The sequence below is a fragment of the Stomoxys calcitrans genome, chromosome 1 (genome assembly GCF_963082655.1).
Source record: "Stomoxys calcitrans chromosome 1, idStoCalc2.1, whole genome shotgun sequence".
NCBI lineage: Eukaryota > Metazoa > Arthropoda > Insecta > Diptera > Muscidae > Stomoxys > Stomoxys calcitrans.
In genome coordinates, this window is record NC_081552.1 from 194,943,804 (window position 1) to 195,056,148 (window position 112,345).

General features: G+C 41.2%; 7 protein-coding genes across 10 annotated transcripts; 4 read left to right on the forward strand and 3 right to left on the reverse strand.

Moving 5' to 3' along the window:
• Positions 1–1,969: 1,969 nt before the first annotated feature.
• On the forward strand, positions 1,970–14,047 carry LOC106086753 (uncharacterized). Of its 2 annotated transcripts, none has more exons than XM_013251547.2 (8): positions 1,970–2,392; positions 2,459–2,622; positions 2,696–2,827; positions 7,593–7,747; positions 7,857–8,171; positions 8,659–8,748; positions 8,821–8,981; positions 13,175–14,047. In XM_013251547.2, exons 1-8 carry the CDS (start codon positions 2,259–2,261, stop codon positions 13,827–13,829), a joined length of 1,806 nt encoding a protein of 601 aa, XP_013107001.2. In that variant the 5' UTR covers positions 1,970–2,258; the 3' UTR covers positions 13,830–14,047. The 2 variants fall into 2 exon arrangements, with proteins under 2 accessions (XP_013107001.2, XP_013107003.2); XM_013251549.2 differs by having other exon boundaries at positions 2,305–2,392; positions 2,464–2,622.
• An 8,602-nt stretch (positions 14,048–22,649) lies between these two features.
• Positions 22,650–24,927, forward strand: LOC106086773 (uncharacterized). The gene has a single exon (XM_013251571.2). It carries the CDS (start codon positions 22,693–22,695, stop codon positions 24,838–24,840), a length of 2,148 nt encoding a protein of 715 aa, XP_013107025.2. The 5' UTR covers positions 22,650–22,692; the 3' UTR covers positions 24,841–24,927.
• A 118-nt stretch (positions 24,928–25,045) lies between these two features.
• On the reverse strand, positions 25,046–26,236 carry LOC106086774 (selenocysteine insertion sequence-binding protein 2). Its single transcript, XM_013251572.2, has 3 exons — positions 25,728–26,236; positions 25,439–25,659; positions 25,046–25,372 (listed from the first exon to the last, which is right to left on the reverse strand). The coding sequence occupies exons 1-3, from the start codon at positions 26,189–26,191 to the stop codon at positions 25,137–25,139; spliced, it is 921 nt and encodes a 306-aa protein (XP_013107026.1). The 5' UTR covers positions 26,192–26,236; the 3' UTR covers positions 25,046–25,136.
• Positions 26,237–43,414: 17,178 nt separating this feature from the next.
• LOC106086782 (polyisoprenoid diphosphate/phosphate phosphohydrolase PLPP6) lies at positions 43,415–44,318 on the forward strand. The gene has a single exon (XM_013251582.2). It carries the CDS (start codon positions 43,510–43,512, stop codon positions 44,134–44,136), a length of 627 nt encoding a protein of 208 aa, XP_013107036.2. The 5' UTR covers positions 43,415–43,509; the 3' UTR covers positions 44,137–44,318.
• LOC106086780 (uncharacterized) lies at positions 44,236–55,683 on the reverse strand. Its single transcript, XM_013251581.2, has 2 exons — positions 53,949–55,683; positions 44,236–44,561 (listed from the first exon to the last, which is right to left on the reverse strand). Exons 1-2 carry the CDS (start codon positions 55,681–55,683, stop codon positions 44,449–44,451), a joined length of 1,848 nt encoding a protein of 615 aa, XP_013107035.2. The 3' UTR covers positions 44,236–44,448.
• An 11,312-nt stretch (positions 55,684–66,995) lies between these two features.
• On the reverse strand, positions 66,996–83,408 carry LOC106086757 (gustatory receptor for bitter taste 66a). Of its 2 annotated transcripts, none has more exons than XM_013251556.2 (5): positions 83,223–83,408; positions 73,575–74,476; positions 67,609–67,794; positions 67,449–67,538; positions 66,996–67,385 (listed from the first exon to the last, which is right to left on the reverse strand). In XM_013251556.2, exons 1-5 carry the CDS (start codon positions 83,251–83,253, stop codon positions 67,182–67,184), a joined length of 1,413 nt encoding a protein of 470 aa, XP_013107010.2. In that variant the 5' UTR covers positions 83,254–83,408; the 3' UTR covers positions 66,996–67,181. The 2 variants fall into 2 exon arrangements, with proteins under 2 accessions (XP_013107010.2, XP_013107008.2); XM_013251554.2 differs by lacking the exon at positions 83,223–83,408 and adding an exon at positions 78,171–78,442.
• Positions 83,409–89,527: 6,119 nt separating this feature from the next.
• On the forward strand, positions 89,528–101,421 carry LOC106086771 (bax inhibitor 1). 2 transcript variants are annotated; one of them, XR_001221168.2, is made up of 6 exons: positions 89,528–89,703; positions 89,773–89,895; positions 97,056–97,509; positions 97,578–97,748; positions 101,002–101,092; positions 101,170–101,421. XR_001221168.2 is itself a non-coding variant. In XM_013251570.2 (5 exons), the coding sequence occupies exons 2-5, from the start codon at positions 89,840–89,842 to the stop codon at positions 101,206–101,208; spliced, it is 720 nt and encodes a 239-aa protein (XP_013107024.1). In that variant the 5' UTR covers positions 89,529–89,703; positions 89,773–89,839; the 3' UTR covers positions 101,209–101,421. The 2 variants fall into 2 exon arrangements, 1 of the variants encoding a protein (XP_013107024.1); XM_013251570.2 differs by lacking the exon at positions 101,002–101,092 and having other exon boundaries at positions 89,529–89,703.
• Positions 101,422–112,345: the final 10,924 nt, after the last annotated feature.

The following is a 112,345-nucleotide window of genomic DNA, read 5'->3' on the forward strand; positions in this document are numbered from 1 at the left end:
AAATGTTCGAACGAATGCTCGAATCAAAACAGAATAACCCGAAAATGTTGCAGCCCTTAATGTGAATCCAATTGGAATACACTAAAAATGTTGTGTCTTTAACGCGAGTTATTTTACGGTACGGGGAAGACAAAGCAGAAACCCTCTCTTATATTATCTTACGCTCTTTGGTTATACCCGCTTATAACCAAAGAGCGTAAGATAATATAAGAGAGGGTTTCTGCTTTGTCTTCCCCGTACCGTAAAATAACTCGCGTTAAAGACACAACATTTTTAGTGTATTCCAATTGGATTCACATTGAGGGCTGCAACATTTTCGGGTTATTCTGTTTTGATTCGAGCATTCGTTCGAACATTTTTTCGTATTTTGCTTTGTTTCTTTGCAACCGAAAGTTGCAATAAAGGAAAAACGAAATATAGTAAGCAATTCAAATATGTTGTGTCTTTAAATTTTGTCACTCGTCATCACGTATTGCCCTCTAACGCCAGCTCTTATCTTTCTTACGCTCTTTGGTTGATACTATGCATGTAGGGAAAACCGAAAACACAGAAAGAAATTCTTTTAGCTATTGAGCTTTCTGTACATCTATGTTTGGAAATCACACCAAGGATGCAAAGACGGGAAGACTTCTCTCATATTAATAAATTACATAGGGAGAAAGATAAAGAAAATGGAGAAAGTTGGGAACCACAACTTTGAGATAGTCACTAACTTTATCTACCTCCGTAACCGCCGTAACCGAAACGAATGACACCAGTTTTGAGATAAAGCGAAGAATAATACTGGCAAACAGATGCTACTTTGGACTAAGTAAGCAGTTTAGAAACAGGGCCACCTCTAGACAGATGAAGATACTACTCGTGCTGTTATATAGTTCCAAAGCATGGATACTTGTGAAAGCAGATGAGGCAGTGCTTGGAGTATTTGAGAGAAAGATCCTTCGTAAAATATATGGACCAGTTTGCGTTAACGGAGAATATAGGCGACGTATGAACCACGAGCTGTATGACGACGATAGCATAGTTACACACATCAAAATACAACGGCTGCGTTGGCTAGGCCATGTTGTCAGAATGGATGAAGAAGCTCCAGCAAAGAAGTCTTTTGAAGGCAAACACGGTGGTACACGCAAACCGGGAAGACCAAAAGCCCGATGGAATGATCAAGTTGTGGGAGACACCTCGCAACTTGGTGTCAGAGATTTTAGAATGAGCGCAGAAGATCGAGGCGCTTGGAACGCTATTCTACGTTTGGCTAGTGGAACAAATATTCTGTCATAGCCAATTAAAGTAAATTAAAGTAAAGTACAGGGAGAATTTATGTCATATATGTAATGATCGCGTTTTATAGCCTTTTGTTCATAAATAATATGACAAGTTTGTTGTGTTCTATCTTTCGTCTGCTTGATTGTGTTGAGTGTCAAGACCCAGGAACTCAGCGACTAAGATTTGGCGCGTCCACAGGGATCTGGGTCTGAGTCGAGTGGGTCAGGCTGGGCCGTTAAACAGGTGACGTGTATCGTGTGGTCCCTGGTTACAATCGGGACATACATCTAGCACGTCGGCATCAATCCTTGCTCTATAGGAGTTGAGGCGGCCGAGATCCGGCGTTTCTGAAAATTAGGGTAAGGGGAAGGTCCTCCCCCCCCCCCCCCCACCCTCACATAAAATGTAGTATCATATTTACACCACGGGGTCATTATGCACCATCAGTGAACATTTCATGGAAATCGGTTCAGCCGTTTTTGAGTCTATAAGGAACACACAAACAAACACAAATTGATTTTTATATATAAGATATGTATCTATCTGGGCGCCATTAAGTGTGAGTGTAGGTAGATATTTATTTTTTTTTTTTCTCAAATCCATAGAGTTGATATTTTTTTCAGGGTATTTACTGGACATGGTTGTAAAGTGCAATGGTGTAATTTCTAGTTTTGGCGGGTCATCAGTATTCAACTGGGTTTTGTGGCGTCATAATGTGGGCATTTGTGTAGCGTCTTTTGTGATTGTTCTTTCGTGATCGCCTTAGTGAAACGATTTCGACAAAAAAAAACACATTTGTACAGTTTTATTATATTCAACGATAATAGAAAATGGTGCAGATGCATGTTGAAATCTATGTTCCTGTCCTGTGTATTTGTCGTTTTCGTTGCCCAAGTGATTTGTGGAAAGTATCAAATTTATTATTATTATATAAAAGACCTTGTGAACGTGATAAGATAAGATTGAATTGATTTAAACAGAAAACAGTAAAGATGGAAAAACCTAAGGGAGATCAAGTGCTAAATTTCAATAATAACGAAGTTCCTATAGCATTACGCGCAGTCGAGGAGGTTCAACAGGATTTAGCCGCTACATGCACTTTGCAATCGCAAATTGTTTGGGATATGTATGTTAATGATACATGGAGAAGCCTGTAGCCCAATATTTCAAAACTTTTCATCATTCCATTTAGATTAGGTCCCGATCAAGGCGATATTTTAGTTAAAAAGCTGGAGCATATGTTTCCGGAGGATACTAAAGTTTATAAAAATAAACCAGATGTACGCAAAGCTCGCAGGCATAATGCTAACATCAAGGAAATCCGAGCGAAATTATTTCATAACATTTGGCAACAAAGTTAGTAGTTTTATGCGCATCATTTCAATATGGCATGGTTTTTTAATGATCCATGTATTTTCTCATCCTTAAGGAAAATATACCAATGGTGTTCTATTGCATTCTATTATATATGTGATTGTTACACCAGATACAGATCTTGAGAAAGCAAAACTTTCACATAATTATACCATACATCCCGTATTTCGCACGAGACGTTGCTTAAGTAAGTATAAAATCCAAAAATTAAAAATTTAAATAACTATACAAATTAATTGGCACGGCGCTTCTTCGCTAACCAGTCGTTTTCATTTTAACCGACTTAGTTCGGCCAGGCCGAAATTTAAATACACACCCTCGTATTTCAACCTGTGCAAAAAAAATATTCCTATGTGAACTCAAAAAGTTCAAACGAAGATATGATACATATATCCATAGGTATAGAGGTCTAATACAAATCCGCAAATGCAAATTTGCCCATGAACATTGCACTAAGACACTGGGGCAAACTTCTCGCATATCACTGAGTGCTGTCCGATTCCAATTTTAAGATCAATAATAAGGGGCCTCCTGATATCTTTCCTCTTTTGCATCCGTGAGGCCTAGTCGGGCCGAATATTATATACCCTACACCATGGATCACATTTGTCAAGTTGTTTGAATAACTTTTTCAATATATATATATATCAAGTTATTGACCGATATGGACCGTACTTGTCATGGCCGTCAGAAATCATAGAAAAATAGCACCTCCAAAATTTCAGGCAAATATAGATAAAATGGCGACCTCCAGTAGCTTAGAGTGTCAAATTGCGAGATCGGTTTATATGGTAGCTATATCGGGTAATCAACCGATTTAGACCATACTTGTTGTAACACTTACCAAAACGACCTATGCAAAATTCGAATCGGGAGAACGGTTAATATGGCGGCTATATCAGGTGTGTATATCAGGATGGACTGATTTAGACCACACTTGGCACAGTTGTTAGAATCCATTTCTCAACGACATTACAAAATTTCAGCCAAATTGGATAAGAATTGCGCCCTCTAGGAGTCAGGTAGCTATATCGGGTTGTTAACCGATTTGAAACATCCTTGGCACAATTGTTGGACGTCATAACAGAACACTACATGCAAAATTTCAGCCGAATCGAAAAAAAATTGCGGCTTGTAAGAACTCAAGAAGACCGATTTGTACCGTACTTAGCACAATTGTTGGTCAAGTCAAAACAAACCACCACGTGGCAAATCTGATAAAAATTGCGGCCTGTATGGGTTCAAGAAGTCGAATCGGAAGATAGGTTTATATGGAAGCTATATCAGGTTATAGACCGATTTGGACCGTACTTGGCACACTTGTTGGAAGTCATAACAGAAAAAAATTCAGTCAAATCGGACAAAAATTGCGTCTTAAAAGGACTCGAGAAGTCGAGTCGGGAGATCGGTTTATATGGAAGCTATATCAGGTTATAGACCGATTTGAACCGTACTTGACAGAGTTGTTGGAAATCATAACTAAATTTAAGCCAAATTGGACCAAAAACTGCGGCTTCTAGGGATTCAAGAAGTCAAATCGGATGATCGGTTTATATGGGAGCTGTATCCAAATCTAAACCGATATTGCCCATTTGCAATTCCCAACGACTTAAATCAATATTAAGTATCTGTGCAAAATGCAAGCGGCTAGCTTTACGTTCGACCGCTATCGTGATTTCGACAGACGGACATGGCTAGATCGACTCAGAACGTCGAGACGATCAAGAATATATACACTTTATGAAGTCCTAGATGAATATTTCGGGGAGTTAAGAAAGGAATGACTAGATTACTATACCCCCATCCCATGGTAGTGGGTATAAAAATGCTTTACGCATGTGACGAGTTCGTCTCTTGCCTTATGCCAGACTCCGTTATAAACGGTACCGGCTAAAAACCACCATCACCGCTGGGAATTAATTCCACCTATGAACCGCTACGCATTACTTCGAGATGGACCCCATATCTAGTGATTTTCCATATCATCTTCGTTGTGTCTGCGTCCAGAACTATCTTCTTCCTCCGCATTACTTGTTCAGCGTATCTCTTCTCCGCCTCCCAATTCTTCTTGTCTTCCAGCATCCTCTAGACTATTTTCCCAGGCGAAACATCGCAAATAGATGTTTCCAATTCTCTGCATCTTTCAACACAGCGCTCGCAGTGGAAGAATGTATGTTCCACCTCGTGTGCAACTTCTAGCTCCTCATAAATGCACCTGTATGCAGGTATTTCGGAAGTAACCTCTGTGTCACGTAATTGACGTCGCCGTGCTTCCTACCTTTTCACACCCGTACATCTGGTTTTAGTCGTTGCGTCCCGATTCTCATTCATCTACATTTATCGCCATCTTTCGATAGCCTACTCTAGTATGGTAATGTATGATTCGTTTGAATTCCACCCTCTCCTCACTGGGTGTTGCACTTCGCGGTGTAGAGCCTGGCGCGCTACATGGCCTGTAGGTCTATCGGCCATCCGTCACTGTCCGGTAGGATGATATAACCCTAAGAGCTATCGTCTCAAGGATTTCGCTCGGCATGCTGTCTGCAGTGTCTGACCCCATACTTCGCTCCGATAGAGAAGGATGCTATTGCATGTCTCTATTAAGAGCCTGCGCCTGCTCGTAAGAGGTCCACCTATGTTTGTCTTCAGTCGACTGAGTTTCGCCTCGCGGTCTTTGTTGTCTGTCGCGTGCCGCATTTGCTCTGCATAAGCCAGCTTTTTATCCAGTCAGATCCCTAGATATTTGACCAAACTTTTGGTCTTCACCAATCTTTTAGATGTTGCAAAGTAGTCCTCGTCAACGCTTCATTTTAAAAGGGATACGGCCCTTCTATTAAAAGGCTTTGGTGCGCTGTTATCAGACCTAATTTTAAGAGGCCTTGCTAGTTTTCCTACTGAGACGCTATTTACCCGATCGGAAACCTCTTCCATCCTTTCCAGGTTTCCATTCGTCACCCCTATTACACCGCGATGGTATGACCTCCGATCCTCTGTCCACTCTCCCATCGCCTTAAGTCTCATAGCCGCAGTGGCTGCCTCACGCTAAATCTGTATTTTTTGTGAGAAAAACGGCTACAGAGCCTCATCTACTCGCGTAGCAGTCATAGATGATCTACATCCTCATCTGTGATCAATTTCTAAGCTTGTCGGCAGCATTTTTTCTCGCTACGCTTGATAGTCCGAGAACGCGCCACAACCTGACAGCCCCATGATCAACAGGTGGTTCTTGCGTCTCTCGTTAAGTTTGGGGTTTTATAACAGAGAAGCCGCTCCTGCCCCCAACTCGTTCAGAGCCTTCAAGGATATGTAGACCTCTGACTGACTATTAAATTCCTCAATAATGATTACTGCTTTGGTGCCCCCTACCTGAACCCGTAGGAATACACATAGTAAGGATCCAGAAATGCGGTCAGAGATGGGCGCTGGTTCTGGGCCGTTTATTGAGTTCTTTGCAGTTAGGAATTTATATTGACTTCTGGGCAACTGTAGCACTTTTCAGGCGGATGTTTTACGTTTTTGAAGGCTCTGAGCCATCTCAAGGAAGGAGCCACTATCCTGTTTCTGAATCGCTCAGAGTCAGGTCATCTTCGTCACATCTGATGCTTTGAACGAAGATCTCAGATCTTATATGATATTTAACTTTTAACTATCAAGTGACGAAAGGAGAAGAGTGCATTCAGCCCTTGCTCGGCCAACGTCCATGCATATAGCCTCCCGAAAGAGCGCCCTTTACTCCCAAATACACATCATTCTACATGGTTTTGAAATGGGACATACCCTCAGACACTTGACATACCCTCAGTCATTTGACCCCAACATGCTCTTGAGGTTGTTGTAGCAGTGTGCTGTACCCTGCGCCGGTAGCACTTGCCGATGAAGGACTCCATCGGATCAATCCTGTACGTACAAACGACTGCCATGGGTTATTCCCTTCTAATGCTGGCGACCTTTGTGAGGTACTATGCCATGTAAAAACTTCTCTCCGAGGCACGATAATAATTGCGCCCTCTACCGGCTCAAGGAGGCAAGATCCGAGATCGGTTTAAATGGAAGCTATATGAAGTAATGAACCGTCAAATCGAATAAGAATTGCGCCCTCTAAAGGCTCAAGGCTCAAAATCCGATTTCGGTTTAATGGCAGCTATTCCAAAATATGGATCGATATGACCCAATTACAGTCCCAATCGACCTGCACAAATAAGAAGTATTTGTGCAAAATTTCAAGCATCTAGCTAAAGTATATATATTCTCGACTGTCTTAAATATCTAAAACGATCTAGCCATGTCCATCCGTCTGTCTGTTGAAATCACGCTAAAGTCTTTAAAAATAGAAATATTGAGCTGAAACAATGCACAGATTCTTTTTTGTCCATAAGCAGGTTAAGCTCGAAGATGGGCTATATCGGGCTTCATCTTCATATAACCCCCATATAGACCGATCCGCCGATTTAGGGTCTTTAGGCCCATAAAAGCCACATTTATTATCCGATTTTGCTGAAATTTGGGACAGTGAGTGATGTTAGACACTTCAAAATACCTCTTCAATTTGGCCCAGATCGGTCCAGATTTGGATATGTGCCGATAGGTGCCGATAGGTACCGATCTCTCGATTTAAAGTTTTGGCCCTCTTAAAATGCGCATTTATTGTCCGATTTACAGTCTCGGCCCCCTAAAAGGCGCATTTAAAATTCGATTTCGCTAAAATTTGATCCAGTGACAAATCGGTAAGATGGTAACTTTATTAACCCACTCTAGCCAAACTTGGCATAGATAAGTTCCGATTTGACGCTTTGACAATCCCAACCGGCCAATATAAAAAAAATGTGCGCAATTTGGCCATCTGTGCTGGACGCTGGGACTTTCGCTTTAGTTAGAAAATTTGAAAGAGATGTTTTGAAAATGATTTATGTTTTTCATTTTTGCACATTATATTTTTTCCATCTTTTTTTAAGATTCAAACAACAGCGCGGGCTGTTGTATGATATTTATCGATGAACAATCTCGTATATATCAGAATTGGAGTGATTTTATGGAAAATAATCAAATGCCCATAGGTACAATGGTAGCACCAGTCAATGGATGTTATGGACTTGATAAGAACGGTAAGGTATGTTTAAAGGATTTTTGTAAAATTGACTTCCCAAAGAAGTAATAATAAGATTAACTACGCTTCTAAAAACTATTTTGAAAACAAAAAATATTTTTTACATTTACAGGTACTCTTGCAGTGTTCATTAACACCTGCCTACTATAAACAATCATTGGCAAAAATGGATACTTTGGTCTCAGCTGCTTCGATGGTTGGACAGGCGACCACACTGATACATCCTGCTTTCTCGGCTCTGACCATTGCGTCCAAGAGCTTTGAGACCATAAGAGATTATCAAAAAAGGGCCGACAACGTCGCTCATGCCACTGAATCTCAAATGTCAGCTATTTTGAATTTAGGTGGCAATGTTATCTGTCTAACATCATTAGTGGCTACCTTTGGAGCTTATATGGCAGTGTCAAATAATTGTGCAATGTCATTTGTAAGTATGTGCAAAATGCATACAAAAATCTACTTACGCCCTTCAATTTTGTTAAATATTTTCTCTAGTATCCTTGTATGTAAATGAAGATCTGAGTTTATTTTTTCATATATTTGAGGTACTATTAATATATAATTGTCATTACAGTTGTCTTTAATATATAACAATTCAACCAGTATATAAATCTGGATTTTACGTAGACTTTCGTTGCCCACTGTAAATGCAGTCGAATTCGGGATTGATAAACAAGCAACACCATAAATCGTTTAACAATAAAAAAAATCTTCAGAGTATAATGCATACGCTTTACCCGCTAACTAGCAACCCATGGGTTCCTGCTACATAATTATGCAATCTTTAGTATACATTTCCTTGGCTAGTAATATTCAAAAATATTTTTTAAACATGAATCTACAACACAGAAGGCTGTATATTTTATAGAAGACTGTATATTTTATTTTTTGTGTTCCTTTTTCTTTATTTGCAGACAGCTGGCATGTCAATTCAAGCGATTAACAGTGCAGCAGCTCTTATTAATTGCACAAAACTTATATTAACAACCTACGATATTTTTACGGTAAATTACGAATACATATCGTATAAGTATCCAATAGGTAATGCCCATGTTTTATTTTTTGCTCAATTTCAGAGATATTTTATAGATGAACAAAACCTTGATTTTGGCGATATAATGGCATTTGGTTCTTCGCTATTGCTATTAACAAATTCAATTAATAACGTGGCTATAACTTCACAGTTGGGAAAAGTAGGTGGCAATGCGTTACGGAATCTATTACAATCAAAGATAAAGTAAGTTAAAATCAGATGTCAGGCACACAGAAAAAAAAAATAACGACAATTTTTTGAGTTTGAATGAATCATTTTCGGATTTGGTTTTGCAATTACGACCGTGATTGAAATTTTGGCAATTTTCCAAAACGGAGTTGAGGCGGCTGCATCTGCCGGAACGTAATTGAGCCAGAACTATTTTGGTTTGCCGGGGGAAGTCAATTTCATCAGGTGTAAAGGGAGGCGGTCGTTCTACAAGGACTACATTCACCCGGTAGCCATTTACCACATCTGCTTCCGTGTCTGCATGAATGTTGTCTAGACCTGCTTGATATGTAGCGCTGAACCTCACGCTCTAGATCATGTAGATCTACCTTAAGGCTTCTGGGCGGTGGATATCTATCCACAAGATGATGATTTGGATGGTCTCTGCGATAACAGCTCAAGAGGTATTGCTTAGACGGCATGTGGTTATGTCTTCGCAATGGTAGGATCTTTGTCTCCTGATGGAGGTGGTCCACATGAGAATTGAGGAGACACCCCGTCGCAGTTCGGAGGGCGGCATTCTGACAGATCTGAATATTATTCCAGTGCGTGTCACAAAGTTGACGAGACTACACTGGCGCTGCTTAACTTACTACAGACCGGCCAATTGTTTTGTATGTGGTCAATAAGGTTTCTTTGTCTGTACCCCAAGTGCTACCAGCAAGTGACTTGAGGAACTTGTTTCTACTTTTGACTTTATCGCAAATTGCTGTGGCATGTGGGGAGAATGTGTAAGAGCTGCCAAATGTGATGCCAAGTATTTTGGGACACTTGATGGTCGAAATCATTTCTCCATCGATCATCACAGTCAGCTCAGAATTCACCTCACGCGTATTTGTAGTGAACAATGTGGCTGAAGATTTGGTGGCATATATTTTCAGATTTCTTGCAGCGAAATATGAGGCAAGTTCGTTAAGGTAAACGTTCAACCTATCGCAAATGTCAACAATGGATGGGGGAGGGGCCTGATGCCATGATCGAACAATCGTCCGCATATGATACGATCTCTATGCCGTCTGGAGGGGGTGGAATGGAGGATAGATAGACGTTAAGCAGAGCCGGAGATGTTACCCCATCTTGGGAAACTCCCTGTTTCACTCTACAGTGCTTCGACTTCTTAACCCTAAATTCCACAAATGACTGGCGACCACACAGATAGTTCGCGACCCAGCTTTTCAGACCTGGCTGGAGGGACGTTTGGCGATGTCCTCAAATAATTTGGCATGGCTGACCGTGTTGAATGCTTTTGATAGGTCCAGTGCCACGAGGACCGACCTATTAAATGGCCTGGGCTGATTGAAGATGACTGCTATGCAGTGATCGAAACTCATGTTGATGCTCGGCGAATGGAAATTCTCCTACCAATCGTCTTTGCTACTGGTGATAGAATGGAGATCAGTCTGTGCGACTCCCCCAAACTCGGATCCTTTCCAGGCTTCAGTAGCGGGATCACTCTGCCCATTTTCCAGACATCGGGAATTATAAGAGTGTTCAAAGACAGGTTGAGGACAGTAGTAAGGTACTCAACTCCAGGTGAATCCAGATTCTTCAACATCAATGTAGAGATTCCGTCGGGGCCCAACGCTTTGAATGATTTAGCGCCACGGATGACATTCGTAACTTCGTCCACGGTAAATTGTGATGGCTGTTCATCGCCTCGGAGACCACGAATACGGCGAATGACTCTCTTCCTTGCCCTGTAACTCACGGGATACACAATAAATTGACAGTTAAACAACCTGGCGCATTTCTTCGGTTCAGTCACGGTTATTTTGCCAAAAGTGACTGAGGTTCTGTCATCCTGTCTACCGGGTTCGAGAGTGACTTAACAGTAGACCACAGCTTGCCTAAACCGGTGCCTAAGTTACATTGCTCCAAGTGTTCCAGCCACAAATTCCGCTTATCCCTGTTTATTTATTTCCAGATTCAGCTCGTTGATTCTGGGGTTAGTGGGGTCCGTACAAAAAATCCCATCACGCACGTCTGCGAGTACCACTGCCTGCGCCGGGAAATTGGGCCGCATTTGGGGTATTCGATCGGCTGGTATAAAGCAAACGGCTGCTGCGTTAATGATGTCTCGGAATTTCCTCTCGGCCACTAGCACATCCGAGGGGGGCGGCTGTTCACTGAAGCGGTGATTGGTATACTCTCTGAAGCCAGCCCAATCGGACTTCTTTTCATTGATAAACGTCCGGCGCTCAGAGGTTATGAAGTCGGTTGGTCGGTCGATGGTGAGAATTATGGGGCGGTGGTCTAACCCCAAAGAGATGACGGCTTGCCAGGATACGTCACTCAGAAGATCAGGGGATGCAATGAATATGTCTGGCGATCGGCTGCACCTCCTCGTAATCCTAGTGGGGGCACTCTCATTAACCGTGCAAAACGTGGCGCCTTCAATATGCTCTGCCAAATCTATGCCACGCTAGTCGTTACCTAGGGGAGAATGCTATGAAGTGTGATGCGTATTAAAGACCTTTAGAACCAGACGATTGTGGCAAGATAGTAACCCACTTATGTCGAGGTTGTAAACTTGGCCATTAATCGCGACACAGCTACCAACCGGCGGTATGTACACGTTGTATAGCTCTATCTCGGCAGTACCGGACCTGACTGCTATCCCCATGCACTCCATGTACGGTTCACTAGCGCCAGGCGCAGGCCAGATGGGTCTATATTGCAAGGAATGGAGTATCACGAAGGCCAATCCCCCACCTCCATTCCTTGAGCGATCCTTACGTAGCATTGTAACCGTGACAACTGTGCAAGCTGCAGGTGTTGGTCAGCTTTGTCCCCTGGATCGCTGCGACCAATATATCTTTCCCAGCTCATGAAACTCATGAAATCCACAAACTCATCGATCTTGCCACGGAGACCGTTGCAGTTTAGTTGCAAAAATGATACACTTCCCGGCACTGGGCTGGCAATATTTGGGCTGGGATGCTACCGTTGCGTATATTGCCGTACGAGAGAGGTCGGGGGGTCACATAGTCCCAATGCTGGCTATGTTCGCACAGCATCAGTATGACTATACTCCCGTAGTGAAGTGAGGCCAGAGCAAGGCGAGATGAGTCTATATTGCACGGAATGGTGTATCACGAAGGCCAATACCCCACCTCCATTCCTTGAGCGATCGTTACGTAGCACATTGTGTGCAAGCTGCAGGTATTGGTCAGCTTTGTCTCCTGGATCGCTGCGACCAATATATCTTTCTGACTCATGAAATCCACAATCTCATCGATCTTCCCACGGAGACCTTTGCAGTTTAGTTGCAAAAATTAAACATTTCCGGCAATGGGCTGGCAACATTTGGGCTGAGATGCTGTCGTTGCGTATATTGCCGTTCGGGAGAAGTCGGGGGTCACATAGTCCCACTGCTGGCTATGTTTGCACAGCACCAGTATGACTATACTTCCGTAGTGAAGTGGGATGCTGCCGTTGCGTATATTGTCATACGGGAGAAGTCGGGGGGGTCACATAGTCCCAAAGCTGGCTATGTTCGCACAGCATCAGTATGACTATACTCCCGTAGTGAAGTGAGGCCAGAGCAAGGCGAGATGAGTCTATATTGCACGGAATGGTGTATCACGAAGGCCAATCCTCCACCTCCATTCCTTGAGCGATCGTTACGTAGCACATTGTGTGCAAGCTGCAGGTATTGGTCAGCTTTGTCTCCTGGATCGCTGCGACCAATATATCTTTCTGACTCATGAAATCCACAATCTCATCGATATTCCCGGCTGCCATGGGATTGCTTTGTAGTAATTCTTGCTTGTGCAACAAAAGTTCCAACTTGAAGTTCCATTTATCGTTAGTTTGTTGAAAATTCCAAGAAAACCACAAATTCGAATGTAGCTTTACAATTTTATATTCTTATATCCTTATCGAAGTTTTAGAGGCCCATAACCTATTGAAAATTGATAAGGCCGATAAACCGCTCTTTTTGATTCGATTTGATTTTAAGAGATAAAAAACCGAAAAAAATATTTGCCAAACAGTCAGAAGAAAATTAAAGCTACTATGTTATAAATTATTTTATCAAAACTCAAAGTAAATGTTCAAAGTCCAGCAATAAAGTGCCGATTTCCTGTGAATTCTTCTTCTTTTCTGGAAATTTTATACATTCGAGTTTTTTCACAAATTCACTCTTCTCTTGTATTTATATCTTACAGAGCTGGTCTTTCTTTGATTGCTGGTGAAATGGTTCGTTTCGCTGAACAAAGCGGTGGCAGCTGTGATCTTATACGTCTGGTAAATGATATACCCTATGGAGAAGTTTTACGCACTATCCACACCATTTACAGAAATCTAAAGCAGAATGGTTTCCTGACAACAATCTCTGCCGTCGGCATGATGACTTTAGAAGTGGGGCCTGGACTTTCGTTACAAGTAAATGACAAGGAAATAACACAACTGGACATTAATGAGTTGACAAAAGTATTCGGTTCGAAATTTGTCAAACATATTGGAGATGCATCCAACCTAGTCGATGTCCTCAATGGAATGGGCCTATATTTTTCGGAGGCCATAATTCAATTACTATTCAAGCAAACGCATCAGTTTATTGATGTCTGTGTCGATGCCATCGAAAAAGATCAAAATATTTTTATAACAAGCGAAATGGTGCTTTATAAAATGTTTTCGTTTGTGGTGAAAAACTACAAGGATTTGAGTTTGGATTATTTGTATGGAAGGAGAGATGATTTGATAGATGGAGTCCGACAATACTTTGAGTCACTCAATCCAAATATTTCATCAGATATTAATAATAACATAGAATATAAGTGCAATGTTTGTGGTGGTTATTATAATTTAGCGAAAATTTAAATTAGTAGAGGAGGAAGATGTGATTGTCCATATGCTGTGATTGTCAAAAAAGTGCATAGAATAAGTTTTCTTTTTTTACACTTTGTGATTGTGATTCTCTTTCTTAACAATAGATTTAAGTTAATTTAATAATCTGGTTATTCATAGTTTGTAAATGATTTGCCAGCAAACAAACTTTTATTTTAAGTGAATTTTGTAATAAAAATAATTACTAAAAACATGTGCGTCTATTTCACCCTAAATCGTTTGGAACATCTGGAAATACCAAACTGCGAAATTGTATATTATTAATAGCCCTAACTTTCTTAGACGATCTAGCCATGGATTTTTACACGTCATTATTTTACACCGCAAATAGACGTTATATTGATTCTCGATCCCAAGGCAGCCGGTTGTTCGTACCGACGCCGAGGCCTCAGCTACAACAACATTTTACCGATTCTATTTCTGTTTGCATCTCTTGACTTTTCCAGATCACAATTTTTATGATCAATGATAAGGAACCGCCTAAGCACATTTATACGTCTTGGGACCGTCTTTTTTATTGCCGATGGAATCGCAGTGCAAAGCAGTTCTGGAATGATATCGATATCATGCGATAACAAATAATAATAACCGATTATGTAAATGCAGCTTTATCAAATCGGTCCATGTTTTGATAAAGCTGCCAACCGATCTTGGATCTTGACTTCTTAAGCCACTAGAGGGCCCAATTCTTATAACTTGATATAGCTGTCATATACACCAATCTGGGGTCTTGATTTCTTGAGCATCCAGAGGACGCAATTCTTATCGGCTTTGGCTGAAATTTTGCACGACGTGTTTCGATATGACTTTAAACAATTGCGATAAGTATAGTCCAAATCGGTCCATAACCCGATATAGCTGCCAGATAAACCGATCTTGAATATTGACTTCTTGAGATGATTTATGACTTCATCTAAAATGTATGACTTCCAACAACTTTGCTAAGTGTGATTGAAATCAGTTCATAATCTGATATAGCTGTCGTACACACCGATCTTGGATTTTGATTTCTTGAGCCGCTAGAGCACGCAATTCTTATCGGATTTGGCTGAAATTTCGCACGACGTGTTTCGTTATGACTTCCAACAACTGTGCTAAGTATGATTCAAATCGCTCCATAACTCGATATAGCTGCCATATAAACCAATATTGAATCTTGACTTGTTGAGCCTCTAGAGGGTGCAATTATTATCCGATTTGGCTGAAATTTTGTGCAACGGCTTCTCCCATGACCTTCAACATAGGTGTTAAATATGGACCATAATTTAATATATCTTCATGCTATTGAATATATTATAGCAATTCTTTTCTTTTATCCTTTGTTTGCCTAAAAAGAGAGATATCGGGTATATAAGATTCGGTTCTGCCGAACTTAGCACGCTTTTACTTGTTTTATAAAGCGTATTGAAAAGTCGAAGTCAGTACTAGGCTTAGAAGCAAAAAATGTCCACAATCGAATGAAAACAAGCTTACTCATATTCGTTGTTCATACATAGTTCTCTCTTCTCTTAATTTTCTTCGTTTATTTCAAATCTCTACATGAAGCCTCTTGAAAGAGTCTATGGTTTATCTACTATCTACTAAAATAAAACACAGCAATGAGGTGTGTAAAGATAAATTCGAATATAATTAGTCGAGACAAAAACCAAATGCAACCCCCCCCACCCCCCCTACATGTGACATTATGAACTAATTTTCTGTTGGCAAAAACATTTCTTTAAAGTGTAAACCATGGCCTTAGGGGCAAAGACGGCCATTCAATAGATAGATAGATATTGGCATGCTCTGTCCAAAAATGTAAGCAATTAGTCCCAAAATATGAAAAAATTTCTATTGAAGAGAAATGTGACAACCATGGCCACATGGAAAAATATTGCCGTTTGAAATTTTGAAGTAGACAGGTCATGTTAACTATAAGTGAATCCCATGGAAGCCGGTTTTACGTACCGGATTGACACGATGGAGTTCTTCATCGGCAATGGCTGCCGCCTCAGTGTGCAACACACTGCTAGAACCAAAACAACAACATGTTAACTTTTAATCCCAAAAGTGTGGTTAACCAGGTCCAATATGGCCCTTTATAGATTAGAACCGTTTCAAATTTGAGCAGCAGTAAGATCTCGGAATGCTCTTCTCAGTAATGTAAGCTATTCGTCACAAAACATCGCTAAAATAGGTCGTAAAAGGACGTTTATAGAACAAAAGTGCTTCTGGAGAGAATTGTAACCATCATGGCAAAATGAAAAAAGATGGATGTTCTGTCCTGAAATGGAAGCAATTCCTTCCATAAGATCGTTTAACTTACAATATAGCCATATATAGCTCTTGACAAGAAATATTCACATGGAATAAGATGGTCGTTGACCCAAACACATTTGGGTTTTGTGGATTTACTCTTGCAAACCCCCAGTCGACACGGGATAATTCTGAGCACCACATATGCTGGAACTTTCAGCTCCGACTTGTGTGATGTTCATCGTTATCATCTTACTTTTATTTTACTTTAATTGGCTATGACGGAATATTTGTTCCACTAGCCGAACGTAGAATAGCGTTCCAAGCGCCTCGATCTTCTGCGCTCATTCTAAAATCTCTGATACAATGTTTCGAGGTGTCTCCCACAACTTGATCTTTCCATCGGGCTTTTGGTCTTCCCGGTTTGCGTATACCACCGTGTTTGCCTTCAAAATACTTTTTTGCTGGAACTTCTTCACCCATTCTAACAACATGACCTAGCCAACGCAGCCGTTGTATTTTGATGCGTGTAACTATGCTATCGTCGTCATACAGCTTATACAGCTCGTGGTTCATACGTCGCCTGTATTCTCCATTAACGCAAACTGTTAGAATCTTTCTCTCAAATACTCCAAGCACTGCCTCATCTGCTTTCACAAGGACCCATGCTTCAGAACTATATAACATCACGGGTAGTATTAGTGCCATGTATAGTGTAATCTTCCTTGTTTCTAAACTGCTAACTTAGTCCAAAGTAGCATCTGTTTGGCAGTATTATTCTTCGCTTAATCTCAAAACTGGTGTCATTCGTTTCGGTTACGGCGGTGCCGAGGTAGATAAAATTACTGACTGTCTCAAAGTTGTGGTTCCCAACTTTCTCCATTTTCTTTGTCTGCTCGGTTGTACAAGACTTTTTAGGAGTTGAAACCATCCATTTCGTCTTATCTCCATTTACTGCCAGACCCATTTTCACTGACTCTCTTTCGATTCTCTTAAAGGCTGCATTTACTACTTCCGGTGACTAACCTATGATATCGATGTCGTCGGCATAGGCGAGTAGCATGTGTTCTCTTGTGATTAGTGTGTCATATCTATTCACATCTGCATCTCGTATAATCTTCTCCAGCAGGATATTAAAGAGATCACACGATAGGCTGTCTCCTTGTCTGAAACCTCGTTTGGTATTAAATGGTTCGGAGAGATTCTTTCCTATTCTTACTGAGGAACGCGTATCAGCAAGTGTCATCCTGCAGAGTCTTATTAATTTTGCAGAGATACCAAACTCAGACATGGCTTGAAATACCTTTGAACGTAAAGGAGTATCGAAGGCGGCTTTGTGGTCAACAAAGAGATGGTAGGTGTTAATTTGTCCTTCTCGGGTCTTTTCCAGGATTTGGCGCAATGTGAATATCTGGTCTAGGGTGGATATATTGCATTGATAGGGCCCAATTATCTCATTGACATTGGGTTTTAATCACACAGTACGCTTGAGAGTATCTTGTATGCAATGGGGAGGAGACTTATTCCTCTGTAGTTGGCACATTCCGTCTTGTCTCCTTTCTTGTGTACGGGACATAGTATGGTGAGGTTCCAATCATCGGGTGTGCGTTCTTCTAGCCAGATTGCGCAGATAAGCTGATGCATACGCCTTATCAGCGTGTCGCCTCCGGCCTTAAATAGTTCAGCGGGTAACCCGTCGGCTCCTGCTGCCTTGTTGTTCTTTAGTCGGGTCACTGCTACTTGGACCTCATTCTGACTAGGAGGTAAACATGCTATACCATCATCAGGGATTGGTTCTGCGGTAACCTCTTCGTCGCCAACGTCGGACACTAGCAGTTGGGTAAAATGTTCTTTCCATATCCTCAGCATGTTATCTGTGTCAGTTACCAGATTTCCTTTTTTGTCTCTGCAGGAGGATGTGCCTGCACCAAATCCATCGGTTTGATGTTTAATTTTTTGATAAAATGTCCGGATTTCATTATGACTCCTGTACATCTCAATTCGCTCACACACACTTCTTTCCATTTCCTTTTTCTTTCTGCGGAATAGACGTTTCTCCAGTTACCAGATTTCCTTTTTTGTCTCTGCAGAAGGATGTGCCTGCACCAAATCCATCGGTTTGATGTTTAATTCTTTGATAAAATGTCCGGAGTTCATTATGACTCCTGTACATCTCAATTCGCTCACACACACTTCTTTCCATTTCCTTTTTCTTTCTGCGGAATAGACGTTTCTCCTCTCTCATTTTCTCCCGATACCTCTCCTTCATCTGGCGCGTTGCTACTGATTGCAGGGTTGCTTTATATGCCGCATTCTTGGCTTCAGTAGCATCACAACACTTTTGGTCGTACCATGGGTTTCTTGGAGGAGGCTTCCGGTACCCAAGTACGGATTTCGCGGCATTTCCATGGAGTGGACAATAGTTTGCCACTGCGCCATTATATCATCGGAACAAGGAGTGCTTTCATCAAGCAGTTGGGTCAGTCGAGTGGAGTATTCCGCTGTCATTTATTGTGTTTGCAGCTTTTCAATGTCCAGCTTCCGTGCAGTGTCAGATCGTACTTTCCTCGCCATGTTCAAACCTTTGCTGCAACAAGGTAATGATCCGAATCTATATTCGCTCCACGCTGGATGAATGCCTTCCATCTATCACAACGTGATCAATTTTGTTTCTCGTGTTTTGATCGGGTAACAGCCATGTGGCTTTGTGAATATTTGTATGTTAAAATCTGGTGCTACTAACCCATGTTTTTTGCCGCGGCGAAATTTATCGGCGTCAACCCATTACTGGACGTTATCTCGTGGAGGCAAAACTTTCCGATTGTTGGACCAAGAATGTCTCCCTCCCCTATCTTCGCATTAAAATCTCCCATAACGATTTAAATACCATGGACGGGGCGGCGGTCATATTCTCTCTCTAGGCGCTTGTAGAAAATATCCTTGGTCTGCTCGTCTTTGTCTTCCGTCGGGGCATGGGCACAAATAAGGCTAAAGTTGAAGAATTTGGCTTTTATGCGGATTGTGGCTAGCTTCTCATCCAACGGAGTAAAGCTGGAGACAAGGTGTTTCAGTCTCCAAATTCATGCCTCGTGTTATGCCAGCTATAGTATAGTTCGTCACCCTTTGGTGTTGTAGTGACGCCATTTCCAGTCCATCGCACTTCCTGTAAGGCGGTAATATCTGCCTTGTACTTCTCTAACACATCAGCCAGCGCGTATACTGCACCTTCTACATAAAGAGTGCGGACATTCCAGGTGCAGATCCGCAAATCATAGTCCTTTTTTCGTTTGCCTGGGTCGTCAACGTTGGGGGGTCCGTTTTTACTATTCCTTTGTTTCTCATAGTAGTTCTCAATTTTCCGGGGGCGGGTTACTGGCCCGGCGCCCCAACCGCATGAGTTTTGTGGGATTGCACACGTAACCCTATCGTATCGTTATCATCGGACTTTGGATGGCGACATCTAGAAGTAAATGTGGGATCCCACATAACCCACGCCGTTAGGGCGCGGGGCCAGCAACCCGTACCCGGAAAGCTGTAAAGATTACTCTAAGAAACAAAAAAAAGGACTCCTCTAATGTTGACGATCCATCCGGAATGTTCGAATTCCTAATAGAGAAGGTGCAGTATATGCACTGGCGGATGTATTGGAAAAGTGCAAGGCAGATATTACCGCCTTGCAGGAAGTCCGATACATCGGGAGAGGCGTCACAACAACACCTGATGATAGTATAGAATATTCACCTTCTAGTGAGAATAAGGTCCAATAAGGACTGTGATTTAACTGAAAAAAAAACCTTAAGGAAAGGCAAACGTCAGGTGGTGCCGACTTTATAATAACCTACACCTACTCTATAAGTACAAACTGGGAGGATGTTTTCAGATGATGTTCAAACTGTAATAACTACGGTTGACAAATGATAAAATTATTGCAAATTACGCAATATCTGACGAACATTTATATGGGAGCTACATCAAAATATAAACCCATTTTGACCCAACTTTATAGATTTGTGGCAGTCGTCGAGGAAAGCGTTGTACAAAATTTTGGGAAGATTGATCAATGCGCTTGTAATGCCTCTAAGAATGAAAATCGGGCGAATTATATGAGAGCTTTATATAAATCCTAACCGAATTCTATGAAATTCACTAATAATGTCGCGAGTCAAGAGAAATCCTTCCTGCTAAATATCGAGAGAATCGGCTAACAAATTTATTGCATTATTACTGCAAAAAAAATGTATGTGCCAAATTTTAAGACGATCGGATAAAAATTGCGACTTGTAGTTTCTACACAAATTAACATGGGCAGAGGGACATAGATAAATCGAATCAGAAAGTGATTCTGAGTCGATCGGTATACTTATCAAAGGGTCTATCTTCCTTCTTTCTGGGTGTTATAAACAAAAGCAAAGGTTTAATACTATGTACCATCAATCCCATGGCAGCCGGTTGTACCTACCGGATTGGCCCGATGGAGTCTTTCATCGACAAGGGCTGCCGCCTCAGTGTACAACACACTGCTACAACAACAACAACCCTGTACCACAGTAGTGGTGTAGGGTATAACAATGAAGCAGGAGCCAATGGGTGGCCCACTCCATAAACATAAACACTTCATAAACAGCGTAGGCGCCATGCTTGTAAGGCGTATGCATCAACTCGTCTGCGCATCTGCTAGAAGAACCGATGATTGAAACCTCAACCTGCCGTACACAAGACAGAATCTGCCAACAATAAGTCACCTCCCCATCGCATACCAGATTCTCTCGAGCATACTGTGCGAAAGATTAAAATTTAAGGCCAATGAGATCTATCAATGCCGCCTTATATATGGCAAATCCACCATAGACCAGATATTCACACTGTGCCAAATCCTGGAAAAACCCCGAGAAGGACACTTCAACAAAGCAAAGCAGCTTTCGACAGCCCTATACGATTATATATATTTCAAGCCATGTTTGAGTTTGATATTCCAGGAAAATTAATATGACTCTGCAGGATAACTATTGCTGACATACGTTTCTCAGTAAGAATAAGAAAAAATCTCTCGTACCCATTCAATAGCAAACGAGCTTTTAGGTAGGTGACAGCTTATAGTGTGATCCCTTTTATATACCGCTGGAGAAGATTATACGAGATGCATATGTGCATAGGGATGTCACACTACTCACAAAGATCAAACGCTACTCGCCTATGCCGTCGAAATCGATTTATGGGTCGCCTACCGGAAGTAATAATTGCAGCTTTTGAAAGCAGACGAGGCAGTGCTTGGAGTGTTTGAGAGAAAAAATTGTTCGCAAAATTTATTGACCAGTTTGCATTGATGGAGAGTATCGGCGTCGTATGAACCACGAACTGCATGACGACGTTGGAATAGTTAAATGGATCAAAATACAACGTCTGCGTTTGCTAGGTCATGTTATCAGATTAAATAAAGAAGCTCCAGCGAAGAAATCTTTAAGGCGATCACGATGGTACACGAAAACCGGGACATCCAAAAGCCCGATGAAAAGATCAAGTGGTGAGAGACACCTCGAAACTTGTTGTCAGAGATTATAGAAGGAGCGCAGAAGATCGAGGCGCTTGGAAATCTATTCAAATTCGGCTTGTGGGATAAATGTTCTGTCATAGACAATTTAACTAAAAGAATGATGTTGCAAGCAGCTTGTCTCAAGATCCGACTCCCGCTTCCAGCAGCTCCTAACCTGGGAACAGACGCTGATGATGACGATTGGTTATTTAAAGTTCTCAATAACGCGCAATAGGAGGCCACCGTAGCGCAGAGGTGAGCATGTCCGCCTGTGACGCTGAACGCCTGGTTTCGAATCCTGGCGAGAACATCAGAAAAATTTTTAATGGTGGTTTCCCCTCCTAATGCTGGCAACATTTGTGAGGTACTATGCCATGTAAAACTTCTCTCGAAAAAAGTGTCGCACTGCGAAACGCCGTTCGGACTCGGCTATAAAAAGGAGGCCCCTTATCATTGAGCTTAGAACTTGAATCGGACTGCATTCATTGATATGTGAAAAGTTTGCCCCTTAGTCGAAAATTCATGGGTAAAATTTTCATTTACAATAACGAGTATCACATGCACTCAGTACCGGTGCCCTCCGATCCGACATTATGGCTCTCATTTCATTTGCAGCTACTCCGCATATTTACGAAGCTTTCCACTAGCTGGAACCTGTGGACGCGCCCCCTTTCAGCTGAGCTTTCCATGATAACGACGAATACAAGACAAAATGGAGTACAAAGATCCAACCTGTGCAGTGCTTAAAGTTATTCCGTGTCGGCCGGGCATATTTGGTATAATCCTCTCCCAACCAGACATAAACTAAACTGGAGTATAAGGAAATGCCATGGGCCGATTCATGATTGCTCCATCCAATGCTGCACAATACATATTTCCCTGAACCAACCTATACTTTGTAGATTCACAAATATATAAATATATCGATGTCGAATATTTGAATAATTACGCTTTGGTGATGGGTATAATAACAACCACTGTGCCGCAACTGTTCGCTTTACAACACTAAAATTCTAAACAGCTGTTAATGAAACCATAACAAATACATTTTTTTTAATTTCTACTCAAATAATGATGTGCCGGTTAAAAATATTAATAATTGCCGTCACAATAATTGTAGCGTCTGTGCATAGTTTATATGTGTCCATCGAACAGTGCCCGGGCACAGATGTGAAACGAATACGACAACAAATACAACACCATGAAATCTCGCTGATTTTCTACTACACCCGTTGGAGTGCAGACAGTTTGGAGGCTTTGCAAGAATATAATGATGTGGCAGTGTACTATAGTGATAAGATATATTTTTCCTCTATTGATTGTTGGCACTTGCAATGCAATTGTTCGAGAGCCTTAAATACACCGGTGGGATCCGGTCTACCCCACAAATGGCCTACGCTAATGGCGTACTATGGAAGTCGGGGCCAATTGCAAATTCAATATCATGGTTTATGGTCCTTTAAGGATATACAACAGTTTGTGCATAACTTGGTATACCCTTTGGAAAGATTACATACCAATGAAGATTTGGAGCAAACAAAATTGGTTTCCGATGCCGTGGTGATAGGGATTTTCAAAAGCCCCGATAGCAGAGAGTATAAGCAGTATCTCATGGCCGCCCTGAAGTGGCTAGAAAGTGATCCCTTAAGAACATATCGTTTCAAAGTAATATTTTATACAAATACTACAGCAGCAGCTACAACCTACAGCCGTTTACTGAAAGGAGATGATAGTGGTCCCGACATTTTATTTATGGGCGCATCCAACATCACAAAGAGGTATGCCGAACTTCAAGGTCATATATGGAATGCCACTAATATACTACTATGGCTGCATCGAGAACTAAAAGGCGATCTTAAAAAACTACATGGCTATGCTACCCCTATTACCATAGCCCAAAAATTAAATCAAAATTCTGTTTTGGCTGTTTTCGTCAATCAACCTCATCCATTTTTCACATACATGGAGGAGAAGGTGGACAGGGATAAGGCTTGCAGTAAAATTGCCTCAGATTGCTGGAAAAGAATACAACAAAATGAATATTTCCGAGCTTTAGGGATACAGCATATTCTAGAAAGTCTTCAAATTTATACAGATAACAATCTGTGCTACTACAACATGGATATTGCGCTCAAAAACCTTGGTGATTACTATGAAATCAACAGTTATTTGAAATTTTTAGTGCAGAACTTGGCTTATCCATCCTCATCTAAGGTCAAAGATGACTTTAAGCCCAACATAATGAGATTGTTAAACTTTCATCACATTACAAATTGTTTAAATTTTGAAATCAAATCATCAAACTCTCTGTATATAGCCACGGCCAAACATCTGCAAGCGGTGGTAGATAAAGAAGCTAAGCTCTTCAATAGCAATCGCACTATTTCCGTAGTGGTGTTGGATACTGAACGCTATAAGGATTATCTGCAAGGCCTAGACATGAGACCACAGAGTCAAAGTATGGCCAGTGCTTTTATTATTGATATGAAGCAAGAAAGTATTTTCCCAATGACTGACCAATTTGATATGACGAACTTTAGAAGATATCTAGGCCAATACTATCAACGTTGTTTACCAGCTCACTTTAAGAGTGAGCATTTAAAACAACTGAATAACTCAAGTCCGCGCAAGGCAAAGAGTTCCTTGGACAGCTATGGCATGGCAAATTTAAACCATTTTACATTTCAAAATAGTTTGCATTATTCCCACAATCAATCGCTGGTACTACTTATACATTCACCAGAATGTGCCCTTTGTGGCACACTGCAACATACATTTATACAAATATCATCGGCTCTGAGATCACTTGCACCCGAGCTGCAGTTTGTTAGACTCAATGCTCTGCTAAACGATTTACCATGGCAATTCAATATGGCCTCTTTGCCAGTGCTGTTAGTTTTTCCCAAGCATGGCTTCAGTGATACGCGCATTTTTCCCTCACATTTAAAACCAGATTTTAAAAATGTTTTTGCATTTATTTTAAAGCAACTACCTGCAGAAGACCAAATAAAAACCATAGTGACATTCTGTCAGAGTCGGGGCTTAGGCTCGAACCACACCCAATCTTGTTGGCGTTTTGCCAAAAATCTACTTATGCAACACATAAGTAATCATCTACATTACTGGCAATTGTTCGAGAACGAACGAAGCATAATATTCCAACGATTACGTGCCTTTAAGGACATGAGTTTAGATGTACAACGTAATTTACGATTATAGCTCTTAAGATATTATTATTCAAAATATAATGGTCTCTTATGTTAATTCTAATTAAATAAATTAAATTAGATTCTATTCAAATGTGAATGTGTGGTTTCTGATTAAGAGCAATATTTACCCTTCCGGCGAACGGGGACCCCTTAGAGCCAGCATAGCGGCTCATCAAGTGGTGGAGATTTAGTTTTTGTAAATGGTTCAAATGATTTTTTTTTAAAAGGATTAATTTATTAAAACCAATTTGCCAAAAAAAAATCTCATTTCAAGTTGCTTAATAATGTCGTATAAAAATTTTCCTTTCATGTTGTATTACAATGCTGCATTTTTCTATACATTTCCCTTGCATCATTTAATGCTACAAGCAATTGCTGGAATGTCTCTCGGGCACCATCGTAATCTAAAATTCCTATGCAACTTATCGATGCCTTTTTGTACAGCATGTACGACAATTGCCTTCTTTGCAATGGAAAACATATGGGAATCTGTTGGTCATGACATAGTCTCTTGATGTTAGATATGGTCTCATCCAAGCCAGCTTAAAACAAATGCAAAATGTCAAGTTTTATGTAAACATCATATCATATGTTGCCATTGGGCCTACCTGTTCCCTCACATCTTTCACAGTCTGTGGCAATTATGACCAATTTCACTTTGCTAATGGACAAAAAGTTTTGCACTTCTCGAAAGCCTATCACAAGGCGACGATGAGCACGGGCCTTTATCTCGTTTTGGACATATGCTCTTCGTTGGAAACGATTTAATTCTCTAAGCAAGCGCTCAGTGTGTTGCTTCAGCGTAGGCGTTGTGCAATTCTCGCAATAACTGTAAAGATGAAGAGGTCAAAGGAAACGCCAATACAAAATCGCCTATGCAATAGGTGGAAAACATACTCACGAAAACGCCCAGAATGTATACGGCTTTTTTCACTTGCCACCTCTGTTGGTGCATTATTAGCGACAAGTTTTAAACCCTCCAACTGAGTTACAATCTCATCCTGCATTTTCTCCTGATTGCGTTTTAGTTGTCTGTATCGCAATACAGACTTTTTTAAACGACTTATCTTTAGTTTACTACCATTTTCTCGTTGTTTGCCTTTTTTCCTGAATGAATGCTTGAAACGTTCATCTAATATCCTTTTCGTCACCTTATGTTTTCGCTTCTTGGCTTGTTTACCACCACGATCCGCCTTTTTCACAAATTGTAGCAAATTAAAGCCGCTATCAGCTGCTGCAGCCATACGCTTATATTTTGCATTGCGAATTTTAGGAACTGCGGATGTTGCAATAGCAGATTTGCTACTCTGTTGCAGTTGTTCAAATGTAACATGATCAATAACTTTAAATTTATCTGACATGGCAGCAATAAATAATATTCTTTAAGAAAAATAAATGTAAACAAATCTTTGTACAATTTGTAGTGTTTATAGTGTTGTAAAGCGAACGATTTTTATATGCGCAAAGAGGATTGAAATAACAGGAATATAATTTCTCTCAAAACTTGATATGTAAAATTAGTCAAGCCTATAGGTGTCGGTAATTATTTTATTTTTCTTCAAAGCAAGCAGATGTGCCGAAAAAAACCAAAGTTACAGCAAAAACAAAAAGAACTAAAAGAAAGATACACATATTGGATGCTAAGACTGCCGAAACCCTAAATCATAGATAAATTTTATATACGTAAAGAATTTAAAGTTCGCATCTAGACTGGTTGGTGGCGCTTGTGAATATAGATAAATGAGAGTTATCTAAGAACATGACACAAGCAGAAAGTTGGGAAAGTTTAGGCCGGTGACGTTGATGGTGCACCGGAATTTATCTCGGAGGCAAGGAAGAGCACCCTAAGCGCTACATGCTATACTCGATCTAATGCATTTGCACTTATATGGTGGGTGTGCGACCATGAAGAAAAAGACTAGAGGAATCGGGAAACTGGCGTTCCTCAAACTTTGAAAATCCTTTTGTTCTTTTGGAAGCTGTTCCCATCCCAAAAAAAGATTGGTAATGTGCATGGAACTACTGCAGTACTTATCGCGGGAAACTGACGCAATACGGCTACTTTGGTAGCCTTTAGTTCTGTTGGAAGCCGTGCCCTTCCCAAAATGATCAATAAGGTACATGGTATCGCTTCGGGTACAAAAAAGAGCGTTCTTAGAGATCCACTGAATCTCATTCTCGATCTAATGGCGGGTTTCCGGCCATGAAAATGAAATGAGGAGCTCGGGAACCTGTTATTTTTTTAGCTTTTCGAAATCTTTGTTCTGTTGGGAGCTAGTGATGCTTCGCTACAGACTATGTACCAGGCTGTCGTACTTGTTTACGGATGGATGTCGTTTTACTTAGGTTTTTTCAAGGTCCCTGGGTACCTTTTTCATTGGTGTCTAAAAATTTAAAAATTCCATACAAAAAGTACAAGGTCCCTATGAATCTTCTCCTTCGGCAACGATAACGGATGACTCAGCCGTGGGAGGGTTAAGGGGGAGCTCTGTGCTGGCGGTATCGAAAGTCACCTATAGACTGAGGGTGTAGGCAACGGCAACGGATGACTCAACCGTGGGAGGGTTAAGGGGGAGCTCTGTGCTGGCGGTATCGAAAGTCATCTATTGACTGAGGGTGTAGGTAATCTGGCGTTACTTGGGTACTCTTATATTCTGTTGGTAGTCGGGGATGATGTGTAAAGGAAGGGCATACGAGGCGCTACAGACTTTTTATCCAGGATGCGCGGGCTGATGCTCTTGGTGGCCTAGCTTTTGACGCAACATGACGTCAGTTATCTTGGTAATCTGGTAATCAGGCGTTACTTAAACTTTGGGTACTCTTATATTCTGTTGGTATTCGGTGATGATGTGTAATGGAAGGGCATACGAGGCGCTACAGACTTTTTATGCAGAATGCGCGGGCTGATGCTCTTGGTGGCTTAGCTTTTGACGGAACATCACGTCAGTTATCTTGGTGCTGAGGAAGCTTAAACACGGTCTGCTGACAATAGTGCTGGTTTGCTTTCTGACGTCAGGTCTTTGATGTCGCTGGCTGGCCTCTGCCAGAAGACTGAAACCGTGATCTGGAGGAGTTATCTTTAGAGTCATTGTCCTGCAATTGCGGAGAAAAATCACAGGATTGTGGTTGAACATATATTAACATGACTAGAATCTCTCTACGAACATGGTGCTTTCGTCAGTAGAGGACCGAAGTGGATGACTGAAGTGCTCTCACCAATGAGTCTCTCTGCCACTCTCTGTCACTTGAGTTGGTTTTCCTATCTAGTTTTTTTTTTATTATTTTTTGTTTATTTATTTACATTATGTAATTCGAAGCCACATGGATGGGGGTAGGCTAATTTCGACGTTCTGTTTGTAACTCCTCGAAATATTCGTCTCAGACCCCATAAAGTATATATTTTTGATCGTCATGACATTTTATGTCGAACTTGCCAAGGAGTAAAGCTGGAGGCTTGAAATTTTGCACAAATACTTCTTATTAGTGTAGGTCGGTTGGAATTGTAAATGGACCAAATTGGTCCATGTTTTGATATAGCTGCCATATAAACCGATCTTTGGTCTTGATTCCTTGAGCTTCTGGAGGGAGCAATTCTTATTCGATATGACTGAAATTTTGCACGTGGTATGACTCCCAACAACTGTGTCACGTATAGTCCAAATCAGTCTATAACCTAATATAGCCGCCATATAAACCGATCTCCCGAATAGACTTCTTGAGCTTCTAGATGGCGCAATTCTTATCCGCTTTGACTGAAAATTGACTTCGAACAACTGTGTCAAGTACGGTCTAAATCAGTCCATATCCTGATATAGCCGCCATATAAACCAATCTCCCGGTTAGACTTCTTGGGCTTCTAGAGGGCGCAATTCTTATCCAATATGGTTGAAATTTTGCATATGTCGTTTTGGAATATATTCCTCAGTTTGACTTTTTGAGCCTCTGGAGGGCGGAATTATTACTCGATTTGTTTGAAATTTTGGAGGTGGGTTTTTTTCAAGAAACTTGTATTTTTCTATTTGCAAATGTCATTCAAAGAACTTGTTTTCTTCTCTTTTATAATATAAACAATGGACCTTAGAACTCCGAGTGAAGCGAATAGCGACCAATGTTGCCCTGGGCCCCACTATTTTGGAGCTTTCACAGCCCTCAATTTATGATTACTGCCATCTGTCGCACCTATTCTAAAGAAAATTCATGTAGAAAGGCATCTTAATGGTACTAATTGCAAAAATTGATTCATTGTGGAGGGTACATAGCCTTTCCTAACTTTATGACGTTGTCCCATATTAATATATTTTTTTTGACCAATGTTTGTTTCTTTTTTCAAAGACTTTTTGAACATTTAAAGAGCACTACAAATACACCCCGTGCTTTTATAATGTAACTTTCGGCACGGGATAGCTGTGAGCACTACACAGGCTGAAACATTGAGGTGCGACTGTATGGTGTGCTTTGCCGAGAAGCTTAGCTGCGAGCTACCGGTCGCGTACACAGGTTGCAGATAGTGGAATGCTCCATACGGCAGTCGCGGACAATTAACAGTAGCGGAGTCTCAGAGAAAGGTCGGACGGCAACGCCTCTTGCACAAATACTGAGTGCCTATGATGCTCGATATGACAATGCGAGTTATTGGCGCCTTTAAATAACCAATGGCCAATCTGTTCTCGCGGCGATCGGTCCTTTGGACCGGAACGAGTTTGCTCACCTACAGGAGCGTGACGAGGATCACCACCTCCACATGAAAATGTGGCTTTAAGAACAACATGTGGAGGTAGGGATCTAGAAATCAGTAGAGTAGCTAAAGAACACAATGGAATTTATCGCAGGACACATGAATTTCTTTTGTTCAGGTAAAAAAAGGCCGGACACGGGATAGCTGTGAGCACCACACAGGCTGGAACATTGAGGTGCGATCTGCGCGGTGTTCATTGCTGTGACCAGAACCTTGGTTGCGAGCTAACGGGCGCGTCCACAGGTTGCATATAGTGGAATGCTCCATACGGAGTAGCTGCAATGGCGGTCGCGGGCAATCAAGAGTAGCGGAGTATTAGTGAAAGGTCGGGCGGCAGAGGCTCTTGCACAAATACTGGGTGCCTATGATGCTTGACGAGGATCGCCACCTCCACATGAAAATGTGGCTACAACAAATATGGAAAAGTTCGGAAGTTATTGAAAGAGTTAGGCTATTTAGCGAATAAAAGATTTATCAATAGGGCGAAAGACTCAAGGGCACCACAAGGCTGGGCCATGAAAAAGTTAAAAAAGGTTCAGAACAAAATCTGGATAGACTTCTGCAGCTAGAAGACATATCAAGGCCTCTAGGCTACGAATCATTCTAGACTTCACACCTATTTTGATATGGGCCGTTCACTAGAAGTACTATTGAATACACATTTCTACACTATTGAATACACAATCCAAAGGGGTCTGTGCTACAGGAAGAAATTGTCGGGGAAATTGTTTCCGAGTCAAGAATCCTGTGGGCGATCAAAAGTTTCAACTCATTTAATCGTCACGTCCAGATATCGTAACACAAATTGAAATTCATGCTGTGTCCGATAAAGTGGCACCTTGATTCACATTTCTTGTATCGGCACCTCGAATATATGTGTGAGATGGAGGCATATACTTTGTCTTTTTCATTCTAAAAGCAAAAAACCGAGCATCCTTAGAGTCTGTCGTTTTTATGGTAAAGAGATGTAACATACTAAACTTTGCGACGACGGGAAAACTGTGAGCACAACACAGGCTGGTACATTGAGGTCCAATCTGTGCGGTGTTCATTGCTGTTACGAGAAGCTTAGCTGTGAACTACAGGGCGCGTTCACAGTTTGCGGAAAATGGAATACTCCCATCGGAGTAGCTGCAACGACAGTCCGGACACTCAGCGGTATAGAGCGAAACGTCTCAGTGAGAGGCCGGGCGGCACCGGCTCTTGCATAAATACTGAGTGCCTATGATGCTCGATATGACAAGGCGAGTTATTGGCGGCTTTGAATAACCGATGACCAACTTGCTCCCGCGGCTATCGGTCCTTTGGACCAGAACGAGTTTGCTCACCTACAGGAGCATGACGAGGATCGCCACCTCCACATGAAAATGTGGCTACAACAACAACAATAAATGTAACTTATATAAATTTGGACATAAGCGTGTACTTATAGGTCGATTTAAAGCCTAGGCAAGATATATTTTTTTTATATAAGAAGAAAATGAATTAAATTAAGAATTTTCATTACTTACCAATTGAATACTAAATTCCGCCAACTACCCTTGCACTTTACCGCATACATATTTTATATTTATCATACACATTTCACTCGCGATTGCACATAGCTCTGCTTTCTTGGGCTCTTTAATACATATTGGCCTCTTTTAGATAGTGCATCATTATATTGACATATTAAGATTACCACTGTAAAAAAACGCTTATTATCACTTAAAACCAATTTTATTATTTTTTATTATTTTTAAAAAATAAATAATAAAAACAGGAAAGGGAAGTAGGAAATGTGTGGCAAGCCAATTAGAATCGTATTTGTGAATTTGTATTCTGTACTTAAGGACTAGCAGTACATGCAAGTATGCCAATTCATTTTAATTCTTTTAGCTTCATTTGGACGGACAGACTGAATGTAAAAAATCTAAATATCGAATATGGATATATCACCCCAAATTTACAAAAAAAAAAATTGTTTGAATGTTCTTTATCCTTGTTTTGCCACAATTTTCCTTCAATTCAAAGCTCCATTTTTTGCTCAGAACACACTGAGAGAGCGAGAGAGAGACACCAATATCTTTTGATAATTTCTCAGGTGAGAGCTTTAAAAAAAGAGAGAGTTGCACAAAATATTCGCCAGTTTTAAATATGAGAAACAACCCACGCGTATCCTAATATTTTACGCGCCTTTTTCTGCACACACATCCATGTCCAAGAGCATATATATGGAAGTTTGCAAGAAAAAATCATTTAAGGCGAATTAATAAATTGGTAAAACTCAACTCCTTTAATATTTCATTTATGGTGTACAATTTCTGTACTGAACAAGGAAACATATAAAGAACATACTAAAAAAAATCCTATTCTTATTGGATAAAATAGGCGATAAAGTGAAAGCGCTTAAAATCGTTGAGACACACACACACACACACACTTCCCACAAAAATTGCCAATTATTAATTATTCCGGGACATCTTGGTAGTTGCTTTTAATCACTCGCGTTAGTCTTTGTTCGGCCCGTCACTTTGTAAAACGTTTTAAGCAAAGAAAATGTTAATTTATTTGATTATTTCACTAAAAAAATTCTGTTCTAACAAGATGTCCTCCGCGATCGACATTTAAACCCGAACTAGAAAAAGTTTGACGATGTTGCCACATAATAACATATTATGTAATGTCGGCCAACACTTATAGGTCGGGTACACTTGAGTACTAGCCCTGCAAACATTTTCTATCCTGCGAGTGACTAAATCTGCACTCAAGGATGTTGAAAACAATCTCAGGCGATATCATTTTTTACTCTAATTAGTGTCTCGGTACGTGAGAAAACATGCCACTTGGCGATATATACCCATGAGTGACTAAATGGGGACGAAAAAACGTTTAAAATTCGATTACCAACGTCATTAATAAAACTAAATATTTTTTTTCACTAATGTTTTTTATACCGTACACCACTACTTCTGTACAGGGTATTATAACTTACTGCATTTGTTTGTAACACCCAAAAGGAAGAGAGATTTACCGATTGATAAATATACCGATCGACTCTAAATCACTTTCTGATTCGATTTAGCTATGTCCGTCTGTATGTCTGTCTGACCGTCTGTCCATGTTAATTTGTGTACAAACTACAGGTAGCAATTTTCATCCGATCGTCTTCAAATTTGGTATGGGCATGTTTTTCGGCCTAGAGACGAAGCCTATTGAAATTGGAAAAATCGGTTCAGATTTGAATATAAATAGCTCCCATATATATGTTCGTCCGATTTCCAGTATTACAGCAATAAAATGGTCATTTGTTGACCGATTCTCTCGAAATTTGGCAGGAAGGATTTTCTTACGACGATATTACTGGTGAATTTCATAGAAATCGGTGTAGAATTAGATACAGTTCGTCCGATTTGCAGTAATACAGCAATAAAATGGTCGTTTGTGAACCGATCCTCTCGAAATTTGTCAGGAAGGATTTTCTTATGACTCTTGATATTACTGGTGAATTCCATAGAAATCGGTTCAGATTTAGATATAGCTCTCATATAAATATATCGCCCGATTTTCACTCCTAGACCCACTGCAAGCGCATTTATTGACCAATCTTCCCAAAATTTTGTACAACGCTTTCCTCGACGAATTTCACAACATTCATAAAGCTTGGTCGAAATCGGTTCAGATTTAAATATAGCTCCCATGTATTTGTTCGTCAGATTTTGGATAATTTGTTGTCATTTGACAACCGTAGTTATTACATTTTGAACATATTTGCTTTGCTCGAAATTTGATACCGGAATTTTAATAATCTATTTGGATACATCCGTCGAGGCCCATCAAAATTGGTTCAAAATTAGACGCAGCCACCCCTTTTGCATTTATAGGGGTGAGGGTAGGTGTAGGGTATTATAAAGTCGTCACCGCCCGACTTTGACCTGTTCTTAATAGTTTTTACCTGTTAGAGTGAAGCTTATTTTTATTGCTCTTTCTAAATTAATTTATTTCTTTTTCAAATCGAGAAGAAAATTTTAATTGCAATGACTGGAATTTGAACAGTCTGTGATCCGCTTACCTTTCTTCATTACAGAAGGCTAAGTAAGCATACATTCACTTGTGTGGGGTTTTTTGAGTTAGCGTCCCAAACAGCAAAAACAAATCTATTTTTAAATTTGTAACAATAACAGTTGATTAGGAGAAACTAATTAGCGAAACATAAATGATAGAAGTCAGATAGTAATGTATTTGGTTGTTTTAAGTCATGAAATCTCTACAAACTATCATACAAAAGGACCTAAAAAGTGACTATTCTGGGAGGGAGTGAGAAGGTCAATTCCAAATGTTTGGAGGGATGCGGATAAATGAAAATCCATATGTATGAAGAAGAAACGTCAAAATTACTTTAAAGGCCAAAACAGTGCGTTAAGCTTTGTGTTTGAGTGTAGTGTTGCAAAAATGCAACTCTGCACACCAATCCCACAAAAGCAACACGGAAAAGTAAAAAAATGGCCGACTTTAAGGCTTGAAAGCGAGCATAAATCTGTGCTGCCACATGTGAAGTAGTGTTTTTAGTCGTCAAAGTTAAAAATTGTTTTAATTTTGCAAGTTGATTTTTTGACATTTGTTTGCAGAGTTGCATTTTTCAACGCGACGCTTCTCATTCTGATCAGGCATTAAAACTGGCCGCAAAAAACGTTTCTTCATCATAGGGTTGTATTTTATTCGGCTTTACAAGTGAACTGCTGTCAAACTTTAAATAAAAAAAATTGTAAAGAAATGTGTGAAATATTAAAATGTTTGTTTATGCTAATGACTTAGAAGTGGCAATTAGGCACTAGTGTAATATGTTGGCACAAAAATTTTGCTGTATATATGTTTAATTAAATTAAGGTATTTTGTTGAAGTTTTTCAAAGCTACAAACAGAGTACCCTGCTGCACTTTAGGGTAATTTTGTTATAAAAACCCAAATATAAAATAAACGGATGTTAAACCGTATTATAATAGTTCAAAGAAGTTACACGGTTAAATCGCCCATTTAATACATACCACTTTTGGGAAACACACCCCAAATTTTTTTAATATGCTGTCTTGTTGTGTGTAGGGCTCATAAAAGTTGAACGACACTACACATCTCTCAATTGTGTGGCATACCTGCACACAACTGTTGTACTGTGTTTCCTCTTCCCCTTACGGAAAAGGAAATCTTGGTGTTGAAATATATTTGTGATTTAAACAAGTATGTATTCTAAGGAAGAGTATCACAATACTCATAAGTCAATGTATAGGAAGAAGAAATATTAATTTTTATTCAAATTTAAAACGGAAGTAAACGCAATCTCACACACACACCATTAAACATATTACATTTTCAGGTTAGAATTGTTCGTTTTTCGAGCTAAAATGCTCTAGAACAATTTCATTCCAACGCTTACAACATACATTGCCACATTGAAAAGTGCAACAGTGTAACTACGTCTAACAACCATGGGCCGTACGCATATAAAGACATAAAGACTTTCTCCATTTTCTTTATTCGCTCGGTTGTACAAGTTGTTTTGGGAGTTAAAACCATTCATTTCGTCTTATTTCCATTTACTGCCAGACTCATTTTCACTTGTTCTCTTCAAATTCTTTCAAAGGCTGCAGTTACTATTGGGTTGCCCAAAAAGTAATTGCGGATTTTTTAAAAGAAAGTACAATAAATTCATTTTTAATAAAACTTAGAATGAACTTTAATCAAATGTACTTTTTTTACACTTTTTTTCTAAAGCAAGATAAAAGTAACAGCTGAAAACTGACAGAAGAAAGAATGCAATTACAGAGTCACAAGCTGTGAAAAAATTTGTCAACGCCGACTATATGAAAAATCCGCAATTACTTTTTGGGCAACCCAATACTTCCGGCATCCGGACCTATGATGTTGATGTCGTCGGCATGGCTAGTAGCATGTGTTGTCTCTTGTTTAGTGTGCCATATCTATTAACATCTGCATCTCGTATCGTATCTACTCCAGCAGGATATTAAAGAGATCACACGATAGGCCGTCTCCTTGTCTGAAACCTCGTTTGGTATTAAATGTTTCGGAGAGATTCTTTCCTATTCTTACAAGCAGCGCGTTTCAGCAAGTGTCATTCTAAAGTATTATTAGTTTTACAACCAGTGTAAACGTAGCTTAAACTCAATTGCTAGAAAGCCCATAAAAAACAGCCGATATTACATTACATCATTACTTGTATAGTGTGGCAACCTTGATTATAGTCGTGCAACTTCGTTTGCTCCATCGCGTATTTAAAAGTTTGATCGTGGAGAAGGACATTTGTGGAGCAGCCATTTCGGTGTAATACAAAAATAAAAGAAAGAAGAAAATATTGATAGGCACAATTATATTATTCAGAAATCTGTTTGAAAAGCATGCTGTCGCTATTGATAATGTGTAAAGATAAAGGCGTTCTCAACAAGTGTGGTTTAATGTTTCGTATTTCAAGTATAAATTTTATTTTTGCTTTTATTTTTTTTTGTTTTTCTAGAAAATTTATTTTTGTTTAGCTGGCGGTAAATACAAGAATTATTTACAAAAGTGACAAACCCATCAATAAAAACGCAGTTTATTAAAGTGCCTATGGGAGTAAATTTCATATCACCATTCAAGTGTCAAAAAAAAAAAAACAACCGAACAGAACATGAAAAAGAATCGAATTATTGTATAATTCGTTAGAAATATGGGATTATATATATTGTATGGTAAGTGGAAAATCTATTTATTACAGCAATACATATGTGTTGGCGGAGTCCACTTCGTTGTGTTGTAATCACATTTGCATGTGTAGGTGGCGATCTTCGTTATACTCCTGAACATAAATAAGCAAGCTCGTTCCGGTACAAAGGTCCGTTAACCGCGGGAACAGGGTAATTTAAAGGCGCCAATTGCCTTGCCTTATCATATCGAGCATCATAGGCACTCAGTATTTGTGCAAGAGCCGGTGCCACCCGACCTCTCACTGAGACTCTCCGCTCGATACCGCTGTTCGTCCGCGACTGTCGTTGCAGCTACTCCGTGTGGAGCATTCCACTATATGCAACTTGTGAATGCGCCCAGTAGTTCGCAGCTAAGATTCTCGTAACAGCAATGAACACCACACAGATCCTACCTCAATGTTCCAGCCTGTGTGGTACTCACCGCTATCCCATCGTCGCAAAGTTTGCATCTCTTTAACATAAAAAGCGACAGACTCTGGGGATGAGGAAGCTCGGTTTTTTTCGGACAAGTATATCGGACACAGCATGCATTTCGATTTGTGTTACGATATCTGGGCGTGACGATTTTTATGAGTCGAAACTTTTAATTGCCCACAGGATTGTTGACTCGGAAACAATTTCCTCGACGATAACTGACGAATGCATATTAGTGACAAACTCTCCCTGTAGCACGGACCCCTTTGGATTGTTTCCTGAGAAATATGTATTCAAAAATACTTCTAGTGAACGGCCCATATCATAATAGGTGTGAAGACTGGAATCATTCATAGCGTAGAGGCCTTGATATATTTTCCAGCTGCAGAAGTCTAGAGCTTTTTTCAACTCAGCCATACATATGGCTCAGCCTTGTGGTGCCCTTGAGTCTTACGTCCTATTGATAACTCTTTCATTAACTTCCGAACTTCCTCATATTTGTTGTAGGCACATTTTCATGTGGAAGTGGGATCCTCGTCAAACTGCAGTAGGTTAGCAAGCTCGTTCCGGTCCAGAGGACCGATCGCCACTGGAACAGGGTGGCCGTTGGTTATTTAAAGGCGCCAATAACTCGCCTTGTCAAATCGAGCATCATAGGCACTTAGTATTTGTGTAAGAGCCGCTACCGCCCGACCTCTCACTGAGACTCTCCGTTCGATATCGCTAAGTGTCCCCGACTGTCGTTGCAGCTACTCCGTATGGAACATTCCACTATCTCTAACCTGTGGACGCACCCGGTAGATCGCAGCTTAGCTTCTCGCAATGAACACCACACAGATCGGACCTCTAATGTTCCAGCCTGTGTGGTGCCAACAGCTATCCCATGCCGGGCCCCATATTTGGTAACATTACATCACTACTCATAATGAGGTTATTTTCCCCGCATAATTAGCTTCTGCAGCAACTCTAGGCTTAAAAGCTGCATTTCTGTCACATAGGGGGAGCCCGCTAGTAGAGGGATTAATTAATTTTGTTTCACATAGGGGGAGAGTCGGCCAATAGAAGGATTAATTAATTAATTCTGATTCGTTTTTCATCTATTATATAAAAATGAAATTGTTGCGCTTTGTTTGTTTGTCTGTTCCGTATAGACTCAAAAACGGCTGAACCGATTTTAATGAAATTTTCACAGTTAATAGAGTTTGGGCACCCGGTGAAAATAAGGTACTACATTTTTTGATATCCGAAGGGGGCCGGACCCTCCCCCATACCCCAATTTTCAAAATCGCCAGATCTCGGAGATACGTGCACCGATTTAGGCGTTATACCACGTTATGGTATCCCAAAAACACGAAATTAGAATAAAATTTTTGGGTCCAATAACCTGAGGGGACGCCCCATCCCAAAACCCACCCGGGCGAACATATTTATCGATTGGGACAATATGGGTATCAAATGAAAGCTATTTAAAAGTAGAGTACGAATTTGATGTACATATTTAGCCCAAAATCGTTCGGGGGGTCCCCCCACCCCAAAAAATCCCCCAACACGACTCTTTCACCGTTTTGGGCAATATGGGTTCAAATGAAAGGTTTTTAAAAGTATAGTACAAATCTGACATAAAAATTTATTCCTTTGTGTCTGAGAGGCCTCCCCACAATTTTTACCCTCAAACTGGGATAGAATCTTTAAAAATGTGGTATCCCTAGTTTTAGCTTTGAAATATAATTTGAATGTAGATAACCAAAACGACAACAAAATAATAATTAGTACGAGACCTGTTGCCCTGAATATCTTGATAGCCACCTTCAAAATGCTTGACATTATGGGGCCAAATAAAATCGTGCTCTAGCACAATGCTGATATTATTTCAGTGTCCGCCCTAAACTCCCTTCAAACCATGCCCATGTTTGTCTACTATGGCAATAAGAGGCATAAATGATAGGTATTTGATAGTATAAAACGAATTTGATATCCAATTTTGAGGCCAAGTGTTTGGTGATCGTCTCACCCCATAAACACACTCCCCCTAAACCAATGGCAATTGGGGTTAAAAAAAGATTTTTTTCAGAGTAGAGCACAATTGTGATATTTTTTAAGGGCTCAGTGCGTAGGTGGCTGCCCCACCCTACATACCCCTCACAATCCCATGGCAGCCGGTTGTACGTACCGTATTGACCCGATGGAATCTTCATCGGCAAGGGCTGCCGCCTCAGTGTACGTGTTCGTCTTTTTTCGTCATGGGAGAGGCACATCCCGGAGTGCCTTCTCCGTATGCTTTTGGTCCGTGCCGGGATTGAAAAGAACCCCGGACCCTGGTTCTGTTCCGTTTGCCAGAACCGCCTTCATCATCGGTCAGTGTCGGTGAGGTGTAACAGGTGCTTGGAGTGGGTACATTTCCGTTCTTGCTCTGGCCTAACTTCGCTACGGGAGTATAGTCATACTGGCTATGTCGCTAGGTGCTGTGCGAACATAGCCAGCAGTGGGTCACAAGCGTCGCCGTCGTCGCCTTCGGCGTCCTCGTCGTCGGACTATGTGACCCCCCCGACCTCTCCCGTACGGCAATTTATGCAAAGACAGCACCCTAGCCCTACTATTGCTAGGCCAGTGTCGGGAAATGTATCGTTCCTGCAGTTAAACTGCAATGGACTGCGAGGCAAGATTGATGAGATTGTAGATTTTATGAGTCGGAAGAACATATCGGTCGCAGCGATCCAGCAGACAAAGCTGACTAACACCTGCAGCTTGCACAGTTGTCACGGCTACAATGTGCTACGTAAGGATCGCTCAAGGAATGGAGGTGGGGGATTGGCCTTCGTTATACACCATTCCGTGCAGTATAGACCTATCTCGCCTGCGCTTGACGCTAGTGACCCATACATGGAATGTATGGGGGTAGCAGTCAGGTCTGGTACTGCCGAGATAGAGATATACAACGTGTATATACCGCCGGTTGGCAGCTGTGTCCCGATTAATGGCCAGGCCTACAGCCCCGACATAAGTGGGTTGCTATCTGGCCATAGTCGTCTGGTTCTGGGGGATTTCAATGCACATCACTCGTCATGGCATTCTCCCCTAGGCAACGACCAGCGTGGCATAGCTTTGGCAGAGCAGATAGATAGCTCCACGTTTTGCACGGTGAATGAGGATGCCCCCACTAGGATTACGAGGAGGTGCAGCAGCTCGCCAGACATCTCAATCGCATCCCCTGATCTCCTGAGTGACGTATCCTGGCAAGCCGTCATCTCTTTGGGGTCAGACCACCTCCCCATAATCCTCACCATCGACCGACCACCCGACTTCATAACCTCTGAGCGCCGAACGTTCATCAACTACAAGAAGGCCAATTGGACTGGCTTCAGGGAGTATACCAATCGCCGCTTCAATGAACTGCCACCCCCCTCTGATGTGCTTGTGGCCGAGAGGAAATTCCGAGACATCATCAACGCAGCAGCCGCTCGCTTTATACCAGCCGGTCGAATACCGCAAGTGCGACCCAATTTCCCGGCGCAAGCAGTGGTACTCGCAGACGAGCGTGATGGGATTCGTGCTATGGACCCCGCTAACCCCAGAATCAGCGAGCTGAATCTGGAAATAAACAGGGTAGTCAACGAACATAAGCGGAATTTGTGGCTGGAACACTTGGAGCAATGTAACTTAGGCACCGGTGCAGGCAAATTGTGGGCCACTGTTAAGTCTCTCTCGAACCCCGGTAGACGGGACGACAGGACCTCAGTCACTTTTGGCGAGTTAACCGTGACTGATCCGAAGAGATGCGCCAGGTTGTTCAACCGTCAATTCATCGTGCATCCCGAGAGAGACAGGGCAAGGAGGAGAGCCATTCGCCGTATTCGTGGTCTCCGAGCCGATGAACAGCCATCACAATTTACCGTGGGCGAAGTTACGAATGTCATCCGTGGCGCCAAATCTTCCAAGGCGTTGGGCCCCGACGGAATCTCTACACTGATGCTGAAGAATCTGGATTTACCTGGAGTTGAGTACCTTACCACTGTCCTTAACCTGTCTTTGAACACTCTTATAGTTCCCGATGTCTGGAAAATGGGCAGAGTGATCCCGCTACTGAAGCCTGGTAAAGACCCGAGTTTGGGGGAGTCGTACAGACCGATCTCCCTTCTCTCACCAGTGGCTAAGACGCTTGAGACATTACTCCTCCCGAGCCTCGTAGGAGAATTTCCATTCGCCGAGCATCAACACGGATTTCGGAGACTGCACAGCACGACAACAGCTTTGCATGCCATCACCACACACATTTGCCGTGGCTTCAATCAACCCAGGCCATGTGATAGGACGGTCTTCGTGGCATTGGACCTATCGAAGGCATTCGACACGGTCAGCCATGCCAAATTATTTGAGGACATCGCCAACACGTCCCTCCAGCCAGGCCTTAAACGTTGGGTCGCGAATTATCTGTGTGGCCGCCAGTCATTTGTGGAATTTAGGGATAAGAAGTCAAAACACCGTAGAGTGAAACAGGGAGTTCCCCAAGGCGGGGTGATATCTCCGACTCTGTTTAACCTCTACCTATCCTCCATCCCACCTCCTCCAGACGGCATAGAGATCGTATCATATGCGGACGACTGTACGATCTTGGCATCAGGCCCCCCACCCATTGATGACATCTGCGATAGGTTGAACGTCTACCTCAACGAGCTTGCCTCATATTTCGCTGCAAGAAATCTGAAGATATCCGCCACCAAATCTTCAGCCACACTGTTCACTACAAATACGCGTTAGGTGAATTCTGAGCTGACTGTGATGGTCGATGGAGAATTGATTCCGACCATCAAGTGTCCCAAAATACTTGGCGTCACATTTGACAGCTCCTACACTTTCTCCCCACATGCCACAGCAATCTGCAATAAAGTCAAAAGTAGAAACAAGGTCCTCAAGTCACTCGCTGGCAGCACTTGGGGTGCAGACAAAGAAACCTTGTTGACCACGTATAAAGCAATTGGCCGGTCTGTGGTAAGTTATGCAGCGCCAGTGTGGTCACGTCAGCTTTGTGACACGCAGTGGAATAATATTCAGATCTGTCAGAATGCCGCCCTCCGAACTGCGACGGGCTGCCTCCTTAGTTCTCATGTGGACCACCTCCACCAGGAGACAAAGATCCTACCAGTGCGAAGACATAACTACATGCTGTCTAAGCAATACCTTCTGGGCTGTTATCGCAGAAATCATCCAAATCATCATCTTGTGGATAGATACCCACCGCCCAGAAGCCTTAAGGTAGATCTACATGATCTAGAGCGTGAGGTCCAGCGCTACAAGAGAGAACCTCTAGATCAAGCGGCATATCAAGCGGGTCTGAACAACATTCATGCAGACACGGTAGCAGACGCGTTAACTGGCTACCGGGTGAATGTAGTCCTTGGAGAACGACCGCCACCCATTGCACCCGAAGAAATCGACCTCCCCCGGCAAACCAGAGTGATTCTGGCTCAATTACGTTCCGGCAGATGCAGCCGCCTCAATTCCCACAGAGCTAGGATTGATGCCGACGTGCAAGATGTATGTCCCGACTGTAACCAGGGACCGCACGATACACGTCACCTGTTTAACTGCCCAGCCAGACCCACTCGACTCAGACCCAGATCCCTGTGGACGCACCCCATCTTAGTTGCGGAGTTCCTGGGTCTTGACACTCAACAGAATCAAGCAGACGAAAGATAGTACTCAATAAACTGCTACAACAACAACATACCCCTCAAACTGGCATAGGGTTTGGCAACTCTTATCCACCACCAAAATCAAGAATATGAAGTAGATCTAACATCCAAACTTTAATGGGAGCATCCTCCTTTTGCCCTATTTCAAAAATGTCAGATCTCGGAGATTAGTGGGGCGATTTAAGCGAAATTTGGTTAGTTTATATTGGGTTGCCCAAAAAGTAATTGCGGATTTTTTAAAAGAAAGTAAATGCATTTTTAATAAAACTTAGAATGAACTTTAATCAAATATACTTTTTTAAACTTTTTTTCTAAAGCAAGCTAAAAGTTACAGCTGATAACTGACAGAAGAAAGAATGCAATTACAGAGTCACAAGCTGTGAAAAAATTTGTCAACGCCGACTATATGAAAAATCCGCAATTACATTTTGGGCAACCCAATAATAACTCATAACAGAAATATGGTATCCTTATGTAGGGTGGAATATCTACGGGGGCGCGCCACCTATCAAAACCCTCCAAATGGAATATGTGGCTCAAATGAAAGGTATTTGAGACTAAATCACTAATCTGATATATGGGCGTTCACTTCACCCCCAAAACACCCCCACACCGGATATATTTACCGACCACAGCAATATAAGGCTCAAATGAAAGGTATTTGGGAGTAGAGCACGAAAATGATATCCACATTGGGGCGAAATATCTGAATGGTCGTACCAGCAGCCCAAAACAACTTATTTCCTGCCAGTGTCAGTATAGAGCTCAAACAAAATAAAATAGTGAAAGAATGTGCAGCGGAGCGGGCCCCGTCCAGCTTGGTGATCATATAAATCATTGCAAAATGGCATATTAAAAAAAAACGTATTCTCACCTTAATATTCTTTGGTGGCTGATTCAGTTTATTTAATGTTTGTGAAAACAACATTTGTACGCGTTTATTTAGTTACGTCAGCATAACAGCAATAAACAGCTGATTCATTTGCCAATGATTTTTGAATTATCCATACATTCGTCACTTTTATCCGCACACATATGCAAAGTTCCTTACACAGCTAGTCAATTAACTAAGCAAAAAAAAAAAATTAATCAACTTATTTAGAAAATATGGCGAAAAGACAAAAGCCCAAGTTCATAGATGCAATACTACAACAAGATGAGAAGTTAACCAAAAAAGTGGTGGGCCATTTACTCAGTTCCACATCACTCAAATCTTTAAAAACGCACTGCAAAGCTCTGGAAATCTCATGCAATGGAATTGTGTGGTTGGCATGTTGGATAGCCCTCATATGGCTACTAAATGACAAGGAACGCTATGAATCGCAACTGAACATGATGATCGGCCTTATATTTGATATTGTAGTAATAGCGGTAATGAAAGCTGCATTTAGGCGACGAAGGCCGACACCCTGTACTGACATGATGACAATTGGCCCCGATAAGTTTAGCTTTCCCTCCGGCCATGCCTCAAGGGCTGTGTTTGTCACCATGTTCTTTATTTATTTAAGTCCCATATCGGCCATTTGGTGGATGCCTTTGCTGGCATGGTGCACCGCGGTATGTTTATCTCGCATCATTATTCAGCGACACTACATCCTAGATGTTTTGGTCGGCGTTGTAGTCGGTTGCCTGGAGGCTGGTGTTATCTGCATTTTGTGGATTGGAAAAGATGCTGCCCAAAGTATTATTAGCTCAATGTCCAATGATAATTTGCCAGGAGGTGAAGATGAATGAGAGATTACAGCGAAGCGATATTCTTTTGCTTTTTACACATTTGACCTTGTACATAAAATCAATTTCTTCTAAAGTAGAGTTTCATAAAAAAATGTAGAGTTTCATAAAAAAACAATTTATTACTAATGTAAACAAGAAAATGATACAAGAAAATAAATACTACTGGTAATATTTCACAGAGACTGCTTTTCAACTTTTTTCCTTTTGCCTTTCAATTTTTTTCTCATTGCGATCTTTCTATTATTCATTAATATTTATAGAATTACTCGTATTCATGTGAATGCACTTGTGTCGGTGTTTCTTTTTAACTTGTCATCTCTCGCATAGTACCATAGTCAATTGTTTCGGTGACGGCAATAATATAGTAGAGACCACTTCAATTTTCTTCATCATTGTGCCAAAATAGTTCTTCAGATCTGCACAGTCTAAGGAAAATATAAAAGAAGATAAATAAATATTCAGCATTTCTGCACTTGTTCAAGGTCTTAATCAGTGATGGACACTCTAACAAACTTGAAAATACTAAGTTGTAATTGTATGCGAGACAGTAAAACCCGAACGATCAAATAAGTGAAGTAGCTAGGTAAGGTAAGGTAAGAGTGGCAGTCCTTTACAGACTCACTTAGACAATTTTATGTCCATTGTGATACCACAGTAGCGACAGACCAAGGCTTCTGGCGGGAATCGAACCCACGACCCCTGCATTGGTAATCTAAGCACGCTACAACTCGGCTACCTGGTCGCCCAAAGTAGTGAAGTGAAAGTGAAATAGCTATATCAAATAGTAATGTTGTTGTTGTAACCACATTTTCATGTGGAAGTGGCAATCCTCGTCAAGCTCCTGCAGATGAGCAAACTCGTTCCGGTCCAAAGGACCGATCGCCGCGGGGTTATTTAAAGGCGCCAATAACTCGCCTTGTCATATCGAGCATCCTAGGCACTCAGTATTTGAGACTCTCCGCTCGATACCGCTGATTGCCCGCGATTGACGTTGCAGCTACTCCGTATGGAGCATTCCACTATCCACAACCTGTGGACGCGCCCGCTAGCTCGCAGCTAAGCTTTTCGTGACCGCAAAGAACACCACACAGATCGGACCTCAATGTTCCAGCTTGTGTGGTGCTCACAGCTATCCCGTATTGGGATAGGTACGTCTTGCTAACGAAGCCACACAAAGTTGTTTACCCAGTTTGTTGGGTTCTATCTTTCGGCTGCTTGAATCTGTTGAGTGTCCAGATCCAGAAACTCTGCGACTAAGATGGGGTGCGTCCAGAGGGATCTGGACCTGAGTCGAGTGATTCTGGCTTGGCAGGTAAACAGGTGATTTGTGTCGTGTGGTCCCTGGTCACAATCGGGACATATATCTTGCACGTCTGCATCAATCCTTGCTCTGTAGGGATTGAGGCGGCTGCATCTGCCGGAACGTAATTGAGCCAGAACTACCATGGTTTGCGGAGGAAGGTCAATTTCTTCAATCCCATGACAGCCGGTTGTACGCAATTAGCCCAGGCCATGTGATAGGACGGTCCTCGTGGCACTGGACCTATCGAAGGCATTCGACACGGTCTGCCATGCCAAATTATTTGAGGACATCGCCAACACGTCCCTCCAGCCACGCCTGAAACGATGGGTCGCGAATTATATGTGTGGTCGCCAGTCATTTGTGGAAGGGATAAGAAGTCGAAACACCGTAGAGTGAAATAGGGAGTTCCCCAAGGTGGGGTGATATCTCCGGCACTGTTTAACCTCTACCTATCCTCTATTCCACCCCCTCCAGACGGCATAGAGATCGTATCATATGCGGACGATTGTACGATCATGGCATCAGGCCCCCCCACCCATTGATGACATCTACGATAGATTGAACGTCTACCTCAACGAGCTTGCCTCATATTTCGCTGCAAGAAATCTGAAGATATCCGCCACCAAATCTTGAGCCACACTGTTCACTACAAATACGCGTGAGGTGAATACTGAGCTGACTGTGATGGTCGATGGAGAAATGATTCCGACCATCAAGTGTCCCTAAATACTTGGCGTCACATTTGACAGCTCTTACACATTCTCCTCACAGTAATCTGCGATAAAGTCAAAAGTAGAAACAAGGTCCTCAAGTCACTTGCTGGCAGCACCAGTGCGAAGACATAACTACATGCTGTCCAAGCAATACCTTTTAGGCTGTTATCGCAGAAACCATCCAAATCATCATCTTGTGGATAGATATCCACCGCCCAGAAGTCTTAAGGTAGATCTACACGATCTAGAGCGTGAGGTTCAGCGCTACAAGATAGAACCTCTAGATCAAGCGGCATATCAAGCGGGTCTAAACAACATCCATGCAGACACGGTAGCAGATGCGGCAATTGGCTACCGGGTGAATATAGTCCTTGGAGAATGACCGCCACCCATTGCCCCCGAAGAAATCGACCTCCCCCGGTAAACCAGAGTAGTTCTGGCTCAATTACGTTCCGGCAGATGCAGCTGCCTCAATTCCCACAGAGCTAGGATTGATGCCGACGTGCAAGATGTCCCGATCGAACCCAGGGACCGCACGATACACGTCAACTGTTTAACTGCCCGGCCAGACCCACTCGACTCAGACCCAGATCCCTGTGGACACCTATCTTAGTCGCAGAGTTCATGGGTCTTGACACTCAACAGAATCAAGCAGACGAAAGATAGAACACAATAAACTGCTACAACAACAACAACAGATCTTTCAACGAGATGGCTGAACAGTTCAAAATTCACCTGTTCTGGGTGCCGGGCCACAGAGATATCCCAGGGAATTGTAAAGCGGGCGAACTTGCGAGACTCGGAACTACCCTACACATTCCAGAGATACAAGAATCTGTGGGTATGCCTCTAGCGACATGTAAGCTAAGTTTTCAGGACCAGGCCCGAAGGACAACGAATGAAAGATGGTTACAAAGTGGGGGCTTGAGCATTCTAAAAGAATGTGGCCTAATCTAGACTTGAAGAGGTCTACTGTTTTGCTGTCATTGGCTAGAGCAGACGTCTCAGTCATTGTGTCCGTCATGACAGGTAACTGTCTAATCGGAAAACATGCTGACAGACTGAAGTTTGCCAGCAGCGACTTTTGCAGAAGCTGTGAGGACGTCGAACAAGAAGAGACTATAGAACACATTTTATTTGTGTGTCCCGCACCAGCAGTCAGAAGGAGTTCCGCTTTAGGTTCTCATTTCTTTGAATACCTGTCTGATTTAGCAGATGTGAACGTTCGCTAGTTTTTAAGTTGTGTGGTATCACAATGGACGAAAACGTCTAAGTGAGTCTGATGGCAAACTGCCACTCAAACCTAACCTAGGATTAATCGACTAGGATTAATCCCATGGCAACCGGTTGTACGTACCGGATCAACCCGATCGATTCCTTCACCGACAAGGGCAACAACCAAACCAAAATTCAAATTTTGCGCATGAACATTCCACTAAAGAAGAGGGGCAAATTTCTCACATATCAGTGAGTGCAGTCCGATCCAATGTTAAGCTCAATGATAAGAGATCTCCTTTTTATAGCCGAGTCCGAACAGCGTGCAGCAGTACGACGCCTCTTTGGAGAGAAATTTTTACATGGCATAGTACCTCACAAATGTTTCCAGCATTAGGAGGGAAAAAACACCGCTGAAAATGTTTTCTAATGTTCTCGCCAGGTTTTGAACTCAGGCGTTCAGCATTAGCTTGTTTTTATACCCTCTACCATAGGATGGGGGGGTATACTAATTTTGTCATTCCGTTTGTAACATCTCGAAATATGCATCTAAGAACCCATAAAGTCCAATGTCCGTCCATATGTCTGTCCGTCCGCCCGTCCGTCTCTCTGTCCATCTGCCCGCCCGTCTGTCGAAAGCACGTTAACTTTCGAAGGAGTAAAACTAGGCGCTTGTGTAAGTCGGTTAGGATTGTAAATGGGCCAAATTGGTCCATGTTTTGATATAGCTGCCATATAAACCGATCTTGGGTCTTGACTTCGTGAGTTTCTAGAGGGCGCAATTCATATCCGACTTGGTGGAAATTTTGCACGTGGTGTTTTGGTGTCACTTCTGACAACTGTGCCAGGTATGGTCTAAATCGATTGATAATCTGATATAGCTGTCATATAAACTGACCTTGGGCCTTCACTTCTAGAGTTTCTAGACTGCACAATTCTTATCCGATTTGGCTGAAATTTTGCATTTGCAGTGTTCTTGTATGACTTCCAACAACTGAGCCAAGTACAGTCTAAATCAGTCCATAACTTGATGTAGCCGCCATATGAACCGATCTCCTGATTAGAATTCTTGAGCTTCTATAGGGCGTAATTCTTATCCAACATGATTGAAATTTTGCACTTGTCGTATTGGTATGACTTTCAACAACTGTTCCAAGTATGGTCTAAATCGGTATATATCCTGATATAGCTGCCATATAAACCAATCTCACAGTTTGAGTTCTTGAGCTTTCTGAGGTCGCAATTATTACTCCATTTGCCTGAAATTTTGGAGGCGGTGTTTTTCTATAACTGATGTTTTTCTGTTTGAAAATGTCATTCAAAGAACTTGACAAATGCGATCCATGGTGGAGGGTATATAAGATTTGGCCCGGCCGAACTTAACACCCTTTTATTGGTTTTTATATGGAGTTGACCAACCCTAACCTTATGAAGGCTGGTACATCCAACGTAATTGTGACTACCATCGCCAACCAACAACAAAAATAATTCACCATCAATTGTGGGGGCTTTATTGCTTTGAAACGAGCTTCTCGTTTCTATATTTAGAAACAACAGCCACTGAAAGCTGTTATTAGTTTCTAAGCACTACCCCGTTCTCTGGCTGTTCATCATCTTTGTCTGTTTGTTCTGGCTACTAGAGCCGGTAATTTGAATGAATCATTATTTATGCGTTATTCGAGCTTAAATGGCCACTTGAATGTGTGTTACGAAGAAGAAATTGTTTTTATGAAATGATGAAATGGTCAGTTATCAGACAATTGAGCGTAGATATCATACCATTGGCAGACGCGTTTCTGGACGGGCAATATCTTCGTCAGTGCCTAGCGTATCGTATCCGTCCGTCTGACCGGCAAACAGTTTCATTTTAAGCTTAGATTTTAAGCATTGGTGCTTATGTGAATTCTAATCATGCGAGTCAGTTTTCTGCGCCCTATCTTCTCAAACAACTTCAATTCTCATCTCCATACCTACCTAATGCAGGCTGCTGCATCCTCTATTGTTTTAACGCCATCGTGAGTAGCATCGCCAGTCAACAGCAACAACAATTCACCCACCATCAATTGTGGCGGTTTTATTGTTTTGAAACGAGCTTCTCGTTTCTATATTGAGAAACATCCACCACCAAAAGCTGTTTTCATTTTCTAAGCACTACCTCGTGCTCTGATTGTTCATTCATTATCATCTTTGTCTGTTCTGGCTACTAGAGCCGGTTACTTAAACATCTTCTCATTCTTTTCGCGTTATTCGAGCTTAAATGACCACGAGAATGTGTTTTAGGAAGGAGAAATTGTTTTAGGAATTGAAGAAAAGAAATTGGCATCCACAACTTATCTGCATGCGTAGATTTCTCATAGGCATAAATGCAAAAAATCTAAGCTAAAATAGGACAATTAACATATGATACACCAGTCACTGACGAGAGTCTTATCAGCCCAGAAACGCGTCTGCCAATGATGGGAACATTCGCATGTTGCTGAGCTTTTTAAAGCGATCTGGATGGTTCAACTGTAGGTTAGGTTGAAAAGAGGGTGCAGATATTAATCCGCCCCATGCCACTATGGACATACACCTAAACCAGTAATCGGCTTGTTGTGCGCTCTAAGAAATAGTTCTTAAAGTAACCTCGAAAAAGAAAATTTTAATTTAGGAATTCCGTGCTACTTACAAAATCCTTAATTGTTTTCAATACCACTCCCCTAAGTTGGTCCATGTCTGGTATTGTGTCCCCACCTAAGAGCCGGTATCTTTTAGACGCGAAAGCCGGGCAATGACAAAGGAAATGCTCTATATATATAACTGGGACTGCGTCGATCCGAAAGGCTTCGGTTTAACCAAGTTTATTGATGGCAGTCCTCTGGCCTTCACCGCCAAATCGTCTGCCCTTTCATTTCCATTTACTCTGTTATGGCCCGGCACCCAAACGATGCGGATTTTGCCATCCTCAGAGAAGACGTTAATCTCCTTCTTACACTGCAAGACTGTTCGTGACCTAACCATCCTGGTTGTTATTGGCCTTATTGCAATGTTACTGTCGATAAAGATGTTCACACTCAACGTCATCGCGTTAGCACCACACCATTTCACGCATTCCGTGATCGCCCGTATCTCCTCTTGCAGGACCGTATTATGGTCAGGCAGTCTAAAATGTAGACCCCCAGGGCTCTCAATGTAGACCCCAAGCCAACTCTGTCCTCTAGATTTGATCCATCCGTGTAACATGATCTTCCAGATGGCAATACAAGGGTTCCGTCAATCCAAGACTGCAATGTCTCGCATTCGACTTCAAGGTTCATCTCAGGTATCCGATCGAAAACCTCTTCCCTTCCTTCCAGGTTTCCTATCGTCGCCTCGATTATACCGCGATGGTATGAGCTGCTCCCATCCTCAAGTCTGACAGCCGCAGTGGCTGCCTCACACTTAATCTGTATGTCAATGGTTCGGATATCTAGAATAGTCTCCAGTGCCCTATTGGGCGTGGTCCTCATCGCTCCGCCTATGTCAAGACAACATGTTCTCTGAACCTGTTGTATGGTCCTTATGCTGCACTTTTTCTCTATAGCAATCCACCAAACTACTGAGGCGTAAGTAAGTGTTGGTCTAATCACGCTGCGGTGGAGCCAGTTTACTATCCTCGGATTCAGGCCCCATTTCGAGCCTACGCACCCGTCTACATAGTGTCTAACATCTGTAAGCCTTCTCAGTACGCTCCTGAATGTGACAGTTCCAATTCCGTATCCTGTCCAAGATCACACCTAAGTATTTGACCTTGTCAGATATTGACATCGTCATATTGAGGAAACGTGGTGCGTTAAATTGGCCCACCTTCGTCTTTTTCGTGAACAGGTATATTTCAGTCTTGTATGGGTTTAGCCCAGTCATATGCCATTTGCAGGACCCTTTCGAATTGGATCAGTGTGTCGGCCCGCACATTGTTAAAAGCGTCCTCGATTTCAAAGCATACCGCCAGGGTGTACGTTTTGGCATCGAAGGATTCTTCTATTTTATGCACAACCTCGTGCAGGGCAGTCTCCACCGAACTTCCCTTGACATAGGCTTGCTGTTTGTATTTGAGCAGTTCGCTGGATGTCCTACTCTTTATCATGGTGTCCACAATACGTTCCATGGTTTTGAGTAGAAAGGACGTAAGGCTTATGGGTCTGTAGGCCTTTGGTGTCGCATAACTGCCTTGCTGGGCTAGGTTATAAACACCACCCTTGCCTACTGCCAGGCTTTCGGAATATATGCACGTCCTAGGCACGCTGTGAAAATTTTGGCCAGACGAGGCGTCAGATAGTCTCCCTCTTTCTGTAGTATCGCCGGAAATATTCCATCAGGTCCGGGTGATTTAAATGGTTTGAAGCTCCTCAAGGATTCCTTCACCATTAATTCCGAAATTATAAACCTTCGATCAACGTAATTATTCCGGTGTCTCCGTGAGTCTCTTCGTATCCTGTGGAAAATGGGTTTTCATTAAAGCCTCAACATGTCCTCCGTTGTCTCTGCTCTCACTCCCATGTCGTCTACTAAAGTTTCAGTTTGGACATGGGTTTTTGAGAGAAACTTTTTTATCTTGGCGGCGTCATTAACGCTATCGACCTGTTCGCAGAAAAGCTTCCAGGAAGCACGTTTTGCCGCCATGGTAATCTTATTGTATTACTTGAGGTTCAACGATAAGAACTATAAGTCATCCTCCTTCTACTGTTCCTGTAGTATCCCAATGGACGGAAACATCTAAGTGAGTCTGATGGCAGACTGCCACTTTAACCTAACCTAGGCAATCAGACACTTGGCTTCAAATTTAGATACCCGATTTCTGCTCTACTCTTAATTACACTTTATTCGACACCCATATTGCCCTAATCGTGTCAGAAGTCACGAAGGTGGCGTTGATTGACCCTAATACGAAACGAAAATTCGCTCAAATCGATTTTCACTTCACTTGGGATTGTGCCGTTTTTGAAATTTCTATTGAGGATCAAGTAGGGTTCGCAGCAACTGTTTTTTAACTAAAGGGTGATTTTTTTGAGGTTAGGATTTTCATGCATTAGTATTTGACAGATCACGTGGGATTTCAGACATGGTGTCAAAGAGAAAGATGCTCAGTATGCTTTGACATTTCATCATGAATAGACTTACTAACGAGCAACGCTTGCAAATCATTGAATTTTATTACCAAAATCAGTGTTCGGTTCGAAATGTGTTCAAATTTTGACAAATTTTGTTCAGCGATGAGGCTCATTTCTGGTTGAATGGCTACGTAAATAAGCAAAATTGCCGCATTTGGAGTGAAGAGCAACCAGAAGCCGTTCAAGAACTGCCCATGCATCCCGAAAAATGCACTGTTTGGTGTGGTTTGTACGCTGGTGGAATCATTGGACCGTATTTTTTCAAAGATGCTGTTGGACGCAACGTTACGGTGAATGAACACATTTCGAACCGAACACTGATTTTGGTAATAAAATTCAATGATTTGCAAGCGTTGCTCGTTAGTAAGTCTATTCATGATGAAATGTCAAAGCATACTGAGCATCTTTCTCTTTGACACCATGTCTGAAATCCCACGTGATCTGTCAAATACTAATGCATGAAAATCCTAACCTCAAAAAAATCACCCTTTATAAGATAAACAAGTAAAGGGGTGCTAAGTTCGACCGGGCCGAATCTTGGGAACTCACCATCATGGATTCTGCTAAAATGTGGGAGGTATATCTGGTTATAGACCGATTTGGACCGTACTTATCGCAGTTGATGAGTGTCATAATAGAACACTGTGCAAAATTTCAGCCAAATCAGACAAAAATTGTGGATTCCAGGGGCTCAAGAAGTCAATTCGGGAGATAGGTTTATATGGGAGCTATATCAGATTATAGACAGATTTAAACGGTACTTGGCACAGTTATTGGCAATCATAAAAGACTATGTGCAAAATTTCCGCCAAATCGGATAAAAATTGCGGCTTCCAGGATCTCAAGAAGTCAAATCGGGAGATAGGTTTATATGGGAGCTATATCAGATAATCGACCGATTTGGACTGTACTTGACACAGTTGTTGGAAGCCATAGAACACAATGTTCAAAATTTCTGCCAAATCGGACAAAAATTGCGGCTTCCAGGGGCGGGAGATCGGTTTAAATGGGAGCTATATCAGGTTCTTGGCCGATTTGGACCTTTATTGGCACAGTTGTTGGAAGTCATAACAGAACACTATGTTCAAAATTTCCGCCAAATCGGACAACAATTGCGTCTTCCAGGGAGTCAAATCGGGAGATCGATTTATATGGAAGCTATATCTAAATCTGAACCGATATGGCCCATTTGCAATCCCTAACGATCTACGTTAATATTAGGTATATGTGCAAAATTTCGGCTAGCTTTACGCGTTCGGCCGCTATCGTGATTTCGACAAACGGACGGCTAGATCGAATCAGAATATCGAGACAATCCAGAATATATATACTTTATGGGGTCCCAGATCAATATTTCGAGTTGTTACAAACGGAATGACTAGAATAGTATACCTCCATCCTATGGTGGTGGGTATAAAAATGGTTTTAATCGGTTTGCAATAATTTCCTTACCAATATTTAATCCACAAATTTGTATAGCTTTTATTGTGGTGGGAAACTTTTTACTATTCACCAATTGTAGCACAAACTCTTCATCCACTGGTCTATCATAGTTTAGAGTTACGGTCAGAATCAAGTGGCGGTTTGATGACAGCAAATCAAGCCAAAAATCTTGTAAAATTTTAAAAAGGTTTAGTGGCACTTTTACATGTGAGACATTTGTGTGCTTGCTGCTGATCTTGGCTATATCCTGTATTTCGTCTACGTAGTTCTCCACCGTGAGATATTTTAATGTTGGATGTGTGAGGAGTTTTAAGAAGTCACAAATTCTAGAGCATTTGTGAAAAGTTAAGGTATGCAAAGAGTTCAGTTGAAGCAATTCTTCCAGGTCACAACAATTATCGGATATCTGCAATATTTCTATATTTGGCAGGCATTTGTTGATATTCTGCACATTCTGTTGAAAGTCGTTATGCCAGAGCAAAGATTTTACTTTGGGAAGTCGTTGCTTGAAAATCTGCAAAAATTCATTGCCTTCCACATCCAAATCTAGGCTTTCTAGGGTTGGTGAGAACTGCAATATGGTGGGAAGTCCGAAATATTTGGTACGATGCGAAGTGAACGATCTCAACTGCATCTCATTGAGCATTGTCGTAAGATGAGTCCAATTTAGACCTTTGCAGGCCTCTAACACAAGTTGCTGCAAGTTGGGAAGGGCCACAAAATCCTTAAGCATGCAACCACTTATTTTTAAAACCTCTAATTTCGTTAACTTTTTTGAAATTAGTTTGTAAAACTCTTGATCCACGCTTATAACAGAAGAAAACATATAACCGCCAATTGATAGCTTAAGCAGTTTAGGATATTTGTTTAAAAAACATGTGGAGAAATCTTGCAAGTCTTCATTTCTTAAAAACTGACCAATTTCCAGCTCTTGGCATACCTCATTCTGTACAAACATTTCATCTTTTTCTGCGCTGTTATCGACTCTATAATCTTTGCAATTATAGCCATCCTCATCAGAATATATGGCCACATTTAAATGCAGCTTTTCAATCAATAATTTTTTTAAAATATCTCTGATATGCCTATAATTGTAGACATGCATATCGGCTTTGTAAATGCAATTATTTTTCAATGTGAAACTTTTTAAACGCTTCATACTCGCAATCGTTTGCACATTCACATCATGGCCCAGAACCAGAATTTGTTTTCGTGCATTCACACAATCCTCCAGCACCAAGGCATTTAGCAGTGGGCAATTTTGGGCTATTATTTTCAATTCATAATTCGCCAATATGACTCCATAGAAACTAAGCGAAGTTAATTTGGGCAATTCCTTGGATAGCTCCACTCCCAGGTAGTTATGCTCCTCACTAAAGCCAAATTTGCACCAAAACTGTAGATTTTCAATATTTGCGGTATTCAGTTGTAAAAATTCATCGAATTCTTCTGTTCTCATGAATTGCCAATTTTCACCTAGCCGATTGATCGTTGCCTCTTGATTCACTGTCGTTGTCATGTTAGTATTTTGATGGTTGGCGATCATGCTTATCCATGGTTTTTTAATCACTTCCACTTGACGATATTTCCACTTCCATATATAGTTGATAATGATATTTTCAAATTTCTTGCAAACACGTGATATGCTCAAGTGATCATCATAATTAAGGTATTGCATTATATGACCGGCAATGTCAACGTTCTCCAGCAACATTTCAAAATTTAAGATAGTCTCTGCTAACATTTTTGCTTTTAATCGAAAAGCTTTCCGACGTGCACTGCGTTGTCTGTTTAGTTTTGAATTTATTCTGAGCTTAAGCGAACATCGTTGAATATAAAGTACGGAGATATAAAAAAAAAAACCAAAAATTAACAAAGCAATAAACATGTTCGATGCAAAAGCACCCTATAGCAAAGGTGCAATGATTATCCTCTTCTACCTTCTGTATATATGAAAAATTAGTGTTACAGACTAATATTCGCCCAGACGAAACGGCTGAACCTACAAACTTGGAATTTCACATGGGGCTCACTCTTGGTATGAAGGTGCGAGATATGGCTGGATTTTTTTAAATTCGAACTAGAACTTAACATTTTTGCTGAATTTCACTCATTTATTTGTGATAATGCGAAGCCATATTAGAAAACCAGTAAGGAAAGGCAAAAGAAGGCGAAGCGGACTATATAATACCCTACACCACCGAGTCTACGTAATTCTTTTAGTATATAGCACTTATATCCAAATTTAATCGGACTTTTTTATACCTATTGAAATATCGAATAGAACCTTCAACGATTTTCTTGCGATAGTACGAAAATTGTGTCTTCTACAGCCTTAAAAGTCGAAACGCATAAATGATATATATATGGGAGTTTTATCTAATTCTGATTCGATTTTAATGAAATTTTGCACACGTATTGGGATATCAATTAAAATATCTCATGAGAATTTTTTTAAAAATCGGTTCGATTTGGATGACATTCTTGTAAAAATGGGACCAAAATTATGACTACTTCAGCTTTAAAAGGGCATATCGGATGAAAGATATATATGGGAGTTATATAAATCTGATCCGATTCTGATGAAATTTTGCACACATACGCATAAATCAATAATACCCTGTACCACAGTGGTGGTGTAGGGTATAAAGAGTACTTAGGTGAATGTGCGAGAGATACAGTTATGGAGATTGAGAGAGGAAGCATGTTTAAGTCACAACAATAATTGTGGGTGTGTTGAAATGAAATATCATAATAGGAGAGCACTAGGTGAGAGTATAGGCCAACCAACACAAATCTACACAAAGGATATAAAAGGTGAACGGGAAAAATTAAACGTTTATGGGGACAGCCCCCCAAAAAAAAACCAAACGAGAAATGTAGGGCCTTCGGGACAATATTTGAACTCCAAGGAAAGGTTTTTGGTAGTAGAGCACAATTCATATACTCAACTTTGTGTTAAAACAGGAAGGACCTGAGGATATGTAAAAATGTGGGTTCCCATATGACAGCTTTTTGACATAACTTTGAAAGTAGACACATCTGCAAAGGACTCAAACCCGCCTGAACAGATCTTCCTGCAATTTTTATACTCCGTAGACGTGTGTACCAGGGGCTAGCTGAAAATACCATCCCCATGTCATAATTTAAAAAAAACACCCAAATCTCCGAGATGAGCGCACCGATCAAAGCGCAATTTTGTTTGCATTCTAAGGGAATAAAAATAAAAAGAATTTGTTGCAAACATTTGTTTGTGGTCTAGCAACTTGATGGAACGTTCTAGGCCAAACTACCCCAAAACTGACATATTTACCGATTGGGGCAATATGGGTATCCAATGAAGGGTATTTGGGATTTAGGGACGAAACTGCTTCTATTATATAAAAGTTAAAGTGTGTTTGTATATCTGCCTGTTTGTTTGTTTCGTAAAGAATCGATTAAGGCTGAACCAGTTTTCTTCAAAGTTGAACAAAATGTGTAATTTTTTTCATGTGTATCATTTCAAGGGGAGGGCGGACTCTGCCCCTTACCCCATAAAACAACACTCCAAATGGAAAGTGAACCTATCAAGACCATATGAAAAGTATTTCAATTAAAACCCGGCTGTGAAATGGCCACCCCCTTATGTAAGGAAATTTTCTGGAAACATTTTTATAGAAAATTTCTTAAAAAATATTTTTTAAGGAAAATTTTGTTAAAAATTAATTTTTACATTGAATAGTTTTGTCGATATTGAATCATTAAAGAAAATGTTTCCACTATTCGAAAATGTTGGTTTGTGCTTAAAATTTTTTTTCTATAGAAAAACTCTAATTCAGCCCGGCTGAATAGGGTTTTCTATAGAAAAACTCTAATTCAGCCTGGCTGAATAGGTTTTTCTATAGGAAAATTCTTATTCAGCCTGGCTGAATAGGGTTTTCTATGGGAAAACTCTTAATACAGCCTGGCTGAATAGGGTTTTCTATAGAAAAACTATAATTCAGCCCGGCTGAATAGGGTTTTCTATAGAAAAACTCTAATTCAGCCTGGCTGAATAGGGGTTTCTATAGAAAAACTCAAATTCAGCCTGGCTGAATAGGGTTTTCTATAGAAAAACTCTAATTCAGCCTGGCTGAATAGGGTTTTCTATAGAAAAACTCTAATTCAGCCTGGCTGAATAGGGTTTTCTATAGAAAAACTCTAATTCAGCCTGGCTGAATAGGGTTTTCTATAGAAAAACTCTAATTCAGCCCGGCTGAATAGGGTTTTCTATAGAAAAACTCTAATTCAGCCTGGCTGAATAGGGTTTTCTATAGAAAAACTCTAATTCAGCCCGGCTGAATAGGGTTTTCTATTGAAAAACTCTAATTTAGCTCGGCTGAATAGGTTTTTCTATAGAAAAACTCTAATTCAGCCTGGCTGAATAGGGGTTTCTATAGAAAAACTCTAATTCAGCCTGGCTGAATAGGGTTTTCTATAGAAAAACTGAATAGGGGTTTCTATAGAAAAACTCTAATTCAGCCTGGCTGAATAGGGTTTTCTATAGAAAAACTCTAATTCAGCCTGGCTGAATAGGGTTTTCTATAGAAAAACTCTAATTCAGCCTGGCTGAATAGGGTTTTCTATAGAAAAACTCTAATTCAGCCTGGCTGAATAGGGGTTTCTATAGAAAAACTCTAATTCAGCCTGGCTGAATAGCGTTTTCTATAGAAAAACTCTAATTCAGCCTGGCTGAATAGGGTTTTCTATAGAAAAACTCTAATTCAGCCCGGCTGAATAGGGTTTTCTATTGAAAAACTCTAATTTAGCTCGGCTGAATAGGGTTTTCTATAGAAAAACTCTAATTCAGCCCGGTTGAATAGGGTTTTCTATAAAAAAAACTCTAATTCAGCCCGGCTGAATAGGGTTTTCTATAGAAAAACTCTAATTCAGCCCGGCTGAATAGGGTTTTCTATAGAAAAACTCTAATTCAGCCCGGCTGAATAGGGTTTTCTATAAAAAAAACTCTAATTCAGCCCGGCTGAATAGGGTTTTCTATAGAAAAACTCTAATTCAGCCCGGCTGAATGGGGTTTTCTATAGAAAAACTCTAGTTCAGCCCGGCTGAATGGGGTTTTCTATAGAAAAACTCTAGTTCAGCCCGGCTGAATAGGGTTTTCTATAGAAAAACTCTAATTTAGCTCGGCTGAATGGGGTTTTCTATAGAAAAACTCTAATTCAGCCCGGCTGAATAGGGTTTTCTATAGAAAAACTCTAATTCAGCTCGGCTGAATGGGGTTTTCTATAGAAAAACTCTAATTCAGCTCGGCTGAATAGGGTTTTCTATAGAAAAACTCTAATTCAGCCCGGCTGAATAGGGTTTTCTATAGAAAAACTCTAATTCAGCCCGGCTGAATAGGGTTTTCTATAGAAAAACTCTAATTCAGCCCGGCTGAATAGGGTTTTCTATAGAAAAACTCTAATTCAGCCCGGCTGAATAGGGTTTTCTATACAAAAACTCTAATTCAGCCCGGCTGAATAGGGTTTTCTATAGAAAAACTCTAATTCAGCCCGGCTGAATAGGGTTTTCTATAGAAAAACTCTAATTCAGCCCGGCTGAATAGGGTTTTCTATGGGAAAGCTCTAATTCAGCCCGGCTGAATAGGGTTTTCTATGGGAAAGCTCTAATTCAGCCTGGCTGAATGGGGTTTTTGATAGCAAAACTCTAATTCAGCCCATATTCCTAGTATATTTTGATTTCTGGTTGTTTTTCCAACTGGTAATCGTCAAGTTTATTTTTAGTATTTTACAAAAACATTTAGGCAATTAGCGACTTCCCCACTAGGTGTAGCGTACCTCTACAAATATAACAAGTTTTTTGTTGTGATTTACATACTACGTTTGTCTACTGTGTGCGTTTGCGCGACCGGAATTATACACTGGGGAAGGACAAACATGTATTCGTAGATACGTACGTGAGAACACACAGCCTCACACATATGTATAAATCAACTGAAAAATACTGTTCGAATCAATGTTAATGCCATTACAGTAACTTCCATATATCACGTCGAATGTTTTATTTTTTTTTTAGATGTTTACGCACAAAGAAATAAACATGATATCAATAAATACACCTACATTGTTGAAGGGAATCTTCGTTTTATTAAAAACAAATAATAATTTTTTTGAGCTGGCAATTGAATGAACACCTAGCGGCACTGAAAATCCAATTTTATTTTAAAAAGGTTACAAATTGAAACCGCTGTGTTCTCTTTAATATCATAGGTTTGATCATATGTGAACTTTTTTACATAAGATGAAATTTTCAGTGTATGAAAATTAACATTTAGCTCCGAAGAACAAAATAATTGGGCACTCATTTGTCTTGACTTCTCTATCCAGACTACTTATAGGCACAAAATTTTATCAACAATCAAAGCATGATATGGAAAATTTTCTTCGTTGACGTCGAAAAGCTCAAATGATCATCATGAGTAATTACATGGCAATTCAGTGTCAACATTCTCCAATAAGATTTGAAAATTTTAATTTTTTTCATAAAGCTTTCTGATGGGTATTGACTCCTCAAGTTTTGATTATATTAGAGCGGGTGGGTATCCCCGAGGGGGATACCCACCCCCTCGGGTATATATGTAAACCACCTTTCGACAAAATCCGGTGAATTTGACAAAATCGGACAATAAATGCGCATTTTATGGGCCCAAAACCTTAAATCGAGAGATCGGTCTATATGACAGCTATATCCAAATCTGGACCGATCTGTGCCATATTGCAGAAGTATGTCGAGGGGCTTAATTTAACTCACTGTCCCAAACTTTGGCGACATCGGACAATTAATGCGCCTTTTATGGGCCCAAAACCTTAAATCGAGAGATCGGTCTATACGGCAGCTATATCCAAATCTGGCCCGATCTGAGCCAAATTGAAGAAGGATGTCGAAGGGCCTTACACAACTCACTGTCCAGAAGTTTGGCAAATTCGGACAATACATGCGCCTTTTATGGGCACAAAACCTTAAATCGAGAGATCGGTCTATATGACAGCTATATCCAAATCTGGACCGATCTGTGCTATATTGCAGAAGTATGTCGAGGGGCTTAACTTAACTCACGGTCCCAAATTTTCGCGACATCGGACAATTAATTCGCCTTTTATGGGCGCAAGACCTTAAATCGAGAGGTCGGTCTATATGGCAGCTATATCCAAATCTGGACCGATCTGAGCAAATTGAAGAAGGATGTTGAAGGGCCTAACAGAACTCACTGTCCCGAATTTTGGCAAATTTGGACAACAAATGCGCTTTTTGTGGGCGCAAGACCTTCAATTGAGAGATCGGTCTATATGTCAGCTATATCCAATCTGGACCGACATGGGCCAAATTGAAGAGGGATGTCGGGTGGCCAAACACAACTCACTGTCCCAAATTTCAGCAAAATCGGATAATAAATATGGCTTTTATCGGCTTAAAACCCTAGATCGTCGGATTGGTCTATATGGGGGCTATATCAAGATATAATCCGATATAGCCCATCTTCGAACTTAACACTTATGGACAAAAAAAGAATCTGTTCAAAGCTTCAGCTCAATATCTCTTTTTTTTAAGTGATTTCAACAGACAGATCGTCTTAGATTTTTACGACGACCAAGAAAAGAATATATATACTTTATAGGGTCGGAAATGGTTATTTCGATGTGTTGCAAACGGAATGACAAAATGAATATACCTCCATCCTTCGGTGGTGGGTATAAAAACTGCAAAATGTCGAAAAACCTATAAACCAGGCAGCCCTGGTCAGTGCCACCCCTCTCTAAGACTCCTCTCAAAATCGCAGACTGCCCGCTGCCGCACTTGCAGTTACTCCGTTTAAATACGATAAATACGAAGAATACCACACAGGCAGGAACAATGTGGTCCGATCTGTGTGGTGTTTCTTTGGACCGGAACGAGCTTGCTCATCTACAGGAGCATGACGAGGATCGCCACATCCGCATGCTAATGTGGTTACTGCAATAATGTCCGCAACTTGTGGACGCATCCGGTAGCTTTAGGCTAAACTTCTAGTGATCACCACGAACATCAGAACGAGCGAAGACATAACTACATGCTGTCTAAGCAATACCTTCTGGGCTGTTATCGCAGAAATCATCCAAATCATCATCTTGTGGATAGATACCCACCGCCCAGAAGCCTTAAAGTAGATCTACACGATCTAGAGCGTGAGGTCCAACGCTACATGAGAGAACCTCTAGATCAAGCGGCATATCAAGCGGGTCTGAACAACATTCATGCAGACACGGTAGCAGACGCGTTAATTGGCTACCGGGTGAATGTAGTCCTTGGAGAACGACCGCCACCCATTGCACCCGAAGAAATCGACCTCCCCCGGCAAACCAGAGTGGTTCTGGCTCAATTACGTTCCGGCAGATGCAGCCGCCTCAATTCCCACAGAGCTAGGATTGATGCCGACGTGCAAGATGTATGTCCCGATTGTAACCAGGGACCGCACGATACACGTCACCTGTTTAACTGCCCGGCCAGACCCACTCGACTCAGACCCAGATCCCTGTGGACGCACCCCATCTTAGTCGCGGAGTTCCTGGGTCTTGACACTTAACAGAATCAAGCAGACGAAAGATAGTACACAATAAACTGCTACAACAACAACAACAACAACCACGAACATCATACAAGTCGGAGCTGAAAGTTCCAGTCTGTGTGGTGCTCACAGTTATCCCTTAACGGACGGGGGTTTGAATAGATATGACACTCTGTTTTCAAGGAAAAACCTGCTGCTCTCCTATGCCGACGACAACGATATTGTTGGTCGGCAGTGACTGTAATAATTTTTATTAAAATTAGTTACAGTAAGTCTTTCAGCAAATGAGATAAAACAAAGTGAATGGTTGTTGTTGTTGTAGCAGTTTGTTGTGTTCTATCTTTCGTCTGCTTGATTCTGTCGAGTGTCAAGACCCAGGAACTCTGCGGCTAAGATGGGGTGCGTCCACAGGGATCTGGGTCTGAGTCGAGTGGGTCTGGCCGGGCAGTTAAACAGGTGACGTGTATCGTGCGGTCCCTGGTTACAATCGAGACATACATCTTGCTAGTCGGCATCAATCCTTGCTCTGTAGGAGTTGAGGCCGCTGCATCTGCCGGAACGTAATTGAGCCAGAACCACTCTGGTTTGCCGAGTGAGGTCAATTTCTTCAGACCCGCTTGATATGCCGCTTGATCTAGAGTTTCTCTCTTGCAGCGCTGAACCTCACGCTCTAGATTATGTAGATCTACCTTAAGGCTTCTGGCAAATGCAAATTTTGCCCATGAACATTCCAATTCAATTTTAAGCTTGAGGTCCGAATGGTGTGCCGCAGTGCGACACCTCTTTGGAGAGAAGTTTTACATGTCATAGTGCCTCACAAATGTTGCCAGCATTAGGAGAGGAAAACCACCGCTGAAAATTCTAATAGTCTCGCCAGGATTCGAACCCAGGCGTGCGGCGTCATAGGGGGACATGCTAACCTTCGAAATCCATGTTGATGCTCGGCGAATGGAAATTCTCCTGCGAGGCTCGGGAGGAGTAATGCCTCAAGCGTCTTTGCTACTGGTGAGAAAAGGGAGATCGGTCTGTACGTCTTCCCCAAACTCGGGTCCTTTCCAGGCTTCAGTAGCGGGATAACTCTACCCATTTTCCAGACATCGGGAACTATAAGAGTGTTCAAAGACAGGTTGAGGACAGTAGTAAGGTACTCAACTCCAGGTGAATCCAGATTCTTCAACATCAATGTAGAGATTCCGTCGGGGCCCAACGCCTTAGATGATTTGGCGCCATGGATGACATTCGTAACTTCGCCCATGGTAAATTGTGATGGCTGTCCATCGGCTCTGAGACTACGAATACGGCGAATGGCTCCCCTCCTTGCTCTGTCACACTCGGGATGGATTGAAGAACCTGGCGCATCTCTTCGGACCAGTCACGGTTATTTCGCCAAAAGTGACTGAGGTCCTGTCATCCCGTCTACCGGGGTTCGAGAGTGACTAAACAGTAGACCACAGCTTGCCTACACCGGTGCCTAAGTTACATTGCTCCAAGTGTTCCAGCCACAAATTCCGCCTATGTTCGTTGACTACACTGTTTATTTCCAGATTCAGCTCGCTGATTCTGGGGTTTGTGGGGTCCATACAACGAATCCCATCACGCTCGTCTGCGATTACCACTGCCTGCTTCGGGAAATTGGGCCGCACTTGGGGTATTCGACAGGCTGGTATAAAGCGAGCGGCTGCTGCGTTAATGATGTCTCGGAATTTCCTCTCGGCCACTAACACATCCGAGGGGGGTAGCAGTTAATTGAAGTGGCGATTGGTATACTCTCTGAAGCCAGCCCAATCAGCCTTCTTCTGATTGATAAACGTCCGGCGCTCAGAGGTTATGAAGTCGGTTGGTCGGTCGATGTTGAGAATTATGGGGAGGTGGTCTGACCGCAAAGAAATGACGGCTTGCAGTATACGTTACCCAGGAGATCAGGGGATGCAATGGAAATGTCTGGCGAGCTGCTGCACCTCCTCGTAATACTAGTGGGGGCATCCTCATTCAACGTGCAAAACGTGGAGCCTTCAATTTACTCTGCCAAAGAAATTCCACGCTGGTCGTTACCTAGGTGAGAATGCCATGAAGTGTGATGCGCATTAAAGTCGCCTAGAACCAGACGATTATGGCCAGTTGGCAACCCACTGATGTCGGGGTTGTAAGCTTGTCCATTAATCGGGACACAGCTACCCACCTGCGGAATGTACACGTTGTATAGGTCTATCTCGGCAGTACCGGACCTGACTGTTATCCCCATGCATTCCATGTATGGGTCACTAGCGCCAGGCGCAGGCGAGATGGTGAATGGTATTACAGTTCGGTGCGAAATGTAAACTCGGTTCAATAAAGAAAAAATGGTACTGTAACTTTAAGAAATTCACCAACTTTATCTACCTCGGCACCGCCATAAACGACGAAATGACCGTCACCAGTTTCGAATATGAATAGTTTTCCTTATATGTCTTCATTTTTATTACATCAAAATTTCACAATACCAAATCTTATACATAAAAATCAATTTGTGTTTGTTTGTTTGTATGTTTCTTTGTGTGTTCCTTTTAGACTCAAAAACGGCTGAACCGATTTTCATGAAATTTTCAAAGATAGTGCATAATGATCCCGTGGTGAAAATAGGGTACTACATTTTTTGATATCTGGAGGGGGGGGCGGACCCTCCCCCTTATCCTAATTTTCAGAAACGCCAGATCTCGGTGATGGGTGGTGCAATTTAAGCGAATTTTTGTGTGCTCTCTTAAAGTAACCTAAAAATAAAAAATTGGTATCCAAATTTCGGATGGGGTGCCTAGGGGGGGCAGTCCCACCCCCAAAACCTACCAAATATATATATAGACCAATCATGACAGTATGGGACTCAAATGAAAGGTATTTAAGAGTAGAAAACGTATCTACTATCCAAATGTCGGACTTAGCGTTTGGGGGACCACCTCAACCCCCAAAACACCCTTAAATCGGACATATTTACCGGCCTTGCCAATATGGGACTCAAATGAGAGGTATTTGCGAATAGAATACGAATTTGGTATCCAAATGTGGGATCAATTTTCTGAGGGTGCACCCCTCCCGCAAAACACCCCCCAAACAGGACTTATTTACTGATCATGGCAATATGGGGCTCAAATAAAAAGTATTTAAGTGTAGAATACGAATCTGATATTCAAAATTGGGACCAAGTGTAAGGGGGGCGGCCCCCTTCAAAAACAACCCCCAAAGAGGATAAATTTACTACAATAGCAATATGGGGCTCAAAAGAAAGGACTTTGAGAATAAAGCACGAATCTGACCCCATAACACCTCCCATATAGGACGTATTTGCTGACCATTCCAATATGGGACTGTAATAAGAAGTATTTTACTATAGAACACGAATCTGATATATATAGATATATTTTTTTGAGAGCCAAACCACTGAACGGCCGCCTAAACCCCCAAAACACCCCCGAAATCGGTCATGTTTGCCGACTATGGAAACATGGGGCTCAAGCGAGAGGTATTTGGGAGCAGACCACGAATCTCCCACCCACATAACAACGCTTAAATAGTACGCATTTCCTCACCATGGCAATTTTGGGTCTTAAAGAGTGGATCTCGATATTGATAGTTTTTAGGGCCCATATTCTAAATCGGACATATTTGCTGACTTTTGCAATAAGGGGTATAAATGAATGGCACTTGAGATTAGAAAACGAATTTGATTTCCAATGATTGATGCCAATGTCAATATGGGGTTCAAATAAATGCTATTTGAGAGTAGAGCACGATGCTGATATATTTTCAGGGATAAGTGTTTGGGGAACCACCCCACTGCCCAAAACATAGTTTTCTTTATTTGTCTTTATTTTATTACATCAAAGTTTAACAATACCAAATCTTATATATAAAAATCAATTTGTGTTTGTTTGTCGGTTTGTTTGTTTGTATGTTTCTTTGTGTGTTCCTTATAGACTCAAAAACGGCTGAACCGATTTTCTTGAAATTTTCACAGATAGTGCATAATGATCTCGTGGTGGAAATAGGGTACTACGTTTTTTGATATCTGGAGGGGAGGGCGGACCCAAATACCTTTATTTGAGGTCAATAGAAATATGGACCTCAAATACAGGTATTTGGGAGTAGAATACATATCTGATATCCAGATGTGGGACCATGTATTTGGGGCACCGCCTCTTTCCCAAAACACCCCCCGAAGAGTAAAAATTTTGGGGCCATAAACTCATCCCATAAACTCCCCTTAAACCAATGGTAATATGGGGTTTAAATAAAAAGTATTTGAGAGAAGAGCACCATTCTAATATATTTTTCTGGGCCAAAAGTCTAAGGGACTACCTCACCCCCGTAAAACACCCCTAAATCGGACATCATGACAATATCGAGCTGAAATAAAGACTTTTAATAATGGAGCATATCTAACACCCAAACATTAATGACCCTAGACCCTGCGAGCGCATTCTTTGACCAATAAAGATCATATGGGATTCAGATAAAGGCATTTATATTGTTATGCATGGTATTTCACTAAAAGCTTTTTAATTGTCGAAAATCAATATTCTAAGGATAATTTTGTTCCATATAAAGTAAATGAAGGAGCAGCGGAGCGGACCCGGTTCAGGTAGTTGAAAATAATTGATTATTTAACTTGTTGAAGATATGCTTAAGCACATTTAGGGTTTTGTCGAACTTATCATCATTGTGGTCATTGTAGATGTTATCAAGGTTGTCAGTGATGTTGTATTCTCCGTAATATCGGTTGGTGATACTTCAGAAGTACCACTGGCACTGTAACTGCTCACAGCATCCTTCGCCTGTTGGGCAGCTAAATTGAATTGAATCAAGATGATCAAATAGCTTGTTATACCACCAGCAACCTTTATGAAAATTAAACAAATTGTGAATCCATTTCAATGCTTTCAACCCATATGTCCCCTTACTCCATATAAAGTTTCCATGTCCAATGAGAAGAAACCACAGGCACTAAAATCCACCGAATGATTTAACAACTTCAGTGATAAATGATTGATCTAAAAGAGAAAACGGTTAGAATTCTACATGCACGAATACAATTTTTCGCAAATATTTTGAGTGTTTTACAATTTCATAAAGACTATTATCATCGGCAACAACTCCGCATTTGTGCATACAAACTCCAGTACGTTTTGACTCCAACGAAGTTCTCCAGCTCAAGTAGATTAAATAGACACATTTCCCAGCGGTGTAAAAGAGAAATGTGGCTGTTATAAATGCATTTTTAGCGGATAAAAACAACGATGGTATAACCTGCAACACAGAAATAGAAGAAAACGAAGAATAATTGCATTAGATTGGAACAATATCATTTTTATGTCATTGATAAATAGAGAGCGGATACATATGCAAATACATATATTTTTTGGAGCATCTGAAAAAAAATTTGAAAGCTCAGAAATTCGTTTCATCGAATGTAGGTTTAGAAAACGCAAAGAAATTTTTGCATATTTTGTATATCTTTTGCATATTTGTTGACTAAGAAACGCCAGTTATCGAAGATGGCTTAACCGATTTCAGCTTATTTTTGTATGCACCCTTATAATAACTCCAAAATACGCCTCTGGTGTTAAGTTTGGGGTCAAGCTATTGGGTGAACCGCCCAACCCAAAAGGGCTTTGGTAGATTGGGACAATATCTGATTCAAATGTAGGGTTTTTTGGACACGTCATCTAGACTAGAAAATTTGGCTCTACAGAATACTAAGATATTACTTAGTACTAGAAAGACAAACCGGTCATATAAATAATTTTTTTATTGTTCTAAATTGTATGGAGCTTTTTTTTTAATTGATGTAAACTTTATGTTAAACACATTATATTATTTGTAAAATTTTCTTTAACGGAAATGGGTATGCGGTATACCTAAATAGACTTATAAGTCATTTTGACCGCTTGTATAAAAGGGGTCAAAAAATTTTAACCTGGTCTCGCCAGGATTCGAACCCAGGCGTTCAGCGTCTAGGCAGACATGCTAACCTCTGCGCTACGGTGGCCTCCACTGGGGTATATTCCTATTATTGTGGGGTATATTCAGAAGTCAGAGTAATGTATAGACAATGTCTAGTCAGAAAACACTAAAAGTACTCGTTGATACACATTTCCCGGGAAATTCTCCAACGGACAACGTGGCGCCAAAAGAGGTTATCACTGGTATGCATTCGTCGAAGGTCATTTTTTTTATTGGCTACGACAGTATATTTGTTCCACTAGCCGAACGTAGAATAGCGTTCCAAGCGCCTCGATCTTCTGCGCTCATTCTAAACTTTCTGACACCAAGTTTCGAGGTGTCTCCCACAACTTGATCTTTCCATCGGGCTTTTGGTCTTCCCGGTTTGCGTGTACCACCGTGTTTGCCTTCAAAAGACTTCTTTGCTGGAGCTTCTTCATCCATTCTGACAACATGACCTAGCCAACGCAGCCGTTGTATTTTGATGCGTGTAACTATGCTATCGTCATCATACAGCTCGTGGTTCATACGTCGCCTATATTCTCCGTTAACGCAAACTGGTCCAAATATTTTACGAAGAATCTTTCTCTCACACTTAAGCACTGAGCTCAAAGTTCCAGCCTGTGTGGTGCTCATAGTCATCCCGTATCGGCCGTCGGAGGTCATTAAGGAAATTGTATCTGAGCCGAATATCATTTGGGCGATAAGAATTTTCGACTCCTTTAAACCGCCAGGCCCTGATGATGCATCACCGGTTGAATTACAAGTTGTGTCTGATAGACTGGTTCGTTGGCTTAGGGAGATATACTCTGCTTGTATCAGCATGTCATATATACCAGTGGGATGGAGGGATATGAAGAATTTTCGTCCCATTAGTATGTCATCCTTTATGCTGAAGACTCTTGAGAGATTGATAGAAACATATCTTAGGGCAAAGATACCTGGAGATCGCCTGTTGCGGCAGAAGCATGCATGAAGTAAAGGCAAATCCACTGAAACAGCCCTTCACCATCTAGTTGGTTACATTTCTTGATATTGAAGGTGTTTTCAATAATGCAAAACCGACGTCAGTCATGAAGAAGTTGGAGTTTCTAAGCATCAACTCTACCGTAAGAAAGTTTATAAAGAACATACTTACTAAAAGATGCATTACAGCAGGTTTGGTATCTGTATATCTAAAAAGATGGGTCAGCAGAGAAACGCCCCAAGGAGGTGTACTGTCTTGTAAAAGTGGTCGCGTATGCTCTTGACGTGGCAATTGCGGTTAGAGGAAAGTTTCCCAGTACTCTAAGAGATATACTTCCGGAAGCTCTACGTGCGACAGCCAAGTGGGCTACCGAAAGTGGTCTAGGTGTAAATCCGTGCAAGACAGAAGGAATTCTTTTCAGCGGAAGATACAAGTAGCCTACAGTGGCACCTGTCTCATTGGGAGAAGAAAATATTCCATTAACAGAAAGCGCATAATACCTAGGTGTTTTGCTGGACAGGAATTGAACTTGAACAAAATTTTGGAAAGGGCAAGAAAGGTCACTCTTGCCCTATATACCTGCAAAAGAGCCATTGGTAAAAGTTGGGGGTTTAAACGGCGCGTCATGCAGTTGTCAGACCCATAATGCTATATGGTGTTGTTGTCTGGTGGACAGCGCTTGAAAAGTCCACCTTCTGTTCAATAGTCAACCGGATCCAAAGGATGGCCTGTTTGTGCATTACAGCCGCATTGAGGACGGCACTATCTGATGCACTGAATTTAATGCTACATCTAATGCCTCCGGACATTGTGGCTAGACAAATTGCTGCTACCACTGTCCGATGTTCCAGGCAGTGTGGATTACACCCTACCTGAGCCGTTTTTTGATAAAAAGTACTGTACCACTATTCCTGATGGAACCGATTGTAACTACTATATCTCTGGCAACAGAAGTTACATAAACTTCTATACGGATGGTTCCACACTAAACGACCAGGTGGGCTTTGGAGTATTTTGTAAAGATTTAGAACTGGTCATATCGAAAAGGTTACCCGACCACTGCAGTGTGTATCAAGCAGAGATCCTTGCAATTAAGGAAGTGGTGGATTGGCTAAGATATAATGTCATAACGACGATTGACATAAATATCTTCTCAGACAACCAGGCAACCATTAAATCCCTGGAGAACATTTTTCTGAACACAAAAACCGGCCCCGACAGTCGCAGATCTCCCAACGTGTTGGCTGAACAGTTCCAAATTAACCTGTTCTGGGTGCCGAGCCACTGAGATATCCCAGGGAATTGCAAAGCGGACGAGCTTGCGAGACTAGGAACTTCGTTACACATTCCAGGGATACTCAAATCTGTGGGTATGACTCTAGCGACATGAAAGCTAAGTTCTCAGGACCAGACCCGAAGGACAACGAATGATAGATGGAATGCTGTGAGCAATCCAAAGCTATGTGGTCTAATTTAGACTTGAACAGGTCTACCGCTTTGCTGTCACTGGCTAGAACAGACGTCTCAGTCATTGTGTCCGTCATGACAGGTCACTGTCTAATTGGAAAACATGCTGGCAGACTGAAGGTTGCCAGTAACGACTTTTGCAGAACACCTTCGGTGTGTGTGTCTCCCACTGGCAGTCAGAAGGAGTTCCACTTTAGGTTCTCATTTCTTTGAGAACCTATCTGATTTAGTGGATGTGAACATTTGCAAGTTGTTGGATAGAAGGTCCCCATATTTTGCGATATATACGAGAAAAGATGGGTTTATTCGAATTTTTGTTTGTATCTTAACAGAAATCCAAAAATGAAATCAGATATCAAAATTCGGGGTCAAGGGGGAACGCCCCACACCAAAACCCCCAAAACGGGCATATAGACCATTCCGTACAATATGTGGCTTAAATTTAAGATATACACATGGGAGTAGATTACATATCCAATATAAAAAAAGATGAAAGATAAGACAAAGCACTGTAATCCCGAGCAGAGAAAGTTGGGAATTACAACTTTGAGATAGACAGAAACTTTATCTACCTCGGCACCGCGGTAACTGAAACAAATGAAACCAGTTTTGAAATAAAACGAAGGATAATATTGGCTAACAGATGCTACTCTGGATTGAGTAAGCAGCTGAGGAGCAAAACCACCTCTCAAAAAACGAAAATAACACTATACAAGACACTGATACTAACTGTGCTGTTGTATGGCTAGGGGTGCTTGTAAAAGTAGATGGGGCAGTGCTTGGAATGCATGAGAGAAAAATCCTTCGTAAAATATATGGACCAATTTGCGTTAATGGGGAATATAGGCGTCATATGAACCATGAGCTGTATGGCGACAATAACATTGATAAACGCATCAAAATACAATGGTTGCGTTGGCTAGGTCCAGCAAGCTCCAGCAAGGAAGTCTTTTGAAGGCGATCACAGTGGTACACGCAACCCGCTCCGGACCAAAAGCCCGATGGAAAGATCTAGTGCTGGGAGACATTTCGAAACTTGGTGTCAGAGATCATAAAACAAGTGAAAGCGTGCTAAGTTCCGAATCTTGGGAAACCACCACCATGGATTCTGCTAAAAATTTATACAAACTAAATTTAGTTGAATAATAATAAGGGCTCAAGAATTTAAATCGGGAGATCGATTTATATGAATGCTATATCCAAATCTGAGCCGATATGGCTCATTTGTAAATACCTTTTGGGTATTTACCCATTTATACACAAAAGCTGGGTATTTATAATTTTGCAGATATCTTGGGTATAAAAATATGTTTCAAACAAGTTTCGATGATTTCGTATTCTTTGTATGTAAAACTGACCTTCTGATCTCAAAAAATCGGATTTTGGTTATTTATAGACCGATCTCTAGACTTAAAATCTTAAGGCAATAAATTGGTCAGTTTTCATCTGATTTTGATGAAATTTGGCATAGTGAGTTCTGGTGGACCCCTATTCATTTCTGTGAAGTGCGGTTCAGATCGGACTATATTTGGATATAGCTATAGGGTATTGAGGCCATAAAAGATCCATTTATAACCCGAATTCGATGAACTTTGACGCAGTGTGTTCTGGTAGACTCCTACCCATTCCTGTCAAATGTGATACAGATCGGACCATATTTGGATATAGCTGCCATATAGACCGATCTCCCGATATTGTGTAATGAGCCTATAAAAGGAGCATTCTTCATCCTATTTTGATTAAATTTGGCACAGCGAGTTCCGGTATCCCTCTAAACCTTTGAGTTGAATATCGTCCAGATCGGATCATATTTGGATATAGCTGCCATATAGGCCGATCTCCCGATATTGTGTAATGAGTCTATGAAAGGAGCATTTTTCATCCGATTTTTATGAAATTTGAAACAGTGCGTTTTGGCACCCCTCTAAACATTTTAAACCACATAGGGAAAGTGGACCAGCTACTCTACACAATGCTCTTTATTGGGAGATCTGTCTGTATGACAGCAAACAAGTGTAGAGGTCTATCAAATCGCACTGTTTCAAATTTCATCCAAATTGGATAAAAAAAATGCTCCTTTTATGAGCTCAATACTCTATATCGGGAGGTCGGTCTAAGGGCAGCCATACCCAAAAATAGTCCAATCTGAACCGCACTTCACAGAAATGAATAGGGGTCTATCAGAACTCACTGTCCCAAATCGGGGTTTCTACCGCGTATTCATCAATAGTAAGTGTCCGTGCAAAATTCAAGCGGCTAGCTTTACGCGTTCGACAGCTACCGTGATTTCGAAAGACGGACGGACGGGCATGTCTAGATAGACTCAAAATGTCGATATGATCCAGAATATATATACTCGATGGGGTCCTCGATCAATATTTCGAGATGTTTCAAATGGAATGCCTAGTTTACCCCCATCCTATGGTGGTGGGTATAGAAAACCCTAAATTACTATAAAGGGACCCTTCGTCTTCCAGAATTCCAATACAGAGATGGATTTAAATTGGAGTTTTATCTAAACATGGTGCAATTTGCCCCATTTACAATTGCAAGAGACCTACATCAATTAGAAGTAGTTGGTCAAAGTTTCTACTTTACACTAATTTAAAAAACTCTACACTTATATACAAATTTTAATATTTGCACTTACCTGATCTTGCGTAGAGCAATAAAAAAAATAAAGCTGGGCCGTAAATATGAGAAACCCATAAGCCATCAATACCAAAATTGCATAGCTCCATAATTCATTTAGAGTTTTACCTATTTCACATATCTCATCATGAATTTGACAGAAATTATTCAGTTTTTCCTCAACTTGTGAAACATTTTTCAATTCACTTTCGTAACGAGATTTTATGGCAGATTTCAAAGATGGCTTCTCGGTTGAGAACTGATTGAAATTGTTTTGGGAGTGGGCCACCACCATCACGGGCTTAATGCGATTCTTGCCAATTTTCAGGACAACACCCTTGTCGGTAAATCCTCCTAATTCTCTGGGCGATTTATTAATAGTTTTGATTTTATCCTTGTGGCCGAAATCGGACAAAAAATCATTCATCATATTTTTCTTATTTACAATAAAATCGCGTTTACGATCACCACCTTTGTTCGCCGATTCTGTCATGGATTGATAACGTTCATGCTCCTTAACCATGTTATTGAGTGCCTCATTGATAACCTCAAATCGCTGTTGCAGGCCATACAAGGTGGATGCAAACCATATTTTATCCAAAGAATTGAATAAGGTTGGCAAGCAGGAAAACATCCACAACAACGAGGTCAATTTGGTGTGGTCTAATATAGCAATATAGGCCGATATTGCGATGGAAAATTCAAACACGAATGTCAAGATGACCATGATTCTAATGCGTTTCTCTAGCACCGAGTTGTCGAGAATGCACCCCTCCCTATACAGCCGTTCATCAACTTTTCGAATGCGTTCATAAAGCTCGCCCAGTTTTTTTTGATTTCGTATGGCACTTAGTTGATCTGTTGCCATCATCACTAAGCCAATGTAGGTTAAAAAGATTCCAATGACAAAAGTAAGTGTACCTGCAATAAAGGATATCATAAGAAGACATGTATAAAAATGACAATATTTGAAATTACAATAATTTTTAAGCTAACACGTAAAAAGGCATTAAGTTCAGCCGGGCCGAACTTTGGATACCCACCACCTCGGGTATATATGTAAACCACCTTTCATCATAATCCGGCGAAAAATGCATAATTTATGCCCCCATATCAGCTATATCGAAATATGTTCCGATTTGGACCAAATTCGGCACGGACATTCAGTGGTCTAATAAATACAAGTCACTGTTCAATTTTGTAGAACAAAATACTGGTCTTTTTGGTAGCTATATCCAAATAAAGACTCCTCTGAACCATATAGCACACGGATGTTGGAGAGCCTAACACAACTCACTGTCACAAATTTCGGCGAAATCGAATAATAAATGCGCCTTTTATGGGCCCAAGACCTTAAATCAAGAAATCGGTCTATATGGCAGCTATATCTAGATTAGAACCGATTTGGGCCAAGTTGCAGAAAAATATCGAAGAGCCTATCAAAACTCACTGTTCCAAATGTCGGCGAAATAGGACAACAAATGCGCCTTTTATGGCCACAAAACCTTTAATCGGTCTATATGGCAGCTATATGCAAATCTTGATCGATCTATGCCAAATTGCAGAAATATGTCAAAGATCCTAACACAACTCACTGTCCCAAATTTCAGCGACATCGGGCAACAAATGCGCCATTTATGGGCTCAAAACCTTAAATCGAGAGATCGGTCTATTTGGCAGCTATATCCAAATCTGGACCGATCTGTGCCATATTGCAGAAATATGTCGAGGGGCTTAACTTAACTCACTGTCCCAAATTTCGGCGTCATCGGACTATAAATGCGCCTTTTATGGGCCCAAAGCTATATCCAAATCTTGATCGATCTAGGCCAAATCGCAGAAATATGTCAAGATCCTAACACAACTCACTGTCCCAAATTTCAGCGACATCGGACCATAAATGCGCCTTTTCTGGGCTCAAAACTTTAAATCGAGAGATCGGTCTATTTGGCAGCTATATCCAAATCTGGACCGATATGTGCCATATTGCAGAAATATGTTATCTCACTGTCCCAAATTTTGGCGACATCGGACAATAAATGCGCCTTTTATAGGCCCAAAACCTTAAATCGAGTGATCGGTCTATATGGCAGCTATATCCAAATATGGATCGATCTAAGCCAAATTGAAGAAGGATGTCGAAGGGCCTAACACAATTCACTGTCCCAAATTTTGGCAAAATCAGGCAATAAATGCGCCTTTTATGGGCCTAAGACCCTTAATCGGCGGATCGGTCTATATGGGGCTTTATCAAGATATAGTCCGATATAGCCTATCTTCGAACTTAATCTGCTTATGGACAAAAAAAAATCTGCGCAAAGTTTCAGTTCTATATCTATATTTTTAAGGACTGTAGCGTGATTTCAACAGGCAGACGGACGGACGTGGCTAGATAGTCTTAGATTTTTACGTCGATCAAGAATATATATACTTTATAGGGTCGGAAATGGATATTTCTATGTGTGACCAATGGAATGACAAAATGAATATACCCCTTCGGTGGTGAGTATAATAAGTAAATAATTTATCTCATTCACCGAAATTCTTGTTATTACACCTTCCACCATAGGATGGGGGTATACTAATTTCGTCATTGTGTTTGCAACTCGTCGAAATATTCGTTCAGACCCCATAAAGTATATATATTCTTGATCGTAATGACATTTTATGCCGATCTGGCCATGTCCGTCCGTCTGTCTGTCGAAAGCACGCTTTCGTAGGAGTAAAGCTAGCCGCTTGAAATTTTGCACAAATACTTCTTATAGGTGTATGTCGGTTGGGATTGTAAATGGGCCATAGTGGTCCATGTTTTGATATAGCTGCCATATAAACCGGTCTTGGATCTTGACTTCTTGAGCCACTACAGGGAGCAATTTATATCCGATTTGGCTAAAATTTAGTATGAGGTGTTATTTTTTATGATTTTTATCAACTGTGCTAAGTATGGTTGAAATTGGTCCTAACCTGATATAACTCATATAAACCGATCTAGAGTCTTGACTTCTTGAGCTTCTAGAGGGCGCAATTCTTATCTGATTTGGCATAAGGTGTTTTGTAATGACTTTCAACAACTGCGCTAAGTATGGTTCAAATCGGTATATAACCTGATATAGCTGTCATATAAACCGATCTGGGATCTTGACTTCTTAGGCCTCTAGAGGGCGCATCTTATCCGATTTGGCTGAAATTTTTAATGAAGTGTTTCGTTACCTTTATTTGAGCCCCATATTGCGTCGGTCAGTAAATAATTGCTGTTTGTGGGTTGTTTTTGGGGAAAGGGTAGACACCCAGAAAATTGGTTCCGAAAGTGGGTATCAATTTCGTGCTCCACTCCCCAATACCTTTCACTTGAGCCCCACATTGACATGGTCGGTAAATATGTCCGATTTAGGGGTATTTAGGGGGAGTGAGGTGGTCGCCCAAACACTTAGCCCTGGAAATATATCACCATCTTGCTCTACTCTCAAATATCATTTATTTGAACCCCATATTGTCATTGGCCTCAAAATTGGATATCAAATACGTTTGCTAATCTCAAATACCTTTTATTTCAACCCCTTACTGCAAAAGTCAGCAAATATGTCCGGTTTGGGGTATGGGCCCTAAAAACTATCAATATCGAGCTCCACTCTCTTTAAAACCCAAATTGTCATGGTAAGCAAATACATCCTATTTGCGGGTGGGACGACGGTTAGACAGTTGGTCCCGAATGTTGATATCATATTCGTAGTCTACTCCAAATTACCTTTCATTTGAGCCCCATATTTCCATAGTCGAGAAACATGACCGTTTTGGGGGCTTTTTTGGGGGATGGGGCGGCCCTGAAAATATATATCAGATTCTTCTTCTACTCTAAAATATCTCTAATTTGAGCCCCATATTGCAATGGTCAGCAAATATGTCCTATTTGGGTGGTTTTATCGGGTTGGGGTGGCCCATAAACACTTTTTTCCGAATGTTGATATCAGATTCGTGCTTTACTCCTGAAGACTTTTCATTTGAGCCCCATAATGCTATGGTCGTAAATTTTTCCCCCCTTGGGAGGTGTTTTGGGGAAGGGGTGGACCCCCAGAAACTTGGCCCACATTTGGATATCAAATTCGTAATCTACCCGCAAATACCATTCATTTGAGTCCCATATTGTCATTGTCAGTAAATATGACCGATTTAGGGGGGTTTAGGGGGTTGGTGTGATCCCCCAAACACTTGGTGGGACAATTGGAGATCAAATACGTTTTCTACTCTTAAATACCTTTCATTTGGACTATATATATTTGATAGGTTTTGGGGGTGGGGCGGCCCCCTCGGTACCCCATACGAAATTTGGATACCAAATTTTTGTTTGTAGATTACTATAAAAGGGCACACAAAATTTCACTTAATTCGCACCACCTCCGAGATCTGGCGTTTCTGAAAATTAGGATAAGGGGGAGGGGAGGAATTTTACCACGTTTAGATGACGATTTTCTATTCGTTAACCAAAAAACAGCTGATTTTAACTAAACAATTTTCGTTAAAACAGCTTAGAGAATTCCACTACTGGTCTTAGTGCCCATACTCATACTTATGTTACTGTTGTTACAATGATCAATTATAAGCTATTGAATTCACTTACTCTGCGTAGCCTTCAAAGTGCTGTCTTCTTCCCAAAATGAAATTATCATAAAATTGTAAAGCACGATTACCGTTAGCATAATGACAATAACGAAAAATGTTCCAACCGAAGACTTTTTTAATTCATGGTAGCGTTGATACACTCTCAATTCTTGGGGATAAATTCCCATAAGTTTACATAGCAAAAATAATAAGGAAAATTGAACAAGGATTGTTTGCACCGGTTGTTGGGACATTATTAATTGGAATTTGGTTGACCGTATGACACGAAGGAGAGACAAAGCAGCAATGTCAAATGTTATTTTATTTAAGAGTTCTATAGTTCATAGAAGCTTAGAAACTCTGTATACCTACAGTTATTCACATAAGTATTCGCCAGTTCAGTAAAGGCTTGGTCATGCTCTCGTAAATGTAGAAAAAAATTTATGGTAAATGTAAAGAGGCAATTATGCTTATAAAAACAAGTAAAAAGGCGTTAAGTTCGGCCGGGCCGAACTTTGAATACCCACCACCTCGGGTATATATGTAAACCACCTTTCGTCGGAATCCGATGAAAAATGCATGCCTTATGCCAATTGTGTATAACAAAATATTGGTCTTTTTAGTAGCTATATCTAAAAATAAACCGAGCTGAACCATTACGGCATGGATGTCGAAAAGCCTAACATAAGTCACTGTGTCAAATTTCAGTGAAATCGGATTATGAATGCGCCTTTTATGGAGCCAAGACTTTAAATCGAGATGTCGGTCTATATGGCAGGTATATCCAAATCTGAACCGATTTGGGCAAAGTTGCAGAAAATTTCGGCGAAATCGGACAACAAATGCGCCTTTTATGACCCTCAAACCTTTAATCGAGAGTTTGGTCTTTATGGCAGCTTTATGCAAATCTTGATCGATCTAGGCCAAATTGCAGAAATATGTCAAAGATCCTAATACAACTCACTGCCCCAAATTTCAGCGACATCGGGCAACAAATGCGCCATTTATGGGCTCAAAACCTTAAATCGAGAGATCGGTCTATTTGGCAGCTATATTCAAATCTAGACCAAATTGAAGAAGGATGTCGAAGGGCCTAACACAATTCACTGTCCCAAATTTTGGCAAAATCGGATAATAAATGCGCCTTTTATGGGCGCAAGACCTTAAATCGAGAGATCGGTCTATATGGCAGCTGTATCCAAATCTGGACCGATATGGGCCAAATTGAAGAAAGATGTCGAAGGGCCTAACACAACTCATTGTCCCAAATTTCAGCAAAATCGGATAATAAATGTGGCTTTTATGGGCCTAAGACCCTAAACCGGCGGATTGGTCTATATGGCAGCTATATCCAAATCTAGACCGATCTGGGCCAAATTGAAGAAGGATGTCGAAGGGCCTAACACAGCTCACTGTCCCAAATTTCAGCAAAATCGGATAATAAATGTGGGTTTTATGGGCCTAAGATCCTAAATCGGCGGATCGGTCTATATGGGGGCTATATCTAGATATAGTCCGATATAGCCCATCTTCGAACTTAACTTGTTTATGGACAAAAAAAATAATCTGTCATAACAGAACACTATCTGCCAAATTTTAGCCAAATCGGACATAAATTGCGGTGTGTAAGGGCTCAAGAAGTGAAATCGGGCGATTGGTTTTTATGGGAGCAATATCAGATTATAGACCGATTTGGACCGTACTAGGCAAAGTTGTTGAAAGTCATAATTTAAGCCATAACCGGACAAAAATTGTGACTTCCAGGTGCTCAAAAAATCAAATCGGTTTATATGGGAGGTATATCAGGTTATATCACGATTTAGGCCGTACATGACACATTTATTGGAGGCCGCAATAAAACACCGCACCCAAAATTTCAGCCAAACCGGACAAAAATTGTGACTTCCAGGTGCTCAAGAAATCAAATCGGGAGTTCGGTTTATATGGGACCTATATCAAGTTAAAGACCAATTTGGACAATACTTGGCACAGTTGTTGGTAGTCATAATAGAACACTACTGTGCCAAGTATGGTCCAACACGATTTGGACCGGACTTGGCGCAGTTGTTGGTAGTCATAATAGAACACTATGTACAAAATTTCAGCCAAATAGAACAAAAATGTAGGCTTGTAAGGGCTCAAGAAGTCAAATCATGAGATCTGTTTGTATGAGAGCTATATCAGGTTATGGACCGTATTGGACCGTACGTGGTACAGTTGTTGGAAGTCATAACGGAACACTATGTGCAAAATTTTAGCTAAATCGGATAAAAATTGCTCTTTCCAGGGGCTCAAGAAGTCAAATCAAGAAATCGGTTCATCTGGGAGATATCAGGTTATAGATCGTGTTGGACCGTACATGGCATATTTACGGCCTCCAACGTAATAAAACACCGCATGCAAAATTTGAGCCTAATCGGACAAAAATTGTGACTTCCAGGGGCTCAATAAGTCAAATCGGGAGATCGGTTTATGGCCCGATATGGCCCGTTTTCAATCCCCAACGATCTACATCCATAGTAAGTATCGTGATTTCAACAGACGGACGGACGGACATGGCTAGATCGACTCAGAATGTCCAGACTATCAAGTGTATATATACTTTATGGGGTCTTAGATCAATATTTCTAGGTGTTACAAACTGGAGACTATTCTAGATATCCGACCCATTGACATACAGATTAAGTGTAAGGCAGCCACTGCGGCTATGAGACTTAAGGCGATGGGAGAATGGATTGAGGATGGGAGCAGCTCATACCATCGCGGTATAATCGAGGCGACGATAGGAAACCTGGAAGGAAGGGAAGAGATTTCCGATCGGATACCTGAGATGAACCTTGAAGTCGAATGCGAGACACTGCTGCCATCCACAGTCTTGGATTGACGGAACCCTAGTATTGCCATCTGGAAGATCATGTTACACGGATGGATCAAAGCTAGAGGACGGAGTGGATGTGGGGGTCTACATTGAGAACCCAGGGACTGAGATCTGTTTTAGACTGCAAATTTACAAATTTTGCCCATGGAACAGGGGCAAACTTCTCACATATCAATGAGAGCAGTCCGATTCAAGTTTAAGCTCAATTATAAGGAGCCTCCCTTTTATAGCTGAGTCCGAACGTCGTTCCGCAGTGCGACACCTATTTGGAGAGAAGTTTTACATGGCATAGTACCTCACAAATGTTGCCAGCATTAGGAGGGGAAAACCATCGCTGAACATTTTTTCTGATGGTCTCGCCAGGATTCGAACCCAGGCTTTCAGCGTCATAGGCGGACATGTTAACCTCTGTGCAACGGTTTACCCTTTAGACTGCCTGACCATAATACGGTCCTACAGGTGGAGATCCGGACGATCACGGAATGCGTAAAGTGGTGTGGAGCTAACGAGCGTGAACATCTTTACCGACAGTAAAATTGCCATAAGGGCAATAACAACCAGGATGGTTAGGCCACGAACAGTCTTGCAGTGTAAGAAAGAGATTAACACCTTCTCTGAGGATGGCAAAATCCGCATCGTTTGGGTGCCTGGCCATAACGGAGTAAGGGGAAAAAGGCAGACGATTTGGCGGTGTAGGCCAGAGGACTGCCGTCAATAAACTTGGTTAACCCGAAGTCTTTCGGGTCGACGCAGTACGAGTTAAGGGAGTGGGCGTTGAATGCGCATGCAACATGGTGGAATAGCGAAACGGTCGGTAGGACGGCGAAAATCCTATGGGGGGATCCAGATAGTGAGAAGACAAGGCTATTACTGAAAGAAAGTAAGAAGGAGGTCAGTATAGCTATTGGTATCATAACGGGTCACATAGGACTACGAGCTCACTTATGTAAAATCGGTGCGGCAAGTTATATCATGCGTATGGCATGCGGGGAAGATGATGAGACGTTGGAGCATTTCCTTTGTCATTGCCCGGCTTTCGCGTCTAACAGATACCGGCACTTAGGTGGAGACACAATACCAAACATGAACCAACATAGGGGACAATTAAGGATTTTGAAACAATAAGGATTTTCTTTTTAGAGGTTACTTCATAGTTTTTAGAGCGCATAACAAGCCGATTACTGGCCTAGGTGTATGCCCATGGGGCGGATTAATATCTGCACTCTCTTTTCAACCTAACCTTACATAACCTACCATACCTACCCCCATCTTATGGTGGTGGGTATAAAAACTAGGAAGTAGAACTCTCAACATCGAAAGTATATTGTAACGATAATTTTGAATACTTTTGTCATTAACTGTATATTTTGTTCATATAATGTATCAACTTAGACGAAGTGTAATATGGCCACGCGTTTACATTCAAAGCACTTTAATTAATTGAATGTATGGAAAATAAGTCATTGTGGTGATAGATAACTGCACATTAAAGATTAATGATTATTATCATGTAATAAATGTGAAGATTCATATTTCATGGGCATAGGTTAACTTAATATAATCGAAATAGTTCGTATACCTTCGAACTTATCCCGGACATCAATATGAATAACTAGGGAAAGGAGTGTGGTAATTGTGTCTCATAGGCCAAGTATGTGTTTCACAGGTTTTTCAAATCAAATACGTAACGATTATTACCATGCAATAAATGTGAACATTCTTATTCCATGGGCATAGGTTAACTTAATATAATCGAAATAGTTCGTATGCCTTCGGACTTATCCCGGACTTCAATATGAATAACTAGGCAAAGGAGTGTGGTCATAATGTCTCATAGGCCAAGTATGTGTTTCACAGGTTTTTCGAATTAAATAAATAGTGTAATAGATAGCATACAAAGTATATGGAATTATATTTCTTTGCATAGCTGGATAAAGTTTGGAGGGGAATCGAGAAAAGAACTGGAGAAATTGATAGCAGAAAGAGTTGCAACCAAACTAGTGCTACACATATGCAGCCTTCCCAATTCTCAAATTTCACATCAGGCACGTACTCACTTACTTAGATGAACATTACAGAATATTGGTTCAACTAGTCGAACGTAGAATAGATTTCCCAGCGCCTCGATCTTGTGTGCTTCTTCTCTAATCTCTGACACCCAGTTTGGAGATGTATTTCTCCACTTGGTCTTACCATCGGAGTTTTGTTCTTCCCCTTTTTCCATTATGGTCGCCTTCAAAATACTTCATAGTTGAAGCTTCTTCATGCATTCTATTCGAACTTCGCATAGTGGTCCAAACGGCGAAAAAATTCTAAATAAAGCTGGGTATGCATCTCTAGTGAAATTTTCGGTTTCAGCCAAGACATTACCGTCTCCACTGGAAAATGGCTGTGTAGACTATAATATGTCGTCAAACATTAATTTACTTTTCGGTCAATTCTTAATAATTTTTGATTAAAAAGTACATATGTACTAAAATTAACCGTTTTTATTTACAATTCACCATATTTCATGCAGGGTTGCCAGATGTGACGATTTTACGTCATTTTGACGATTTTTTGCCCAAAATTTGGCACTTTGACACTTGACTATTTTCGATTTGGATGATGATGATTTTTTCGCGATTTATTTGTAGTTAAATTGATCTCAACTTATAGTTTATGGCTGACTTTTTACGACAAATCCGCATTATTGCCCTATCTATTATATAAAAATTAAATTGTTGCGCTTTGCTTGTTTGTTTGTCTGTTCCGTTTAGACTCAAAAACGACAGAACCGATTTTCATGAAATTTTCACAGATGGTAGAGTTTGAGCCCTGGTTGAAAAAAGGGTGCTACATTTTTTGACGTCCGAAGGGGGGGCGGACCTTCCCCCATACCCCAATTTTCAAAACGCCAGATCTCTCGCACCAGATGGGTGCACCGATTTAAGCGAAATTGTGTATGCCACCGTATGATACCCCCAAAAACACGAAATTGGTATAAAATTTTGAAATAACCTGGGTTACGCCCCATCCCAAAACCCACCCGGACGGACATGCTTACCCATTGGGACAATATGGGTATCAAATGAAAGGTATTTGGTATATAAATTTCAACCAAAGTATTGGGGGGGGGTCCACCCCAAAAATAAAACCCCCAACAGGACTCTTTACCGCTTTGAGCAATATGGGTATCAAATGAAAGGTATTTAAAAGTAGAGCACAAATCTGAAATAAAAATCTATTCCTTTGTATCTGAGGCACCACCCCCGCCCCCCCCAAACCCCCCCGTAGGGCATATTTGCCAATTGGGGCAATATGGATATCAGTGAAAGATATTTAAAAGTAGAGTAAGAATCTGATAAAAAAAAAATATTCCTTGGCATCTGAGCCCCTCCTCACCCCCAAAAATCCTCCAGCTGGGCTTAATAACCAATTGGAACCATATGGATATCAAATGAAAGGTGTTTGGAAGTTGAGCACACATCTGTTATAAGAATTTGGTCCAATTTGTCTACGGGGTCTCCACAACCCCTTAAACGGACGTGAATGTCCAACGTCACAAAATGGGTATCAAATGAAAGGTCTTTGGGAGTTGACTTCGAATGTGATACACATATTTGGGATAGAGTCTAGGATCAGCCCACGCACTAAATACCCTTCAATAGGATGTGTACTTTGAGCGAGATAATATATGAATGAAAATTCTATGTTACTAGAGTTCGAATCTAATGTTGATATAAGGATTCAAGAATCTGGGTCACGTACTCTCGTACAGCAGGCGTGTAGATAGCGACAATAAAGGACTCAAATAAATTGTCTTTTGGGTCTAAGCGTCGGGGGGACCGACCCTCTGCTCCCAATAAAAGCAACGCCAAACTGTCATGTACGATGACCGAGAACATATATTGTACTCAAATAAAAGGACATGTCAGAGGGTAATCCCCTCCCCCATCCTACGCAAAAAAGGAATTAAAAATAATATATGAAGGGCGATCAGGATAGAATAGGAGAGAAATAAAATGTCTGTAGTAGTAGAATACAATGTCTTCCCACAAATTGGGATGAACCTGCGGATCATTAAAAATGTGGTAACCCAAGTGCTGCTTCGTAATATGATTTTCATTGTAGATAACCAAAACAAAAATGAAAATAATTAGTGTGGATCTGAACGAGACCCGTAGCCCAAAATATCTTGAACCCCACCTTCAAAATGCCTGACATTATGGGGTTCAAACAAAATCGTGCTCCAGCACGATGCTGACATTACTTCAGTCTCCGCCCGCTGAACTCCTCCTTTCAAACCGGCTATGTATGCCTACTATGGCAAAATATAATAGGTATTTGACAGAAGAAAACAAATATGATATTCAATTTTAAGGCCAAGTGCTTGGGAGTCGTCTCACCCCTTAAACTCCCCCTAAATCAATGGTAATTGGGGCAGAAATTTGAGAGTAGAGCACGATGCTGATACCTTGCCCCAAAAGTACTACCCAAAAATGAAAGTGTACCGATCGGGACAATATGGGATTCAAATGAAAGGTATTCAAGAGTATAGTATGAATTTCATAATAAAAGTTGGATCCAAGTACCTGGGGCCCCAAAACCCCTTAAAATAGGTTTATTTGACGATCTTGACAATATGGGACTCAAATGAGAGGCATTCGGGGGTAGATTACGAATATGGTCAGGAAGTAGGAATAGGCTTTATAATTTTTTGATAACGGAAGGGGCGGACCCTCCACCGTTACCCCAAAAACACCACTCAAAATCAAATGTTGGATCCAAGTACCTGGGGGCCCCAAACCCCCTTAAAATAGGTTTATTTGACGATCTTGACAATATGGGACTCAAATGAAAGGTATTCGGGGTAGATTACGAATATGGTCAGGAAGTAGGAATAGGCTTTATAATTTTTTGATAACGGAAGGGGGCGGACCCTCCACCGTTACCCCAAAAACACCACTCAAAATCAAAAGTGGACCGATAAGGACAAATGAAACGCATGCGGGAGTAGATAACGAATCTGGCATACAAATTTATGTCGAAGTATAGGGGGTCACACCATCCCCACAAAAACGCCCAAAATGGGCACATTAGCCTATAACGGATACACAATCCCATAGCAGCCGGTTGTACGCACCGGATTGACCCAATGGAACCCTCATCGCCAAGGGATGCCGCCTCAGTGTACGTGTTCGTCTTTTTTCGTCATGGGAGAGGCACATTCCGGAGTGCCTTCTCCGCACGCTTCTGGTCCGCGCCGGTATTGAGCCTGGTTCTGTTCGGTTTGCCAGAACCGCCTCCATCATCGGTCGATGTCAGTGAGGTGTAACCGGTGCATGGAGTGGGTACATTTCCGATCTTGCTCTAGCTTCACTTCACTACGGAAAGTAAAGTCATACTGGATATGTCGCAAGGTGCTGTGCGAACATAGCCAGCAGTGGATCACAAGCGTCGTCGTCGTCGCCTTTTGCGTCCTCGTCGTCGGATTATGTGACCCCCCCGACCTCTCTTGTATGGCAATATACGCAACGGCAGCATCCTAACCCAAATATTGCCAGGCCAGTGCCAGGAAATGTATCGTTTTTGCAGCTAAACTGCAACGGACTCCGTGGCAAGATCTATGAGAGTGTGGATTTCATGAGTCGGAGAGATATATTGGTCGCAGCGATCCAGGGGACAAAGCTGACCAACACCTGCAGCTTGCACAGTTGTCACAGATACAATGTGCTACGTAAGGATCGTTCAAGGAATGGAGGTGGTGGATCGGCCTTCGTGGTACACCATTCCGTGCAATATAGACCCATCTCGCCTGCGCCTGGCCCTAGTGACATCTACATGGAGAGCATGGGGATAACAGTCAGGTCTGGTACTGCCGAGATAGAGCTATACAACGTGTACATACCGCCGGTTGGTAGCTGTGTCCCGATTAATGGCCAGGCTTGCAACCCCCACATAAGTGGGTTACTATCGGGCCATAATCGTCTGGTTCTAGGGGACTTTAATGCGCATCACACTTCATGGCATTCTCCCCTAGTTAACGACCAGAGTGGCATAGCTTTGGCAGAGCAGATTGGGAGCTCCACGTTTTGCACGGTGAATGAGATCCCGCTGGAATAACGAGGAGGTGCAGCCAGTGACGTATCCTGACAAGCCGTCATCTCTTTGGGGTCAGACCACCTCCCCAAATTTAAAACCACCGACCGAACATCCGACTTCATAACCTCTGAGCGCCGGACGTTTATCAATCAGAAGAAGTCCGATTGGGATGTCTTCAGAGAGTAAAGCAATCGCCGCTTCAGTGGACTGACACCTCCCTCGGATGTCCTAGTTTCCAAGAGGAAATTCCGAGACATCATTAACGCAGCAGCCGCTCGCTTTATACCAGCCGGTCGAATACCCCAAGTGCGACCAACTTCCCGGCGCAGGCAGTGGTACTCGCAGACGTGCGTGATGGGATTCGTTGTACGGACCCACTAACCTCAGAATCAGCGAGCTGAATCTGGAAATAAACAGGGTAGTCAACGAACATAAGCGGAATTTGTGGCTGGAACACTTGGAGCAATGTAACTTAGGCACCAGTTTAGTCAAGCTGTGGTCTACTGTTAAGTTACTCTCGAACCTCTGTAAACGGGATGACAGGACATCAGTCACTTTGGCGACGTAACCATCACTGATCGCAAGAGATGCACTAGATTGTTCAACCGTTAATTTATTGTGCATCCCGAAAGCGAAAGGGCAAGGAGAAGGGCCATTCGTCGCATTCGAGGTCTGCGAGCCTATGGACAACCATCACAATTTACCATGAGCGAAGTTACCAATGTCATCCGTGGCCCCAAATCATCCAAGGCGTCGGCGGAGTCTTTACACTGATGCTGAAGAATCTGGATTTATCTGGAATTATGTACCTTACTACTGTCATAAACCTGTCTTTGAACACTCTTATAGTACCCGATGTCTGAAAGATGGACAGATTGAACCCGCTACTGAAGCTTGGAAGGAGCCTGCGTTTGGGGGAGTTGTACAGACTGATCTCCCTTCTCTCACCAGTAGCAAAGACGCTTGAGGCATTACTCCTCCCGAGCCTCGTAGAAGAATTTCCATTCGAGCATCAACAAGAATTTCGAAGACTGCATAGCACAACAACTGCTTTGCATGCCATCACCGCACAAATTTGCCGTGGCTTCAGTCAGCCCAGGCCATGTGATAGGACGGTCTTCGTCACTAAGCACCCCGGTAGACCAGTTCGTAGCATGCTCGGATGCCAGTGCGGGGGTCGTGGGTTCGATTCCCATCATAGGCCCTGGTCTATCGCTACTGTGGTATCACAATGGGCTTAAGGTTGTCTAAGTGAGTCTGTTAAAGCCTGCCACTCTTACCTAACCTAACCTTGTTCACTACAAATACGCGTGAGGTGAATACCGAGCTGATGGTGACGGTCGATGGAGAGAACCTTTAGATCAATCCAGATCCATGTGGATGCACTCCATCCACTACTTGACATATTGAAACCAAAACTCACATTTACAGTAATTGGAATGTTCTCTATCAAATTATATCAAAAAATTTGCCTTCCTTTTATGTTGACTTTTGCTATTTTCGGCCACGGCAATGACACTGTGCAGCGGTTCGCTCGAGACAACCTTTAAATAATTTAGCCATGGAAGATACTTGAAATTAATCAGCTGACCCTACCTATTTCAAATGTACCTTGGGTGAAAGCAAATAAGTGGCAACACGTTAGTTCTGACTGACGTGTCGTCTAGAGATGTGCGCGTGAGTCATTTTCCACTCACACTGAGAAGAAAAAAAATTACTCACGCACGACTTTTATGTCAACTCACGTTTATGCACGAGATGAACATTTTATTCACGCATGACTCACGGTTAAACAAATTTTTCCATGAAGCGAATAATAATTTTTTTCATGCGTCTCATATTATGGCTGGTACTATGTTCGTTTTTCGCAAAATTTTTTGGTGATTACTTTTTTAAGATAATAATTTAGAAGCAAGAAAACTTGCTGATTTCATTTAGAGGCGCATTCCCTCATTACTTATGAAAAATCTGAAATTTTTGTAGTGTTTCAAAAATGTAACCGTGAAAAATTTGTGTTTCCAACTGTGAAAAATATAGTACCAGCCTTTATGCAGCATTTCATGACATAATTAACAGGTAGTGTACCGTAAACAGCTGAGTACAATTTTTCTCGCGAAGTGCACTATCTGTCAACGAGTTTTGGTTGTGTGTGTGTATATTATAGTTAAGAACCATAACACACAAACAACGACAACTAATTGCGTACTCAAAATCAGAGTTGCACTCATCACTGATTTTGACAGATAATGCCCTCAATATTTTGTTGTGTCTCGTAATTAGTAGCATAAGCATTATTTCACTCTTTCACGCCCATGCACGAAGAATTTTGATTCAATCACGCCAACGTGACTCACTTGCACATCTCTAGTGTCCACCACACAATTTTACATGTTATAATGACGATTTCACCACTGCTCTAACCAATTGCATTTTTAACTTCGTTCAAAACAAACATAGAAGAAGAAAGAGAAAGAATTACGGACAGTCCAACTGGAAATTATCAAATTATTTTCATTAACTCATCATCGCGGATAGTGAAAAAACAAAAACACCACAGAAGCTAAAACACTTGTGTTTGGAAAGTGAAAACGTAGGAGTATTAGAAAACAATTTGTAATTTTTTTTTTCACAAAAAATTTTTCATTTGGTATTCTGACAGACTGTGGGAGGAAGAAAATTGAAGTCTAATTATAAATTGTTACTTTGGATATCCAACCGATCCCACTATGGATGCATTTCAAGATCGTTTCAATCGGTTCACAACGGGACTGAACGATAAGTAGTAAGTATAATCACGAAAAAATGGAAAATTCTACATCTTTCCATAAACAATTTATATATTTACATATATATACTAGCACTTATAGGCGTTCATATCTGCAAGTTACCTGCAGTAGATTTAGCTTCGAGAATTATTTTTGACCTATGCATATTGGACTTTGTGTTACCGACCTAACTTAATTATTTTTTTTTTTTCTATTTACATACAAACATGTGTCTCCGTTTTTTCCCTTCAGTGCGTATATACATACATATGTACATACGTGTGTATGTATGTGCGTATTTGGTGTGAACGGTCATATGTGTATAGTTATAATGGCATTCCTATTCTGATATCCACAAATCAAAAGTACACGTATCCCCACAATTAAATAATAAATATTTCATCATTCGACATGAACAGCGTTTTATAGGCCTACTTTTGAAATAACCTTAATGTGCAGATGGAGGTATGATGAATCACGGCCGCTGCATTTATTTAAAACAATACATTTTCTCTGCAGAGTCTTCAAGAGACAACTCTTCAAACTGATTAGTAAATCCCCCCTCTAAGGATATATGGTACCTGAATGGTTTAGCTAAGTTTGTAATAGGATGACGACCCATTACCATAGTTGGCATTACAGTGTTTTACTCTCAAAGCTTTTGAGTATCGACTTTAAACCCAAGTTCTGACAACCGCAATTGGAAGCCAACACAAATATCTTCTGCTCAAAAGAAAACGAAAAAGTGAAATACCTCAACAAGTTTTGATCTAATGGCATTTGGCATAATGCGCCAACTAAAGTCTCTAGCCAGCGCTTGCAGTGTATGTGAGTAGCAGACAAGCCTTATCGAGATGGAGCTCTAAACCGTGTATAAGTCGCAGGCCTGACATTGGTCAACTGGTTTTCGGCTATAATCACTTGGTATTAGAAGACTTTAATAATCAGTCCGTTTTATGGCAAATTGCAGGGACCACTGCCGTGAGGTTAAGGTAGCTTTCTCATTGGTCATGTGGAGGCCAAGGACACTGTGTGGATTACACCCTACCTGTGCCACTTTTCCTAATAGAATCGATCGAAACTACGATATCCCTAGTAACAGAAGTTACATAGACTTGCATACCAGATGGTTCCAAACTAAACGACCAGTTGGGCTGTGGGGTGTACTCTAAAGATTTAGAACTGGTCATATCGAAAAGGTTACCCGACCACTGCAGTGTGTATCAAGCAGAGATCCTTGCAATTAAGGAAGTGGTGAAATGGCTAGGATATAATGTCATTACGACGATTGGCATAAATATCTTCTCAGACAGCCATTAAATCCCTGGAGAACGTATTTCTGAACACAAAAACCGGCCCCGACAGTCGCAAATCTCTCAACGAGGTGGGTGAACAGTTCAAAATTCACCTATTCTGGGTAACGGGCCACAGAGATATCCCAGGAAATTGTAAAGCGGACAAGCTTGCGAGACTAGGAAATACCTTACCAGAGAAACTGGAATCTGTGTGTATGCCTCTAGCGACATGTAAGCTAAGTTTTCAGGACCAGGCCCGAAGGGTAACGAATGATAGATGGTCACAAAGCGGGGGACTGTTAGTATTCCAAAACTATATGGCCTCATCTAGACGTCATGACAGGTCACTGTCTAATCGGAAAACATGCTGACAGACTAAAGGTTGCCAGCAACGACTTTTGCAGAAGCTGTAGGGACATCGAAGAAGAAGAGACTATAGAACACCTTCTGTGTGTGTGTCCCGCACTAACAGTTAGAAGGAGTTCCACTTTAGGTTCTCATTTCTTTGAGATTGGCGGATGTGAACATTCGCAAGTTATTGGGCTTTTTATAGCGATCTGGATGATTCAACGGTTGGGACTAGAAGGCATCTTCCTTCTTCTGTTACTGTGGTATCACAATGGACGAAAACGTCGAAGTGAGTCTGATGGCAGACTGTCACTTAAACCTAACCTAAACATGGCATTCGCTGCTAGGAAACGACCAGCTGATGGAAAGCTCCAACTTTTGCACGGTAAATGATGATGCCCGCAACAGAAATACGGAGGATTAATGTGGTTCGCTATCTATGCTGCGGTACAACCTTGCTCCCAAAGGGAGCTTGCCAAGAAACTACTTCAACATGCAAGTATTATGTGGCTATAACAACATATCACGATTCGGCCTGTTACGTGAGGTGTTAATCGCGGTGATCGGTTCTTTGGACCGGAACGAGCTGGCTCGACATATAGGCACGTGGCTACAAGAATAACAACATGAGGTATCCTGACAACAGTTGATTTCATTGGAGTCAGACCAACTCCCTATCCTTCTCTCCAGCGACCGACAATCTGACGTCATAACATCTGAACACAGGACGTACTGCGTATGTCAAGCAGAAGAAATTTGATTCGAATGCCTTCAGAGAATGCAACTGACGCCGCTTCAGTGAACTTCTATCTCTGTTGTTGTAGCCACATTGTGTGTAGAGGTAAGCTCGTTCCAGCCCGAAGACCGATCGCCGCGGAAATAGGGTGGCTATTGGTTATTTGAAGGCTCCACAATAACTCGCCTTGTCATATCGAGCATTATAGGCACTATTTGTGCAAGAGCCGGTGCCGCCTGAACTCTCACTGAGACTCTCCTCTCAATACCGATGATTGTCCGCGACTGCCGTTACAGCTACTTCGTATGGAGCATTCCACTATTCTTCTCCTGACAGCAATGAACCCCACACAGATCGGACCTCAATGTTCCAGCCTGTGTGGTGCTCACAGCTAGCCCGCGCCGGGAACCTTTATCTCTCTCAGAGAGAGGTGTTGCTGAGAAGAAATTCAGAGACATCATTAAAGCAGCTGCCGCCTACTTCATGCAAGCAGGTGAAATATTCCAGCTGAGGCTCAATGCCCCAGCTCAGACAGCTGAACTCGCATGATGGGATTCGTCGCTCCAATCCGGCTTACCCTATAATCAGGGAAATTAATTTATGGTTACAGCACTCGAATCACTGTAACCTAAATCCCGGAAATGAATAAAGGGATGACAGTAACGGATTCGAAAATATGCACAATGTTGTTCATACGACAATTTATTGAACATCCCGAAATTGATAGAGTGTGGGCAATTTCTCACATAGTGCTCTCCGGGCCACGGACAATTTACGCTTGTCTTCGGCAACGGCAAATTGTTGTTGTTGTTATTATTGCCACAGATTTTAATGTGGAGGTAGCGATCCTTGTCAAGTTGCATAGGACTTGTTTCCGTCCATAGGGACCATACGCCATTGATTTGTTAAAGGCACATAAACCCCGGCATATCATATCGAGTATCACAGGCTACCAGTATTTAAGGAAGAGCCGGTGCCGCCAGATCTCTTACTGGGAATCTCCACTCGATAAGTAGAAAAGAAACATTCCGCCATCGGCAACCTGTAGACTCGCCCGGTTGCTCTCAGCTGAGCTTCTCGTGTTGATAATAAACACCTGGCCCGGCATGTGATAACTATGTGCAGCACACGGGTTGCAACTCTCAGTTCCATCGTCATTGCCAGAAGATGGGAGCTGGGAGCTACCGGGCGCGTTTACAGGTTGCTGATAGTGGGTTGCACCTTATTCGGAGTAGTTGCGGTCGCGGACAATCAGCGGTATTGCTTAATAATGGAGTGCCTATACTACTCGATATGACAAGACGAGTTATTGGCGCCTTTAAATAATCAATGGCCATAACTTTCCATTGGCGGTCCTATGGACCGGGGCGAACTTGCTCACCTACATGAGGTTGACGAGGTTCGCCACTCCGCATACAAATGTGGGTACAACAAGAGCAATGAACTCGGAATTCCAACCCCTTTGCTGCTAATAGTGATCCTGGAGCAGTGCCAAATCATCCATAAACGAAAGAAACTGAGCAAGAAACTATTCTGGATACTTATAGTTCCTTATGTTTGGAAAATGAAAAGAATAGAAAACGATTCGAACAAGGGTGAACCGAACAAACCAATTTGCCTTCTCTCGCCAGTAGCTAAGATGCTTGAAGCACTGTTTCCCCCAAGCCTTGTTAAAGAATTTCCATGCATTGAGAATCAGCATGGATTTCGTATATAGCATAGCACCTGAGTTCCCCTAGGTGGGGTTGGTGCCGGAGAACTGTTAAATCTCTACCTAACATCGATTGCTCTGAGGCTAACGTTTTGCCTGGATACGATTCTTCGCGGAAACCCTCGTTGGTGACATCTGCGATCAGTTGAACGTCTAACTCATTTATCCTGCGCAGCAAGAAATTTAAAGATTAACGCTACCAAAATCTTTAGCCAAATTGTTCCCTCCATGAAAAATGGATGACGTAACGATTCCGACCAACAAATATCCCAAAATATTTGCCGACACGAGACCTTGTTGACTACATACATATTGGGTTGCCCAAAAAGTAATTGCGGATTTTTCATATAGTCGGCGTTGACAAATTTTTCACAGCTTGTGACTCTGTAATTGCATTCTTTCTTCTGGGAGCTATCAGCTGTTACTTTTAGCTTGCTTTAGAAAAAAGTGTATAAAAAGTATATTTGATTGAAGTTCATTCTAAGTTTTATTAAAAATGTGCATTTACTTTCTTTTAAAAAATCCGCAATTACTTTTTGGGCAACCCAATACAAGGCAAGTCGGTGGTAAACTATACAACATCGGAGTGGAATCGCAAGCTAAGCAACACATAGTGAAATAAGCCTCAGATCTGCCACAATGCTGCTCTTCAAATTGCGATGGGATGTCTCCTCAGTTCTCGTGTTGACCACCTGCATAAGGGTACAAAAATCCTACCAGAGCGTATACACAATTTAAAGCCCGGCACGACATAACTATGAGCACCCCACTGGCTGAAACTTTAAGCTACAATCTGTGTGGTGTTCATCGTTATCACGAGAAGCTTAGCTGTAAGCTACCGGCTGCGTCCACAGGTCGCGGATAGTGGAATGATCTGTATGAAGAAGCTGTATTTGCAGTTGCGGACAATCAGCGGCACAGCATAGCTGTGAGCACCACACAGCCTGGAACATTGAAGTCCGATCTGTGTGGTGTTCATTGCTGTCACGAGAAGCTTAGCTGCGAGCTGCCAGGCGCTTCTACAGGTTGCGAATAGTAGAATGCTCCATACGGAGGAGGTGGAACGTCCGTCGCGGACGATCGGCGGTATCGAGCGGAGAGTTTCAGTATGAGTTCGCGCGGCACCGTCTCTTGCACAGATACCGAGTGTCTACGATGCTCGAAATGACAAGGCGAGTTATTGGCGCTTTTAAATAACCAATGGCCAACCTGTTCTCGCGGCGAATGGTCGTATAGACTGGTACGAGCTTGATGTTGTTGTTGTTGTAGTAGTTTATTGTGTTCTATCTTTCGTCTGCTTGATTCTATTGAGTGTCAAGAGCCAGGAACTCTGCGACTAAGATGGGGTGCGTCCACAGGGATCTGGGTCTGAGTCGAGTGGGTCTATCTAGGCAGTTAAACAGGTGACGTGTATCGTGCGGTCCCTGGTTACAATCGAAACATACATCTTGCACGTCGGTATCAATCCTTGCTCTGTAGGAGTTGAGACGGCTACATCTGCCGGAACGTAATTGAGCCAGAACTACTCTGGATTGCCGGGGAAGGTCAATTTCTTCAGGTGCAATAGGAGGCGTTCGTTCTCCAAGGACTACATTCACCCGGTAGCCAATTACCGCATCTGCATGAATGTTGTTTAGACCTGCTTAATCTAGAGGTTCTCTCTTGTAGCGCTGAACCTCACGCTCTAGATCATGTAGACCTACCTTAAGGCTTCTGGGCGGTGGATATCTATCCACAAGATGATGATTTAGATGGTCTCTGCGATAACAGCCCAAAAGGTATTGCTTAGACAGCATGTTATGTCTTCGCACTGGTAGGATCTTTGTCTCCTGATGATGGAGGTGGTTCACATAGAACTGAGGAGACAGCCCGTCGCAGTTCGAAGGGCGGCATTCAGACAGACCTGAATAATATTCCACTGCGTGTCACAAAGTTGACAAGACCACACTGGCGCTGCATAACTTACCACAGACCGTCCAATTACTTTGAACGTGGTCAACAAGGTTTCTTTGTCTGCACTCCAAGTACTGCCAGCAAGTTACTTGAGGACCTTGTTTCTACTTTTGACTTTATCGCAAATTGCTGTGGCATGTGGGGGGAAAGTGTAAGAGCTGTTAATTTCGTTTCGCCATCGACCATCACAGTCAGCTCAGTATTCACCTCACGCGTATTTGTAGTGAACAATGTGGCTGAAGATTTGGTGACAGATATCTTCAGATTTCTTGCAGCGAAATATGAGGCAAGTTCGTTGAGGTAGACGTTCAACCTAACGCAGATGTCAACAATGGGCGATGCCGTGATCGTACAATCGTCCACATATTATACGATCTCTATGCCGTCTGGAGGGAGTGGAATGGAGGATAGTTAGAGGTTAAACAGTGCCGGAGATATCACCTCACCTTGGGGAACTCCCTGTTTCACACTACGGTGCTTCGACTTCCTATCCCTAAATTCCGCAAATGACTGGCGACCACAAAGATAATTCGCGACCCAGCTTCTCAGACCTGGCTGGAGGGACGTGTTGGCGATGTCCTATCGAATGCCTTCGATAGGTCTAGTACCACGAGGACCGTCCTATCACATGGCTTGGGCTGATTGAAGCCACAGCAAATGTGTGCGGTGATGGGATGCAAAGCTGTTGTTGTGCCATGCAGTCTTCGAAATCCATGTTGATGCTCGGCGAATGGAAATTCTCCTACGAGGCTCGGAGGAGTAATGCCTCAAGCGTCTTTGCTTTGATAAGAAGTTAATAAGTTCCTGCGCCGCTTGAGAAAGTCCAAAAACTGTCATCTTCAAACTAGACCAAGGGCCTTCACATTGTATCTTCATGTCGGAAAATCAATGTATTTTGAGCTCGCAACACGCAACATATTTGCCCGTTGACAATGCAACTGAAATTGGGATGCAATCCATAATCTACACCTTGTAATTTTCTTACTTTTATGATGCGAATTTGCAATACCACACTCTTAACTAGCCCCTTGCGCTGTGATGACATTCACACAAAAGATTGACGTTTTGAATTCCTGTATTTTATTATAATTTTATATTAATTATCTATTTTACCCTTCCTTCTTCCTCTTTTAGTGAACCTTATGTCAAGCAACATTTGGCTAAAGTCTATATGATGTTGGGCGGAACATCGGCCGTAACAGCCATTGGTTCCATGCTCCAAATGAAGCACATTGTTGATTTGGGTTTCCTGGCGGCATTGGGCTCACTTTTCTTGGTATTAGGCCTGTTATTCTACCGCGACAATGGCAAAAACTATTACACCCGAGTTGCCATGTTGTACGCTTTTGGCTTTTGTTCTGGACAATCTATGGGACCCCTATTAAGTTATGTCGTCAGAGTTGATCCATCGATTATAGTTACGGCATTAGTTGGTACATTCATAACTTTTGCATCATTGTCTGCGGCTGCTTTATTGGCTGGTCGCGGCCAATTTCTATTTTTGGGTGGAATTTTGATAAGTGTGGTAAATACCATGGCCCTTTTAAGCCTTATGAACATCTTTTTCAAATCGGTCATTGTGCAAATGGTAAGAAACTTTTTGACGCATGTTTATCTTTTTTCTATTGTAAAATAATTATTTTTGTGTTCTTTTAGGGCCAACTTTACATTGGTGTTATCGTTATGGCCGGCTTCATCTTGTTTGATACACAAAGCATTGTTGAAAAAGTTCGCCTTGGTAATCGGGATGTTGTACAGCATGCATTGGATTTGTTCTTTGATGTTTTGAATATGTTCAGGCGTTTGGTGATAATTCTTACACAAAAGGTATGTATTTTTAGAATACTTGATTTTATTGTAATCGTTATTCAGCATCATCATTTACATATTTTTGCTAAGCAAATGAGTAGGACATATATCGCAGTGTTAATACAAAAAAGCTTCCCAATTTCATATATCATTTTGTCATAACATTTGGGCTAAAATTTCGCACGGTGACTTCTCTTATGATCCATAAGATAAAAACAATATCTTGAGGACCTACAGGAAGTAATTCTAATCCCAATATGGAAAAAGTCCATAAAGATATTTTGTCATGACCTACCATTATAAGAAAACCCTGATAAAGAACTTGATAAACGTGATCCATAGCGATGGCTATACATGTAAGATTCGGTACAGCCGAACTTTACCCGCGTTTACTTTTTTTTTTTTTTTTTTCTTATTATATTTCATTTTTTCTTATATTGGCCAACCTCATTGGATGGGGTGGGCTGCTCTATATTTTCCTGAGTTATCTCTGTGGCTCGGCACCCAGATAAGGTGAATTTTGAGCTGTTCAGTCATCTCGTTGAGAAATCTACTACAGTCGAGGACGGTATTTTAATTCAGAAATACGTTCCCTACAGATTCAGTGAGTACCTGGCTTTCTGAGATCTTAGCCACTCCATCACTTCTTTAATTGCAAAAATTTCCGATTGATACACACTATAGTGGAAGGGTAGGTTAGGTTAAAAAGGGGGTGCAGATATTAATCCGCTGCATGTCACTATGGACGTACACCTAAGCCAGTAATCGGCTTGTTGTGCGCTCTAAAAACTATAAAGTAACCTCTAAAATGCAAATTTTAAGTTAGGAATTCCGTGCTAATTACAAAATCCTTAATTGTTTTCAACATCACTCCTCTAAGTTGGTTCATATCTGGTATTGTGTCTCCAACTAAATGCCGGCATCTGTTAGACGCGAAAGCCGGGCAATGACAAAGGAAATGCTCCAACGTCTCCTCATCTTCCCCGCATGCCCTACACATGCTATAACTTGCCGCACCGATTTAAATAAGTGAGCTCGTAGTTCTATGTGTCCTGTTATGATACCAATAGCAATGCTGACCTCCTTGCTTCCTTTTAGTAAAAGCCTTGTCTTCTCACGATCTAGATCCCCCCATAGGATTTTCGCCGTCCTACCGACCGCTTCGCTGTTCCACAATGTTGCATGCGCATTCGTCGCCCACTCCCTTAACTCGGTCTGCGTCGACCCGAAAGGCTTCGGGTTAACCAAGTTTATTGACGGTAGTCCTTTGGCCTTCATCGCCAAATCGTCTGCCCTTTCATTTCCCTTTATTCCCTCTTTTATGGCCCGGCAACCAAACGATGCGAATTTTTCCATCCTCAGACTAGGTGTTAATCAACTTCTTACACTACAAGACTGTTCGTGACCTTACCGTCCTGGTTGTTATTGCCCTTATGGCAATTTTACTGTCGGTAAAGATGTTCACACTCGACGTCCTCGCGTTAGCACCACACCACTTCTCACATTCCGCCTGCAGGACCGTATTATGGTCAGGCAGTCTAAAACAGATCTCAGTCCCTGTATTCTTAATGTAAACCCTCAGGCCCACTCTGTCCTCTAGCTTTGGAAGGGTAAGTTTCTCAAAATGACCAGTCCTAGTTTGTGTCTACGTACCTTCTATTGTATGTTGTTGTTCCACACTATGTGGAACATGGGGCATTATATTAAGGACAAACACACCGTCCGCAGAGGACGCATGTCCAAAGAGAAGGCTCCTTTAGCCTTACTGCAGTGGTTGTTGTTGTTGTAGCCACATTTTCATGTGGAGGTGGCGATCCTCGCCAAGCTCCTGTAGGTGAGCAAGCTCGTTCCGGACCAAAGGACCGATGGCCGCGGGAACAGGTTGGCCATTGTTTATTTAAAGGCGCCAATAATTCGCCTTGGCGTATCGAACCTCAAAGTTCCAGCCTGTGTGGTGCTCATAGCTATCCCATCACGACCATTAGAAGTCCTCGTTCTCAGTGCGGTTGTGATACACAAACAAGCCATTCTTGAGTCCAGTAGAGTATTGAACCGTAGGTGGACTTTTGAATTGCTGTTCACCAGACCACAACACCATATATAGCATCAACCCAATGGCAGCCGGTTGTACGTATCGGATTGGCCCGACGGAGTCTTTCATCGGCAAAGACGGCCGCCTCAGTGTACAACACACTGCTACAACAACAACAACCACATATAGCATTATATGTCTGAGAACTGCAGTGTACAGCCAATGCATGACAAGAGGTTTATCATCTTTCGGGATCACCATCTTCCAGACGTCGGGTACTATAAGTGTGTTCAAAGACATGTTGAGAACGGTTCTTCAGCATCAGTGTAGAGATTTCGTCGGACCCCAACGTCTTGGTTGACATTCGTTACTTCGTTCATGGTATATTGTGATGGCTGTCCATCGGCTCGAAGACCACGGATACGACGAATGACTCTGCTCCTAGCGCTGTCACTCTCGGGATGCCCAATAAATTGACGGTTGACAAAACCTGGCGCATCTCTTCGGATCAGTCACAGTTACGTAGCCAAAAGCGATTGAAGTACCGTTCACCGTGGTTCGAGAGTGACTTAACAGTAGACCACAGCTTGCCTAAACTGGTACCCAAGTTATATTGCTGCAACTGTTCCAGTCACAAATTCTGCTTATGTTCGTTGACTACTACCCTGTTAATTTTTAAATTCAACTCGCTGATTCTGGGGATAGTGGGGTCCGTGCAACGAATCCTATCACGCTCGCTGCGAGTACCACTGCCTGCGCCGGGAAATTGGACCGCGATTGGTGTACTCTCTGAAGCCGACCCAATCGGCCTTCTTCTGATTGATAAACGTCCGGCGCTCAGAGGTTATGAAGTCGGATGGTGAGAATTGTGAGGAGGTGATCTGATCCCAAAGAAATGACGTCTTGAGAGGTTACGTCACTCAAGAGATCGGGGGATGGAATGAAAATAAATGGCGAGCTGCTGCATCCCCTCGTAACCCTAGTAGGGGCATTCTCATAGCATCCCTTGTTTGAAAACCCTTTTGAGCCAGTGTTAGGTCGTGTTAGTCAAATATCATCGTATTTAGAAGAAATTCTTTTTTTCAGCCCCATTTTATTCTTAAGTACGTATATTCGAGTACAAATGACCTATTTCTTTTATAAAGATCAACAGGCTGACGGTATTTACAAATTTCGGTTGTATTTATCAAAAATAAATTTCCATTATAACATAAACTTGTAATTCATACAATTTTTCAGTTGAGAGAATATTCGATTTCCTAAATATGTAACATTGTTGTTGGGATAGCACGAAAACCCATTCCGATCAAATGCAAATTCCGAATTAAATGTCTGTAAAAATCTCTTACTATTTATTTTCTTACATTTATTATTAAATAACAAATTATTAATTCTATTATTTTACAGGAGGAACGCAGACGCGAAAACGAGCGCAAGCGTCGCTAAATGCAGTGGAGTTGTAACACCTTGGGATATCTTTTAAGGCGTCAGTCGTTTACAATTGCCATATTTATAAAGGCGATCTAGTTTTTTCTAAAATTGAGAAGTCTCAATATATTTTAGGATTTAATTTACATGAAAAGAAATTTTGTTGAAATCAAAATTGTATATTAACTAATTACAATATTATTAAAATACTAAAAAACCAACAACAACCAATATAAAGTTGTTTACTTTTCTTTTCATTCTTTTTACTAGACCACGTTTTTTTCAAATCTGAGAATACATGTATATGATTACCACGATCTTGTTTTAAATTCAGCTAAATTAATTTAAGCTGCTTTTTATATATACGCTTACTATAATTTTAGTAAAAAAAAAATAATTAATTTAAGGTTACTCGTTATCCGAGTTGAATATGAATTATATGCAAGAAATGTCACGTGTTACACTCAGACTATACTGTTTGGATACCAAGAGTCGAGTTCGTGACAAAGATCATCAATACTTCTTTAGCATTGAATATACCTGTGCCTGGAAATTTGGACTGAAATTTCATTGCTGAAAACGAGGCAAGGATTCAAGTAAGGGTGAATCGTTCAGGCTGTTTTCTTTTTCTCGACAATGGTTATACTACCGGAGGCACTATTTTTACCGTTACCTTGTTGAAAACTATATTATTGTCACCCATCAGCATCACACCACTACTGCTCCACACGGTATAGATGTGAACACCAAACAGGCTGAAACATTAAGGTCCGATCTGTGTGGTGTTCATTACTGTCACGAGAAGCTTAGCTGCGAACTAAGGGGCGGGAATGCTTCATACGGAGAAGCTGCAACGTCAGTCGCGAACAATCATCGGTATCGAGCGGAGAGTCTCAGTGAGAGGTTGGGCGGTATCGGCTCTTGCGCAAATACTGAGTGCCAACGAGGATCGCCACCTCCACATTAAAATATGGTTACAACAACAACACTGCCACATGTTAGTCAAGGTCAACAATGCCACATTTTTATGGATATCATCTAACACATTCCTCTTGTCCAATCCAAAAAATCCCCATGGTTTTTTTTTTTTGTATCTACTTGGATAAAATTGCTTCCTGTATGTGGTCAAGAAGTCAAATCGAGAAAACTGTTTATGGGAGAGTGTACATACATATATTTCTGACATAGGCAACACTAAGTGTTGCCAGGTGCAATCTGACATTTCCATTGGTAAGTTTGCCATTTCCAAGCATAATCTTACCCAACGTTTTGAGGTACAACCATCATTTGTGTCGTTTACAGTGCACTATCGGCCTTATGACCAGATTCAGAGGCAAAAAGTCCGTTTTTGAACTTAATAATCTCCAAAAAGTTACAACGGTATTTTGTTGCTATGACTTTGGAAAGCTTAAAAACAAAATTTTGGAACTTGGTGGTTGCCCAAAAAGTAATTGCGGATTTTTTAAAAAAAGTAAGTGCATTTTTAATAACACTTAGAATGAACTTTAATCAAATATACTTTTTTTACCCCTTTTTGTAAAGAAAGCTAAAAGTAACAACTGATAACTGACAGAAGAAAGAATGCAATTACAGAGTCACAAGCTGTGAAAAAAATTTGTCAACGCCGACTATATGAAAAATCCGCAATTACTTTTTGGGCAACCCAATATAATGTGAAATTGTCATGTGACACACCGATAGATAAAGGCATTCATGGACATTTCTCATGAATCTATTGGGTTGCCCAAAAAGTAATTGCGGATTTTTCATATAGTCGGCGTTGACAAATTTTTTCACAGCTTGTGACTCTGTAATTTCATTCTTTCTTCTGTCAGTTATCAGCTGTTACTTTTAGCTTGCTTTAGAAAAAAAGTATATTTGATTAAAGTTCATTTTAAGTTTTATTAAAAATGCACTTAGTTTTTAAAAAATCCGCAATTACTTTTTGGGCAACCCAATATGTATGAGCCAATAACAGAAAAACTATCGAACCTTTTGGTCTGCAAAGACGAGCTTATTCCAATAACAAAAAAGTTGACGTATTTGATATTCCAGGACTTTTAACGACAATCGACTTCATTCAAACCATCTGTTTTCGCTAACTAATAGAAAATCGTCAACTAAAGGAAGAAACTTATTTGGTGTTAACTTTAACGAAAAAAATAAAGATAATTATTTACAATCCCCCTTATTCCGGTTGGCGATAGGGTAGTCGAATTTCGAAATATTTACATAATGGTATTATGGTTGTCGAAAACGAAAATTCGTTTACATTTTTGATATCATTAAGTCGACAACGGAAATAAGGGTGAATGGCTTTAGAATGTTTTCCCTAGTATTTTTCTGAAAACATTTCGGATACGTGTGTGTACAACCAATTAATAAGCTTGATAGCGTGCTTTTCGTGGAGGCCACCGTAGCGCAGAGGTTAGCATGTCCGCCCATGACGCTGAACGCCTGGGTTCGAATCCTGGCGAGACCATCAAAAAAAATATTCAGCGGTGGTATTTCCCTCCTAATGCTGCCAACATTTGTGAGGTACTATGCCATGTAAAACTTCTCTCCAAAGATGTGTCGCACTGCGGCACGCCGTTCGGACTCGGCTATAAAAAGGAGGCCGCTTATCATTGAGCTAAAAACTTAAATCGGACTGCACTCGTTGATACGTGAGAAGTTTGCCCCTGTTCATAGCAAAATTTACATTTTGGGGTACTTTTAGTAATAAGGCTGTGTGTCGAATGGTAGCAAAGTTGTAGGGATAGTAAAAATATGACGTTAAGTGTGGTGAATAGTTTTTGGGTAGCCCAGGAGCTAGTAAGATTTTTGACAGCAAAGCAAATTTTGACGTTTCATTGAGATTGTCAGTAACTGTAAATTCATTTGTGTTTCGGTAACAAACTTACGAGCGGTATAACTTAGCCGCCTAAATTGTGGGCCGACGTCACTAGACTTTAACGACTTATTTGGCATAAAATAAGTAAAATTATTCCTTATTATCATCGGCAACGGGATTCTAAAAGGTTGTTATTTAACAATAATGGACAAAAGTACAGTTTTGTGTTTGTAGTTTATTGAAATGATGGCAACGCCGTTAAGTGATTTTTCTATAACGGCGTCAATAGTTTGTTTACCTGGCATGAGTTTAGTTCATCATTTGTTGCGGCGCCCGCCTAGGTCCGACCGTGGACAAGAAAAAAAAAAGAAAGAAAAAAAAAGAATTTTGCGTGGAAGGCCCTTTAGATGAGGCCTTCGCACCTGCGTGGCGGCCTCGTAACCACGATATTTCTCCAGCTCTCGATTGCTTTGCATGCTGGAGGATCTGCAGGGACCTTTGGACATATCGTATGGCTGGTCAGTGCCCACAAGAACCAACCATGTCAATTATATGCGTTTTGTGCAAAGCAACCCCCCTCATCTTTAATTGATAATGTTGCCGCTTGTATGAAGAAGAGGGGGAATTGCAATTTTTATTGGTAAGCTAACCCCCCCTCCCCATTGTTAGTTTATCTTTCATTTGTATGTTGATGTTTGGAGGAGGGGAGGTTGCATGTGTTGATTTTTGTCTTGCAGTGTGGCGGGGAAGCCTCCTTTGGAGGAAGGTTTTTGTGTGATGTCCAGATGAATGATCCAAATGTTCTGGCGCATTGACTGTCTGTGAGAGATTCTTTGTGGAGAAAACTTTCCATTTAAAAATGTAAGGTCGCCCCCATGCTTATTTCTTACAGATAGCCATTCCGTCAGAACATCCCAAAAAGCCTGAAAAGAGAAGGGAAAAGAGATTAATAGCGTGGAATTTAATGGAAAATCGGAAAGGAATTTGAGAACGTGGTGTGTCCACCACAATGAAATGAACTTATGTTTTGTTGTTTTTGACATGTTGGCAGAATTGCCTGATTTGCGTTGCCAACTACCTCAGGGCTGGATAGATGACGGTAGTAGAAGTAGTGGAGAGGCATAGTGGCGCAATTCATTCATAAAGATATTTGTATAACAATAATAATTTTTTTTGAAGCGAAATGGATGAGTAAGATGACTAGTAGGTATGAGAAAAGGACGTATGAAGAAACATAGATGGCTCCGCGAGTAAAGTATGGCGTTTATTGGAAGTTTATTGGATGCATGAGCATAGCGTCACTATAAAAGAGAGAGAAGTCTGCTTGGCGTTTCAAAGTGTTGTATTTCGCTGTGCTGTGCATAACCAAAGGTTCATTAAGGCGGTTATATATTTTGAAACAAGTGTATCAAATGTGCTAGTTAACGTGAATAAAAAGGTTGGATAGATTATATTTGGTTTTTTTTAGAAAGTATGACTTAATATTCGTTTTTTTGTTTTGAAACAGAAAAAGATCTATGTTTTTTTTTGTGTCCTAACCTTCCCCAGTATTTATATATGCTACAAGATTTTATGAAAAGTAAGTGGCAGAAAGAGTGTATAGAATCATAAAAATGTCAGATGTAATATGAGTATTAATAATTACTAGGTTCCAACACCTTCGTGGGAATAGAAATTTTGTCCACAGGTTGGTGCGTCGACAATAGAATCCTGCAGAAGGAAGGCGGGATTGCAAAAGAAAGGCAGCACAGCAAGACACGAATATCACAGCAACACATAAACGGAGATTGCCAGTAAAGTAAATGCTGAGGTTAAGGTAGGACAAATTTTTGTTCTTTATTTGATCGGTAGATCCAGCAAAGAATTTTTGACAATAAAAGGCGGTGCGGTAACCATCAAAATAATACAGTTCAAATAAGCATACAGTCCAATATAGTCGACATCGCCACCTATCGCCCACGGGCAGTGGACACCAGAAGCGAACAGGTCCCACATACATACATCTATTGCCCCCTTGTGGGATATCGAAGAGAACAGATTAATATACATAGGCCGGATGTGCACATGATTGCTACATTCCATTTATGCCCCAAAACCAATCAACCTTTGTGTCGTTTTATATTATTTATATTGTTTTTTTTTGTCTTATGTAGTAGCGTTTGATATTTTTTTTTATTTTTTTTTATCTGACTTTATATTATTTATATTACTATTTATTTAATTTAATTTTTTTGTTTTTTTTATCTAGGCTTAATCTAACGTTTTTTTTTTACAAAGTAGTTTTTTTTTGACAAAATATCGAATTTGTGATAGGGTCTACAAAGAAATTTCCATCAGAGTAAAGTAAAAGTTCCGGGTAGAAAAATAGAAACTGCCCCAAAACTAATCTAAGAGAGCTCCCTTAGTTAGGTTTACATTTATTTTTTTCTTGTTTTGTGCAAGCCTTGCAAAATAATAGGCAGGAAAACTTTGTAGGTCTTACTTCGTTATACACTGACTTTTGATTTGTTTTGTAACAATCGTGTTACATTTTTTCACCGAAACATTCGTTTTGAGATTATAGATTAGACAAACCATTTTTTTTTATTTATACATTTGAAGATTAACGCAGGATCAGTTATTTTGAATCATTGCATGTTTAAAACAAATTAATGTTGTAGGTGTTAGTATTAGTAAAATTATAATAAATATGATTAATGTTTGAATTTGAAGGCGATGAGTGTAATGATGTGCTAAAAGGATCCCCTCGGGGCAGGTAAGTGCGGGATGGATGTTGTGATGTAGGCGGGTTTATGGGGCCACCGAAATCGATGATCCGGGAACTGGTTGGCCATGGAAGGGAGGGCGACTGGGACAATCCATCTGGTCTCCAACCTATAGGAACGTGTAAATGATAGTAGAGTAACGTTAATGGATGTTCTGGAATTACTTTTTTTTTATTGGTACGTACCTCGGACGGAGATGACGGGATGGGACCACTCCTGGGATATACCGTGCTAGCCGATAGTTATTCTCCTGTCGCATAGGAGGCATCCGTAACACATTTTCCAAGATATATTAATTTACAGGTAGGGCCAGTTGCCCAACAACAAAATATTGAGTGCACTATCTTAGAAAGACAGTGGGTAGTGCAACTCTGATTTTGTGTATGTTAATAATACACACACAAAACCAAAACTCGTTGACAGATTGCGCAATTCGCGAGAAGAATTGTACTCAGCTGCTTACGGTACACTACCTGGTAGTTATGTCATTTCATTTTCATGTAAACAATAGAAACCAGTAAGAAAAGGCAAAAGTCGGGCGATGCCGACGTTATAATATCCTATACCTATACCCTATAGGTACAAAGTGGGAGCTATGTCTAATTCTGAAACAATTTTGATGGACATCGCCGGATGTTTTCAGATGGGTTGTTAAACAATCCGTATCATATTTCGAGCAAATATGTTCAAACTGTAATAACTACGGTTCGTAAATGACATTTTTTGCAAATTACCCAAAATTCTCAGATAATGTGGTACTCACCGAGAAAAGCGTTGTGCAAAATTTAGGCAAGAGTGGTCAAAAAATGCAATTGCAATGGCTCTAGAAGTGAAAATCAGGCGATATACATATGACAGCTATATCTAAATCTGAAACAATTTCTATGAAATTCATCTATAATGTCCAGAGTCAAGAGAAAATCCTTCCTGTCATATTTCGAGAGAATCGATTAACAAATGACAATTTGATTACAATATTACCGCAAATCGGACGAACATACATATCAAGCAAACTTTAAAGACATTGTGGAAGTCGTCGAGGAAAGCGTTGTACAAAATTTTGGGAAGATTAATCAATAAATGCGCTTGCAGTGGCTTTAGGAGTGCAAATCGAACGATATATGTGTATATGAGAGCTATATCTAAATCTGAACCGATTTCCATGAAATTCGCCAATATGTTCGAGAGTCAAGAGAAATCTTTCCTTAAAAATTTCAAGAGAATCGGTTAACATAGGACCATTTTTTATTGCATTATTACTGCAAATTGGACGAACATATAGATGGGAGCTATATCCAAATCTGAACCGATTACTATGAAATTCACCTGTAATGTTGGGAGTCATAAGAAAATCCTTCCTGCCAAATTTCGAGAGAATCTGTTAATGACCATTTAATTGCAGTATTACTGCAAATCGGACGAACATATATATGGGACCTGTAGTTTGTACACAAATTAACATGGACAGACGGCCACCAGCTAAATCGATTCAGAAAGTGATTCTGAGTCGATCGGTATACTTATCAATCGGTCTATCTCTTTCTTTTGGGTGTTACAAACTAATTTACTAAGTTATAATAACATGTTGTTGTTGTTTTAGTAGCAGTGTGTGGTTCACTGAGGCGGCAGCCCTTGCCGATGACGGAATTCATAGGGTCAATCCGGTACATACAAACCGGATGCCATGGGATTGGTTATAATACCCTGTACCACAGTAGTGGTGTAGGGTATAAAAATAGAAGCAAATTTGCACTAATTTTTCGTGAAGTAATGGTTCGTAAAGGTTCCATGTACAAAACATCCCAAAATTGGGTAATAATTAATACAGATGTCATTAAAATTACATTACTTGTCTTACTCGCCGTGTTTTCTTTTTTTCCAAAGCAAGACCTAAAATATCTCCATGTTGCAAAGTTCGCATTTGCCATATAACTGCTAGCCGTAATGGAAAATATTTTTTTGATTTTTGACAAACGTCAAAATTTGTCAGTGTTAGAAAAAATGGTCGATTGGCACAGCAAAATTAAATTTTGTTCTTACCAGTGTAAAAAACAACCCCCTACGTCATTTTTACATCTCACCATAGGGGATTGCTATCATTCGACACACGCTCTATGAAAAATATGTCTGCAAAAGTTTGAAACGATTAAATGGATTAATTAAGATTTGTTGTATTTCTATTTGTCTTTGTGACCTTCAATTTCGTTAGCTTTTTATTTGAATTAACCAGCTGATTTTCATAAAACAGCGGTTCGATGCTGCAAATTTCTGCAGGGAAAAAATACTCCAGTAGATATTTGCAACTTTGAGACAGTCAGTAACTTTATCTACCTCGGCACCGCCGTAACCGAAACGAATGACACCAGTTTTGAGATAAAGCGAAGAACGATACCGGCAAACAGATGCTACTTTGGACTAAGTAAGCAGTTTAGAAACAGGGCCACCTCTCGACAGACGATGATTACACTATACAAGACACTGATAATACCCGTGCTGTTATATGGTTCTGAAGCATAAGTACTTGTGAAAGTAGATGAGGCAGTGCTTGGAGTATTTGAGAGAAAGATTCTTCGTAAAATATATGGACCAGTTTGCGTTAATTGAGAATATAGGCGAAGTATGTACCAAGAGCTTTATGATCTGTATGACGACGATAGCATAGTTAAACGCATCACAATACAACGGCTGCGTTGGCTAGGTCATGTTGTCAGAATGGTTGAAGAAGCTCCAGCAAAGAAGTCTTTTGAAGGCAACCACGGTGGCACACGCAAATCCGGAAAATCAAAAGCCCGATGGAAAGATCAAGTGTTGGGAGACACCTCGAAACTTGGTGTCAGAGATTTTAGAATGAGCGCAGCAGATCGAGGCGCTTGGAACGCTATTCTACGTTCGGCTAGTGGAACAAATATTCTTTTATAGCCAATTAAAGTAAAGTAAGATATTTGCAAGCTCTCAGTAAGATATTTCCCGCTCTTTCAATATTTCTCGATGATAAAAGGCCAATCGAATAGGATTTAGAAAAAACGAAAGTCGATATCGATTAGCGTGATTCGAAAAATGTACACTTCGATTGATCGAAATCGAATGTCGTGATTGGGTGCCAGCTGTTATACTCAAATAAAAAGCCAAAAAGAGTAAAGGCTGTTCTTACCCCCTGCAAATTTTAACTGGAAAAGTACGCAAACAAACCTATAATTCTAGCATTCTTTAGGAGAACATTTTAAGAGTACTGTGAATGAACAAGGCAAATGATGTAGCTAGTTTTCAATCGATTGTGGACAGGTTTTTTTTTTGCTTTTTCCAGAACGATTTTTGACTTTGTTCTTCACGAGCCCTGGGTCTAAAGTGCTGCTACGATTACTGGACTATCTGGGGCAGGTATTATAAGTTGACACTTTATCAGATCCCAGGTCATGGAAGGGACTGAATATTAGAGGACTGATTTACTTGCGAGATTCTAGACATTTAACCTATGGCAGATATCAACATTGTAGGACCCTATTTGGCGATATTCAAAAAACCGTCATAACAGCTTATCGTGTCAAAATCCTTCGATAGGACATGTGATGAGTACCTTCTATGGCATAACTTGTTTATTTTGTTGGGACTTTGCGTACAAAGCTTCAGTCATTTTATGCATTTCGCATCGTTGTACAAGGAAAATCTCAAACAAGAAAAGTGTATTGCCTCTAATGTGAAAAGAAATAACGGTCTGTACTTTTCCTTTTTATTTGATCCTTGACTGACCGTAACTGTGCGAAATTTTAAGGCCCTAGGTGGACCGGGCGCTCTTGCTAGGGCCTCAAAGTTGGTCACATCGGCATTTCGTGTCAAAGAGTTATCTCAATCCATTCTCATAGCTCGTTCCGGTCTATACGACCGAACGCTGCGAGAACATTATGGCTATTGGTTATTTAAAGGCGCCAATACCTCGATTTGTCACATCACATCCCCCTTACCCTAATTTTCAGAAACGCCCAATCTCTGAGATGGTGGTGCGATTTAAGCGAAATTTTGTGTGCTCTCATATAGTACCCTAAAAATAAAAATTTTTTATCCAAAATTCGGATGGGGTACCTAGGGGGGCTGCCCCACCCTAAAACCTACCAAACATATATTTAGACCAATCACGACAATATGGGACTCAAATGAAAGGTATTTAGGATAAGAAAACGTATCTGATATCCAATTGTCGGACCAAGTGCTAGGCAATATGGGACTCCAATGAAAGATATTTGCGAGTAGGATACGAATCTGATATCCAAATGTGGGACCACGTTTCTGGGAGTCCACCCCTTTCCCAAAACACCCCCCAAACAGGACTTATTTACAGACCATAGGAATATGTGGCTTAAATAAAAGGTATTTGAATGTAGAATACGAATCTGATATCCCAATATGGGACCAAGTGTTTGTGGGGCCGTCTCTCACCAAAAACATCCCCAAAGAGGACAAATTTACGACCATAGCAATATGGGGCTCAAATGAAAGGTCGTCGGGAGTAAAGTACGAATTTGATATCAATGTTCGGGAAAAGTGTCTATGGGGCCACCCCACCCCCACAACACCAACCAAATAGTAAATATTTGCTGACTATTGCAATATGAGGCTCAAATAATAGGGTTTTTAAAGTGGAACACGAATCCGATATATATTTTCAAGGCCAACTCACTGAGTGGCCGCCTATCCCGAAAAACACCCCCCAAGCCGGCCATGTTTGCCGGCTACGGAAATATAGGGCTCAAATTAAAGGTATATGGGAGTAGACCACGTATCTGATATCAACATTAGGGACCAACTGTCTAGCGGACATCTCACCACCATAAAAACCCTCAAACCGGACGTATTTGCTCACCAAGGGTCTTAAAGAGAGTGGAACTAATTACAATATTTATAGTTTTTAAGGCCAATACCCCAAACCGGACATATTTGCTGACTTTTGCAATAAGGAGTTTAGTTTACAGTAAGGAGATTAGAAAACGAATTTGATATCCAATTTTGTGGGCAATGGCAATATGGGGTTCAAATAAATGATATATAGATATATGAGGATAGAGCACGTTGCTGATATATTTTCCGGGCTTAGTGTTTGGGGGACCACCCCAATCCCCAAAACACCCCTAAATCGGGCATATTTACCGACCATGTCAATGTGGAGCTTAAATGAAAGGCTCCATTGGGGGGTAGAGCAAGAATTTATACCAATTTACGGGACCAATTTTTGGGGGTCTACCCCTTTCCCAAAATACCCCACATTTATTTTGGATTAGAATACGAATTTGATATCCATATGTAGGACCATGTATTTAGGGCATCACCCCTTTCCCAAAACACCCTCAAAGGAAACAAATTTTTCGACCATGCCAATATGTGGCTCAAATGATAATCTATTTTTTGGGGCCATGTGTTTGGGGGACGCCTCATCATGTAAACTTCTCTTAAGCCAATGGCAATATGCGGTTAAAATAAATGGTATTTGGGAGAAGAGCACGATGCTGAAATTTTTTTAGGGCCAAGTATCTGGCGGACCACCTCTCCCCCGAAAACACCACTAAAT

What these genes read in the sequence shown, in the direction of transcription:
- LOC106086782 (XM_013251582.2), top strand. Translation starts at nt 43,510, where the DNA reads ATGGCGAAAAGACAAAAGCCCAAGTTCATAGATGCAATACTACAACAA.
- LOC106086774 (XM_013251572.2), bottom strand. Translation starts at nt 26,191, where the DNA reads ATGTCAGATAAATTTAAAGTTATTGATCATGTTACATTTGAACAACTG. An exon ending in CATTCTGGGCGTTTTCGTGA is followed by an intron (nt 25,660 to 25,727) that starts GTATGTTTTCCA and finishes TCATCTTTACAG; the next exon opens with TTATTGCGAGAATTGCACAA. An exon ending in TGAAAGATGTGAGGGAACAG is followed by an intron (nt 25,373 to 25,438) that starts GTAGGCCCAATG and finishes ATTTGTTTTAAG; the next exon opens with CTGGCTTGGATGAGACCATA.
- LOC106086780 (XM_013251581.2), bottom strand. Translation starts at nt 55,683, where the DNA reads ATGTTAGCAGAGACTATCTTAAATTTTGAAATGTTGCTGGAGAACGTT. An exon ending in AATTTGTGGATTAAATATTG is followed by an intron (nt 44,562 to 53,948) that starts GTAAGGAAATTA and finishes TATTTTCCTTAG; the next exon opens with ACTGTGCAGATCTGAAGAAC.
- LOC106086773 (XM_013251571.2), top strand. Translation starts at nt 22,693, where the DNA reads ATGATGTGCCGGTTAAAAATATTAATAATTGCCGTCACAATAATTGTA.
- LOC106086753 (XM_013251547.2), top strand. Translation starts at nt 2,259, where the DNA reads ATGGAAAAACCTAAGGGAGATCAAGTGCTAAATTTCAATAATAACGAA. An exon ending in TCATAACATTTGGCAACAAA is followed by an intron (nt 2,623 to 2,695) that starts GTTAGTAGTTTT and finishes CTCATCCTTAAG; the next exon opens with GAAAATATACCAATGGTGTT. An exon ending in ATAATTGTGCAATGTCATTT is followed by an intron (nt 8,172 to 8,658) that starts GTAAGTATGTGC and finishes CTTTATTTGCAG; the next exon opens with ACAGCTGGCATGTCAATTCA.
- LOC106086771 (XM_013251570.2), top strand. Translation starts at nt 89,840, where the DNA reads ATGGATGCATTTCAAGATCGTTTCAATCGGTTCACAACGGGACTGAAC. An exon ending in AATCGGTCATTGTGCAAATG is followed by an intron (nt 97,510 to 97,577) that starts GTAAGAAACTTT and finishes GTGTTCTTTTAG; the next exon opens with GGCCAACTTTACATTGGTGT. An exon ending in TGATAATTCTTACACAAAAG is followed by an intron (nt 97,749 to 101,169) that starts GTATGTATTTTT and finishes ATTATTTTACAG; the next exon opens with GAGGAACGCAGACGCGAAAA.
- LOC106086757 (XM_013251554.2), bottom strand. Translation starts at nt 78,405, where the DNA reads ATGTCCCAACAACCGGTGCAAACAATCCTTGTTCAATTTTCCTTATTA. An exon ending in CACTTTGAAGGCTACGCAGA is followed by an intron (nt 74,477 to 78,170) that starts GTAAGTGAATTC and finishes CCTTTATTGCAG; the next exon opens with GTACACTTACTTTTGTCATT. An exon ending in ATAATAGTCTTTATGAAATT is followed by an intron (nt 67,539 to 67,608) that starts GTAAAACACTCA and finishes TTTCTCTTTTAG; the next exon opens with ATCAATCATTTATCACTGAA.